General features: G+C 38.8%; 1 protein-coding gene and 1 non-coding gene across 2 annotated transcripts; one reads left to right on the top strand and one right to left on the bottom strand.

The window, feature by feature from the left end:
• The first annotated feature begins 74,487 nt into the window (after positions 1-74,487).
• TNIP3 (TNFAIP3 interacting protein 3) lies at positions 74,488-123,637 on the top strand. Its single transcript, XM_045798658.2, has 12 exons — positions 74,488-74,598; positions 90,764-90,850; positions 94,010-94,090; positions 95,484-95,549; positions 97,019-97,150; positions 99,216-99,344; positions 104,293-104,412; positions 107,533-107,658; positions 111,635-111,685; positions 112,581-112,679; positions 115,546-115,609; positions 123,016-123,637. Exons 1-12 carry the CDS (start codon positions 74,488-74,490, stop codon positions 123,045-123,047), a joined length of 1,098 nt encoding a protein of 365 aa, XP_045654614.2. The 3' UTR covers positions 123,048-123,637.
• A 1,876-nt stretch (positions 123,638-125,513) lies between these two features.
• Positions 125,514-125,620, bottom strand: LOC123793409 (U6 spliceosomal RNA). Its single transcript, XR_006779946.1, has one exon. It is a non-coding gene; the product is annotated as a U6 spliceosomal RNA (small nuclear RNA).
• Positions 125,621-144,179: the final 18,559 nt, after the last annotated feature.

Genomic DNA, 144,179 nt, shown 5'->3' with positions numbered 1-144,179 from the left:
AAATGATGTTGGAGCTAAACTGGCTTTCAGAGCTCTTTAATTTCAGAATTAAAAGTAAAACAGAGAGGTAGTGACCTGGTCAATGTCCCAGCATTGGACTCTGGCATAGAGAAAGATTGCAAAGCCTCAGAGGAAGTATGATGTGGTGGGAAGACCGTGTATCATGTGATTGGGCAAACCTTGGCTCCAATTCCAGATTGCCATGCCCAAGATTATATTGGAAAGGTCTCTTAACATAACTACGCCCCTGTTAACCATTTTCACATTTTTCAGAGTGAAGCATAATGCCTGTTTGTGGATTGAGTAAAATAGTGTGTAGAGACCACATAGCAGATACTGTGAACATACATTTTCTTTTTCTCTCTCCAATCCAGCATTCTCTTAACTACATACACTTATACAAGATCTCACTAAAGGTAGTGAATAAAGGAGAATGTGTAGTGTTATATATCTTCTTTAAATCTCTGACCTAGAAAGTCCTTACTTTCAAAGCAATAGGCGGCTGTGACTCATTACTACAGCACTCAAAAATGAAGGAAGGATGAGGGTGGGGGGTTCCTATCAAAGCAAAACATAGACTACAGATGAATAAAAATACACATATACATGTTTTATACACACATATTAAAGAATCTGCCTATAGGTATAACTAGATAAGAGAGTTCAATCATAACTGATTCTACTCCCTTCTGACTCATAAGCAGCATTAAGTAACTTCCTGTACTCTCCTGAAATGAGTTCTCTTTCTGCCCACCCCAGCAACCTGCAGCCTGAGAACCTGGCTCTACTTCAGAAGTTGAGTCACTGCCTTTATTTTAAAGGCTGTTTCTGCCAACAGATTTCTCCATCCAATTTCAGAAAAGATTCACAAAGTGTGATTGCCATTTGATACTTCAAGCAGTATCTTGGTTTACTTGGTGCAGGTATACTGCCATTAGATATTTAAGGTTGATCTCAAAAAGGTAGAAAGGTTATTTTGAGATGTTATATAATCAAAAAAATTAATACAATATTTAAACTAAAAAAAATGCCAACATTTAAACATCTCTCACAGTTGAATTCAACTGCAATTTCTGATGTGCAGAAGGAAGTGATGATTCATCTCGGTTCATAATCGGTCCCCAAAGTGCTAAATTTCTCTTGCTTTACTTAATCAGAGGCTCCAAAAGGACCTGAGCAATGTGGTTTAACAGTGTGGAGACTCAAACTTTTTTGTTTAGTACTATCAATTAAACTATATGACTCTTTATTAATTTAATGGATTACAAATTGAAAGAAAAGATCATTTTTAAATTAAAAAATTAATTTATAAATTCATATGGGATTAAGTGATAGATGGATACATTAACAATAAAACTTTGACTTATCACATAAAGTGAAAAGGTAGTTGTGAATGCATTCAGTTTCAATGTTTTATAGAACATCAAAAAAGAATTGCTATGTGAAAAATGGGACATATAACATAGATTTATGGAAAGGAAGAGCATAAGAAACACCCTGTGATGAGTATGGTTGTACTGACTACTCTTTGTCTACTCCTCCGGCTGTGAAGACTGTGGTTTGGAGAATGTTTCAACCATGTTCACACAAGCCCAACCTGCCAGTCTTGCTTTGAGCCATGTCATGCACCTCACGTTGTGGTGTGGGAAGTCCATGGGAACCCATGTGACATTCACACATGTATTCTGGAAGGCTGGAGATTTAACATCCATGGAGCTTGCTTGACCAGTGAAGAATGGGGCTGATAGAAATGCTTTCCCCTTGACACACAGTTCATAAGTCTCCTCATAAGGTCCTACTTGGTAGAGCATCAGTTCACCATAACAACACCAGCACATCTTTGTATTAACTTTCCCCACTTCCCTGATTGATTTCCTGTATTAGTTACCTATTTCCATGTAACAGATTGCCTCAAATATTAGTGATTTAAAACAACAAAAATTTGTTCTCACAGTTTCCATGGTCAACAAATCAAAAGCAGCTTCAGTGGCGTGGTTTTAGCTCAGAGTCTCTCATGAGCATGTAGCTCAAATGTCAGGTAGGGCCACATTCATCAGAAGGCTTGACTGGGGCTGGAGCATTCACCTCTGAAATTACTCCTGTGGTTGTGAGCAGGAGCACTCAGTTAGTGCTGAGACCATGTAGACCGCTGCTCACCTAATGGCAGCTGGCTTTCCACAGAGTGAGTGATCCAAGAGAGAGACCAAGGAAGAGTGCAGGCAGGAAGCCACATGTCCTCTATGACCTAGTTTAGGAAGGGCCATACCACCACTTCTGCTGTGTGCTCTGTGACATAGTCTAACTCTGGTGTAATGCGGGAGGACACTACACAAGAGTATGAATACCAACAAGTAGGAACAATGGGCTATCATGGAGATTGGCTAGCATACTTCTTCTACCCTTCATTTATGATCCCTGGAATCACGTCCAATAAATACTTGTAAAAGCCTTTATTTCAGGCTCTGCTTTTGGGCAGACCTGCCCCTGACTTTCTCCATATAATTTTTTTAATGAATAGATCAGTATGTGCATACCAAAATATTTCTAAAACATTATTAAGTGCAAAAAAGAAAAATGTGGAATTCTTCTGGTGTATGTATATGACTGAGAGAATATTTTTTAAAACTTAGTAGTAGTTAATAGTGGCACAGGAGGTGAAGAAAGAAAGACTTATTAATTTTAATTTTATTATTCTCTGCATTATTTGAACTTTTGAGACACATTTATGTATCCCTTTAAAAATTATTTGACTTTGGGTGGTGAAATTGTGGGTGATTTTCAATTTCTCTATAATTTTATGTGTTAAAAGTATAATAGTGCCTTCAAAAACAGTAACGGTACAGTTAGAGAAAAATCTTTTCTGTCAGGAACTACAGAAAATGTTTAAGAGAAGGCTCAATTCACATAGTACTTTAAACAGTACTGTGTTTAGTCTCTCCAGGCAGTGAGCTATAGTGTTAACCTAATTATTTCACCCCAAAAGAAAAGTGGAGAAGACTTCCACTTTCTTCTATGAGAAATCCATGCCCAAGGAAACAGCACATTTATTGTCATTGTGCTGGTTGTCCATTATCTTAACATCATATTAAAATGGAGAATACATGGAAGAATTATCTGGAACCATGCCCAGAATTTTGCTCTTTTCCTCTGTTACTTTTCATATGTTTCAAACTAAAGTCAAACCCATTAATAATATGGTGCCAAGATCATGAGAATTCCTATATAAAGCAATTGACAATGAGTTTCTATTATTATCTCAAAGAACAGGTCAAAATCCTCACCTTGGAAACATTGGCTGGCAAAGCAAGAGATAAAGAAGAGTGTCTCCCTGCATCTCAGTATCTTCCTAGCCCAAGCTTCAGTTAGAGCAGGTAAAACAGAGGCCAAATGACCAGAAGATTCCAGTAATCAATAGGCCTCTCCTGGTTAAATTGTCATGGTAGCTTCTCCAGGTGATGCACAACTGTGGTTAAGACCAGGATGGATTTGGATTAAGCCTCTACATCTCTCTTGCCAACTAGATACATAGCTCCAACAGGCAATTCACAAATTTTGCATAATGTGGCCTCACATTTTAATCTTTTTAAAAATCTCACCCGTCTAATTATAGCAAGATTTTGCTATCATAAGCAAAAGACATCTTTTATAGCCCAGATGATCTCTTAGTAGTGGTAACTTATGTTACCAGATAAGAATTTAAATTAATGCATTAAAGAATTTGAATCATCTACAACATTTGACTATAGTTGTAAGGAATGGAGGAGACAGACCAAAAAACCTACAACTTACCAAAATCTTTTTTTCCCCTAAAGATTAAAAAAGTGAACTTTAGAGAATAAACATTTTTCCTGATGATGGGCATATTTCTCAGTAAGCAAGTTAAGTTCCTACAATTTTAATTGCAAATCCAAGTGTCCTTGCCAAGTTTTCCATGTTGTCAATGAGAGACATAGGTCGCTAAGGCATTGTTTCCTTTGGGTTCTCTGGGCCATGACCACAGTGCTTTTCCCATTATGACACATATGGACACTGGGAAGGCTTATTATTGTAATCAGTACTGGAGACTGCTAATATCTGGAGTGCTAAGTGGCATCACTTTCCACTTCTCTAATTTGAATCTCATTAACATGATAAAGTTCAAAGTTCGATGTAATTTTAAAAAGTTGCAAGATTATTTTTCATAAACTGCTTAACTTCCCTTACAAGTGTTGTCCCCTCAAAAAAATCATGATGATGGGGGGAGAATTGGATGAAGGTGATCAAAGGGTACAAACTTCCAGTTATGAGATAACTAAGTTCTGGGGATATAATATACAGCATGGTGACTATAGCTAATAGTACTATATTATATATTTGTAAGTTGCTTAGAGAGTAGATCTTAAAGTTCTCATTCATAAGAAAAAAAATTGTAACTATGTGAAGTGATGAATGGTAACTCAATTTATTGTGGCAATCATTTCCAAGTGTGTGTGTGTGTCTGTGTATGTGTGTATGGATAGATATGTGTATATATTCATTATGTTTCATTATGTTGTGTCCCTTAAACTACACAATGTTATATGTCAGCTGTCTCAAAACTGGAAAAAAAATAATAAGTTCACCATATTCCTCTGAATGGCCCTCTAAAAGAAGCTATGTCTATTTAGGATGATGTAAATTGCTTGAATTTTCATTTTTGCCTTCGTAGGGCAAGCTTGAATATATAATGGATGGATTTAAGAAAGCATAGAACACAATGGATAGCATGAATAAGGTTAAGTGTGGCTAAAAATATCCTTGCCAGAAACAGAAAGATCAGTAACTATAAAGTCTATACAAGCTCAGTTCCTTTTGCTCATTTACTCCTAACTCCTTTTAATCAAATAGGACCAAGAGGTAAATATTAATATAATATACAAATGTATACAACAAGTTTTCTCAATTTTATAAAGTCTTGAACCACAGAAAGAGGTAATCTTCCTCTTTTGCTGTCCCCTCTCATTCTTTTGGCTGGGAGAAACACTGCATTTTTCCTGCCAAACTGCATGTATTCTAGTCTTGACTTAGTTAACTATTTTCATGATCACCATAAAATATAACCTTAAAATTCCTCTCCAACCTTTCAAGTTTTTTGTTCTGGAAGTTAAACTAGAAAAAAAATTGCTTGTGTGAGTTCCCACCATTGGTTATGATTTAGAGTTGCTCTACAGAAAAGTTTCCCAAAGACTCTTGTATCTCTAAGAATGTGGTAACTCACAAACTGGGCATACCAGCCTGAACTGAATGTTCTTTTTTAGACATGGAAAGTAACTAAAGTATTTACACCCTGGTTTTATCTAAGGAAATAAAAAAACTAATATTTGGAAATTGACTTGAGAATATCAATATAAATGTAAATAATAAAGAAAACATTATCTTCTTAGCCATATTCTGAAAGTTTCCTCTTGAGGGAGATTCAGTTTTGAAGTTAACACTTTGACAAGCCTATTTGGAGTTTTGACAAGCCTATTTGGAATTTCCAGGGCTGTAGTTTGGTTGGCACCAGAGATGAATTGGGAGAGATGACAAAAAGCTCTACTGTTCTGCTTAGAAGAGGGAGAGATTTGACACTTCACAGGGAATGGGTGGCTACAGGGAGACCAAAGGCTGGTAATGGAGAAGAGAGACCGAGAAAAATTTAATGTAATTCTGAGTAAAATATCATGTGTTGTGTAATGCAATTTCTCCCATAGTCTTCTCCACAAAATCATTAGTTAATTTATATCGCTCATTCATGCTTTATAGAGAAGAACTCCTAGTGGAGGAAACTGAAAGAAGTACTAAATCCGGCTTCAAGGCTGGTATGAGGTGAAAGCAGGTGTCCACTGAAAATATTACATATGAGATGAGAAAAGATTTCAATGGTATGATTTTCAAGCTAGAGAATCACTTCCTTTCCTAAGACCCCACAGCTCTCATAATTTGTATAGAGAGAACAAAATCTTAGATTTTTCTAAGAAAAAATCTTTATAGTATTTAAAGATAATGGTCATACTTGTGTGTACCACCCCTAGATTTGTCAGGGAGCAAGGACTTAAAGACAGGAATATATAGGCATGGTGCCTGGAGTGCCTTAAACACCTGGAATTGTAAGTTGCATAAACCAGTGATTTTCATTTCAGTTGATGTGGTTTGGATTTTCATCACTTGCAATGAGAAATCTCCTGCCTTTGATGCAGAGAAAAATTCTGGTTGTCATCGGAAGGTCATTCAGGACAAAGAGGGTCAAAGGATGATAGATGGAGAGCAGGTACCATTAAAAGAAAAGAATCTGGTAGCTGAGGGAATTATCTAACATTAACTGTACCTTGGGTAGTGAGGATCTAGCCAGCTGCCAATTTGGATGTGGAAGATGAGTAGAAGTGAAAGTTCTTTGTAGTTGGGTCAACTTGGATGAGGAGGAAAGAAGCAAGGATTCTCTAGAGGGGTACACAATAAACTATAAAGGTCACTCATGGTCTAAAGACCTGGCTCTTACTTCTGAGCTAGCATTGACCTCTCTTTCTTGGCCATGCTTCTTTCCCACTTAGCTGCACATACCTATTTATGACCCTGGCTAAAGCCACCTCTTCCATCCTTGATCCTAGTAGCTCAATCATTCTCCCTTCATACCTTCCTTGGGACTGCCTGAATCTGTCCCCCATTGGGCTAATCATGCCTCCCTCTCTTAGCTGTGTTTGTGGTTGTTCATCTAGATTCCTACCCCCTACTCTCTTCTTATATAGTATTTTATCCTTTGAGTTTTAGTAGGGCACCAGCTTTGCCTGTTTGGGGCTTTTGATCCCATTTGCTAAACTGTGAGGGTCACATATGGAGGCTTATGGGTAGCAGTAACTGAATGGTCCAGTCCTGGGGAAAGTACAAGGGCAGAAAGAAGACACAGCTTAGAAGAGAGTGGAAAAACAGAATGAAAAATGATTAATAATGTTGATTTTCACTTTTTCAACATTAAAAAAAATCTTTGTTGTGCTTTATTCTATCTCACAAAATTAGTGGAAGAGTTCTAGTCATGATTCACCAGTAGTTCAAGATGAGCTGCCATACTGGTTTCTACTCTTCCATCTGACCCATCAAGAAGTCCTTCCTTGTATTTTGGTTTGAATATCACCTTGTCAGTGGAGCTGTCTCTGACTATAGTGGCCCCTCTTATTCACAGAAGATATGTCTCAACACCTCCAGTGGATTTCTGAAGCTGAAGATAGTACCAAACCTTGTACATGTTTTTTCCTATACATAGTCCTTATGATAAAGTTTAATTTATAAATTCAGCACAGTAAAAGATTAATAATAATAACTAATGATAAAACATAACAATTATAACAATATAACTGTAATAAAAGTTATGTGAATGTGGTCTGTCTCAAAATATCTTTTTGTATGTATTCACTCTTCTTCTTGTAATGATGTGAGATGAAAAACTGCCTTCATGAGATGAAGTGAGGCAAATGACATGGGCATTGTGACATAACGTTAGGCTACTCTTGGCCATCTGACCATACATCAGAAGAGGGGTCATCTGCTTCTGGACCATGGTTGATCATAGTTTGGAGGGGGTAAATGAAACCCTGGAAAGTGAAACCATGGATAAGGGTAAATTCCACATCTCTATCACTTCTAGGTTTTATGCTTCTGCATATCATTTATCACCATTTGACAGAGTCTATGTCTTACTTACCTGTTAATGTTTCATCCCTCTCATGTTAATCTTCTGTTTCACCAGGGCATAAAATTAGGTACTCAATAGATATTGGCTGAGTGAATGAATGAATGACAAAAAAAATCAATATTTCTATTATATGACCTTCCCCCTTCCCTCAAAGAGAGAAATTTAGTTAATAATGCTATTCTCTGTAGGCAGTTTCCAAAGACACAGTCTTTCCCCCACTCATTTTTATGTATGCATCATAGTTTTATCTTTCATGTTTCAAGACATCGAAGTACTAAAAATAAACAAAGTTGATGCGGGGGAAAAAAAAAACTGGTGAGGGGCGCCTGGGTGGTGCAGTCAATTAAGCACCCAACTCTCAGCTTGGGCTCAGGTCGTGACCTCAGGGTCGAGCCCTGCGTCGGGCTCCGTGCTCAGCACAGAGTTTGCTCAAGACTCTCTCTCCCTCTGCCTCTCTCCCCCCCTCAAATAAATAAATAAATCTTAAAAAAAAAACTGGTGAGAGATAAGGTTTTCAAAAAATTAACTGTAAGCAAAAAACTTAAAAATATGTAATGATTATAAAAGATCTTGGGGAAAATCACATTTGGGGAATATATTAGTCAAAACAAACAATTTTAAACACGTTTTTAAAAACTGAAACTGGATGACAAATTTTCATTACTGTTATTAATCTGCTACAAAATCTTTAGATTATAGATAATATAATTGAAGGCCAAGAGCAGCTTTCCTTTAGCCAAGAAATGCTTTACCTCATCCACATAATGCCAATGGAAAAATTCTAAGACAATTACACTGACATTCAGCAGCCCCTGACCGACTTTAACAAAGTGTGCTGATAGGTAGGAGACACTCACCATTTTTCTGGTAAAATATTAATGATATATAAGGCAAGGCATTGAGCAAAGGGAGAGTTCAGTATTAAAAGGGGACAAATTGGACCACCCTACCCTAGGCTTGTGGGGTAGAGGACTACCCTGCGGTAGGTGTGTGGGGTGAGTCTTTATGATAATCACCTGTGACCAACAAAGAATAACCAGACCTTGAGAAGGAAGTAAGCCATTGAAGGTATTATCAAGAGAGATGTTAAAAGGATTTAAGTTCCCTGGTTAGCTTTCTATAAAAGACCAACCCTAAGGGCCCTTATTGGCAACCCTGTTGGGACCCCTTTCACTCCTGAGAGCTTTTTTTCTGTATCCTTGCTTAAGAAACTTCTATCGCTTTACTCACAAAATAAATAAATAAATAAATAAATGCGAAATTTCATTAAAGTATCATTTTTTAAAAGATTTATTTATTTATTTTAAAGAGAGAAAGAGAGAGAGAATGCGCACACAGGGGGAGGGGCAGAGAGAGAGGGAGAGAGAATCTCAAGCCGACTCCATGCCAAGCACAGAGCCAAAGGGCTCGGTTCCATGACCCTGAGATATGAGCTGAGCCGCAACCAAGAATCAGATGCTTAACCACTGTGCCACCCAGGCACCCTCATTAAATTAGCATTTTAATCAATGGACACAGGAAACTTTACTTTGTCATATTAAATTTAGTTTAGGGAATGTGTTTTGTCAACAATTTACCTATGAACAAATTAAATCAATTTGAGATTTTGAAATAGGATTTTATAAAATACATCCAAGAGATTTTTTTCTTTCACAAAAGGAGTATTTAAGATCATTCACAAAGGACTAGTTTTCAACAATTTGAAACTGATACTGAGAATTCCAGAAGTTGAAATGGTTGACTGTAGGTTTAGGGCTGGTAATAATGAGGGGAAGCTCTCAGATACACCAGAGGGTAACATCCACAAATATTCTGCTTCCTTCTTACTGTCAAATAGCATTGCATGCTATTTCTACCTACCTACTTCAGAGGATTCCAAGAATTCAAAATACCCTGGCAATATGTGAGGCAGTGCCCTGCTTCCCTCTGTTTATTTCCTTTGTCTCAACCTTGCTCTACTCTCCCATCACCTGCCTTTCCTATCTCACTGGAATCATATCCTTCCAGAAACACTTCATAATTAAATAAGCACAAGCCTTTTATGTATACACAACCCCCTACACACACACATCCTACATTATGCTTATGTATATACATTTTATGCTCTATCTATATATGGTGCTTCTATAAACATCAGTACCGACAAACTAGTTTATAGGCCCTAATACTGACATTGGCAGAAGCTAAAAAATTTAATATGAAGTCAACACATGTTACAATTTTACTTGCCAACTATATCTTTAAAAAGCTGGGGGGAAAAATAAAACACATATTTCCCAATTGAAAAATAAATAGAAGATGATAGATCATTAGATAGATAGATAGATGCAGGATTTTTAATTATGTACAATTTGTCAACTCCAAATCGTTGATGAAATGTTACTAATATGCTAGGAAATAAAAATAAGTGATACACTATAATCTGTTTGAGAATATTATTTATTGAAAATTTTGCTAGAGGGTTTAAGTTTCCTTTATCTCACTAATTTGGTTAATGGGATTTTTTTTCTGCATTTCCTTTGAATGTTTCCCTATCTCCTGGAAATTGTAGAAATTGATGTTTTATTCCATCTACTAAGGAGCTTTTAGCACATAGTTTGTGAAAGGGAGACTCACAGGAGGGCAGTCCATCCAGAGTGTTTGTTTATCTGTGGCAACATTCAAGGTGGATTTAAGGTCAGCATGGGTTGAACACCATTTCCCGTGTCACTGGCACTGTGTGATGAAAACTATACCCTGAATGATATCCTCACCTTTCAAAGGGAGTGTAGACATATTCTCATTTCTAACCGTCAGACTCATTTCTCATGGCAGGTTTTTATAAAATTGCCTGCATGTTAATTGTCCAAATTAAAGGGTAAGAAAAGCCGTCATACTAAAAGGCTTCCCACAAAATCATCCTCTAGTCTTAATTTTTTCATGCATCAAAATAGGGGCTTGGCAGCTTTGTCCAAGTCTCCAAATTTCTAGAACTGTCCGTGATACATCAACCAGTTTGTGTATAGCTGAGCTGGTTTGTGTGTGCTCACTTCTGGCAGCTTTGCCCAAGTCTCCAAATTTCTAGAACTGTCCGTGATACATCAACCAGTTTGTATATAGCTGAGCTGGCTTGTGTGTGCTCACTTCTGGCATCAAAACTCTTGTCTTACTTTGAAAATCCTTGTCAACTCTTTCGAGTATTCTACACAGTGGCTGCTTCTGAAAGACCTTTTCTTTCTAAATGCCTTTATTTAAAAGGAAACACGAAATAGCCATCAAAATCCTCTTTCTCTGCAAAGGGTTGAACTCAGGGGGTTAGTGAAGTATTTCCTCCAGAAGGTGATGTGATGATGTGGACGAAATGAAATGTAATGAAAGCAATCTTTATGCGATGAGAAAAATCTAGCCCCAAAGACATGGTCTAAATGCTTACTAGTTAAGTCTTTAAAGTATGAGTCATGACCCATGATTAGTGAAGTATTCCTCCTCAGCTTTCAGTAACCATGAAGGTGATTTTTATAAAAGTAGTTTCTTACCCTACCCATAGTGATAGCTAGAAAAGATAAACTCCTACACGAGGCAGTGGTGGGGGCAGCGAGGGGGAGGTTACGATCTGCGTGGGAAGCTGTAGGTTGTCAGGGACGCTTCACAGGCCGGAGGAGGCTTCTACTCCTGTAGCCTGAGCAGTTAGCAGCCGCCTTTCAGTTGCTTAGTTGGCCCTGTGTTCTCTCTCTCTCCCCCTTCCTCTCTCTCTCCCTGTCAAATCGAGCACGTATGTTCAAAAAACAGCTTGCAGTTCTTATTAAAAGAACACTCGAGTTTGTATCAACTTGCATCAGCCAAAGGAATAAATTATTAAGATCTTATTAACACACATTCATTCAGTCTAGGTGGTTCTGTAAATATCTTATTGACTTGTTCCACTTAAACATAGAGGGTGTGTCCTTCGGGATAGCTTGTGTGTGTGTGTGTGCATGTGTGTGTCCTTCAATATATTAAATCCAGCATTTCATTTGAAATTATTCAAAGCCTCGGGTCATAGTGTTCCTAGTTTTCACCAAACAACTAATTTCTCATTTCTGTCGTTGCATTGCTCAGTCTGAGACTGTGGCTCAAAATGATCTTAGTAGAGAGTACATTCCCCTGCAGAAGCACTTGCCAAACAGAAATCACTATTCTGAATTTATTTTTCTCTTAAAACTGAAGTCTTCATAAAAAATTTTACATTAGCTTTTGTTTTATCAAAGAGCAAACAGTCTCAAATGTCCACATTATATGTTTTGTGTAAATGTGTGTGTGTATCTATGTCTCTGTATACACTTGTGTACATACACTCATATAGAGAGAGGTACATGAAATGAAAAATAGAACAGAAGTGACAGCAGCACATTTTCACAAACTGTTTGTCAATTATATAATCTTCCCACCACACCTGAAAAGGTGTTCAGTGGGCAATCCTAATCCGAAAATCTGCAGATCCATGGTTGCCATGAAGAGTTTGGAAGGACGATGAAGCCATGCCTCCTTGTTGCTTTAGAGGCCCTTTTACTCCTCATTAATACGGGGCAATGAAATGGAGTGCAATGCCTACTGCCCCCATCTCGACTGCCTATCACCACACCCGAGGACATACTTCCTCTTTATCCACAATATTAGCACAAGCTTTTGTGGCCTAATTTCCAGAAATTAGCTCCCCTTCCAATTATTGCTGCAATTCTTTCTGAGTGCCCAAGGGAACCACATCACATATTCTCCGGACAAAGGCCTCAGGTTTTCAGATTCCAGCCGACTTGCCTGCAATCGCTCAGCTGCTGTGGCAGACTTGATCCTCACAAGTCTGTGGTCTTCTCAGAACAGCAGTCGTCCAGTGGAACTCTGCTAGTGCTCCCTCAACGGCCTTGAGGAGTATTGCCATACCACATTCCCACATCACAACCTAATTCCCATACCACAGCCAGGACCGGGATGTAATTTTTCTTAAGAATTTCCTGAAGAGTTGAAGATAATGGATATGTAATTCAGAAAGTACCTTACAACTGAGACTAGAGACCCAAAGATGGCTTTTTATAACTCTGTGTAGCCAACAGTAAGGGACAGTATAACCCCCGACTCATAGGAAGCCTCAGATATCCACCCCTCAGGGTTCACTGAGGGGAAATGTTCTCGTCTACCCAAGCTCATTAACAGAATGTCTGAGATGATCTAGCAACTTCATAGATAGCCTCTTCAATCCTCACGACAACCCCATAATAACGATACTAACCACCACCACCATAATAATCCTTTTTACAGATGAGGAAAATAAGGCCCAGAGAGGCTAAAGTTATCTTGCTCAAGATCACAAAGCCAGGATTTGAAAACCCAAAGTGTCTGACTCCCTCCACTTCAGGGGTCTAGAGGCAACTAAAACTCGGGTAGTGGTCAGACTGCCAACATCAAACACACAATTTAATGAAATTCTGACAGCTTCTTGAATGAAGGAGATGGGAGGGCACCTTGCCATGAGGAAGGCGTCAGGTGAGAGAAAGCAGCAACCATATTCTGAAGGCGAGGAGGAACAGCTGACTCTGAAATAGCACCTCCCATTGCAGCCCTCCAAGCTAGGGTGGTGTTAAAGTTGATGCACGCTGAGTCCACAGGAAAAGACATTCCTCCAGCAGTGCAATTGGCCCAGCTCCTTCACCGTGAGGCAGGAAACCCAACAGATCCTAATACTGCACCCCCAGCATCATGTGCCGTGGGAAGGAAGAGAAAGACACATGCTACCATTTCTATTGTCCTTTAAAAATCTTCCTCCCCATTCCAAAGAAGTCCAATCTTAGAGGTAAGCATTGGTTAAGCCATGATTAATGTGATGGCTTAATGGTTTGGAATAGTAGTAGTAGTCCAAACTACGAAGGTGAGTACATATGTGACCCTTGAACAGCAAGGGTTTGAACCGTGTGGGTCCACTTACACATGCATCTTTCTTGATAAATATGGTACATTACTGTCAATGCATTTTCTCTTCCTTATGATTTTCTTAATGTTTTCTTTTCTCTAGCTTATTTTATTGTAAGAATACTGTATATAATACACATACCATCCAAAATACGTGATAATTGACTGTTTATGTTATTGGTAAGGCTTCTGGTCAACAGTAGGTTATCATCAGTAATTAAGTTTTTGGGGAGTCAAAAATTATATGTGGATTTTCAACTACTGCATGGGGACTTGGTGCCCCTAACCCTCACGTTGCTCAAAGGTCAACATACATATATATGTACACACAAACACACACACGCACCCCTACATACATATGTAAAGTTAGAAGTTACAGTGCTATTTAACAGAGATATAGGGAATGATGTGGACACTATACAGCCAAAAGTCAAAACCTGGAGACCCAAAGGCCAAGGCTAACAATATGGTAAGCTCCATAAGAGGATTTCACCACTGGAAAGAACAGAGGCCAGAGGTGAAGAAAAAATAGTGGGTCTATACCCAGAGGGTAGTCAGGAGTCAATAAGTTCAAGGCAAATTACTTGTCAGTGAGACAAGCAAGAATGCAGGTTCTGCTCCTTAAAAATCCGGATGGCAATTTGCATTTGCACTTCCTCAACATAATTAAATCAATGGCAGATGGTATAATTCTTTGCATTGTCATGTAGATTTTACAACTACTCTAAAAATGACAATTTTAATGGCACGTTACTTCATTTTATCTGTTATCCCAAATCATTTAATGCAATTGCTTCTTCTTCAAGTCATAACACTTATACCTTCAAGATTCTAAAAGCTCGACAGCAATTATAGTGACGCTTCCTGTAGAATTTATGAAGTATATGCTCAAGTTAAAGTCTAAGCTGAGAAACTGGAATGACTTTATGAGATTTTATTACAGAAATCTCTATCCTGACAACACGATGCTATCATTAAAGTGATGAATACAGGCCTAAGATAGCACACTTCTTCCCCAGTCAGGGTGTAAACATGATTCCTAAAGATGTGCAAATATACCTAAACAAGATATCGTAGCTCCACCCTCTAGACATAACTACACTTGATTTCATAGTCCTAAATGCTCAGACTAATAGCCAGGGAGCACTTTTCAACACAAAACTTGCAGACTCATCACCAGCCCAGCAGCCCTCCTGTCTAAAGAACAGTGTCCATGTGATAATACTAGGATCTGCTCTACCTAAACAACAAGCTCAATTTTACTGAACTTTCCTGATTCTGACCCAACCCAAGTCGGTGCTTTTGTTCAACTGGACTTCGTACATGATCTCGAGTCATCCTTTCATTGGTCAAGCTTATCAACAAATGGCAAATGGACAAAATCATATCCACTAAGGGAGTTTTTCCAGGTCAGAGATTGCCATTCTTAATCCATTCCCTGTATCTTTCTTAAAAAAAAAATCATTTCCAACAAGCACACAATTATTTCATCGATCCCTTCTAAATATTTGCAAGGCTACTTTATTGTAACTACCACAATCATGCTTACCTTGATTTGTCTTCTTTTTGGCCAACTTGGTTTTGTTGTCTACCTATAAGCATCATAGCAAGGAGTCAGAAAGAATTTTTAGTCCAAGCCAAGACCTTTGATCTCCAACATATCTATCCCAAGGTTGTGGTTATGAGGCCCAAAGAAAGGCCCTGGGAATTTGATGATTATTCTCAGTCTTTGAGCTTTTCCACCTTCTGCTGCTCATAGCCAACGTGCCTACGCCTCACCCTACCTCCACCCCGGGGTTCTTCTAACAGTCAGTCAGTACATACTGTGCAGATTTATACAACTTTCCACTGATATAGACACAGACTGCTTTTAGGAAGGAAAGAATTAAGTAAAACACTTAAGTGTCTCCTCCCAAAGGGCTCTGGGTGCTATAGTTTGACTTACTCCTGGCCCTCTTTGCTGAGTCTAAGATGTGATAACTGACTTGGATCTGACAAGCTGTGTGAATATGTTGGCTAATTTTCTCCCTGGTTCTCATTCCTGAATTTCTCCAGTGACCTAACACCCTGATACACTGTTTTGGCTGAGTTTTCTGTACTGATTGGCAAGTCAGACCTCCTGGCCTCCCACAGAAAACATCCTGATACCCACAGTTTACCCACATAGCTCTCTAGTCATATCATCAGCTGATGCTGAGCCTATGCTGACACATTTCTCATTAAGTTTCCAGCAACGACTGGAACACTTGCTTTTTGATTTCTGCTTGCTTGGGAACTGCTTGCCAGCTTGAGGAAGTTGTGTATTTTTAAAAAGTTATCTTCTAGTTGTGAACTTTGTTTGCACGAAGCCTCATCTCACTCTGTTTTTCCCCATTTAAACTCTTAGTCTGGATCCATCCCTCAGGGATGATGCTGGTAATATGTCCAGAAGAGAGTGTAGATAGCACCCCACGTGAAAGTGTGAATGAGCTTCACACTCTGAGGCTCCTTTATTTCCACATATCAGCCCCCAGAAGGATTTGCTCAGGTAACAAGGTAGATATGCTTTTCTTTGAAAGATTTTTCAGAGGCTTTCTTGTAAGAAAAGCAATGTGAGTGAGGAAAGAGCCCAGCTTTCGGAGGAGCACAGGTCACGGGTGTCCAGTGAGCAAGCAAGGACAAGGGAGCAGGCAGCTGCTAGATGTCCTGGCTCCCTGAGGGAGCAGGGACAGACCACTGGACTCATTCCCTCAGAGGGTCAGTGAAGCACAGGTTTTTGAAAGATGGGAAGTGAGGAGCCTGGGTGGGCAAGGTGTTTATCAGCATTTAGAGGAATGATTTCAGAATGAGGCAAGAAGTGCTTCGGACCTGCTTGAGGGATTACAGATCAAATGATAGGGGATTGATTGTGTTGTTTTGTTTATTTTTCTCAGAAGTGAGGCTGTGGGCTGTGCACTGGGTACCCTTGAATGCTTTTCAGAAGACAAAAATAAAGCCAGAATTACAATATGATGTTTAATAGTTATTGTACATTTTTAAGTATTTGACAGGACAGTCTATCAGTTTTTGCTGTGTAGCAAATCGCTCTGAAACTTAGTGATGTTATAAAACAAGCAATGATTTAGCTCACAATTCCATGGATTGTCAGTTTGGGTTGGGCTCAGCGAGGCAGTTTTGGTCACCGTGGGACTCACATGTGTGTTTGCAGCCAGCAGCTCATGCGTTGGAGGGTTGGCTGATCATTAAGCTAGGTGGAGGGAGAGGGAGCACCTGGGACACATGTCTCTCCTCTTGATGAGAAAAACTGAAAAGTCACATTGCTTCTCCCATCAAAAGAATAGAGTCTATTTCTCTATTCCTGAAATCTGGGCTGGCCTTATAGCTTACTTTGGCCTATATAATATACAGGAAGCAAAGTCATTTCTGAGCCTAGGCCTCAAGAGGCCTGTTCATTTCTGTTCCCCCTTTTCAGAACTCTGTTACCAATAGAACATTAATGAGATATCACTGAAATGGGAATTGCATTCTGGACGGGAACGTGTGGTTCAAAACTGGCTGTTTCAGGTACAGGATCAAATTTACAAAATATTGTGTTGCTTCAATAACTTAGCCAAACTCAGTATCTCACTTTTCTCCCAACATTAATGAAGCACTATATTTCTTGAGAAATGACAAGTATTTAGGTTGGTGTCCTTCTTGCTTTGGTTATTGCGGGCTTATTGTTCTGCTTTACTAAGAGAGAACAGACTGCTTATGGAGGTTGCTATTACTGTGTGACTTGTAATCCAAACAGGTTTGAACTGTGAGCATAAGGAATTTCTACCCTAAGCTGAAGAAATCCATAGAGAGCACTCCTCTAAGATCCTAAGGAAAAGACTCTGAGTCTTGTTACCAGTGACACAAGACAGGATGGAAGCCTCAGAACCTGACAAAATTCAACAGCCAAAGGAGAGATTTCTGAGGTGGTTCATGACCTCAGAGACAGACAAACCATGGAGAATTACCTTGCCACCCAAGAACAAGTCCAGAATAGACAGTGACTAGGAGAATTCCCATGGCTTCCCATCCCAATTGGAAGGCAACCACACAGATCAATTGGGAGAAGTGACAGGAAGATGCTTGACAAAGGAGAAACAGGTCAGGTCCAAGTGGAATATATTTATAGCCAAGGAAATCTGAACCATTTTGATAATTCCCACACTGAGATGAAGTAGGAAAAGATGAGTCTCCAGAGGTCCTTCAGGAGCAGGACAAAGCAGAGAGATCCAATTCTAGAAAATGCAATGGACATTGAGAGCTAACAATAATGCCATAGCTTCTGAAATCAGACCCAACAAACAAGAACCTAATGGCGGAAATAATCAGGTTCTCCAATTATAATCAGCAAACATCCCACCCACAATTTACTTTCAAACTCCACACTTGTCTGTCAACCTGAACCTCTGTTTATAGGCTACATCAACTAATTTGACTTCATTAGGATGAGATAGGTTGCAAACTGGAGAGATACTTACCCCTGGCAATTCATAAATCCTGCCATGGATAGGCAATTTAAAGGCTACCTCCTTGGTAATGTTCTGTTTCTTGGAATGGGTGTTGTTTATACAGGTATATTCAGTTTTTGAAAATTCATAAAGCTATGTATTTATGATACATGCACTATTTCCATGTATTATACATCCACTAACAATTTAAAATTTAAAAAAAGAGATTACCACCTAAATTCTTCTAACATTGAGGTTTGGACATTGCTTTGGCTGTGTTGAGAAGAAACATGTAGTCACAGTTGTAACCATGAGATGTTTTCAAGAGAAATGAATCCTCCTTTTCACATTACCTGTGGTCACAACCTTTAGGATGAAAGACGGGATCACACCGACACTCCTGGCTGAGGCTTGCAGAGGCCCCTGGGTGCAGGGACTTTGACTAGAGAAGAGGGAGATATGGGCTCTTGCTAGGCTGTGAGTAAAAAGACTGTGGGATCAAAATGAAAACGGACTTCCACATTACAGAGGGTGACACAGATTTTACAAGGGCGTCACCAAGAAACGTTCCATAACCATGTATTGTGAGAAGAGCAGTCACAGAGACAAGGTCATTACATTTTCGGAAGGTGTATTCGAAAACACCCTGTTCGTCCACCTGTGAGGCTTTCTCTTGTTGTGTCTCCTTTACTTTTATATTACTTCACACTCACACAGGACCCTCCACTCCTGGCACATCTGGTCACCAAATGTGTGGAGGTTTTCCCCTACAACAAGTAATTCTCTGTGACACCAGCTGTGTGTCCCACAATTCAACTCGTATCTGACACTATCTACCCAGAGATAGTGTCAGATCCCACAGGTTAAGGGCTCAGTCTCACAAGACCGCCCACCTCCAACTTCAGAGGCCAGCTGCGAATCTAGATTGGCACATGTGCTTCTGACAGGGTGGCTGTAGATCGGGAGTTCCAACAGCTCCCTCCTTGGGCTTCAGACATCAGTCACAAGTCCAGGCTTTTACCTGCCTTTCTGATTGACATGCTATAGATGGACGTTCCCACCACCTCAACTTTGGTTAATTTGCTAGAGTAGTTTACAGAACTCAGGGGAACGTTTTACTAGATTGTTGGTTTATTATAAAAGGATCCAACTCAGGAACAGCCAGATGGAAGAAACGCCGCATAGCGCACGGTATGGGGAAACGCTGTGGAGCTTCCATGACCTCTCACAACATGCCACTTTCCCCAAATCACCATGCATTTACCAGCACAGCTTTCCAAACCCCATCCTTTTTAATGGAGTTTAATGGAGTTTTAATGGGTTTTTAATGGAGGCTTCATTACAGAGGCATAATTGATTAAGTCATTGGCCATTGTTGATTGATTCAACCTCCAGCCTGGCCCACTTCCCTCTCTAGAGGTCAAGGATAGAAAGAAAAATTCCAACCTCATAGCTGGTTCTCCTGGCAACCTTAGGTACAGTCCAAAAGTTACTCGTTAACATAACAAAAGGTAGTTTTATAGCTCTCATCACTTAAGAAATTCCAAGGGTTTACAGAGCCCTAGGCCAGAAAAGAGGATAAAGTCCAAATATATTTTTCTTATTGTAAATCATAATATCGGGTGCCTGAGTGGCTCAGTTGGTTAAGCATCTGCCTTTGGTTCAGGTCATGTGGGATCAAGGCCCTCATCAGGCTCCCTGCTCAGCAAGGAGCCTGCTTCTCCTTCCCCCTCTGCCTGCTGCTCCCACTACTTGTGCTCCCTCTCTCTCTCTCTCTCTCTCAAATAAATGAGTAAAATCTTAAAAAAAATAAAATCAATCAATTAATCAATCACAATATCGCAAGAGGTTTTTGCAGGTAAATGTCATATTCTATCCATCCTCAAGGGAACTGGACTTTGTTTCTTTGACTGAGACACCACACCATTTTGGCTCACATGAATATATTCAAGCAGAGTGATAGGACAGAAGAGATTGAAGTGAATGGGCAGAGGGAACTTGGAAATGGTGAAATCTTTTAAGTCTAGTATTGGATCTACCTCTTACCCCAGCTGACCTTAGAAATTCTTGGTTGATTTGTGAAACAATCATGCAATCTGTGTGGGATAGTGAGAAAAGTATGTGCTTCTGAGACACACAATCTAGGGTCTGAATCCTTGTTATGCTAATTACTGGCTGAGATAAGATAGCTTTGATGGTACTTTGGTTCTTGCTTGTCAGGGCTGATGTTGGATGTTTCCACCTATTCTTTTTCAGGTCTCCCCTCTCATTGGCTGATGCCTGTGTTGACCCAGTTGTCAAATATTTTGAATATCACTTCTGCATTTTTGAGTTTCATTTTCCTTGTGGGTAATAGGGAACTAGTGATACCTTGTTTACTAGTCACTATAAAGAATACATGATATAATTCAATGCTTCTCAAACTTCAATATTTATTAATGAGATTCCCTCTCACACCTGAAGATCTTATTAAAATGCAGATTTTGATTCAATAAGTCTGGGGTGGGGTCTGAGATTCTGCCTGTCTAACAAGTTTCTTGCTGGTCCAAAGACATCACTTAAGTAGCCAGGAGACATTGGGGAAAGTATGTTTTGTGGTGAGCACTGGGTGTTGTGTACTTGTACCCCTGAAATAAATAATACATTATATGTTACTTAAAAATAAATAAATAGGGGCACCTGGGTGGCTCAGTGCTTAAGCGTCTGTCTTCGGCTCAGGACGTGATCCCAGGGTCCTGGGATCAAGCCTCACATCAGGCTCCCTGCTGCGCTGGGAGCCTGCTTCTTCCTCTCCCACTCCCTCTGCTTGTGTTCCCTCTCTCGCTGGCTGTCTCTCTCTCTGTCAAATAAATAAATAAAATCTTTAAAAATAAATAAAATAAAATAAAATAAAAATTGGGCAAAAATAAAGGCACTGCAAAAACAAATAAAGGAATGGATAAATAAATAAATAATAAGTAGCCAGGAGATAATGTTTGTAAAACATCTGATATATAATAGATGATCAGAAATTATTGCTAGTCATTATTCCCAATCATCTTCAAACTCATACATGTGAATTGCTTCCATTTATAGCTAAACCATGCAACACAACAATGATAATGTAAGTTATTAAAGTTTATCCAAGCTAATTTTTATAACGAACTTGGCTTAATTTCAGCAATGGGCTCTGTCCATATGTGTTTATTCTTTATATTACATGGATCATTTATTCACAATTTTAAAAACCAGAGAGAATGACCATGAAAACCTCTTGAATTTATGACATTATTTTTTATTTTTTCCTCAATTTTAGTAGATAAGGAACAGACTATAATTTATTAAATGATAAGAAGGGTTCTTAGTGTCACCAGTCAGAAATATTATTGCCAATAGTAATACTTGTTAGTTTCATTTTGTAACAAAATATCACACTTAATAATGATACCGATTATTATGTGTATAGAAAAGAAAAAACAGGAAGGATATGCAGCAAATTACCTGAAAATGATGTTTTCTTAGGAAATCACAGCCTAATATCAGGAATTATGTCTCCCATTTTTTTCTCTTTCTATGTGATATAGTTTATACCCTTAAACTTGGCATAATTCCCATGTTTGACATTTATAATTAAAAAGTTAAAGGAAAAGTATTTATTACTTTTAGTCCTTGGATATGCTTGACTTTCTGGAACCCCAGCATTTTGTAAAATAGACACAATTTTCTTAAGAGTGAAGTACTTCCCCGCACTATCAAACATTTTTACAGGGCAGTGAAGGACATGAAGAGATCAGTTTTTCCTAAGACCTACTTACTTCTTAGCAGTAAGTTAGGCATTCGAGTATATACTTTTTAGTTGTGCTGAGAGTCCAATTCTTCTAGGTCCTTAATGTTTTGGTTTAAGAGTTGAATGAGTTAATATACTTCCATGAGCAGAATTGACTCAGAGTAGACACACTTGTAGACAATGGGAGGATTGTATTTTTGACATTTTTTCTCTGCAACTATACAAGGGACCTTAAAAACCATAAAACCAATCAAAGTGGAAATGTGCTGTTTGCTCTTGGGGTGATACCAAATTGTAGACTCTCTGACCTGGGATGGGGTTTTTAGGCATCATCTTGTCCAAATCTCATTTTGGTAAAGGTATAAAAGGTAAGGGTATAGAAGCCTTCAGGAGTTAAATGAATCTGATTTGTAGTAATGCTGTTAGAATGCATGTCACTGGAGAATAATGAATCGGTTTAAATTAAACTTCTGTGGACGGATCTCAGCATTTTTCTCCTTGGTGTATAAAATCATGTCCAATACAAGCTTTAAAATTATTTTGTGAATTTCAAAGTGCTGGAGGTAAAGTTTTACATTTGTTATGTAATCCTCTGAGTCCTTTGGGATAAAACTGCGAGGCCCGCTCCCAAACTTCAGCCTAGTAAATGACTTTTCCTTAAAATAACCATAAAGCTAATCATTTTAGTAACTGTGTTTACAGTTTTAAAGTTCCTGTCTATTCCCAAGTGTACAAAGCCCCGAATGCTGTACATGTGCGGTTAAGATCTAAAGATCGCATGAAGACACTTGGCTGTAAAGAAGGGTCGGAGAAGGTGGAAATCACAGCTTAGGATCAAAAGTTATTTCTCCGTTTTAGATTATCAATTAAAAACAAGAAACTGCTAGAAGAAAAATGTCCCTTCAGATAGGATGTGTAGGGCTTGCAGTACCCAAACTCAGTTTTTACACAGATGGGGAATGTGTAAATTATTCAATGTCGATCTTATAGAATTTGATCCAGAATGCCTGACTTCTAAGTTAGAGCTCTTTGGGTGGTAATTCCTGTAAGATAGAAATGATCAAAAGCAAATTTAATGTTGAAAACAGGTATGGTTCCTGAATTTGGATGAGAAAATAGATTCGTGTGAATTGAAAACAGGAAGGGATGCAGTTGTTGTGAGGGTAAAAGTCAGAGGGGTTGAGTGTCAGAGTTCTCCTGGGGCGTCTCTACTTGTCAACACCTGGGGTTGTCTTTTAAAGATCACCACGTCTTCGGGCCTGGCGTACAGTGATAACTGGACTTTGGTCCCAAGCAGCTGCATTTCTGATTTATCTACATCCGTGATTCTCATCCATCCTTTCATCCTCTTTAGAAAGGAGATTTATGCCCCTTCTCCCTCACAATTGTTTGCCTGATAGATCCTCTTTTTGGCAGAATTTTTCAGAGAAAAGTTGGTTCCAGTCCTTAGGAAAAAGCAGAACTGTGATAATTTAATGGTTTAAATCATACGTTGTTTAGCTCTTTGTTATCCATAACTGAAATTTTAAAAAAGCATACACACACACAGAGTAATAGGGAGAACTCAGCAAAAATGTATAGAATTACTCAAGTCCTTAAGGCAACAGTTCTATTGGAAAAAATAATAATAATGGAGAAAAAAATCAAATTTAACCATTATATCATGAGTATAACTGTTTCCAGAGTTTTATGACTGGGTATTCAGTTTTGCAAAATGATGACAAATTGGCTGTTCTGTATGTCAATTTTCATCCAGATGAGACTTCATAAAATAGCAAAGTCAGCTATACCCCTGTTTGTTACGACAATTTGAATCTGGGAGAAAAAAATACCATTTTTTTTTATGAAGTAGAAAGCCCAAATTAAACACTAAGTTTTATTACCAATAAACTGGGATAGGAGACAGTAAAGCACAAGCCATACTCCTCTTCTAGTTTGATATCCACCCAGCTGAAGCTCCTGGCACAACCATCTCTGTCCTTTAAGTAATACTACAGGTGATGTCCTTAAGTTATAATAAAAACACACACTCTGCTTTGACTCGTGGAAATAATAAGGACCAAAGTTTGGCAAGAGGCCGCGGCCTCCCTCTTGAAGGACTCTGGAGGGCCATCAAATGTCCCTAATCCGCAGAAAGCTCCCTCTGAACGGACAGAATCCAGTTTGAACAAGTCCCAAAGAAACTCTACTTTACTGGGACTAACATTACCAGGTTGGCTTTATCATATTTCTCACAAGCTTTGAAAGTAAATTCCTCAATTTAGTATTTACATTATCATCTTCATTCAATGAAGACACCCATGATGTGGAATCTGGGGTGTTGGGATATGGAGTTGGTAGCAGAGAGGGAGGGGGCAGGTCTGGCATGGTACCAGAAAGCAAGCACATGGAAGCACTTTGCTGGTCTTCCCTCAGACGCCTGCGGCCGGCCCATGAGGTGCAGCTGAGGTCCTGGGGAGCCTTCTTACTAGGTGACACATTCGACTCATCCTTCACGGCAGATTGGATTTGCCCTTTCCCAAGCCCAAAGCTTGGAAACCTCTGTCCCTTAGACTCTTAAATACTCTTGATATTACTTCTGGATAAAAGGAGAAACACCGAGTATGACTTTCTTTTTTCCAAACTCAACTCTCAATGGCCTTGTCTTACTTCGCTAGTCTCATTTTCTCCTTCTTTCGCCTTTCCCCTCAGACACTTGTACCTGCCAGCCATGTGAAATTAATTTTGGATCAATCACTTCAGACACTAGTCTTCAAGTTTTATTAAAATATTTTTCGACTCATTTCCTTGTTTTTCCCTCAAGGTAAATCACTAAACAAAATGCTCTTTTGTGAACAGTAAAAATAATTTCATTGGCAAAAAGCAGCTTTCCCCTCCAGTTGATGTTGAGTGGCTTACATGCGCCCTGGAAGCAATGCGGTGCTTTATGGACCAGGAAGACCTTTATTTCATGGTGGTGTTCCATAGAGTCCGGCTTCCCTTTTACAGTTCCAGTGGTGGGAGGTGGCGGTAACAAGAGCTGTCTTTGAGTTTTATGGACTCTCTCTTCTCCACCATTTCATGAGGTAAATGAAAATCATATCTTACTTCATTTTCCGTTGACTAGCATCACCCTCCCCGCTGTCCATCCCATAGTTTTTAATGGAAATAACCTTCATGCATAACCTTCAGCAGACTCTGAAACAAACTTCTATGCTTCCTCTATATTCTTTCATTTTTGTGGTCGTCAAATGAAGAGGTAAGTGGCTTGAGGCAAGACTGGATGCACTTTGGGAATCCTTGAAAGTTTTCATGACAGTAATGACATTGCGCGTTTGTATAGCACTCTGTGATTGTAAAAGAAATTGCAGGAAAGGAAGCGCTTAATTAGATCTGGAGATTCCAGTCTGTAAGAATGACTTTATCACCTTATTGCTGTTTGCTGGTACGTCTCCTTGCTCTTTTGATATCACACTAAAATGGCAGAGTCTTGTGAAACATTAAGTACTTCTTTTCCTCACATGGAAAGAAACTAACAGGGTAAATGTCAATTTGTGTTATTTAAAAATACTTTTTAAAAGAAATGTTCAAAAGACTTTAGGAGACTTTGCAACAATGATACTTTCATATCAAATGTTTAATAACTCAGATTAAGGACAGATGGTTTACTTCCTAGTTTTGTTTAGATTTTTTTTTTAAGATTTTATTTATTTATTTGACAGAGATAGAGAGCCAGCGAGAGAGGGAACACAAGCAGGGGGAGTGGGAGAGGAAGAAGCAGGCTCATAGCAGAGGAGCCTGATGTGGGGCTCGATCCCAGAACGCTGGGACCACGCCCTGAGCCGAAGGCAGATGCTTAACCGCTGTGCCACCTAGGCGCCCCAGTTTTGTTTAGATTTTTATTTATTTATTTATTTATTTATTTATTTTAGGTTGAGTGTCCATGCAAGCTACATGGCATTATGGACTATTTTTTTTTTTTTGAACATTGAAAGTACAGAAGGGCATAAAGAAAAATATAATGAACGTTCATGACTTCACCACCCAGGATGGATACTTAATAACATTTTGTCATAAAAAAGGTAATGTTGAAGCTTCCATTGTGATTCGTTGACTTGGCAAGGAATGCTTGTAGTAGAGTCACAGAGGTGGGATCCTCCCTAACTCATGTTGTCAGGTCTGTTTTCCCGAAGTGCAGCGCCTTGTGATGAGAGCCGGAGTCAGACAGGCAAACTCCGACCCACTCTGGCCTCTCCAGCACATTGCCAGCGTGTTGGTTGCTGTTTACGTCAGCTCACCATGGCTACCTGAAGAATGAACACGTCAGCATCAACAAACAGTGCAAATAACCACCAGTGATTGCTATTGGGTACTTCATCAGCCATGATTTCTTTCCTGAACTGGCACAAATTTCATTGTCGTTTTGGAAAGGTTTGTCACTGCTGATAATTACATGGACTGTTTTCTCATATGATGAGAAAAATACAATAAGTCCTATTCCATTGTGCCAGTGAAGCAATATAGAGGCTATAAATACAATTTCCCCTCTACATAAAAAAAAACACTCAGCAACTTTTTTTTTTTTAAGGTAGTGGGCTTATTTCTAAATTACTTTGAAGGATGAGTATTTAAATGTTAACCTGGGTGCTAGCTCTCTCAGGGAAAGAAATAGGAAGATGAAACAGAGGAACATTCCTAGAAATGAGTGTGTGACCTACGTGGTCCTTACAGTAAATTATACTAATTCTACATTTATGTTTATGTGTTGTGATCCTATTAAGCTGAGATAACTTTTCCATTAAGTGGGCAGGTTGATTTCCTGTAGTACCCCCAATTGCTTGAAGAGGTGTATTGTTTTCTTGTGTTTCCATTACAACATAGAGACTAAGAGGGAATCCTCTGTGGTATTTTCACATAGGTTATGAATCTTTTATCTGGTGGTTGTATTTGTATCGGAGAGGTGAATATTAATAGCCTCTTGGCTGCAGAGTGACTTTCTTAAAAAAGGGGTTTCCCTGTGTATGGGTGGATTAACCTTTCAAAATATATGTTTCTACTTAAACCACTTAGTTACTGTTTGATTCAAAGAGTCATAAAGACAACCTCTCCACATCTCTATTAGACCCTGTAGTATGCTTACCTAGATCTGAGAGGGACTTTCAGTAGAGAACATGGTGAGTAACAGAACGCCGTGTGCCTTTACTTTCATTTCGCTTGCTTACCAGAGTTTGCTGTATCTTAATTTCTTTTTTAAATGCCTGAAGTTTTCCTGTTAAAATGGCACGTGTGGTTGATGATAAGTTTGGTGATGGCAATTCGGATATGGTTTCATGTATTCCAGGTGGGAAGTAAGATGGAGCTTATGGACTGTAATAATGTGTGATGTTCTTTAAAATTTTCATCGCTTTTACCAGCTAGCCCCTTTGTCCACATCACAGAGGCAAGCTTTTGAAATGACATATTGAACTCTATGAATGTTATCCTGTTTACTTTATTATTTCTAGCAATTCTGTAAAGAGTAACCAAATTTAAGTACTTATATGAATAATTTAACTATGCTTTTGTCCTTTTAGTCTATTACGGGGGTTAACAATCTTGACCAAAGAATAATCAGTGCAGGGAGTCCGGCAGCGTGTGTCACCATATTCTTCATGGTACCACGTAATCATGTTGACGGGAGGCATAACAAGATCTTAAAAAGTGTATTTCTATATATAAAGTCACTGGACTGTTTTATTCAATAGTCAAATGTTCCAAAGGAAATAGAAAAATAAACTTCCTTGGGCATGCTTTAAGTGTAAGCAGTCAAATTGACATCCAAGGAAAGTTCATTTTAAAAGTCAGGGGAGGACAAAGGTAGTCTAAATACCTATGAGCATAGGGACAATGCTTCATCAACCAGCAGCATTAAATTCCTGGCTCGGCCACAGCATTTCTTGCTGTGAAGTGCTAAGGGACTTCATTCTTAGGAATCACAGGTCATGCCCTGTTGCAGAAACTCCAAGAGCCCTCTTTTAAACGGCACAGCATCCATGAGCCTATGCCTGGTAGCATAAGGCTTACACGAGGCCTTAACGTTCTGTGGGAGCAGCAAGTATCTGTAGGATGGGTCAGTGTGAACTCACTATTGTCAGATATGCTCTCTTCAGTTTTTTGAGGCAATTTTTAAAAAATCAGAATTGTAATGTGTTTTTAAAGTCCAGGAAATAGAGGAAACATATTTTCTTATTTTCCCCTTTCCTTTTCACTCCCTGTCTCCATTTCTCTCTCTCTTTCTCTCTCTCTGTCTCCCTGTCCGCTTGCTTCTATTCTCTCTCCACTAAGTCTCCGTTTTAATTAGTATATTATTGGCTTCCAGTACAACTTTTCCAATGAAATTCGTGGCCACTGTACCATTTCCCAATTTAAATGAGATAAATGAACAGGAATGAGGAAGCAATCATAGTTTTTGAACACGGGAAATTGAATATTAAGCTCGATTCCTCCCGTGAAAGGAATCTGAAGCACATAGGCGCCAAAGGCATCACACAGGCATCCCTGCGCCTCCTCCGTCAAGGTCGCTGGCCCCTGACCATCGGACTCCACTGGGGCTAGGTCTCTTTATTAGGTCAGTGGGGGTCAGGGTGGGAAGGAGGGCAAAGATGCTTACAAAGTTCTCTGTCAGCTAAATACTTCCGGCTGAGGATAAAAGCTCAAGCCTCGTTTTAATTGTTAACTCTTAAAAAGTGCTCTTTAATGCTTTAACGATCATTTTCTAAGCTTTGTAATCCTCATTCAGATTAGATAATGAGGATCCCTCAGATGAAAACCTGGGAGTCACAGTTGTTCTCCCATCCTTTTAGAGTTGGGACAGTTTGGACCTTTCAAATATTGTTTTCATGAAGGATGAAGGACTTAGAATAAAAGAAACATACTTTACACACATATGTCCTCAAGTCTTTAAGAAAGAGGCAAAAATTAAAAATGTCTTTCTACTGAAATTGTACAGAGCATGAGTAAAAAATTACTTTTATTTGAAAACACTGCCAAGATTAAATATCCCCACAGTTTCAAAATTAAAACAACATATGGGTGAAAATTATTCTAGTGGCCACAAAGCACAGTTTCAGCAAATGGATCCTTTGATTGATCTAAGAAAGTAAAAAACCTTGGATGACAGAGAAATAGTCACAGTGGGGCAGTTAGTACACCATTCATAGATGATTATGGTAAGTAATCAAAGTTAATTATTCTATGCTTTTGTATAAATTCTGCAAGAAGAAACAAATTAAGCAACATAATTCATACAATACATTTGAAGGTAAATTATCCCTTTAACAGTTTTAAATTACACCTTAAATTACAAATATGGTGAAATATTTCCTCTTGATGTGAATAAATATTGATAAATAGAAGAGGTTATGTTTTGGTAACTCTAAAACAGATTATACGCTTACAGGTTATAAGACTATATTCTCCAATAGATCGCCATATTCATTTTTTCTCCTTCAACTTCAGAGAATACATCATCAATTTTCACAAACTCTTTCCTAGAAGAAGGTGTTCCAAAGTCTTCTGGGAAGATAACTTACATGTTTTGAATTACAAAAGGCAAAACAGCTGAGGATACTAAGTTAACCCAAAGAAAGTGTTCAGTCTAAACAAAAGAAAAATGTGTGTGCTTCTCTTTTGAATTTTTCTTGCAGAGAGGAACAGAAAATATTGGAACAGTATGAAAACTACCAAATTTGAATTATAATTGAAAAAAATAAGTAGGAAGATTTTCAACTTTAAGGTGTTTAATGTCAACAGATTTTATCCTACCTAAATATGTGTCAAAAAATAAGATGACTTTCTATTTAGAGATTGTTCTGTTGCTCATCTAAAAACAAGAAAGAAATATCAAAAAACATAAACATTAACAGTAAGATGAGACTAGGGTGAAGACTATGTAATTAGTCTGAGAGGATCTTCAATTTCATAGGTAAAAACCAAAGCACAGATACTGTAGCTGAACTCCGGGGTCTGGGGTCAAGTCTCAGCTCAACTTCTCATCACCAACAGAAAGCATGTATTAAAATCCCAGAGCTGGGGCGCCTGGGTGGCTCAGTTGTTAAGCATCTGCCTTCGGCTCAGGGCGTGATCCCAGCGGTCTGGGATCGAGCCCCACATCGGGCTCCCCCACTGGGAGCCTGCTTCTTCCTCTCCCACTCCCCCTGCTTGTGTTCCCTCTCTCGCTGGCTGTCTCCCTCTGTCAAATAAATAAATAAAATCTTTTAAAAAAATAATAAAATAAAATCCCAGAGCTGAACTCAGTCATTACTAATTAATTTTTATTATAATTAAAGTCTTTCACTTATTTTTGTTCGAGTCATCTCGAGATAGCATAGCTCTTTACATATGTTTGGAGATAATCATAATCCGGAGATAATCACCTGTTAAAATTTCAAAGTTATTTCTTTGTGGTCACGGGTATTTAGATTTATTGCAATTGTTTGATTTTTTTATATTTTATTTTTTAACTGAAGTGTAATTAACAGTGTTATATTAGATTCAGGTGTACAACATAATGATTCAACATTTCTATACATTACTCAGTGCTCATCACTGTAAGTGTACTCTTAATCCCTTTTATCTTACAATTGCTTGCTTTTAATAATAATAATAACAATAATAATATTTTGAAAGTGTAGTCTCTGATATGGCTTCTGTTGTTAAAAATTTGATGTCGGTCAGAATACATTCACCTGAAGTGTATTTTCTTAAAATAAACGGCACATCCTTAATCTCACATTTTCATGATTATCAGCAGAACAAATCAACATTCACGAATAATAACATACATACTAACATTCATGTTCCATAAAAATCAATTTGTCTATAGGCTTTCAGTGAGTTTTAGATATTAAACAAGATTTAAATTCCCCCGTATTTATTTAGGGTGTACTGACTAGTCAACCTGATCGTTACTAAACGTAGGCAAACGTCCTTGTGCAGATGAATTGGAAAGGCTTTCATATCCCATCTCTTGTTTAATCTTTATGTTCTTCCCTTTGAAGATGGGAAGTATTGTCCTACTTCACAGATGAGGATATCGGGGCTCAGAGAGTTTAAATAATTTGCCAGAAGTCACAAAGCTTAATCCAATCCTTTTTACAATACACGTGTTAAGAAAGGTGAATTCATCATTTAGGGGACCTCAGCGAAGTTCCTCAGTAGAAATCCACATTCCAAGAATAGTTCCCAAACCAAAGCTGGATAAAGACCCAGAGTAAGCATATGCTTGTCTTTCTACAGAATGAGGGACTATTATATGGACAACAAAATCCTCTCTATAGGGTAAGAATTGGCCTTTGGTTGTATTTTGGTGAATCTCTAAGATACATGCAGCATGAGTGATATTGCAATGTATAATCCCAGGATGACCAAGTCCACAGCATCTATGTGTTGGAGGGGCTCTTAGCCATTATAATGTCCAATCTTTGCTCGTTTCAGAAATGGTGAGAAACACCTTATCCAGGAACAAGCATGTTTAGTGACAGCCCTAGTGACCTAACCTTGGTCTCCCGACTCCTGGTTCAGGAACTTTTCCAGGTTCAGTTTCCAGAGGTCAGCTTTCCATATAGAAGTAGTGCAGGTGGCCTGATAGGATTGAGTAACAGAGAATCTGTGATGGCAAAGAATTGTACTTTACTGCTATAAAACAAAAAGACTTCTTAGAAGGAAATAGATGATAAAAGTCCCCTGATTTGACACCTTTCTCAGAAACATGAAATGGAAAAAAGAAAAAAAAAGAAAAAAAAAACGGCAGTTCTTTTGGGTATTTCTTTCTTTTGGTTTAGCCAAACGATGTGTAGCCAAAAATCTTTCTTATTCTTAATTTCCCTCAAGCCATTACTGTAAATGAGAGTGGTGTGTAATTTTCCTCTCCTCCAATTTCTTCCACACTGAAATCAAAGAGCCTTAAGTATCTGCTAGATATAGGAATCTTTCTTGCTAGAGGATATAAATGCATGAAAACCTAGAACATATGCTTAATTTTTATGACATTATCATATTCTTAAAAACCATGAGTATTTACCTAATTTTGAATATAAATTATCTGAAATACTTAAACTGTATCTTAGCTTTGTGCTTATAAATTTAATTGGTTTTATAATCACCTGGATGTTTTATAGTTCCTATTTCTAGCTTAAGTGGATTCCTTTTTTTTTTCTTTTTAAAAATTTTTGGGGATATAATGACTTTGATGTGGATCTGTGGGGCTAAAGTCTCTTGAACATAGAAACTGGTATAAAGAGTAATTTAGACAAAGCTGAGGTATTATTAGGAAGCCATATTCAAGATTTTGTATGAAAAATGTTACAGTTCTTGGGGTGCCTGGGTGGCTCAGTTGGTTGAGCACCTGACTCTTGGTTTTGGCTCAGGTCATGATCTCAGGATTGTGAGATCAAGCCCCACGTTGGGCTCCATCCATGCTGAGTGTGGAGCCTGCTTGGGATTATTTCTCTCCCTCTGCCCCTTCTCTCTGCTTTCTCTTTCTCTCTCTCTCTAAAACAAATAAATCTTTAAAAAAAAATGTTACAGTTCCATATACAACTAACTGCTGGCATAATTAACATTCTTCAATTCATTCACTAAATGTTTGTGGAACATTTAGCATATATATTACAAGCACTGTACTTGGTACTAGAGATTCAGTTGTGACCAGAACAGGTGTAAAATCACAGAATTTACAGTCTAGTAGAGAACAATGGCCTTAAGCAAATAATCACTCACACAGCAAAATAGAGAATAGAGAAATTACAATTATGATAAATGCTACAAGAGGAAGGTACATATAGCTCTAAGAGTATATATTAAAGGAATTTTTATCATATGGGAAGTCAGGAAAGATTTACTTTAAGGAGAAGAACAATCTAAGAAGGAACAACTGCTTCAAAGATTATAGCAGAAGGGAGCATGGCGCCTTCAAGAAACTGATAAAATTATCTTATGGGTGATAGAGAAGAGGCTGGAAGGTGCTTCTGGGTCAATGGGGCAGATGGGAGCATTTTTGGTTATCATGATAATTGGGGGGCTGTGATGTTAAGCATCTTGCAATACCAAAAGTGTTCCCACATAATCATGAACCATCACCTCCTATATCCAGTAAGTAACCCATTTAAGACATGCAGAGCCCTTTAGCTATGACAAGGACTTTGGTCACTGTAATGGAAAACCATGAAGGTGTTTTTATTGTGGGGGTGGAGAGAGGGGAGATGACAAAGTCAGATAAATGTTTTGAGAAAACAACAACAACAAAACAACCTATCCTTACAATGTGGAGGCAGATTGAAGGGAACGGAGGGGAAGAGGCACAGCAGTTAGGAGGCTACTCCGGTGGTCCAGGTCAGAAGGAACGGCATTGCCAGTGGCTCGCAAGCATTGGAAAAAACCTATCAAATGCTTGAAGTTATTTCTTACCAGTCAATAACATTGAACATAAAGAAAACTTCCTTTGGCCCTCTAGCTTCCCAATTGGTTCTTGAGTTTTGCATGAGCCACTTCATTCTACTTGAAGGAGAGCCACATGTGGAGGCAAGAGCACCCGTGTCGCGCTTAAGCATTAATCCAGTAGTGATCCTGTTCCCCATCCCATGCCGACAGTAAATATTTGCCAGTGATAGTCACACAACTTTAGAATTCAAGGAATATTAGAGATAATCCCATCAGGCCTTGATTCTGCAGAAGAGGACTGAAACCTAGAGAAAAAAATTATTATCCTCAAGATTTCACATCTAGGTAATTTAGGAATTGGGACCAGGGGGAAAAAAGTGTCTAATGTAGTGCTTTTTTTTCCCCCATATTTCTTCCTTACTAATAATAACAAGGAACTCAAAACTGTTATGCATTATTATCTGCAATATTGGCATCAAGTAAGCTCATGCTTTGGAAGTTACAAAAGGTTATGAAAAAACACTCAATAACTGCAGAAAATAACTAGAAATTTTTTTTTTTAGAGAGGATTGTGTTTTGTTTGTTCACTTTGCTTTTTTTGAAAAAATGGAATTTTAAATCCTTTAGGCAGGACATTCATTAAGTGGTTCTTCACAGGCCCTACTGCCGAGTACCACCAACGTATGTTAGCTTCCTGACCCTGCAGGATTTTCCGACTCCTGACTGAACTACTGCTCTTTTTCTAATCTCCACCTAACCAACTTGGCATGGATTAACCATGCTGACCATTATCTCTGTAAAACATACAGACTGGCACTCAGCTCACGCTGAATGCTTGAAGCTAAGGACATTCACTTATTTCTGCCTCCACAGTTGAGTGGGATGTTACACTGAGAATCAGCCTTGTTTGTTCCCCCAGCATGTAAGAAAATCTTATTTTTCTCCCTATTACACACTTTGAATAAAATTTATATAAGTTGATGACACATGAGTAAGACAAAGATAAAAGAATTGCTGTTTCTAAGCAAGCTAATTTGAGTACATTGGAAACATCCAATAAAGGTGAGTTGTCAAATTCAAATTGGATGCAAGTGAGGCAAATATAAAGGACTGGACAAATGTTATAAAGATCGAAAAGCATTGTTTTCAGATAGCTTCATAAATGTCTTAAAATTCTAATTCCCTTGTAAAGAAACCACAACTCGAACTCACAGAGGATTCATTGTGGACCAGAAAGCCCATGTGGAATACCATCAATAGACTCCTGCTTGGAAAAGAGAGACTGCCAATTGTTGTGCACCTGGGTATTTTAAATTAGGATAAATGAATACGGTATTAGTATATTATTCTTCATGAGTCCCAGCTTTAACTAGTTTTTTGATCAACTCACTATCTGTAGGTTTCTTATGTGAATGATAAGAAAGCTTTTTTCATGTATTAGACACCAAAATATCACTTCTAAAAAAATCAATTAAAAAACTACCTTTATATGTAGGTATTCTGTATAGAAGCATATTGCCTTATAAAATATTTATTTTTTATCATATATATAGATTTAAGAATAGTTATTTTCATGATGGTTTAGTACTTACCTAGAACGTTTCATCCTAAATATACTGAATCTGGTTCACATTCGATTTTGAATTTAGTATAGGTAGATACTGGAATGAAACAGGGTTTCTAGGTGAGAATTATAAGTTCTAAATTACATGTCCCAGAGGAAAGAGCACTTTATACAGATAAAAATTCCTTGTCAGCTTCAAGTTCTTTCTCTCTTAAGTAGAGCTGTCATGCCTTTGATTCCACATATGTTTCGATACATTCCAACGCTGTAGCATAGGCTTGACCAACACAAAAACTTATACCATGGTGGAAGAATTCCTTGGTAATTTTTAACATGACATTTTCAAGGTCTGTAAAACCTATTTTGCAGAGTCGACTATGACTGGTAATACTCACATCCTAGTCCTTGAATCTGACTTTAGAAATCCAAGTGTATTAAAAGCTGTCACCACAAATGGCGAAAGGCTCATAAAACTTGGTTTACTTCCAAAAGTAAGTTTATCCTCTAAAGTTGGGTTATTTTGGAACTGTGGATTGTGTAAACTTCTGCTTAAACAATCAAACAGCTTATGATCTTCACTGATTTACTGAAATCCATCCAAGAATCCGGGACATTTTTTGGTTAAGTTAAACAGAAAGCAACAGCTGCTTCTTGAGCAAGAAAAAAAAAATCCCTCCTTAAAAAGAGGAGGAAGGGAGGGGAAGAGGAAGTGGAGGAAGAAAGTAACCAAATTAGGGAAACAGAAATGTGTTTGCTTTTAGCTTAGAGGATGCTGTCAGCCAGTCAGGTACTCTAACTTCTATGGTCTTTAATTACAAATCTTTCGGTTAAGGTTTAAATCCTAAATCTTAAGAGGGGTGAGGTACCCTACCTTTCTTTTATCTTTCTACTGTTTGGTATTCAAATGCAATCTGTTATAATGAAAATCTACCATGTTCTGTGTTAACTTAGTTGTCCCATTTAGAATCTGTTTCGAATACTTAAAATGGTTAGCAAGGTAAAAATGTTTGAATTACACATTTCATAAGACATTAATGAAACATAATCCAAGGTAAGTGCAGTGTGCTGCTGAAATTGGAGTTTCTGACTGCAATGTCTGCTGGTTTGTTGTAGCGGCTTTGCTCCTGCCCGTTTTCATGTCTCCACACCAGCCAATAAAATTTTTGGAAATCCATTCCCCTCCTTTTAGACTGATTTTGTGCTTTTGCTCAGTGAAGAGCTATTGATGAGAGAACGTCAGGAGAATTCTTTATCTTACAGTTTCATGTCACCCTGACTTGTAATTAGTGGAGATAAAGTTCAGAGGCACATGAGTGTTTGCTAAGTCTTAGGAGACTTCTGAAGTTGTTCTTTTTCTCTATGATTAAAACAAATGAGCCACTGGTGTTAAGAAAGGCCCTGAGTCCTTAGGGTTGGCTTGATTTTATTTGCTTCCACTTGAAAAAGAATCTTTTAACTGCCAAGTGTCTTTTACTGATTGTCTTCTTTGTCACTGTTCCATTGGAAAAATATCTCTGTCAATGGAAATGGATAAACTATTGAAAGTTATAATATGCCTGGGCGATTGGCTTTTCTGATTATCATTACTCAATATTTTGACTTCTACATAGAATTATAACAAGTGTAAAATCTCAGCATATGAAAAGGCTATTTAGAAAGGAAATACAATGTTCAGTAAACTAATACCTTTGAGATAATACCAGTCTTGTGTGTTTCCACTGCCTCAGAGGTTTTATCTGTGAATCTTAAACCATAAAATTCTAAATCTGGAAATTTCCCTCTCCACATGCTGTTTTGGGGTTGTTTTCCACCAGAGTTAGTTCAATTAATACAATGACCTTACCGAAGAAATATACTTTTATGAGTTTTGGGGGGCTCCTGGATGGCTCAGTCAGTTAAGCATCCAGCTCTTGATTTCAGCTCAGGTCATGATCTCAGGTTCCTGAGATAGAACCCTGAGTTGTGCTCTGTGATGAGCATGGAGCCTGCTTGAGATTCTCTCTCTCCTTCTCCCTCTGCCCCCACCCCTGCTCGAGCACAAGTGCTCTCTCTCTCTCTCACAAAAAAAAAAGAATGAAATATGCTTTTATGAGTTTTCATTCATAATGTAACATTTTTGTATGTTACTCTTAAAATATTTTAGTATTAAAATGAGATCTCACCTTACTTCAAACTTGAAATTTTATCTGTATAATGTTTGAATATAAAACAACAGTAGAAAATCATGGACTATGAGTTCAAATGGCTTGACATCTAATCCTAGATCAGCCTTTCTTAGCCAAATCATTTGTCCTCTTCTGGCTTCCGTTTTTTTCTCTTGTAAGATGATGGTGCCATAATTCTCAAGAGTATCTCCAAGGTCTCAAATCCCATGATTCTCTGATACCTCGGGACTCCATGTGTCATTTCAAGTCTTTTGTGAAATTACAACTTTTTAAAAAGTAATTTTAAGAATAATGAAGGCACTGAAGGCATTTTTAAAAACTTTTCTACAAATTTATTTTCATGAATTAATTAAATAGATTTTTAAAAAGTCTTCCAGAAATTATAGCATAGGCACTTACTCCAAGTCACTCTTTGTCAGGTAACACCTCATTTGCCTGCCCCCTTCGATGCATTTGCAGAATTGTGTTATATTTCCAGAGTGCCATATAAAGAAACTGGGCACTTTTGCAATATTGCATAGTTAAAAGATAGCTGTACAAGTTGGTGGTCCAATTCCTACAACAGTCCTGAAAGGCATTTGCTTTCATCTAGTAACTGGCTACCATGGTGGTAACAGATGACTTTTAAACAGCTGTCACAAGCTGAAAACAAAGCAAAATAAAAAAGCCACCCTCCCACACTATGTACAGACAGCTTGCCAATAGCTGAAACAAATCCTTCTAAGATCATTTTAACAAACAACCTTTTTTTTTTTTTTTGGTTATTGTTACAATTAAATAGAAACTCATAAAACTCAGACAAGCTGGCTTCATGTTTCCCACAGACCTGAACTGCCTAAATTTTCTAATGGGATCACAGCAATTAGTGGTTTCCAGATGCATTCAAAATGTGTTAAGTGCCTGCAGGAATTGGCTTTTAAAGCATACACGAGTCTTCAAACACTTCAATGTCAAGAATCTTCTATAAGCCCCATGAGGTACTATGATGTCTATGTAATGCTTGACCAAAGTTGGGTGCTTAAGTTACAATTAATAGGAAAAAAACAGGGGAGATAAAAAAATTTTGTGTCTTACACACAGTTTTCTCTTTACTTCCTTCTTCTCTTTTAATGGTCACATCACCAGTTCTTTTGTTATCTGAAAATCATAGAAAGGATGATCAGCTTTCATTGGAGAAAAAGCTGGAATGAATGGTGTTCTGAGAAGAAAGTTGTTGGTGTCCTTGGGTCATTAAGACTCCTGGAAAACTCATTGCTGGACTGTGGCTAATTGAACTACAAACATGTCAGTCTGACAACGTTAACAGTTTATGACTCGTTCGTTGAAATGTCCAGCTTTCTTTTACTTGCTCCTGGACAATGTCTCCCTGTCATGAGACTCTTCTATAACCGAAAGACTGAGTCTTTATGTTTATACCCAGTGTTTTACCTTTGGTTGAAACTAGGCAGAAGGCGACTTTGTGGTCTGTTTTCTCATAACTGGCAGTGCTGAAAACAAGACATGAGAATAAAAACATGGCTTTTGATGAAAAATGTATTGAACAGGTGGTTTTCTCCTCCAGTCACTGACATGGTTATCTTCCCTTGAGACCCATCCAAGCCTCATGTCCTTCATATTTTTTCCTTTTAGATTCCATGTAGACTATGGGTAAACAAAAATGAGAAACACGAAGAGAAACTGGTAATGTTCACCAATCAGACCGAGGATTCTGAAAGGTAATAATGACATTTTATTTAGAGGATGTATGGCTCTAATAATAATGTTCTAACTGGAGCACTTCTGCTGTCAGACAAAGACGATGAGTCTATTAAGAGTAGATGAGAACCTATCTGGATAGAACCATAGATAAAAAAAAATGAGGGTGGATAACAGTGGGACTATTTGGATATATTTTCTTTTGTTGCTATCTCAGGGCCAAGAATTATGGTAGGTCATGGAGGCTTTAACTGTTTTGTTTTTTTTTTTGAGTATTTGGTATATTTCCCTTGGCAAGTTTGGACCTTAATATAATTTCTCTTAAGTAGCAGAAATATGTGTTAGAAAACAACTCTATTTCATTAATAAGGTGGAGTGGTAGCTGTGTCTTCTCTCCTGAGTTATTAAATCCTTAGATGAGGGATAGGGTGAGAAATTTACTAAGTCCTTTAGCAAAAAATCCCATCCTCAGTCACTTTCCACAGTCTGTCAACCTTTGATGGCTTTTCTCAAACATTCTATTTATTGACCCACATAGTTATTTCTTTGACTTTTTATTTGGCACCTTTAGGTGCAAGATATTTTGCTAGCTACTTGAAGAAGATGAGTCAGATACAGACCTTATCTTCTAGCTTCTTGCTGTTCAGAAGTAAAAAGCCAGACACATCCCTCAGTATAATACACATCCAGTGATTGCCTCAGAAGTAAGACATTACGTACACTGCTCTGAGAAGTCAGAGGAAGCTGAGAATCCTAACTGTGACCATAAAGAAATGCCAGAAGAAGGAGTTGTTTGGCCTCACTTCAGGCAAAAAGAAGATGGGAGAAAAGATGAAAAAGAGAAGGAAGCAGTGTTCCAGGCTGAAGGCAGAATGTGTACAAAAATGTCCTCACAGGAAAGTTGAAGACTTGTGTAAGGACCAGTAAGCAGTTCATTCTGGCTTCCACATCTGGCACGTAATACAAAACACATCCCGAGTGAGAGACTAAATAACCAACAACTTATTCTGTAGAGCAGCGTTTCTCTGTCTATAAAGACAAAACTTCTTTCAAGTAAAAGTTAACTTAAAGAAATAATAAGACTCAGGTTCATAAGTCAGTGTTTCTCAAACTAGTGTTCTCATAACCTGTAGGTCTGGAGACATATGTTCAGGGTTCTTGGTCTGTGAAAACCCATTCAAGAAAAGGGGTCCATATGTACTTCCAGTATGAGAATCATGACCACACAGAAGGGCAGGGAATTTTGAACAGGGGATTGACAATAGGCTAATCTGGCAACTGTGTTTATAGTTGGCAAGGAGGAAGATTAGAAGTTTGAATAAATATAGAAATATCAATTTCTTCCATTCTTCTCAACCAGTATCTATAACAAGCATGTTAGTCTTTAACTGTATAAATTTAGCATTTTATTTTGTACTACTCTTTGTTATTCTATACCTGTGCTGTGTGTATAAGTCTTGTCTCCTTGAAAAGATTTCATCTATCTCAAGAGAAAGAATTCAGCATACAACAGTATAACCAACTTTAACAGTAGGTCTACAGTAAGCATTGATCTATTTCATATAGAGTTTTATAAAATGTAAGTAAAATACAAAATTTACTCGCAGGAGTACTCTGGGAATTAACAGATTATATTGACAACCTCTAAGATACTATAGATATTACGGAAGCATAGACTACAACCTACAATGCTGAATGATTTCTAGGAAAGATGATACCGTATTCGCCTTCAGTAGCAGAGGTCCATGTTTGCCAAATTTTGCCAGTTTAAAAGAGAAAGAAGAAAAGTGAAGAAAGGAAAGAAGGAAAGAGGGAAGGAGGGAGAAGAGAAAGGAAAGAAGGCAGTCAAATCCATTGTTTCTGTGTTTTGAAGATATGTATATCCTTAGCTTTTTCTTCAGTATATCCACTCTGATGAGGTAGGGATTAACCTCATCCTCCCCCCTACACACGTACACCCCCCTACACACACATACCATTGTCTTCATGTGGAGAATTACAAGGACTCCGTGGGTTCCTGAGTCTTACTCTGTTGCTTCCTCCTGCAGTGCACACTCATGTTGAGATTCTCTCTGTTTACTAATGATGAAAATTACACCGAATTTAGTAGTTAACATATTTTTTTTCTACAGTAGTAAAAAATGTGTAGTTCTTAGAGAAAGAGAGAGAAAGGTAGGTCTTTAACAGTAATTCGAAATGCTCAAGAGATAGTTTTCAGGTGGACCTTTTAAGGTGTATACGACTCAGGGTCCAGAAGAAGGGTGAATGGGTGAGACATACTGCAGGCTGTGTCTTGGTCTCAGCGTTGGTGAGAAAGAAAGAAGGAAAAAGGGACATGAGAAGCAACAGGGCAGCAACAAAAGAGTGAGTGCTGAGTCATCCTTCCTTCTTGCTTTCCTGCCCGGACTCCTTTCTAACTGAACCATCTTAGGTTCCGCAGGGGTAAAAACTGCCATCTCTTGAAGTACTACGTAGTGATAGTGTGGGTGTCATACCAAGCTTCTTTGCAAAGTAAAACTAAAGGGTACAGGAAACAACTCTGATCCCAGGGAGGGATTATCAAAGTAAATACAGTATTTTATAGTTTTTATATCCCCCTTTAACAGGATCTCAAAGCACCTTTGTTTTGAAGTACTCTTATAATGCTAGCTCCTCATCTGAATTTTTCTAAAGTAGATATTTCTCCATCTTAACATTTATTTTAAGAAATGTGAGTATTTTTTAAATGAATTATGTGTTCAGAAAATTATAACCTAGCAAGGAAAACTACTATGATTCATTATAGCCTCAAGTAGAGGTAATCTCAGAAGGCTAAAATGAATGTAGAATTCTCATGAAGTGCCTCCTTTACCTGGCATTAAACTTATTCATGAGAGCACTCTTTCAACATGTGTAGTAAACACGACTGAATACAATCTAATCTCAGTCAGTCATTGCCTTCTGGGAACAAGGTACTGGTTTCAGATGCCCATGAGGAGCTCTTGTGTTTTTCCCCACATTCAGAGTACTCAAATGCGTCTATGCAGAACATCGCTGTACTTTAAGAGAATTAAGCAATAGTTGCTGTGTTTTTTGGTTGTTGGTTTGTTTTTTACTTGTTTGTTTTCTTTTCTTTTTTTCCGTATGAATAGTATACTTCCCTCCAGATGCAGTATTTGGCAGCCAAACAGCTGCTAGCTATTAAATGTCCCTTAAAGGTCCATTTTTTGCTCATAAAGGGAAGAGAAGTGCAGGGACATTTATGGGGTGACAGGCAGATGTTTTTGTTGGAGCAAGACTATGTATTTGGTAAGAGAAAGCTAAAGTGATCTCTTTTATGATATCATCAGCATTTTTACAATTCTTTTGGCCTCTTTTTTTTTTTTAACTTCCTTCTTACCTGACCCTAAATTAAACTATTTTGGAAAGGCAGAATAAAAGGCCACTTACATAGTTGCTGTCCACATTCCAGAGAAGTTAGTGGTACCATCTACTTTCTCAGACAGACATAAATTATTTTCTGTCCATTCAGATTGTTTCATCAGGTAGAAGAGAAATTGATTTTGAAGTGCTGAGTATTTTTAATGACTCACAGAACCTCACAGATCATCATAATTTTTTCTCATAAATTTTACTAATTCTTAGTCATGCTTTTAGTAGTTTCAACATTAAAGTTCATGAAACAAATTTGTCAGTTTTTCATAAATTATAGATATTTAAACTAGTAAACATCAAAGTCATATTGGCTTTCTGGACAATAATCTAATTAGGTCTTTTTCCGAAAGAAGAACGTAGCATCTCAATTATGTGTTTATGTGTAACATTAACTAAAATTAATTTTTATTGGATGGATACATTCACAGAGATTTAAGACAAGGGACTTTTGGAAAACTTGTGTTTTCAGCCAGACTCTATAAAGCACATTTCAGAAAAGCCTCTTCCTTGTAAACAACACCCATGGGATAAACACAGACTTTTAATTTTCTGAGGTCTCGCTTACACAGAATGCCTAAACAAATATCTATAGTATATCTTTTGTTCTGTCTGTTTTTAATACTTTATGTCTGCATAAACTCTTTGATTCCATGCAACAATCACTTGAAAAATTCCTACTGTGTGCTAAGAAGTGCTGGGGAGATGTTGGTAGAAAGAATACCAAATTAGAATTCCCCAAAGAATCTCCTTATCAGTTATCTGGGAAGGACTGGTTCTGCTTCTTGGCATGAAATTTGTGTATCTGGAGGCTGTATCTGCCAGCTTTTATCTCAATAGAAATGTCTTTGATATTAACTGTGGAGAGACAGAGCATGCTGGCAGGCCACAGACAACATGCCGTTAGCTGAATGAGTTATATATTAGTCTTCTCTTTCTGGGTGTGCCAACTCTCAGAGTTGCCTTTTTTGCTGAAGGCTTCAGAATTTAGGCTAAAGGCATCTCCTTCCATGTGCTAATTAAATACACACACCCTTCTAAGGCAGCACAGTCAGTTTTCATGGATCAGACTTGACTTAGTTTGAGCCAAGTAACATGATGGAAGGTACTGCATTAGCAAAATTCTGGTTTTCAGAGCAATTTGGGAATAACAAATTCACAACTCTCTTTGTGCTGTTTGGACAGGAAGTCATGTAAACATACTATCTGATGAAATGAAGAAAAAAAAATAAAGGAACTCGAATTTGGAAAATTCAGTGTGGTTTTGGTTTAGATCTTTCTCTTTTATTCCTTAATAAAAATTGAACATTTGAAGTTAATACCCTCAGCAAACTGGGTTTTTTTCATCTTTGGTAGGCTTCTTCGAAAACTCTCCATGTCTGTTCAAACATAGGTTTACTTTAGAGAGTAGACAGGTTATATATAAAATTTGTTTGATATAAATTTTTGTTCCCCAATTTTAGTCATTTATATTATTTGCTAATTTTTATTTTGATATAGTATTCTAGCTGTCACTTTATATTAGAATATACTGCTCTGTTAGGCTTGTAGTTACTTACGTCACACATCACCTCACTTTCCAAGGCAACTGGACTAGAGATTTATTTATCCGTTTCACGTCTAGAAAATATTTCTAAGCCGGGGACATCTGCTTTCCAAACACAATTACTTCCATTGTTTTAACCATGTAAGTTCCATTATTCTCTTTATATTACCACACCAGTGTTTTCAATTGTTGTGGGAAATACCAGCACATTAAAAAACGAAATAAAACTTATTTTTTAAGGATTTATTTATTTATTTGAGGAGGGGAGGGGCAGAGAGAGAGAGAGAAAGAATCCTTAAGCAGAGTCCCCACTGACTGTGGAGCTCTACACGGAGCTTGATCCCAGGACCCTGAGATCATGACCTGAGCCAAAATCAAGAGTCGGCCGCTTAACCAACTGAGCCACCCAGGCGCCCCAAAATAAAACTTATTTTAAGATTGAAATTATCTGGCTTATTTGCCTTTAAAAAAAATTCATTTTACTCTATACCATATCACACTTCATATTAGAACACAAGTGCGATAGGAAATGTAAATATTAGCAGCCAAAACTTGTTTCACACCCTATACTGTCATTATTAATACTTGCAATACTTGAATATGACAGTGTTGGAGTGCCAGTATTCAAAATCAGACTTATATTTGTTTACTATTTTACACAGCTTGTAAAGTCTTTGCACATTTATATCTAAATTTAAAGTAGGTTACAAGCTACTGGAAAAGTAGGCTTTGGTGTGTGAGTCTTGGTTACTTCCAGCTGTTTCCGTGTCTTATCTCCTGAATGGTTAGTTGCTTTTTATAGGAAAAGAGCTGATCACAGCAAGTAGCACATGGTAAGTGCCCTGAAAATGTTTGATGAACGAAGGCATACAGTGGAGATTAATCTAGCCTGTAAGGTTGCTCTACTCTTACGTTAAGAAACACCATTTTCTGGTCATTACAAATTAACCTGCCACCAGGCCATCTTCTTATCCTCCCCGTCTTTCTCTTTCTCTTTCTCTTTCTTTTTGAAACTACTTTTTTGTTTTCTACTCACAACATTAAAACACTAGCTCTAAGTCGGTTCTTTCTCTGTGTGGCAACTCTCAGAGTTGCTGTATTTATGCAAAAGGCTTTTGCGTTTAAAATACAGACAAAAAGAAAGAAAACAAAAGTCAGGGTTAAACCCACTATCCCAGATGACTACTGATAGAATTTTTCAGATGTCTCTCTGCCTCTCCATTTTTTTTCTTTAAAAATAGGACTATAGCCAAAGGTTGTTTTTGAAACTTTTTTTTAGTAGGTATATTATAAATATTTTCCCAAGTAAATATTTATCTCAATAGTATCCAGTTATATAACTGTTTCAATATTTATTTAACTGATTCCCTGTTTGAGACATTTAGGTTGCATCCAGCCTTTTAGTATTAGGAAAATGCTACAACAAGCACACTTATATTTAAAATTTTTGTGCACATTCACTTTTTTTTCCTTTGAGTAAATTCCTTTTTTTTTTTTTTTTTTTTTGAGAGAGAGAGAGAGCAGAGGGAGGGGCAGAGGGAGAGTGAATCTCAAGCGAATTCCGTGCTGAGCATGGAGCCCACGTGGGACTTGATCTCAAGGACCCTGGGATCATGATCTAAGCTAAAGAAATCCAGAGTCTGATGCTTAATGGACTGAGTCACCCAGGCACCCCTTTGGGGAAATTCCTAAAAGTGGATTGTTGAGTGAAAGTTTAGAAAAACTTAAGACATTTGATATGTACTTCACAATGCTCTCAAGAAAAATAACACCAGTTTACCTTCCCTGCAGGAATAAAGAGAGTGATTTCTTCTGCAGTATTGTTACTGCTCCAAATATTATTCACTGTTGAACCAAGTCCTTCATTCTGGTCAAAATTTCTTCCCTAAGAATGTTATCCCTTACTTGAGTTAAAAGTTGCTCTGCTACTTGAGTTGGTTGACTTTCTAGAGTCCTTCTCACTAAATGAGATAACCTGCCTATGATATTTTCTCTAGTCAGTCCTGTTTTTTCTAACACCCTCCCTTCTTGACCTCTGTTCAGTTCTCCAATCTGGATTGTTATTCTTTGGCCTACAATGCAGGTTTTTTCCCTAGAATTTTGTTTACCACCTCAGAACTTCTGATCTTTGGTTCTTTTCCGGCCGTTCAGTTTTTCTCGTGAGGATTTTTCCAAATGCGTAGTCTTGGTTAATAGGTATTTAGAGCAAAAGTGAGGGAAGAGATTTCAGACTACTACAGTTGACTCTGTAAATTTTCATGCAACCTCTCACCCCTACCCCTCTGTGTCCTTCTCTGTACCTGAAGCCAGAGGCTTTGGGTTGTTGTTGTTGTTGTTGTTTTAAGATTTTATTTATTTATTTGACAGAGAGAGAGGCAGCGAGAGAGGGAACACAAGCAGGGGGAGTGGGAGAGGAAGAAGCAGGCTCCCAGCAGAGCAGGGAGCCTGATGCGGGTCTCAATCCCCTGAGCCAAAGGCAGACTCTTAATGACTGAGCCACCCAGGCACCCCACAGGCTTTTGGTTTTATCTTCCCAAAAGAATCAGCCTCTGGACACACAAGGGGTGTTAAAGATAGTTGCTAGGCTACACAGGTCCACGTGGGAAGTGACCTCAGGAATTCAAATGCTCCAACATCAGACACCAAATCAATCCCCTTGTTTTCAACTTTTTCTTCACTCCTTTCAAGTGCTTAGCCTCTCAGAGACTCTTTGGGACAAACTGTCCTCACTTCTTGGTGGCTTTCTCTCTTTAAAGAGACAGGTTTTAACTTCCTGTGTCCCAATAATTCTATTGCAACTTCTGCTTTTCTTCTAGAAATTGTTTGAGAAAAATCTCATCTGCTAATGTCTCCTCTCCCAATTCTCTTTGTCCTTGTGGGTCAATGATAGAATTAATTTGTTGAGATTTTAACAGAGCATCAAGGAAAAGGAAATAGTTAAATTGGTATGTACAATCTACCTTATATTTTTTAAGATTTTATTTATTTATTTATTTGAGAGAGAGAGAGAGAGAGAACGAGCAGGGGGAGGGGCAGAGGGAGAAACAGACCACTGCTGAGAATGGGCCCCACACAGGGCACAATCCCAGGACCCTGAGAACATGAGTCGAAATCAAGAGCCCGACGCCTATCAACTGAGCCACCCAGGCGTCCCTGTACTATCTACCTTATTGATAAAACGCTTATCTGATTGTTACTGAAATAGAGTATGCTCAAGATCCATTTTAAGAACTCTTTTATAGGGGCACCTGGATGGCTGAGTCAATTAAGTGTCTGACGCTTGGTTTCTGCTCAGGTCATGATCTCAGGGTTATTATCACAGGGTTTGGAGTTCAAGCCCTGCGTTGGGCTCTGGGCTCAGCACGGAGTGGGCTTGAGATTCTTTCCTCCTCCTTTTCTCTCCCCCTCTGCATTTCCCCCTGCTCATGCTCTCTCTCTCTCTCTAAAATAAAAAATAAAAATATTTTTATAAGTGAATCCAGTGTTTACATACTGTCTGATGCTTAATGTTTTCTTACATTTTCAAATTAATGGCCAGAGAAAGGTGAACTATCAAGTGTATTTACTTACAATTAATTTTATAGAGTGTTAACTTGTTTCGGTTAATGCTTCAAGTCTGATTTTTGCCCCACTGATCTCAAACCCAGCACGGATAATTTTATAGAGTGTTAACTTGTGTCGGTTAATGCTTCAAGTCTGATTTTTGCCCCACTGATCTCAAACCCAGCCTTCGTGCTGCATTCATTCGTCTGCTATGCCTTAGCCCGGTGCTTTACTTCTAGCCTCTCTGAATCACTTGGTTTTGGAGTATCTTTTCTTCAGCAAAGATTTGTTTTGCTTTAACCACATTGAAAATCCTGTTTTAAATAGCCAAGTTAATCCCATTTACATTTATTGATATGACCGGTATGTGTGTCCTCAATATTAGATTTACTTTGTTTCTTCCTCTTCTTAATCTGTCTACTTTGCTTATTTTTGGTACCTACTTTTGCCTTTTAGGGAAGCTTGCATTTTTATTTTAGTAGTTGACTACCTCTATGCTAGTAACTCTTAAAATTCCCTTTATCTTTTCTTTTTCTTTGTTAGGCTTCTACGATTTGTGAGACTTAAATGATATTGTTTGACTTCTATCTATAACCTATATGCAGCAATCAATGAACTTATTCTAATTCCTACTTTTTCCCTTCTCCAATTTTTTAAAGTTATTTTTCCTTTGTCAGAACACACACAATTTATAAGACTTTTTCATACTTGTTCTCACCTTTGTTTTAGTCCTGGGTATATTCTTGGATCTACTATTTTAATATTCATCAATAGTCCATTTGCCAAGATTTCCTTTAGTTTTGATACATATAAAACAGCTTCACTGGATACAGAATTCTTCACTCGTACTTCCCTAAGTAAAAAAAAAAAAAAAGTCATTTTTGTCGAGTTTTTGTCTATTTCAGTCAAGAAACTTTGTAAGTTTCTTGGTATTTTTTTCCCCAATCATATTTTTTTTTCTGATTCTTTAAAAATAAACACTTCTGCTAGACTCTGTCTTGTAGGTTTTATTTTTCTTTGATTATAGTTTTAACAGTAGTTCTACCCCATTGTTTTATTTTTCTTATTGAGGAAAATCCAATGTGTATAGGATCTTTTTTGCTGTTCTAGAGCAAGTATTTTTTTCTGATCCTTTCATTTTAGTTTAGTTCTTTTACTCAAAATCTCTTATTAAACTTACAGTCACATCTATTCCCCCTTGGATACTTTCTAATTTGGACTTCACAGGTGAGATGATTTTTATCTTTTTCTTCAATTTCTTTCCTGAATTTGATCATATCTCATTTTAAATTGTGTTTTTTGTCCACTTCTGTCCTGAGTTTTCTGATTTTTGTGATTTAAGGTCCTCTTTTATATCTAAAAATATTCATTTAGAGATATTTAATGCTTATTGGGGTATGTGTCTTATCGCAGTTTTCCTCTGTTTCCTGTTTGTTTTTTTAAAGAATATTTTCATCAGCTAAAATCTTTTGATTCTCATTTTCTATTTTGTTCTTTCAGTTTTTAATGGATGCTACCCATCATTCTGTAACCATTTTCCTGGACTGGGAATAGGAGGTGTTTATATGTAGATATGATGAGTGTGTCTTACTAGGTTTCTTAGTTCAAGAGAACTCTCCTCAGTTGACAAAGATAAATGCTTTTTCTTTGGTAGTTGATGTATTCAAAGTTGGCATAAATTCTGATTTTATTTCCATAGGGTTCAGTTCCACAGTTTGCTTGCTTATATCCTTTCACCACCAAATTCCACAGAACACTCCTTCCTTCCAAGTCTCATCCTCCCCTCCTCAGTCATGCCTTCCCAAGGTTGCCACTGTTGAGAGATGTTGGGCTTCCAGCCTCCAGAACAGTGAGAAAATACATTTCTCCTGTTTATGCAACCCAGTCTGCAGTATTTAGTTATGGAAGCCCACGCAGCCTGAGACATTTATGCTGCAGATGCCTGTAAGGGATTTTATGTGCTGTTCTTGCTGATCTGTAAGGATTTGGGAGCATGTGTGGAGCAATTTGGATTAGCGGGGGCTAATATCTAATAGGCATCCAGAAGTCCAGGCAACTTGTATTCCTTAGAGAGCCACAAGACCTTTTAGTATCCCCCATATGATTAGTTCAATTCAAGACTATTAGAAATGTTCTAGAATACAAGGAATTATTTCATCTCTATATAGTGGTAATCTTTGTTTAATTATTATGTGGTATAATTTATTAGAAGATGGTGAAACCTCTTTTCATCAGTGGCCCGGGGTCACTCACACCTATCCTTTTGTGCAAAGCTGAGAGCAGAAGTTCTTATTTACTGACAAGTAAAGGACATCCATTATTTCAATGACACTACTTAAAAACTGTATTGTGGTTAAGAATGTGGTTTCTTGAGTCAGACTGCCTGAGTTCAAATCACACTTTTTAAGTAAATTACTTAATCTCTCTAAAATCTTCATTTTCTCATCTTCCCAATGGGATCATCGTAGCTGTGAGGATTAAATAAGATAATACATATAGAGCTTCTGACACATAGTAAGCATTCAATCACTATGCAGATATATTTAAAACAACCAATTAGCAACCAAATTAGGCTATGGTCTGGAAAATAGTTTACTTAAAAATATTCTCAAATTTCAGTAATTTTCTTAGAAGCAGTAATATAAGATTAGGTATCGTTACATGTATTACCAGAAAATGTGTCACGGGCTTATTTCTTACAATAACAGATATATTATAAGAAACATCTAAGTTGTTGGCCAGTAGTAAACTTTAATAAGTATTTGTTGAGTGAGCAAATAAAAATCACATAACAAAATGATGTAACTGATATTTATCTCACCCCATTTGGGATCAAAGAATAGAGTATCTTGATTCTTCTGCAGTTGTTTTATGGAATCTCGGAAGTACAAATAAATATGTTTGAGATTTGCCATAATTTTATTGATCTGAATTTACAAGGCTAATCTGGAGACTTGTTATTTCCTGTGGGTTCACTAATCTTTCTATCTATAAAAATATTTGGGTTAATATAAACATCACTTATATGCATTGTGACATCTTTCTTTCACAGCCAACGAGTGAATGGCTTTTGCACACCAAATTCTCCCACACCAACTGGGTATTCGACAATTCAAGTGTGACACTAGCTCCCTAGACCAAGCACATATGCCACAAGTTAATGGAAGACTGACTCCATTTTGAACGCCAGTCACAAGCCCCAGGGGCCACCTATGCTTCTGACTGACTAGCTATAAATTTGGGGCTCCATAATTTCCTCTTCAGGTTCAATAATTTGTTAGAATGGCTCACAGAACTCAAGCCAACATTTTACTTACATTTACCAGTTTATGATAAAGCATACAACTCAGGAACAGCCCAAAGGAAGAGACAGATAGGGATGGTATGGGGTGGTAGGGGAGGTGGTGCTGAGCTTCCTTGCCCTCTCTGGCGCACCAACTGAAGCTCTTCAGGAGCCCTGCTCTGAGTCACCTCATTAGCATAAATTTAGGTGTGGTCAGAAGGAGCTCTCTGCGATTAACAAGACACTCATCACTCAGGAAATTCCAAAGGTGTTAGGAGGTACGCTAAGAACAAGCGACAGAGACCAAGTATATATAAATAAATCAAGATTTTATTTATTTATTTGAGAGAGAGAGAGCACAAGCAGAGGGAGGGGCAGAGGGAGAGGAGAAGCAGACTTCCCGCTGAGCAGGGAGCCCAGTGTGGGGTTCAATCCCAGGACTCTGGGATTATGACCTGAGCCAAAGGCAGAGGCTTAACAGACTGAGCAACCCAGGCGCCCCAAGACCAAGTGCATTTTTTATTATACCACGCCCAGTTTTGGGCCTCCTGGTCTAAATTGCTCTGCTCCTGTCTGTGGTCAACTATGCCCAAAATCTGCATGTTTGTTGTTGTCGTTGTCTTCATTGACTAATATCTTAAATCAGTGTTGGAGCAGTTAAATAAAACACTTAAAAATCACCTGACTTAGTGTAGAGAGGAAGATTTAAAGAAATACAGCACCTACATAGAATTAGTTGCTTAAGTCATGGACATCTAACTATCATAAATCATGTATTGGTGTATCCTGGTTTCTACCAAACTTGAATAGATTTAACCTTAATTAAATTTTCTGATTTTTCTAAGACATGTTAATTGCTCTTTGTGATTTTAGAAGTTCCTGCTTTATAATTGTCAGAATTTAAGGTCTTCTTTATATTCTACATTAAAATACATCATTGACCATTGTTTTTTACTCATCTCGTGCTTGTTTTTCTTTGTACTTTTGAATAATTCTCTGAACATTCAGGGTCATTTTTTCAATTGCCAGTAGTTAACAATGCTAAAAAGGGGAAAAAACAAAACAGACCACATACACAAGATATTCTCACTAATATGACCCTCCATGACTGTTCTTTTCCAACAAGATTTTCCTCTACCTGACCACCTTGTTTTGTTCTTAGCTCTTTGCCCTTTGGAGTCAATACTTAAATCTATTTCTATTGTGAGTCAAATGTCAAGAGGCAACCCCATAAATACAAAATTAGATAGTTCTACCCTCAGGGGCTTAGTACAAGAAAAAACCTAGAATAGGTCCATGCCTAATGTTTCAACACCTTGAAATAAATTTGCATTTAAAAGATCAAAACACTAAGTAATGTGTCTATGATAAAATGCCTCTGACAATAACGAATAATTTGTAGATTATCTTTAAGAAACCAGTCGATCATGATTACATTTAACTTACCTGCAAATAAGGCAGTAACCACAGTTTCCTTATTGTGTTAAGGTGAGGATTAAATTTGGTCAAGTCTTATTCATCTGCTTACTCAGCGTATCTACAGAGATGTCTTTGTAGAGATGTCTAGAAGACATCTGAAATAAGAGGCTCAAAAAAACTCCTTCTGTATCCCAAATTTGCTCCTCCCTCAGTCTTCTCTGTCTCAATAAAGGGTGACTCCATTTTTTTTTTTGGCTTGTTCTCTTTCTCTCTCCCCCTCCCCCTTTCCCATCCTACTGGTTAAATTCAATTTACACCCAAAATCCAACATTTTCTCTCCACATCCCCACTACCACACTGTCCAAACCACTGTCCAAACCATGAACGTCTCTACCTGGATCACTGGATTATTTTCTAAATAATAAGTTTGTGCCTTTTCCCTTACCTCCCTAAACCCAGCAACCAAGTGATCTTTCCAAAGTATATCACATCGTATCACCCCTTTACTCAAAACTTCCATCTCCTCAGAATAAAAGTCAAGATTCTTTTCTTTAATGGAAGTAGACCTGACACACAATGCTACATTAGTTTCAGGTGTACAACATACAGATTCGACAACTCCGTACATTGTTATGCTCACCACAAAAAAGCCAAGATTTTTTTAATACCCGCAAGCCCTCCTTGAGCTGACTCCCTTTTATATCTAGTATTATGAGCTACAGCCCCCCTTCCAGCTCCCTCTACTCCAGTCATACTTCCTCCTTGCTGTTTTTTGGACATACCAGGCAAGCTCTAGCCTTAGAATGTTGGTACTGGCTACCATGACAGGGAATACTGTTTCCCCGGTAAGTTACATGGCTCCCTCCTACACCTGCCAAGGCTTGCTCAAATGTTGCCTTCTCAATGAGCCCTGGCTTTGATCACCTATATAACAGTGCAGTTCTTACCTCCCTGGTGCAATACCCATAGTCCTAATCCTAATCCTTTATCTTGCTTTGTGTTTTTTCTATAACCCCTATACCTGTGAAAATGCTCACTAAACAAGGAACTACTGCAGATGGGAAAGGAAAAAGGCACCCAATAAGGGAAAGACAGTCAAGAACCAGAACTGCAATTATAGAATAGAACAAGCAAATAAATAATAACCATATTGAAATATGATCAACATCATTGGTAATTAGGAAAATACAAATTAAAATAACACGGGATATCCATTTTGGCAAAGATATTAATACATGTAGACCTGACTTTAGTTGTAGGAAAATAAGAAGTCTTACACATAGATGATAGAAATGAAAATTGCTATAACCAAATTTGAAAGTAACCTAGAAGCATTACTAAAAGTTTGAACATTCAGGGATTAAGAGTCTGCCTTCAGCTTAGGTCATGATCTCGGGGTCCTGGGATCAAGTCCCGCGTCAGGCTCCCTGCTCAGTGGGGAGTCTGCTTTCCCCTCTCTCTCTGACCCCCTCTCCCCTCCACTGGTTGTGCTCTCTCTCTCTCTCAAATAAATAAATAAAATCTTAAAAAAAAAAGTTTGGACGTTCATACCCTTTGCCCCAACAATCTAACCTTGGTAAATCTATGTAAATAAAGTATCAGTATGTAAGAATATATCTAGACAAATATTTCTCTTTTTTTAAAGATTTTATTTATTTATTCAAGAAGGAGTATATACAGGAGGAGGGGCAGAGGGAAAGAGAGAAGCAGGCTCCCCACTGAACAGGAAGCCCCTGGGCTCCATCCCAGGACCCCGGGTATCATGACTTGAGCCCAAGACAGATGCTTAACCCAGGTCCCCCTAGACAAATATTTCTATTACAGATTGACTCTAGTGAAATTAAAAAGAAAAAATAATTAGAAACAACTTGCTACTCAATTATAGGGAAATGATTAAATAAATTTGGTCGATTCAAAATTTCCAAATAATATTTGGCCATTAAAAATAATTGGTTAATGCTATATGTATGAACCTGAAAAAATGTTCAAAGTAATTCAAAATAACCAAATAATTAGCAGAGTAATGTATAATATGGCTATATTTTTTATTTTAAAAAAGAAAGGAAGGAAATAAGTATAAATATCATATATACTTACATGTTTGTTATGAGCATAGGGAAAAAATACGGAATACTTGTGTTAACACTGATTATAACAGCAAGGTACAACTCAGGGAAGAATACAAATATTATTAACTTTTTCTTTTTGTCTTCTCTAATGTCTGCTTATTAAAATGGATATACTTTTATAGCGTAAAAATATCCAATAAAGAAAAAAAACGGTTTATTATTTGAAAATACATAGCCCAATACTTTGATAAATATATAATAAGTTTATGTATCATATCAGAGAACCTCGATTTTTATCTCAAATCTCAAAAAGAAAAAAGTGACATTTTTAAATCAACCATGTGACTTCAACATTGAGTTGATCTAGGGTATTTCCTTTAACTTACATATGAGGAAAATGAGATCCTCATGCACATAGAAGTTTCTTGGCATTTGGTCCATTGAATAAATGAGTAGATGCATTAATTATTAGGCAAAGAATAAGCTAAGTGCTTGCCCAAATCACAGGTAGGTAGGGGCAGAGATACCTCCAGAATCCAGACCTTCCGATTCCGGTCCAGGGCTCTTTCCATGACCACACAGGCCTGGAAGAGCAGCAGGGAGAAAGATGTATTGTCTGAGGCAATGAGAGACTTATCCCGAAAACTTACAAATATTCTAGCCCTAAATTTGCCTAAGGGAAAAATCAGAGCAAGGAACCATTACTATGTTTTCCTCTTAGAAAGCGTGTTGTTTTTCGTTTTGGGTTTTATTTTCTGAAGCATGCAAAATAATGCTTAGAAATTAATTTTAAACACATGAGACATAAAACGATGCCGAATAAGCAGATGTTCTACTCAGGAGCTTGCTGCTCTGTCAGAAGAAGGCCAGTGACCACACGCCATCTTGCATGGTTTCTATTGTGAGTCCTCCTGTGGTCCTTTCCAAGCACTAAATAAAGCATTGCTATGGCTACCCAGTGGCTCTCTTTTGTGGAACATTTGATTAGCACCTTTTCTGGACTTTCCTCACACCCCAAAACTTCCTCTCTTGCCCCCTACTCATTCAGGTTCATCAGAAGCATCCACTGACGTAGCTTCGAGTCCATTCATAAATTAACCATAGTTACTGCAGCCACCAAATTTTCCCCTTGACCTTCAACTCCTACTCTCTTCCCCAATACACAGTTCCATTTTTACTAACATTCAGAGTCTCTTACCAAAAAATGACCTTTACTTTCACTCTCACCCAGCAGATCCAAAGAACAGTTTCAGTTTGTGACAATCTCCTCCGGGTTAGTTCTACCTAAGATACGTGATTTTCCAGTACAGTTCTGCTTTTTCTTTTGAGTCTGAGCAGAGGACTTGGAATGGCCAACGAGACTGGAGTTCCAGAAATCCGATGGATGAAAAGAAACAAAAAGTTCTGAGGGAATAAAAACAAAACAAAACAAAACACACACGCGCACACACACACACACATCTGTTTAAGAAAGGATAGCCAGCGTGCCTGTTTGCTGGCAGTAATTCCCTGGTCATTAAATCAATCACGCCTTGAGTGTCAGCCAGAGTTCTTTTTTCAATTAGATTGTTCTGTCATAGGCAAAGGAAGTTTTCTAATCAGCGGTTCGTTGGTGGTTACCAAAAGCACCATGGGAGCTGGAAGCCTGCTGGTCACGGCGTGTGTGCTCAGGGATCTCTTTATGCATCCAGAGACTGCCAGTGGCCCTGCAGCTGCCAACTGTCAAAACTGTGTGTAAAGATGAAAAACGTTGCTCAGAAGCGTGGAAAATCCCCTCAGCCTGACAAGTTCTAACTAGGTACAGTTTTGAGAAATTGGGTCTAAATAAAGACTGCTGAGGGCCCTACTATAACGTTTTTGAGAAATCTTGGACTGTAAAGTGTCCTATTCTTAATTTAAGGTTATGCAAAGGGAATTTGTAATTTTCATAGTGTCATCTTTGTAACAGTTCTCCCGCAGTTGTCCTAGTCACCCATCACCAGTGCTTAGCACCGTCAGGTGTGATTGGTGTGACCTAGTTGGGTGAGAACAGGCACGAGGACGTCCCCTTCGCACGTCCATATCCATATGGGGGCAGTAAAGGAGCTGATTCAAAGTGGTCGCATCGCCTCTACACACACACAGAAGAGATGCCAAATGCCACCCCAGTGTTGCCAGGTAAGGGCTCTGCCTCTGACTGTGGTTTCTGAGAGGGGACACGGTTGCCTGGGCACCACCAGCCCATGGAGGGCCTTCGTGTAATTGAGAAACAGGTGCTCCTCCTTCTGGGAATAGGCAGCCCAGCGCAGAGCTCTTTGAGTGGCAAGTGGAGAACGGGGAGATCCCGGCCCTCCCTGCCCCCTCACTCAGGGGCTCTTACACACCTGCCAGAACCACTGCACTCTGCCGGTGACCCCGACAAGCTCTCTGCCCCATGTCGCCTCAGAAGGATCAAGATGCCTTAGCTTCCTTTCCTATTGAGGCTACCAAAGGGATGCCCCACCCCTGGACGTTGTGAACTTGGGTTTACAGGATCTGTTTTCTCTTACCTAAAACGTTCTTCTCTAGGCGTCGCAGCCTGGCACACACCACCCGTGCCAGCTGAGTGTGGGAGAATTGGGGAGATAAAAATCAGTTCAGTTATAAGTTTAATCTCACATCTCTCCACTTGTCGTGGGTTGAAGGGTTTAATCGATGCTCGCCGGTTGCCACTTTTCTAATCCATTGACGCCTCGCTCCTGGCCAGGACAGGTGGAGTTCGTGTGTGCCCTGGCCAGCACAGGGAGCAATATTCTTTTCTTACAGCTTTCATGCCCGCCTTCTTTTTTGTTTAAGTGAAAACTGCCATCAATAGCCATCGCGGGTATTTTACTAACCTCTTCCAAACCCTTGCACTGGCTGTTCCCGGAGGTGGTGCTGCCTCCTGGTCCACACAAGCGCTTCCCAGCTTCCCCATCCTCCCGTCCTCCGCAGGCTCTCTAGATTTTCTCTGTTTTGTTTTTGGCTGGAAATATCTATCTCCTCTCTCTCATCCTTGCCCAATGCTTTCTCTTGGGGCTGCTGTGGCGCATCCTGGTGCTCTCAGGGTTTTTTATTCTGTTGGAGAGTTTCACCAAACCACCTCTCAAGTTTCCTACAACTTTGTGTCTCTAGCCGTCCTAGAGGATCTGTGTCCTTTCCAAAAGAATTTTTTAGAAGTTTGACAGGTTAAAGATATTACCTTTCTTAGGAACCTCCCTAATTCTTCATTTTTATTTAAAAAATTTAAATACTTCAGAGCTATGTGTGTATGTGATGACATAAACTCTGGGGTCATAGCGCAGACAGTAGTCGCTTTTGAGAGGAGGGGTTGTTCTCATAACACATTTCATGATGTTGTTAACATTCTCCTTGAGCCTATTTATGGTTTTCAAACAGATATACTAAAGTTTAAAAAGCGATTAATCTCCCTCCATGTTTCTGGCCCTCACTAGATCTTCTGAGCCATGTTTATTAATGAACCTGACAGCAAATTCACTATAAGTTTTTTTGGAAGCCCAGGAAATTATTGTTGTTTCTAAGAAATTCTGGAATATAATCTCCACAAGAGCAGGGGTTTTCTTTTTCTTTTTTGTTCATTGATAAAATGTGCTAGCCGTCAAGAAGAGCATCTGGCACATAGTAGGTGTTCAGTAATTATTTGCTGAATGGATAAATGATAAGATCTAGTCATTTTCTTTTTATTTTACTTTTTTACCTCTTTAAAGCTGTGAGGATGATTTCATAAGCAAGCAATGTGTTTTGGGTTTTTTTTCCTCTGAATGCAGTTCTTTCCAAAGTCATGTACGACTTTTCACAGCTACCCAGAAGCTTATGTATCTTTCCCACAGTTTATTGCTTTTGCTATAGCATTTGGTTTGAAAAGGCTTTAAAAATGTCATTGTCATTGCCTATTTTCTCTTTCCTGTAATTAAAAAAAAAAACACCCAAATCTTTCCTAGCCTAGATCCTTAAGAGAAACCAAATATTTATACTGACCCAGAAATATGTCTATTATCTATATCCCCCCGTTCTTTTCGAGAACCTATTTTTAAAAACACAACAAAATACTTGTATTGCTACTCAATTTTTAAAATTGCTTTGGCCTACCTACAATCTTAGTGAAGTTTTCCCATGTGTGTTTATTCAGCAAAGCAAGATTTCTCCTTACGGAAAGGTTTCTTCCCACAGCTGAAATTTACGTTCATACTAGTGGATCTGTATCATGAAATTCTACTGCTCACAGGTAAAGCCTTTGCGTTTCTTATATGGCTCTTATTAATTAAACTATTATTAGCAATTCTCATGTGTCTTTCATGATAGTGAATGTATTTTGAAGAAGATTCCTAAATTTGCTCTCAAATTCATTCAGAATGTTTGGGTGAATCCCAATTTTTTTTGTATGTGCGGCTGTGTCACTAGACTTAGAATAGATCCTAAGTGTGCTTGAGCTTGGACTTAGGTGTTAAGAAAGGCTTTAACAGGAGTGTCGAAAATCAAGTTTCTTAACTCTGAACAGCCATCTGCTTGTTCTTTTGTTTAAGTTTTTATTTTAATTCCATTTAGTTAACATACAGTGTTACATTACTTGCAAACGTACAATGCAGCGACTGAACACTTCCAGACATTGCGCTGATTATCTCACTGCCTTCTAGCTGGTTCTTGCCTGTCTTCAGGGTACTTAAATCTTACTAACGTTTACTAAACCTCATAATTCGAGCCAAGTTGGCTCATGTTTATTCTTGAATGTTTTAAATTGAATTCCTATCCTACCCATGGATGTCTTTACTAAAGGAAAGGCCTTAATACTCTGAGGATACATTAATCAGAAAAAGTAAAATAGGGGTGCCTGGGTGGCTCAGTCGTTAAGCGTCTGCGTTCGGCTCTGGGCGTGATCCCAGGGTCCTGGGATCAAGCCCCACATCAGGCTCCTCTGCTGTGAGCCTGCTTCTTCCTCTCCCACTCCCCCTGCCTGTGTTCCCTCTCTCGCTGGCTGTCTCTCTGTTAAATAAATAAATAAAATCTTTAAAAAAAAAAAAGAAAAGTAAAATACAGAAGTGTATGTACCCCTAACCCCAATTTACAAAAATACATATGTATATATTAAGAAAATATTTATTCTAAAATTTATTCTAAATTTTCTGCATTAAAGTTGTATTCTTATAATAGTTATTATAAAAACATTTATCACAAAAGATTAAAATACTTGTTATTCCTGTTGATTTATCCAGCATATTTGAGCCTTGGCTTTGCTAGATATTCATACTTATATTTAGCATGAATGTATATTTTTAAGCAGTTAATTTTTTTTTCATCTACAAAACTAAATCCTTTTCCCTGGATATTTATGATTTCATTTTTCTAAAAATAGTCTGACCAATTTCTTGGTTTTCCAAATCTCACTGGAATTCTGAATCTAATTGTGTTCTGATCTCCATGACACAGTCAACCCCACACGATTACTTCCTGTACCAGTTCCTGATTTTTCAGTTCTTCAGGACCTCATCTTACGTATGGCCCTTTCTTTTCTTCTTGTCTTTTTCTTTCAAATGATACTTGCTATAGAAAAAAAAAAAAGAAAGAAAGAAACAATTTTTAAAAAGATCTGCCTCTACCAGTGTCACTAGGATCTATTCTAATCTTTCCCTTTGGCAGTGTACACACAATCCTGGCTCAGTGGAATGCAAGAGTTAAGAGCTCCCCTTGGGCAAATGATTTCATCTCTGTGAACCTCAGTTTCCTCACCTGTAAGATAGGGGAGGCCGCTCCGACCTCAAAAGGGACTTGTATGGATTGAATGAGAGAAAGCACGTACAGTGCGGGGCTCAACAAACACTGCTATCCCTACGACTAGCCTGGCCAGGCAGACTTTCTGTTTGTCGTATTTCAGCAAGTGTCCCTGAGTGAGTGCCAATGTCCTGCCTTTAGTAGAATGCTGTTTCCCATCCATCCTGTCATCATTCATCAAAACAATGTCACCTCCCCCCAACTGTTGGTCCCTGTTTTTACTACGGAATGCTACCTGGCCTTTGAAGATATTCCTTTCTCCGCTGGATCTCTGAAATACCAGTTATATGTGAGGCTCGCTAGCTTGCCGTGTATTCTGACCTACCCAGTTTTAGTAACTCTTATTCTAGTCTTTGTGTGTGTGTGTGTGTGTGTGTGTGTGTGTGTGTGTATAGTTGCATTCATATAAATACTAGAGTTGCTCTAATGACAATCTTGTAAAGATGTATTAAGAACAAAAAACAATTTTATACCAAATAATAAAATTATTTTGCTTTGCTTGCTTCTCACATAATCATGACCCTTGAAAATTCACTCTGAATTCAATGGTTTGATGTTTTGTAAAAACACGGAGAAGCCAGTGGTTTTTTTCTATTTCACCTACAAGTAAATAATCCATCCTCTATACTCAGAAATGAATAGACAAGGTCCATATAGTTTTAGAGCTTTTGCATCTAAAAATAATACCGTGATAAAAATCCACTTTAAACCCCTGTGATGTTCTCTGATGTCAAAGGCCATACCTTTGTGTAAGAAAAAGAAAAAAAGAAAAGAAAAAAAAGTAATTAATGAAAGGAAAAAAAATCCCCCTTTATGCACATTCCTTTCTTTTTGAAACTCATCCAAAAAGATGAGGACAGTCTTGGTTGATTTTGAAGGTTAGTGGGCCTTACACAAAGAAGTTTTGCAGAAATATTTGTGGAATTAAATGAGAAAAAAATGTCTCTCTGAGACTTTTGTTTTTTCTATTGTGCGTGGATTTTAGCACGAACCCACCTTTCCAAAAGTAGGCTTCATAACATGAGAAGCTCAAAGAGCCTATATATTTATTGTAAGTCCACAGGGAGGTGAAATGCCAGCTATTACAGTGCAAAGTGAAGACATTCAAAGTTTGGGGTTTTGTTTGTTTTTTTGTGTGTTCTTTTTTCCTAACTGGGTTTTAAATACTATGGTGAAAATAGCTCCTTTATTTTTCCGGAATGGCTAGAACAGACCATCGAAGCAGTATGCTTCATCCAAATGTGCATCCTCTGCATTCTTTTACAAAAGTAAAACAAGACACTTAATCATCTTTGCTTTGTTTTGATTTGTAATTTCACAAATATCAAAGAAGATTTATTGGCCTGTGTCTTAGTGTCCACTACATAATGAAATGCTAATTTCATTTTTATAAAATGATTCCAACACTGAGCATAAGATAATTTATGTGTCAAATCAGATTTTATTTTGTAGGTTTAATATTAAAGCCCTTTTTTACTTCAAAATAATTTCAAACTTACCCAAAATTTCTAAGTGTACAAAGATCTTTTTACTCCTGTGCCATTAAGAAATAATTACCCCCGGATGATTTAGTGTGCATTTCCTACAACCAAGGACATTCTTCCATGTAACCACAAGATAATCACCTATCCAGGAGGAAAACCTTTTCCTCTGTCCTCTGAGGTTCGGTATCAGGGGCCTGCTAATTTACCTGACAAAGGCTGCTTAACAGGAGAAAAGTAATATACATTTATTTATATTTTTATTTGCACAGGAGTTCACAGACACAAGTGAAATTTAAAGAAGCAGTTAGATTTGGGAACCTATAGATACTTCTTAACAAAGTAAAGAGGGTGTGAGCATCAAGGGAAGATAAATTGTAGGCAAATGAGTAGGAAATCCGTGGGGGAACCAGTGGGTGATAAGGACCATTTTAGACAGATTCGTCTCGGTGCTGGCTTTCCATCTCTGAGGATAATAGTCTCTCTTCCCATCCTGGTACAGGAGAGGGGTGAAATTTATGCCACCTTCACAAAGGGAAATGCATGCTCTGCTTTCAGAGAGATCAGGGGAGAGCAGAGAAGTCTTCCTATATTTGTCTACTCTTAATTGCCTTCAACTTCAAATCATCCTATGTCAAAGGGAAATAAAATTCTACACGTCAAAATCAGAAAGTGAATGTTGGTACAATACTACTATCTAATCCTCAAACCCATTCAATTGTTTGCCAATGTCCTGTTCATACCTGTCATAGAAAAAAAAAAAAGGATGCAATCCAGGATCATACATTGCATTTGTTTTTCATAATTTTAAGCCTCTTTCAATCTTAGATAGCTCCCTGATTTTTGCTTGACATTCATGATGTGACACTTTATAGGCCTGATATTCGGTAGAACGTCTCTTAATTGGCTTTTGTATAATGTCTCTTATAATTAGATTCAGATTATGCATTTTGGGCAAGAACACCACAGATGTAAAGCTATGTGTTTTTAATGCATCCCATCAGATGGTCACGGTTTGGATTTTTCTCATTATAGGTAATTTTAACCTTGATCATTTGACTACGGTGGTGCCTACCAAGATTCTCCAATGTAAAGTTATTCTTTAGTATTTCCTCCAGTATTCACTAAGTATTGGGGAGGGAGATCCCATGAAATTATGTAAATATTCCATTCTTCATCAAAATTTTAACCACTAGTTTTAGCATCCATTGATATTTCTTATTTGATTGTATCTCTGATGGCTGCCAAATATTGATTTGCTAATACCATAGTTTCTTTTACATTCATTAGTATGCATTCCAATGTAAATAAAGATTTCACTTGTCCCATTTATGTTTATTTTAAAATTTGTATAATATAAATTAATGAGTTCCTATTTTATTTAATGAGTTATACTGCATTCTTATCATTATTTATTTTAATGCTAAAATTGTCCCATTTGTTTTTTTTTAAGATTTTATTTATTTATTTATTTGAGAGAGAGAGCATGTGTGCGCGCTGGGGGAGAAACAGGGAGAGGGACAAGCAGATTCCACTCTGAGTGCAGAGCCTGATGCAGGGCTGGATCCTTCCAACCTGAGATCATAACCTAAGCCAAAATCAGCTGAACAAACTGAGCCACCTAGGTGCCCCTAAAATTGTCCCATTTTTTAAAAAGATGTTATTTATTTATTTGTAAGAGAGAGAGAGCACAAGCAGGGGGAGCAGCAGGCAGAGGGAGAAGCAGGCTCCCTGAAGAGCAAGGAGCCCGATGGTGGACTCGATTCCAGGACCTGGGATCAGGACCTGATCCACAGGCAGACGCTTAACCCACTGATCCACCCAGGTGTAGCAAAATTGTCCAATTTTTAACCAGTCCTTTGAATACTTCCTAATTTCTGGCACAAAAAGAAGCTCTAGGCTCATCAATTTCACATTCATATGAACATTGGAAAAAAGAAAAAAATGTGAATATGAACTATCGAAATCTTTAATAAACCAACTTACCACTATAGGAGGAAATCTATTTGGTATAAGTCTATTACATACATGTTAAACAATGACTGCAAACTTAAAAGAAAAAAAGAAAAAAGAAAAAACTTTACTAAAAATTAAATACTATTTTTATTAAAAGACTTTAAGAAGAAAATAAGCAGAAATAAGCCACAATTATTCCACATGTACACTACGCACCTCTCCTCCCTCTCTCCCTGTCTCTCTTCCGTAAAATTCAAAATGAAAATGCGAGCAACCTCAGAAACTACTTTCTACCTGAACTGAATGCAGAGTGCCCTCTAGAGGCTTCATTCAAACAATGCAGTATTTCCACAGCAGAGGAACCTACTTAAATTTCTGTACATTTTCTGACACAGTTCTCATTAAATCCACAGGATTACTCTACACATAATAATAGCTGACCACGAGTTGATTCAGCATAGTAGGTACCGCCTTAAGAAAAACATGCAAGGGACCTAACAAAAAGTAGGCTTGTACCTAATCAGTTAGACAAAAGAATTGGGAACATGCCGTCAGAAGATATGAGAAGACATGAAATTGTCATATGTCAGTTTGCAACCTTTGGTAAAGCTGTTATGAAATCGCCCCCAAATTTCTCACACAAGGAATGTCTTCATAACTTATTCCATTATTTCCTCAACATCCGTAGACGGACCAGTGCGGATTCCGAAGAGAAAGCTGTCTCACTTGGCAGGGTTCTCCTGGCTCTGCACCACCCTAGGCTGTGTGCCGCTCCAAACCCAGACTGCTCATAAATTCAAACCAACAATGGCAGCCATATCTTAATGAAACTCCTAAACAGATGGGGGGGGGGGGAATCACATTTAAGCTGATATAGCTTACATAAGTATTATTTAATGATCAGTTAGAAAGGCAAACTATCCTATTATAAAATTTTTATAAAGCTCTCGAGTTTACAGTGTCTAAATTACTTAACACCTCGGATAGAGATATTAAAAGCATCTCTTCCTCACCACCTATGCTATAATTTAAAAAAAATTGGATGAAATCATTTTGCTAATAGCTGTTCCTTTAAAATAGAAGGTCCTTTCAAATATTCGTCCTAGTGAAATTCAGCTTTAACAATATTGATTTAAGAGAATAGTTTTAAGATGATATTGCTTTGTTGTTTGATGGTAACTCTTACCTAAATACATAGTCAAGAAACATCATTGAGATGCAAGGGGAAATATGATAATTATTAGATACAACTCAAAATTTAATCTTCCAGTCTTCCTGGTCACACGTTGGTGTTGTAGAGATTTGAGAGACACACTTTTAGAAGTTAAAGGAAAACTACAGTCAACACAAGAATGTGGTTCCATCAGATGAAATTACCAGGCCTAACTTATCTCCTTTGCGTTTTTGATACGGACTCAACAGTAAAATATGTCATCTAAGGTCCCTGTTGAAATTCTTATTTCCAAGAACATTATAGGGGAAGAAAATTCTTTCCTCTGCCCATTTTAGGTCTCAGCTAGGGCTCTGTGACAAAAGACAGCTTACAAGAGAAGAATATACAAATGCTTCTGTGAGATGGGAGCCCTTGTGTGGAAATGGAGATCCAAAGAAATGGCAAAACCTCAGAGCTTTTCTACTGGGTTGAGCAAAGAGAAGCGCTTGTGGAAATGTAAAATATATGGGGAGGCTAAAGGAAAATCAGAATTATCTTAACAAGGTCTGTTCGTGCAGAATTCTCTCAGTCTTCTTGGCCTTGATAATAAGAATGTTCTTTTTCCCTAGAAGAGGGAGGGGATCTTTCAAACGGAGTCTTATCTCCTGTTTTCAGGAAGAAAAGGAGATCAGAATGCTTTCCTTACATCTGTTGTTTTCCAGGTGACTTTAGCTCAAAAACAATCCTAATGCCGAAGGGGCGTATTTTGGAATGGAATATTCTGCCACTCTTCAACATGGGCGATAAAATATGCAAATTTTCTGCGCATGTACAGCTGGTTTAATTTTGTTCTCTTCTAGATGTTCATTGATAAATCAGTGCGAGAATATTTACACTCCAGAACCATGGTTCAAAAGCACTGACTAGGTGATACAAATGTTCGAGTAAATGCCAAGGTTTTCTTGACTTAAAAAGGAAGGCTTACCGTGTTCATAAGGCTGGTTACGAACTATGTTTCCTGTTACCTCAATCGTCAAGATGATTCACTTTTTATAGTTTGCTTCTTGAAGAGAGCGAAACTTTCAATAAACAAAAAACCACTCTGATGATAGTACCCCATATTAGAACAAAAATAACAACAAAAATAACAAGGAATCTACCCCCCCCCAGTTGATCCACAAAGCTGTGAAGCTAGGTTCTTCCTGTAGCCTTGTCCGAGGGGGCATTTTGTGTTATTTGTAACTCTGTAATAAACGATAGGCCAAATAGCAAAGTTTGCATGACTTCTTCCTCTTTCTCCTTTCCTCTCCTAGGATCCTCGCTCCCTGGAGTAGAGAAACTCACATCTTACATGCAGCGCTCTTCCGGGCTCAGCCTGCTCATGATGAGATCTAGCACGGTGTCATTTTCCTCTTATTATCAAAACTCAGAGAGATTGTTAGGAGAGAATCATGCTTCATACTTGCCTTTCGATAAGGTTTTATCCTTTTTTATGTTTCTTCTCAAGCGTTGATCTGACTGTGACTTCAATTCCAGGGAACTGGAAAGGACTTCCCAACTCAGAAATACCTCCCGAACCCTGCCTACTGATGCCTGAAACTACGCTTTATAGTAGAAAGGGGTGTCCCTGTCGCAATACTCACAGCTCTTAAGTCTTTGTCAGCTCCTTGACTCAGAGGCAGATGTATTGACATGAGGAGGGAAGAAATTACATAGATATCATGGAGGAAAATGCATCTAAAAAGGACAGAGGGACAGCCTGCACGTGACTTTGTAACAGAAGCTCCTCCTTCCTCAGGACTACCTTTTATCTTTGTTGACTTTAGTTCTGGTTGTTCTTAACTTAGTGTTGTTCTCTTGTCCAATATTTAATAATCCTGGCGAGGATCTGGACATAGACGGATAAGCAAGCTAAACCTGTCCCTGCCTCCAGAGGTTTAAAATCTAATGGAGAATGCATGTAAGTAAACACACAATTACAATAAAGTGTGATAAACTTTGTAATGGGAGAAATACAGGTTACTATGGAAATACAGAGTTGGACGATCTCATGCAATCTAGGATTCAGTTTCCCTCCCATATTTAAGGTGAAAACAGTAGGGTGGCTAACATTAAGCCAAGCAAAGAGGCCAATGTATGCATGTATCAGAACATCTCCCGACGCTGTATCCTATCTCGGTCTGTCCTTCTGCCATGGTGAATGAGAGTGCTTCACCCGTGCGCAACAGCTCCAGTGAAGGGGTCCACTCCGCAGGATAACTGAAGGAGGATGTGGTTTCTACATAGCTTTGCTCACTGGTGCCGTTTTGTGGCCTGACCAGCACCGCGGCTGCGCTGTATCTCTGCTCCAGCTGCCCCCCCTCCCCCGCGTGCGTGAGGTGCAGCCCCAGGAGCTTTGGCATGGGTATGCGGCACGTCGGTTCAGCAAACTGGCACATTCCAAAAGCAGAGAGGAGATGGACAGGGATCCAGCCAGGAATGCAAATTGAGGGCTGTAACAGAGTCCATGTTTCTAAGAAATAATCCCATCCTCTGGGCTTTAGTATCAGACATACCAAGACCATTTTTAGACAGTTATTTAAATTATTAAACCACATAACCTTGGGTAAAACTTTAGAAATAGTCATTCTTGCCTGAGGCCAATGCTCAGAGCAAATCTTTTCTCTTCTACTACCTTCTTAAGCCAAAACTGTTGAAGTTCCCAATTACTAAAATAATGAAGACACTGCGACTTATTCATCTAAAATGCATATATGTAATATAAAGTAATATATTACATAGCATATTACATATTACAAAACACATATTACAAAATAAGTTCTTTATTGAGTAATTTGTTTCTCTCCAAATTGGCCAGAAACATACTCAGAGTACTAATCATAATAACAAAAAGTAAAACCTAAAAATTTACTCCAAGATCATAGTCTTTTAGACAACACTTCTCATTTCGGGTCACCAAAGATTACAATGCCTGAGCTTTGAACATCTGGAAGCAGTTCCATTGCAGAAGAACCCGCTATCGATTTTTCCTTGTCTTATATTTGCAAATGTGCTTTGTTCTCCAAAATCTCCCCTAAAAGGTCTGGGCTTAGGATGTAAGATCAAAGCATACAATGTGACCTTGGCAGCAGGCTGGGAGGAAATGTGGACATTTGAAGTGGGCGACTGTGTGGAGGAGGGAAGAACATCAGTGTCCTTAATTCTTGCCCTGGCTTTGTAATCTGTCTTTTAACCCCTCCGAGCCTCATTTTTTTTGTGTTCTAATGCAGGAGATGAATTAAATGAATTTCAGGTTATTTCCAAGATTGTAGTTATTTGTTTTGTCTATTGAGTAAAATTATGTTCTTTAGGAATTTACACTACTTGCCAATAGCGATGATGCACCCATAACATGTAACCATAAAAACCAAGTCTGGTGGATTTGGGTCGCATGCTCACCATGAGTCATTATCAGCAACTAGAAATGTGATGCTTTTAAAGTATAGATATCCAGTGATGTTAACGTCAATGCATAAAAAGTTAAAAACAAGACCATCGTACAATATAGAATGAACCTCTGTTCATGGTTTTAATTCAACTCATTGATTAATGATACCCAAAAAGATAAGAAGACACATTCGAAGAGTATTTGAGGAGCTGGGTAGATATAGGCAATTTAATAAAGGAATGTTAGAATAAGATGGTTAGATACTAGTTAATGCCCTATAAGGCAGGAACCCATAACCTTCGGGATTATCTTTTATACCAGAGAGGATTCTACAAGTGAAAAATGGCTAGGCTTTAATCAAATAGTAAAATTTAAATAATTAAATAATCCTTGGATGAGCCTATTAAACCATGGCATTCAAAGACACACTGTATGCTTTGTTTTATTGAATAAGATTTTGAAGGCTTCTGTACTGGAGACTCTCAAATAAAGTAATCGAAGTCTGAGGGCTCCAAATTACCTGAAACTCATTCACTTCTTTCCCTATTTTCTCTGGTTGCTCACTGGGTGAATCATTATTTCCTGGTGGTAGTCCAGGGACAATCAGCTCACACATCATACATAATTTAGGGAAACTCTTCTTTTTTTTTTTTTTTTAAGCTTCCTTGTCACATTGGATTAACTTACTATTCTACTGGTAAAATTTAATTCATATTAATACCATTTCTATTTACTTTCTATGTTGGTTTATTTTTATATGTGCAAGGTAGGAATGAGGGATAATAATGCAGGAGATTTATATTCATGTACTTTTAAAATAAACTATGAATAAGCCAAAGTCCAACAAGGATTTACTAGACTTCATTGAATTCTGTCATGCTCACCTTAGAGAACTCTGAGCTTAACAATATTGTCTCTGTAATTCTCTGTTCACTTGCAATTTAGTAGGGAGACCAAGTCAAACAAAAATTTCAGTCATAGTGTTTGAGTCAAAGAGACATTTATGAATTTCTGTAATTGCTTCATGATAAAAAAGAAATGAAAGTGTCCTCTTAGAGAAAGCCACGCTGAGATTTGATTTTACAGTGGTCACTCATGATAACTTAAGTTGGGTCAGTGATTTTCAGCTTTTTGGGGGAAGTCAAGAACTTGATAAAAACTAGAGACCCTTCCTTTAGAAAGAGATGACAAGCATATACCTCTTCTATTATTTCATATTCAATTTTATCTGGGATGATTCATGGGCCCCCTGCATCCCATCCACGCACCCTGGTCAAGAACCCACAACTTAGGAAATAAGGAGCCACATAGAAAATAGGCCGTAGGTGAGACACCGGATCCTCATAGCTTGCCTCCTAAAGCTCTCCTAACATCCGACTTTGCAAGTCAGCTACATTGCAGTTTAGACACCAGTAGGCTGTTTTCTTTGAAGCTGAAGCAGACGCACCTGGCAAGGTGGAAAACCTAAACCCAATTATTTGGAGATAACATAGCACTCTTATGGTCCTGCTGCACGGACAATTCCTAAAATCACAAACAGCTAAATCGTAGAGTAAAACGTCATAGGCTTCAGAGTGCGTCCTTATCCTGCCCCTTATGAGACAAGAGACCTTAAGAAAGGTATTTTTTTTTTTTAAGATTTATTTATTTGGGAGAGAGAGAGCGCACATGAGCGGGGGAGGGGGAGAGGTGGAGAATCTCAAGCAGAATCTGCACTGAGTGCAGAGCCAGAAGTGGGGTTCGATCTCAAGACCCTTTGAGCATGACCCTGAGATCATGACCCAAACTGAAACCAAGAGTCAGACGCTCAACCTACTACACCACCCAGGCACTCCGATATTTCTTTCTTAAGCCTCAAGTTTCTAATCCGAAAAATAAGGTTGATTAGGGAGTAGGGCCCAAAGCATAGGTTATTGGAGCCATAAACTTCACCTAATGAGCTGGGTAGAAGCAGGAAACAGATCCAAAGGTGAGAAAAATATGTACCCAGTAAAACTAATGCCGAGTCATATAGGATTTGTTCTATTTGTATGTAAAAGTTTGGTAGACTCTTACTGTTTTTAACTCAACTCCAGACCTTGAGTCAAAATGTTATATTAAGACTATAACTATGCTGCCTGCAATTATTTAGTGATCTAAAGAGAAAAGCAGAGTTTATCAGCTTGAATTCATTCTGCCTCTCAACTGTCAGAATGTTGAGCTTTATAAGAAAGAAAGAAACCTTGGTAAGTACCGTTGTCTTTTGTAGAATAAATCTCAGGCCAGTTGAAATTCATGAACTATAACAAATTTCACTAATTAAAAACAATATAAAAATATTTTGTCAAGCAAATTCTCATATTAAAGAATAATCTAAGAGATTTGCTAAGAATGTTGTAAAACCCAAATAGGCAACATGGCTTTTTATCCAAGGTGTGACAAAACTTTATGCTTATCAAGGTTCATAGAAGTTAAGGGACTTATCCTACGTCCCATCATTAGGTTCAACTCTTATGGCTTATTTTCTACTTTCCATTGCATCTAATGCTTCTTTCAGAAGCTTTGCATGTACGTTCTGAGGCATACTCATTATAGTGCCAACAATGGCCGTAACAATGCCAATGAGAAATGAGCTCAAGTCCTCACTGAGTCCCAGCCCTCCAGTGTTCTTTCAGGTCCCAGCTGGGGTCTTGAGTGCTCCTCAAGCCCAGTCCCTGCCACAGTGGTCAACACTGAGACCCACCGGCTCCATACACATGACCAGAAGCTCCTTGCCTCTGGTCACCACCACATGGTTCTCTTCCTCTTTGCTGTCACTTCTGCTCTTCCTGTAGTGGTCAAAGTCACCACACTGAGGCTCATACTGCACCCAAGTTGATGGACCACCACCCCCCCAAGACCCTCCCTCTTTCACTATGTTCTGAACCCCACCCTCAAGAGAGGGAACAGGGTCCCTGCTTGGAAGCAAAACTTTTACTCACTTGTCCAAATGAAAAAGGAAAGGGTAGCTGTTGGCCTCAAAGCATGTTCACCATTAAAGTTGAGACAGTGTGAGAATTAACACAGCATTGATTGTTTCTGTGAAAAGTGAGTACCCTGCAATAGTGAATACTCAATGAATTATTGTTGAACATTGAAGAATGCACATAATTCAAGTATAAAAGAACCTGGGTGGCTCGGTCAGTTAAGCATCCAACTCTTGATCTCAGCTTAGGGCTTGATCTCAGGGTTGTGAGTTCACGTCCCAGCATGGAGCTTACATTAAAAAAAAAAAAGGAAGAAAGAAAGAAAAGAAAAGAAACAACTTTATCAGTCTTATGAGTTTGAGGTTATTTGCATATTTTTAAAATAAGCATCTAATTTAATGGCTAGATTTGTGTTAATGTTAGGTGTTTTGAGTTAAATTTCATCATGGAATCATATTTATTTAATGACAAATATTTATTGGGTTCATACTTTGTGCCAAGGAACAGAGCAGTGAATAAAAACAAAGGCCCTTCTTTTTGGGGACATATATGGGGCCTCTATGGTGTCAGAGAGAACAGTAAACAAGAAATCAAAGTAATAGAAAATCCTAAGAAGAAAATAAAACAGAATTAGGGGACAGTAGTGATGGGTATGAAAAAGCTGTTTCAGATGTGTTAGTCAGCAGAGGCTTTCTTGATTAAGTGACATTTGAGGCAGGACCTGAATGGCGGGGGGGAGCAGGTTATGTGGAAGTAATAGCAAACACCAAGAACCCACAGTGGGCGTCGTGCTTAGCGTGTTCTGTACCCTGTGATGGGGCAAGAGTGCCTGGAAGGAAAAAAACAGGCAAGAGGGGAATAGAAGATGAGCTCAGAAACATAGCAGGGGAGCTAGATCATCGTGGGCTTGGAGATCATAACGAGTCATACCAAAGAGGTGATCCTGTCTGGGGTTTGAAATGGCTCAGTAACATGTTTGCCACAGAGGGATGTTGTAACAGTACTGTGAGCTCGTGGCAGGCAAATCTGGTTCAGATTAGGTCTGAAAGCTGCCTCAAGGACTTAAATTTTGGTCTAGTCCAGTTTCAGGGCTACTTGGGAATCTAGTTAATCTGAAGGATTTGAGGCAGTTTTCAAAGGAATCCTGCAGCTCTTCTCAGAGGGTTGTGGGAAACCATTGCAAACTCAATGTCTTGCATATACAACAATTTGGGCCATGAAGAATTTTACTGTAGACCCAGTAGCTTGTAAATACAGTGACATCATATGTGGGGCATGAGGTACAGACATTTCACAACCTGAAAGAAAGAATAAATAAAAACATGAAGGTCAAGGATGTTATTTAGGGATTTTATAAAACAAATAATGGAAACCAAGCAAATAGAGATTATACATATTAAAAAAAAGAGAGATACTTCATTATAAGGACATGGAGTGGTTCCTAGAATATAAGGGTGGGAAAGCAGTTACGCCTTAGAAAGGGTTTATTCAGAACTAGAAAATTGTCAAGACTCTCTCCAGTTCACAGCCCTGCCTTTTCCTACCCATATGCTTCATTCTTAGCTCCCGCTGTGCACAGAGGGGAGTCTGTTGGCTGGGATCTGCTGTTTTCTCTTGGTCCAATCAGTTATAACCAAAGAAGTGAGGTCAAGAAGTGTGAGCAAGCATGGCTGTCAGAGCCTGCTCCTGAGAGTCCCTCTCAAAGAAGGTAGCGGGTTGGGCAGACAAGCCAAGCGACCTCTGTCACATAGGTTTACACGTAGGTCATCCACGTATATATTTTTTTTATGTGCAGATAACTCGGAAAAGTACTCCTAAAAGAGTTCCTACCCAATCCAAGGAGTAATTTTTAAGGGGTGAGAAATGATAAGGCAGGCAAAAAGTATGTAAAGAAAAATCCCACAACGTATGCATTTTTCTTGTGAATTGTGTTTTTAGTGAGAAAATTTGTCCATCATGTCAACATGGTGTAATGGGACAGAAAAGTGGACTTAAGTTAGAAAATCTGGTTTAGGGGCACCTGGGTAGCTCAGTCAGGTAAGCATCTGCCTTCTGCTCAGGTCATTGATCCCAGGATCCTGGGATTAAATCACGCATCAGGCTCCTTGCTCAGTGGGGAGCCTGTTTCTCCCTCTGCTTGCCACCCCCCCTGCTTGTGCTCTCTCTCTCTGTCAAATAAATAAATAAAATCTTTAAAAAAAAAAGAAAATCTGGTTTAAATCTTGGTGTTATTAATTAATGGTCATGGGAAGGTGAGTAATTCATTCTGGTTCCCAGATAAATGATGCAGTTGGACTAGAGTCTCCTTAAGGTAGATACTCTTGGACTCTAATACAATATTTCCATTTGGTAGCAAATAATTGCTGAGACATTTGTTCTAAGGTTAATTGCAAACATATAGCAAAAATGGTTAAGAGACAGTCTATACATCATCATTTATAATAGCCAAGACATGGAAGCTACCTAACTGTCCATCAGTGATGAATAGGTAAAGAAGTTATGGCATATATATATATATATATATACATATATATATATATATATGAATTTTTTAAGATTTTATTTATTTATTTGAGAGAGAGATAGAGAGAGAGAGATCATGAGCAGGGGGGAGAGGGAGAAGCAGGCTCCCTGCTCAGCAGGGAGCCCAGCATGGGGCTCGATCCCAGGGTCTTAGGATCATGACCTGAGCTGAAGGCAGATGCTTAACCGACCGAGCCACCCAGGTGCCCCTATACGATAGAATATTATTCAGTCATAAAAGAAAAGGAAATACAACTATTTGTGACAACATGGATGGACCTTAAAAGCATTATGCTAAGTGAAATAAGTCAGACAGAGAAAGACAAATACTATAGGTACTATGTGATCTCACTTGTGTGTGGAATCTAACAACAAAACAAAATAAAACAAAACAAACACAAAATGAGAAAACCCCCACCAAACTCTTAGAAAAAGAGATCAGAGTTGTGGTTACCAGAGGGGGTAGGGGAACACCAGCTGGAGAAAGGTGCTCAAAAGGTGCAAATATGCAGTTTTAAGATGATTAAGGGCTAGAAATGTGATGTATAGCATGATGACTAGAGGTAACACTGCCGTAGGATATACGGGAAAGTTGTTAAAGAGTAGATCCTAAAAGTTCTCATCAAAGGAGAAATGTTTCTTTCTTTTCTCTTTATTGTATCTATAAGAGAAGATGGATGTTAGCTGACTCTGCTGCGGTGATCATTTCACAATATATGTAAATCAAACCATCATGCCATATGCCTGAAACTTATACAGTGATGTACGCCAGTTATTTCTCAATAGAACTGGAGGGGAAAAACCAACACACACACACACACACACACACACACACACACACACACACACACACACAGAGGCTATAGAGTCCTATAGAGTTTTCTCTTGGCCCTGCCAGTGTTTGACTTTGCATAAATTCGTAAATTAGTTAATTTCCTAAATCCAAGTTTGCTTATCTGTAAAATGCAATGGACTGTTGCGCTGCTGAATAAGAAATTATGGGTCACCTGGTTCACTGTGAGTGCTCAACTCTGGTCATTGTTATCAGACTGTGAAAATGCCTAAACTTGTCTTATTACTTTGTATAAATGTGCAAGTAAGTGAAAATTAAACTCCGATATTCCTTTAAGGCTCTATTGTCATGAATTAATACAAAATGAGATCAGAGATTGAGAGATTCTAGGAAGGTACTGTATACCTCCATGCCATTGAAAACTCATTGTCCCCTTAAGTAATTTTTAATTGGCTTTGTAAAATGTGCCTTTCCCATTCCCCCCTGGGCAGATGTGAAAGCATGGAGTTGGACAATAAAATCCGAGATTTGATCGAGAGGAATTCTTTTCCGGATCTTAAAGGGGCCACCCCGGGAGCCACACCAAGTCACAGAAATTCATGTTCTCTAAAGGTAAGAAATCACCTTTTTTTCTACATTTTCTCAAAACACCCTTCAACGGTATGTTCACCCAGAAGAATTTATGGGGGCAGTCCCCAGATCATTTACAGTAATGTACTTCCTTGTTGACTGAGAGGATAAAGTCAACCACGTAAAACCTCTCTTACACAGTCACTTCCTGTCACTGAGGAAACCCTTCAGCAGAAACACTTTCCCATTTAAAGTGTGATGCCAGTCAGGCAAGTGTTGCTACAGGGAAGTGAGGATGAGCTCACTCTGTGAAAAAAATGTAAAAACAGCAACATCTCTTTTTTGGAAGGACGTCACCCAATTTGTGTAAACCTTCTTACATTGGGTTACTAAAATCAATACAATTCATTGTCTGCTTTTTTTTAATTTAAAAAAAATTTTTTAGGATTTTATTTTTGAGAGAGAGAGAGAGACAGAGAGCATAAGCAGGGGGAGCTGCAGACAGAGGGACAAGCAGGCTCCCCACCGAGCGGGGAGCCTGATGCTGGACTCAATCCCAGGACCCTGGGATCATGACCTAAGCCAAAGGAAGATGCTTCACCAACTGAACCACCAGGCATCCCTACATTGTCTGTTCTTTAAAGAAAAAACAGGCTTTCCAGATAAAAGGAGTTGTCCGACTTTGAGTTTCCTCTTGTTTCAGGATGCTTGTCTACAGTGCTTCAGGGAAGCAAATAAAATTCAAGGGTAAGGTCTAGCTAGGAATTTTGTAGATGACTTTCTTGAAATGCATCATAAATGACAACAGGAACTCAAGCTCTGTAGCCCTCCTGATTAGAAACCACCTCTAATGATCTTTTCAAAAAATATCTAACATAAATAAGTTTGACAGTATGGCTGACATTTAAAAAAAACTTACATAACTTCTACTTCGGTTCTTATTTCTTAAGTAATTCATGCCCATTGTGGAAAAGTTGTATCTTTTTCTCTTAAAGGAGGCCCTGGAATTGAATAAGGTTAAAACTTCAGACCTCACTGAACATAAATCTGTCTCTGAAATCTCCTCTTGGCCCACCACCCCCAGAGAGCATCTCTCAGCATTAGGGGTCTCTCTGTGTCTCTCTTTTTGTCATACACACACACACACACACACACACACAGTTTGTTGGACCCACCTTTTTTCACTTTAAAAATATGTTGCAGATACTCCTGTACCTTTTCTCATGCATTTAATAAACATAGAACTGTGTGTGTTCGGTATCTATGCACTTTTTCCTCTTTAGAAACTCACTTCTCCCTGACAAAATAGTATCCATTTTTTTAAAGATTTATTTATTCTAGAGAGAGAAGGAGAGAGCGCACACTGGGGGGAGGGGCAGAGGGAGAGAGAATCTCCAGCAGACTCCCCACTGAGCATGGAGCCCGAATGTGGGGCTCGATCTCAAAACCCTGAGATCATGACCTGAGCCGAAATCAAGAGTCAGATGCTTCACCCACTGAGCCACCCAGGCGCCCCAAGTAGTATCTATTTTTAAAGTTAGAAATGAATGTCTGCGGCTGGTTAGAGCCACGGAAGGCTTATTTCTCCACTTCTCATCTCACCCCCTCCTCCCCACCTCATACATACACCTCTAACTCCCAGTTAGGATTTTCCTCCTTCATGGAAATGTATGCTTTTCTCAAGTAGCCTTCTTGTCTGCTTTATGATGAGAGTTTGAATCCCCTCCAGTGCCTTGATCCTCACATGCTCTGATTCTCAGCCACCGAGGCCCATTTGCTCAGGACTGACTTCCCTCCAAGCTCTGTTCATTTTGACTTCCAGATTTCTCCTCATATGGTAAAGACCTCTTCTTCATCCTCATTGTCATTCTCTTGGTAATTAGTTTCCTCTATTTTGGGAACTTAACCAAAACTTGTTTTCTTTCTTTAAGATACTGCTTCTCCCATCACTTCCCTGATGAAATTGACTCCTTTTCCTACACACCACACATCCGGGCGAGGGATTGCAGATTCCTAGCTGATTTTTTCTTTCCTTGTGAAGTGTGAGATAAAAACATCTAGAGAAAGTGAGAAGGTGAGAGGTGAGATTCAGTGTTTAAGGAAGTTGGGGAAAGTATGGCATGGGCACTGGGAGAGAGGAATGAAATTGCAACTAGTGGCTGAATAGCCATAAGGATGGAGTTGAGCTTGACAGCCACTACTTGACGATAAGACCAACCCCTCCATGGTATTTGGGCTCCTGTCTTCAATATCCCCATCACCTCTCACCGGCTTAAACTATGCTCAGCACTCCTCCACTTTTAAACATATGTGAGATCCCATATTTTATGCGTAGTTCTAATTTATTCTTATGCATCATAGCCAAGCTTATTGATCAGGGCATCCAAAGCTTTTCAGCCCCTTATCACATCACTAATAAGCTCTGCCTTGATAAATCCAATGGTCATTTTGCACCTGATTTTTCACTTGTCCTCTCATATGCGTTTGATGTTATTTACTAATTCAACCTTTTAAAAATGTCTTTCTCCATCAACAGCTATAAAATCAATCTCTCATCATCTCCCTTCCCGTCCCCTCTTTATTCTCTGGTCTTTCTTCCTCATTCACCCTCACTGGTTTCACTTACATAACGTGCCTGTGTTGTACAGTGTTACCCAGGGACCTATACATAGTCCTTGGCTCACTAAACTACAAAATATATGCTAATGACGACACACACATATAACTTCCTAAACTTGCAGTTCTTTTCTACATGCACATCAGTTTCCCTCAGTAGTTTCACAATAAATTCAACATTCCTGCTAAAACTGCTTGTTTCTTCCCCTTCCATTTCCTACATTAGTGAATGGATCATTATTCACCCAGTTATCCAAATTCGGGTATAATCCTAAATGCCTCCAGGGCTACCAAGCTGCCCAGCTCCAGGAGGCATTCATAGAATAGTGCCAGCCTTCACCCTGGACCCTCCAGTTCTTGCCTCTTCTAACTTCATAAAAACTTTGGATTTCGTTCTTTTCCTTCACTCTTCCTACTCTACCGTGGTTTGGATATTCATCATCTCTTGCCTAGACCATCCCCAGGAGATGTCCAGTTGCCCTTCTTAAGTTTTGCTTCACACTAATTCATATTTATCAATACGGATCTTGCTAATGTGCAAGTGCTTAGAACTTAAAAGTAGACTTCCTTCCCTACATCATAACGTCCAAATGCCTTGGCTCAATATATAAAATCCTCCAGGGTCTAGTCCCTGCCGACATTTAGAATAAAACAGTAGGAAGAGAATCTAATACTTGTTGGTCAACTACCATAACAGGTATGGAGGTATTTTATATTATGTTTGATATCTATAACAACACTTAAGTATGGCTATCTTTATCCTCATCTTCCAGATGAAGGAACGAAGGTTTATAGACATTTTAAAATGTTATCTAATTCATAAAGTTGTAAAGTTCTAGTCTCAAGATAGAAAGCCAGGCTTGTGCCTATTTTTCTTACAGTGTCATGCTGTCTTCTACATCTTCTGCCACTTTCCAAAATGCACCAAATGTGTCTGAAGTGTCACAACACGTTTTTCTAGAAGACAGCAGTATTAAACCACATGTGTGATTTCATGAGCCATGGTAAAGCTAGATTTACAGTCAACGTATCTCTAGAATCCCTCCACAAGTAATTTTCAAAGTTTGCGGGGGACTCTTGAATGTATACTCATAAATCCAGAGTCTCATCTCTTGTGTGGAAAGCACCATTTGTTCTTGTCCATTCAGGTCAACTAAAGTTATTGTCAGTGATTGTCAGATGCTTACCTATCACTGCTGCTTCTGGATGTCAGCTGTACCCCCTTGGGGGCGCTGTTGTGATACTACTCACTGTGCCAAGTATGCCCAATATGGGATATGTCCCCCAAGGCCCCCAGTACAGATAAACACTATTGCTGTCTCCACTTCAGTGGAAAGACTTTTTCTTTCCTAGTTTTAGCTACCCTGGTTCCCAGTGCTACTTTCTACTTTTGGGGTTTTAGCTGCCATCTACTGAGTGACTCTTATGGCCAGCACTTTGAAAAGCATTTCTATGTATTAGCCCATTTAATCCTTACCCTTGTACGGATGGAAAAATGCAGGTTCGGTGAGGCTAAAGGATTTTCTCATGGTCTTACAACTCATAGGAATTGGACTCTGGACCCAGTTTTGTCTGATTTTAACTGCACTTCCTGCTCTTAATTCCCTCCCTCTCACATAAGAGGCATTTGGCAACTGATCCAGAGCTCAAGCTGGTATTAGAAGTGATGCTGTTGTCAGGGCAACCCCTCCTCTCTGGGCCTAAAGCATCATCCTTGGATCAAGCTAGTGCAATAAATCAAAGCTGGGGGCTCTCCCTGCCTCCTTGCCCTTTGTCCTGAGGGTTCAGGAAGGTCAGTTTTCCCTCCTGGAAAACCAAGATATTGTCCAGACGAGAATCTCCCTTTGTCCCTGCCCCAGCTTCCAGGTATTCGGAGAGACCTGCACTCCCCCTACCCCCATAGCAGGGGCCACCAGGCAACATGGTTTCTTGGGCAAATTCCCTTTTTCTGCCTCCATGGTGTGAGGTAGGAGCTTTCAGAGTAGGTTCTGGGAGTGGGGAAACTCTTTCCGGTGGCTTTTGCCACACTTTCATCTTCTCAAACAGTGTTTTAGACCCAGAAGGGAACATACTCTCCCATTTCGTAAAGGAGAAACTGAGGCATTGAGGAACAGACCTTTGGACATGATTCTTGCAGTTTCTATCTGAGCCACTTCAGGGTCCCAGCACTCCTGTCACCCTCTTGTCATCCTCTGGACTAAGACAGGGTCAGAATGTGTGAACCTCCCCCAATAAAATATTTGACAAAGACAAAACAAAACAAAACAAAACAAAACCCTGTGTTTTTACTCTCTCTGAGGAAAGTTTCCCAGGAACAACCCCTGGGAGTCTCTCTGCATCCCAATAGACTTCAAGCATATCTTCCTCAATTGTTGTCTGAAGGTATCTTCAAATATTTGATTGCTTGAGTGAACACAGTTTAGTTTCCAGTTGGAATCTCAGCTGAATTACTATTTACCCAATAGCACTCTACAGGAGGGAATCCTACATTCAAAACAAAACAAAAACCTTTGCATTCTCACTGAGATAGTGATAGGACTGAAAAAAGTATAAGAAAATTTATTTTTGGTGTGAGACAAAGTGAGCCAATGACAGAGAGACGGTGGAGGGTATCTCTCATTTTCCACTGAATGAAGTAACCATAAGAACAATACAGTAGACTCCCTTTCCAGGAGTAGAAAATGAATTTCTTTATAACTTAAGAGATGGGAAAAAGTGTAGCTGAATGAAAGAGATATGATTTAATGAAAGGGCCTGAGACATATGTCAAGTTCCCTTTTTTGCTCAACTACCTTTGCCAAGAATAAGTGAAGAGGGAGAAATAGTATAAAAGAAAATGAACAGACTGACTCATTGCTGTGAGGAAACAGAAAAACATTATTGACGAACATGAGGAACTCCATCAGTAGGAGAGCATTCTTTAATATTCTGGGAGAGTTGAAATAGACAGTTGGTGAACAAAGAGCATTGAATGTCTTGTAGGCAAAAGAAAAATAATTGCCTACGTGAAGAGTGCCTGAGTGGTTCAGTCAGTTAAGCCTCTGACTCTTGGTTTCAGCTCAGGTCATGATCTCATGGGTCATGATCTCCTGGGTCGTGAGATCAAGCCCTGTGGAGCTCCATGCTCAGCGGGGAGTCTGCTTGAGATTCTCTCTCTGTCCTCCCCCAACTAACATGCTTGCTGCACTCTCTCTCTCAAATAAATAAATAAATCTTCAAAACAAAATTGTCTAAGTGAGAATAATATTCAAATTCCAAAATGAATGTTTTTTTTAAAGATTTTTTATTTATATATTTGACAGAGATAGACAGCCAGCAAGAGAGGGAACACAAGCAGGGGGAGTGGGAGAGGAAGAAGCAGGCTCCCAGCAGAGGAGCCTGATGCGGGGCTCGATCCCGGAATGCCGGGATCACGCCCTGAGCCAAAGGCAGCCGCCTAACGACTGAGCTACCCAGGCGCCCCCCAAAATGAATGTTAAATAGAAGTGACACTAAACCAAGATGGTCATAATACTATGAGAAAATTAATATATGAACATTAATTTGTGACCCTGTAATTGTAGCTCTTGAAACACAAAAGAAAGTGAGAGGAGAATTGAAATGTATTTTTTGGACAAATACATTTCCAGTAATTCTTCGAAATAAAGATGAAACTTGGGAGTAAGAAGAAAAACTGTCCAAATTTTTAAAAGATCCACTAGAATTGAATTTGCTTAAGAAGCTTGTCTTGTCTTTGGATTCTTTTTTTTTTTTTTCTTTCTGATTTTAAATAAGAGGCAGTACCTGAAATTGGCTTTTAATAACTTTGGCACAAGTTGAGGGAGGATTTCCCAGTAACTGAGGACAAATTCTAGATCTGGACATTCTTCCCAACATAAAAAGCCCTGGGAAAATTTTTTTGATGATTCAGAGAGTACTATAAACTTATGACACTTGGAAAGATAATGAAGGAAAGACTTCCTGCAAACTACAGTAAGTTGACAAACGTTTTCTGTAACCACGTTGTTGGAAAAAAAAAAAAACAACCTAGTTTCCTTTTCCTTATTTCCCTTTTTTTTAAAGCTAAGCTAGTATTCTTCATCGAAAAGCAATTTTGATGATCAAATTATTGCTTTCTCATTTGTAAAATGGATTGTGATAAAAATATGAAATGAGTGAAAATGTGAAAGCATTTTGTAAATATAAAAGGTGAAATGAGCTTAGCATTATTGCTGTCATCACCATCATCATCTTCTTCTTCATTATTTTTATGCTAGTAGGATGATCTTGAGCCCCCCAATTTTTTAAAATATTTTTCTCATATAATGACTAGCTGCTTCTTTGAAGCCCATTATCTAATTTCAGCAGTGATGGCTGTGTAATTTTTTTAAAAGATATATTTATTTATTTTAGGGGGGAGGGTCAGAGGGAGAGGAGACAGAGAATCTCAAGCAGGCTTCTCACTAAGCATGGTGCCCCACATGGGGCTTGATCTTACAACCTGAGATCATGACCTGAGCCAAAACTGAGAGTGGACACTTAACCAATTGAGCCACCCAGGCACCCCTCCAGTGTCATCTTTATATGCACATGCTTTTTCTTAATTATACATAGTTATAATTTTTAATTTAAAAATAGTACCCAAATGTATGCATATGATGTTGGTATTTATTGTCTCAGGAAGAAAGTAGTCTCTTTTGCCTGAAATGTCCAAACTAATTACTTGATGATTATGAAATTACACAGAAACATTTCCATCCTCAATGGAGTGGTCCCTCAGATCTTCAGATTTGTATTAGAAAAACAGAAAATATGTGAAAGACATGTCTGTTTTGTTCATTTGATATCCCTATACTTAGCACAGTACCCAATCCATAGCCCATAGTCAATAAATATTTGTAGCGAGAATGCGTACATGAATGAAGGTGAGGTCAACACATGAGCAAAGTATGAGAAAAATAAAGTGTTCTGTATTGATATCGAATGATAAGGAATTAATGTCCTTACTGAGAAGAGAAAAAATAATTAATTCAAGTAGGATTATAGTTTTTGGAAGCTAAATTTCTCTTCGCTGATGACTAGTTATTTGTAGTAGAAATTAATCTCTAGGCAAGTGGTGGTGCCGATTGGTAAGATTTTGTCTGGATATGGCCTCCGAGGTCAAGCCAATTCATATCTAGCCATGAAGAAAGCTCAATGACCTTGAAACTTTCCTGAATTCTATTCCTTAATGGCTCAGGCTCCTGCATGATGTTTAGTCCAATAATTTTCAGCTGTCTTATTCTTATCTCCCCCATATCAATAGAAGGTTCTTTGTGGGGGAATAAACATGCGGGACTAATTGAACTCTGGTATGGGTTCATCTACACACTTGTCATGCAATGACCACGGGCATGTCACTTAACATCTCTGAATTTCAACTTAATCCTTGTTACCATCAAAGATAAATCTCTGATAACTTCATAGGGCTGTTATGAAGTTCAAATTAAAGCAAATAAAATGTTCCGAACCACAGAACTCATGTGTGCAAAAGTATATATTTTTTTGTTTCCTAAACTGAATTTAGTTTCCGTCTAGGACCCCTACCCTGTCTCTTAGAAGATAATTTAATCTGCTTGGCTACAGGGAATGTCAGGACTTCGTTGTTTTCTTAGGCAATTTATATTGTGGGACTTCCTTCCTCTCCCTCCTTCTCCCCACAATGGCATGTAAGGTCTGGGAAGCAGATTTTGTGAAGTAATCCAAGTGGAGTAGGATTATCAGATGTAGCAAATAAAAATGCAGGATACCCAGTTAACTGAATTTCAGACAAACACAAAAATATTGCATGGGGCATACTTACCCACAAAAAAAGTATATCTGGAATCCAAATTTATCTGAATGTTCTGTAATTTTCTGGCAACTTAGGGTGGAGGCATTTAGGCTGCAATAATCCACCATCTTCCAATGCCATTGGCACTAATGCAAACTATGTCTTATAGTCTTTTCATTGGCCTGTATCGTCACTGGCAGTCACTAAGCTTCCATGCCACTCATTTCACCTCCTATCCTCAGGGTCCTATGGTAAATACTGCATTCTTCTCAGTTAATCACTTTTGCATTCTTCTCAGGAATGTAGGAAATTTCCGGTTCTGCTTCCACAGCACTCTGGGATTGAGCTGTCTCAGGACCTAGACATGCCACAAAGTTTCAGCTGGATACCATGGTGGCATGGAGAAATTCTCTTCAAGACTTGCCCCTTCTCCAGGCTTAACCCCAGGGATGAGGCTGAAGCTGTCTCTGCTCTTTGCTGTTCAGTCTGGGCAGTTGGATAGATGACAGATGAGTCCCTAAAAGTAGGCGAGTAGGGCTCCATTTCTTCATGAGCCCTCACAACCATCCAGATACTCTTTCCCTTATCTTTTCTCATTTTCCCTCAGGCCATGAAAACTTTATCTGTTCTTCAATGAGGGGGTGGGTATTTTCATCTACCACCTTTTCTATCAGTTGTTAATGGTATAAAGTTTATGCCTGGATTCCGACTTTTTCTCAAAATATATAACCAAGGTGAAGGGATTTTATGATATACACCTGTATGTCCACCACCTAAATATTGCCGCCAACATTTTACTATACTTGTTTACCACCCATCTGTCTACCCACTCACCCCTTTGTATGCATTAATCCGTGTTATTTTTTGAGGAATTTCAAAATAAACTGCACAAGAGGAATTAGTCTTTAAAAAAATTTTTTAAAGACAATTTTCAGAAAAAAAATTAGCTTTTGCAATTCAAAGCTTTGGTTTTCAAGACGGTCCCTAGCGTTTGGAGAGTCTATTTTGAAAATCAAAGGTTATTTTTTGAGGAATTTCAAAATAAACTGCACAAGAGGAATTAGTCTTTAAAAAATTTTTTTAAAGACAATTTTCAGAAAAAAAATTAGCTTTTGCAATTCAAAGCTTTGGTTTTCAAGACGGTCCCTAGCGTTTGGAAAGTCTATTTTGAAAATCAAAGGTTAGGGGTGCCTGGGTGGCTCAGTCAGTTAAATGTCTGCCTTCAGCCTAGGTCATGATCCCAGGGTCCTGGGATGGAGTCCCACATGGGGCTCCCTGCTCAGCGGGGAGCCTGCTTCTCCCTCTGCCTCTGCTCCCCCTGCTTGTGCTCTTTCTCTCTCTCTGACAAGTAAATAAATAAAATCTTAAAAAAACAACAACAACAAAAAAGAAAATCAAAAGTTGAACAGGGACTGTTTTTCTCTTTGCATTCAATGGTAAACTTAATCAGCCCTGGAGGCAAAAGATACCATTAACCCAGCAAAGAAAGGATTAGTTACATAAAACAAAGAGCAGTGCCTATTTGGAAGGATCGTGAGTTACTACTTCAAGATATTAACTTGTCTCATAAGATGTAATAAAGCACAGTGCAAGTGTAGGAAACGTTATTGAAGACCACACTTATGCCTTTTAAAAATTCCCCCATAGCATGTACAACTATTTATATTGTTTATTTACTAAATAGTAACCAAGATGAAGAGAAAAAAATTTTAAATCGGTATTTGTATGGAGGCAAATATATAGACAGATCATATAACCAAAATAGGGAAGGGTAAAATATTTGCCTATAAAATGAATAAAAGGAAAATACACGGATATACAACAGTTTTTAAAAAATGAGTTGAGGGGCACCTGGGCGCAGTCGTTAAGCGTCTGCCTCCGGCTTGAGTTGATGCTCCTACTCTATCTTTTTTGATTTGGAGGCAGAATATATAGCTTTGTGTATCACTGTGATCATTCTCCTCTGGGCTGTATTCTTAGAAGCAGAGGTGTGCTGTGATTTCCTACTGAAGATTCATGCATAAACAGATACATTCAATAGAAATGTAAGGTATCGCTACTCTGAGCTCTGAAGATACTATGTTATTTCCCAATGTTCAAGTGATAAACATTGACCCTACCTTCAAGAAGCTTCCAGCCTCTCAGAAGAGAAAGATACATAAAATTAATGACTGTTTCGCTGTAAATGCTGGAATTAATGCCTCACAAAGCACCCTGGGATCACAAAGGAGGAAATAACTAACTGCTCAGAAGAACCAGGGGAGCCTTCCAGGGAGGGCTGATGGTCCAGCTGGCTCCGATTGTTTGCTGCTTTGTGCAGTGCTGAGAAATCTTCCCATGTAGAAGTTGCATAAAGTCTGCAATTTCACAAAGACTACAGACTAGTCAGCAGAAACCAATGTGCCCTAGGATGTGTCCGATATGCACGAAAAACTAAAAGCGTACAGTGGTAACAGACTTCAAGCAACATTCGAAATTGCCGGAAAGAATTGTTGCAGAGTTAGAAGCGGGAGGGACAAAAGCATATATCCCCCCATGATGTTGCGGAATTTGGGACACCTGTCTCACCTGACTCTCCTAGTCCAGGCTCAAATTTGGGCCTGAAAGGAGAGGTGATTTCCTAGTTTGGAGGCTAAGAAGTTGAAGGTTTTGACCTTAGATCTTTTATAATCTCTTAAGAAGATAGCTGATTCAGGAACATTCTTGATTTAATTTTGGGTAGAGAGGAGGCTTTATGTGTGTCTGAGCATTATGAGTACTTGAGTAGGCACTAAAATAATTGGCATGATCTTAGATTTGAGAACTATGGAATGAACACAACAGACACAAATTATTATCAATGGGAGTTTACATTCTAACGGTGGGAAGCAACAAAGAAGAAAACTCTATGGTGTATTAGATACAGTGGTATGGAAAAAGACAGCAGGAAAGGTAGACAGAAAGTGCTGGGATGGAGAGCAGCTTTAAATCAGGAGGTCAGGTAGGAACTCAAGAAACAGGGGACATTTAAGCAATCACCTGTTGAAGGTGAGGGGGTGAGCTGTGTGGATACCTAGGGGAAAGATAGTTCTCAGCAGGGAGAACAAAGAATGTGCATGCCAGGTTCATGGGGCAGCAGTGTGGACAGGACGTGGAGCAGAGTGTGCAGAGGGAGGACTAGTGAGGAAAAAGTCAGAGAAGCACAGGGTAGGGCCTTGTGGGCCACTCTATGGAGTTCTACTTTCACTCTGAGTGACATGAGAAGTCACTGAAAGGTTTTGTGCAGAGGGGTGTCATGAAATGACGTATTTTTAAAGACTCACAAGAGCTCCTATATTGATAACGGATGGGGGAGGGGCAAGAGCAGAAGCACAGAGGCTGTTAAGTTATTGCACCTAAGGGTGGGCGGGGCTTGATGATCAGTCCAAAGCTGCTAAGCACCTTGCCCAAGGTCACACAGCTAGTGAACGGGGAAGCAGGATATGACACAGCGACAGACTTCAGCCACTACTGGACGTTCTCTCAAAACTTGCACGTGAATGAAATCAGGACACAAACATTAAAATTCCCATTTTGAAAAATATGTTTATTTCACCTTGCTGCTCTCTCATTGAATTAGGGCGCCTGTAGGCTCTTGGGCCAATGTGCTGCTCTCCTTTCCGGTATACTTTCAAAATGCCTACAAAATGTTCAGATACATTAGATACGGGTTGTGAGAGAAAGAGGAATCAAATATATCAACTCCCAGATTTGTAATATAGAGCATGAAGGTTGCCATGGACTGTCACGGGGAAGACAAGTTTTTATGGGGAAGATCAGGAAATAGGTTTTATACAAGTGGAGAAGGAGGTGCATCCAAATAGAGACGACAAGTGCCTGGTTAATATCAGTGGTGACTGGTTCATTCGGAGTGCCCTAGACAAACTGATCGGTATATACTTGGATTACTGCAAGCCGTTAAATATTTCGAATACTATTTTTGACGCTATTAAGTGGTATTGCAGTTGTCGACCTCACTCCTTTGGTACGTAATGCATATACCCAGGTTTCTTTTTATGAAAAAGACACTTGGATCGTGTAAAATTCCTCTTCTCAAGGCTCTTCAGTGGCTCCACGGTCTATGCAATAAAGTCAAAATTTCTCAATGTGAAATGTAAAGCCTTTCACAATTTGATCCTGATCAACTTTAGACGAGCTCTACTTTAGTTACCCTGGGCTTGTTAGACTCCTCCGTATTTAGGTCCGTCGCCTCTGTTCTGACCCAAGAGACACCAAGGCCAAGGATGGTTCAGTAATGTTGCTCGCATTACGGCAATTATACCTCAGCTTTCACCATCTATCAAAATCCTATCCACCCTTCAAGGCCCAGCAGAAACTGAAGCTCCTTCCATAACAATTAAGGCTGAGAACGAGCTTTCTCTCCTCTGAATCCTCACAGGCAGGTGTGTGTGTGCACACGTATGTGTGTATAGATTAATTTCATTAGAACCAGGGACCTTTGCTTATTTTCCTTTGGCATCCACTCAGTGCCAAGTGTGAAATCGAAATGATTGATAGCCCTTCCTTTTTTCATATTATGTGTTGCACAGATAATAGGATCGATATCCCTATCTTTAAGATCATATTATTATTAATATCTAAGCTTTTATATGTATTCTCATAGACAGCAAGGAGGACACCATTGTGTCCCTAGGAGGAGGACACTATTACTATTCTCATTTTACAAATGTGGAAGTTGAGGCACGCCTGGGTGGCTCAGTCGGTTAAGTGTCTGCCTTTGGCTCAGGTCATGATCCCAGTGTCCTGGGATTGAGTCCTGCATTGGGCTCCTTGCTCAGCGGGGAGCCTGCTTCTCCCTCTGCTTGTGCTCTCTCTGTCGCTCTCTCTCCGACAAATACATAAAATCTTAAAAAAAATAAAAAATTAAAATTTGATCCAAATTAAGATTGAACAAAATCAAAAAAAAAAAAAAAACAAAAACCAACAAATGTGGAAGTTGAGCCTCAGAGGCCCTAAGCATTATGCCCAAAGTCACAAGTAGTGAATGGTAGAGCCAAGTTATGAGTCCAGATGAGTTGACTCCTGTCAGCCTTTGCATCCCCAGTTGAGGCTCTCAGTCCTGCTGTGATAACACACTCACTTAAAAATTCGTGCAAACAGGTTCAGGAAGCAAAGTAGGGTTTCAACCCTCATTCTAAAAGGATAGCTTAAAAGAAAAAAAGCCATGTTTATTTTACCTGACAAAGAACGCCTCCAAGAATTTATAGAAATGTGATGATCTGTCTTAGACTAGTTTTGAGAGAAGTATCATCAACTCAAATGAGAGTTACAAACCAGTGACTGGTAGTTCCTTGGTCCTTTTTCTTCACCACACCTCTCTCTGTTCATTACTTTCCTCTGTGTAATATTTTAGTCACTTGAGACATGAGGACTCTTCAGAATCCTCTTGGAAACATGGAGTGACGACATGTCTTCTCCTCTGAGGGTTATTGCAGCTAGTCAGACTTGTCACGAAACAAAGCTTGACTACAAGCCAGACTCTTACATGGCTCATGTGAGAAAGCTGGAGGTGAGGTAAGGAGGGCATGTGTAACAGAAAATAGTCAGCTTAGTTCTCAGGCTGGCCTAACGTAAGTTCCTTTTTTCTCAAACTAAACTTGGGGCTCTCCGGAAGAGTTATTGTTAATTCATAAATTACCACACGGCTCTCTGGAACTAATTGAAAATCTGTTTGCTGTTAAACTGCATAGCAGAAGAGGCAAAGGAATTGTCATGAAAAATGCAAAGGTAGAGGATTTTCATTCCATCGTACCATACTGTGCAGCCACAATGAGTGTGCATCGGGATGACCATACGGAGGAGACCCAAGAGACACCAAGGCCAAGGATGGTACTTTCTGGCAAGAAAAGTTCTTTCCCACCACTCCTCTAGGTTAATGGTATCACCTCCACTGGGTTTATTATTACCAAATACACAGATAAGGCTGAAGAGAACCTTGAACAATATATGTATAATTGTGTTGTGAGGGAGGAGGGTTGGAAGAAAATATTTTCATGTTATAGTTTGTTTTTTTCTTTTTTGATGAGCAGGTTTTAGTGTTAATGAAGTGTCAGTCTCCAGGAAATCTCTGCTTATAGCCCCTAAAATCAGATCATATGTGAGTCATAACTCTTACTTTTAGAAATCTGAACAATTGGATTCCCACCTGCATTTTTGGATACTGCCTTAAGGAAACATCACTCCATTTCATTCGAGTGTACCCCCAAGACAGACCAAGAAACCGGCAGAAAACAAAACCGTGTACACATACGCACACGTAGCAGAAAAATCTATGAATTTGGCCTGTAGCTATACATCGATTTACTCATTCAGCAGAATGCGTTGAACACATGCTGTGGGTCACGGTGCTGTAGATATGGAGGTGACCATGCAAACATGCAAATAAACTATTATAAACACTAAGTAAGGGCTCTGCTTGGTTGGTAATAGGAGGTCAAATAAGGTCATGGGCAAGAGAAGCATTAGCCAGATTTTCCATGTCAACGGGTTGGGGGGGGCCCAGAGGAGGGAATGTTCTGGGCAGAGAAAGCAGCTTGTATTAGACACATGGCTTGTTTCAGGAAATGAAGGGGGTTTAGAAGATGGCTAGAGCACAGGAAGAGTGGGGAAGTGGTGGAAGATGTGAAAGAGAAAAAGAAGAGCCAAATCTTAGGCACCCATTATTCTCTTTTAAAAAGTTAGAATTTCTGGAGTTTTGGGATTCATCCCACAAATAAAAGACTATCTCACAGGAAGGTGTGAAAAAAATGTAAACTAAGTGATTGTAAATTCTTTCTTCTCCTCCTTTAGCAACACATTTTTTGCTTTCTGTCTTCTTGGCTCTTTTTTCTCCCTCTCCCCCATGTCCGGAATGAGGCCTTCTGCTCTATCATGACCCATTTGTGTAGCTCCAAGCATGCGTCTTTTCACACTTTTACCTGTATGACCCAGTATTCCATTACCTCAATGCCCGGTAAAAGGATGAGTCAGCTAGTTAACACTAAAATGTTAGTGGAAAAACAACAAGAAAACAACAATGAAACAAAGCAAAACAAAACAAAAAAACATTGAACTGCAAATGAATCATGGAGGAAATCTGGACTTGATCTATGCAAAAGACAGGCTTAAACTTGAGAACCAAGTTTAAACTTTCTGCCAATATAAAAGATAAGCGTTGCCAACAATGCCCGTTTTTGTTGTCATGAATTTTCTCTTTTAGTTCCATAGGAATTAGTAGCACTTACCGAATTGGAATGACTCATTCAGTTCCACACGGCTCAGCGCACAGTTAGAAGGCATTGCCAGAAAATCTTGCCTTTAGGGAAGCAAGTAACCGAGTTGTCAAAAAGTCGACAGTTACCTAATTCTCTGGGAAATACAATGAAGTTATGGCGGTCTGGCTCCTGAGCAAAGACTTGGTTTGCCCAGGCTTTCTGTGGTAACTTCCTCCTCCAGAGAAACTGCCAGTAAAGGAAGAATGACAATTTACTTACTACCATAGGCAAGGCTAATAGGCCTGTCTTAGTCACAGCCGGCCTCCTTGAGACATCCTGGGAAATCCCTATCTGGAGGAGAAGAAAAGTTAAAATCACAGATGCTGTGCTGATGACCTTAGTCTGTGTACACCATATACAGAGACACTGCTGTTCATTTTTAATGGAAAACTATTGCTGTTAGTTTCTATCATGAGTTAACTGTGTGGTCTTTTTAAAATTTTGTCTATTTGATCTCAATTTACAAGATCCCGCAGAAGACATTCTCTTTCTCTTTCTGTCTTCCAAGGATCCAGGAAAAACAGCTTCCACGGTACATCTTGTGCCAGGCACCACTAGAATGAGTGCTGCCGAAGGTTCTACGGAGCATGCAGAGGTAAGAACACATTTCTAGGGGATGAATTGACCGTGTCTAGCATCAGTTGCATTTCTCATGGTTAATTATGCAATGATGAACAAGACTAGAAATGGCTAGTTCACTTTCCCTAGATAATATCTGCTATATATTTTTGATCAATGTTATTTAACAAAGAAAAGGTATCTGGGCGACCATTGCATTTCCTTTGATCCCTCTGAGCTACGTTTCTTCTTTTATGAAGTGAGATTAAATCCTGTCCAAAGTCCTTTCAGCTCCCCAGTTGTGTGGGCTCCATATTTTGCTCTCGATTTAGAGAAATTTAGTTCAATGTAAAATTTAAAAAGAATATTGGTGTAGTTGGAAATAGAACATATTATAGCAAAAGAGTAGCCATAGTAACATATTTATGTATGTACAATTAATACCATAGTTTTTGTTGGGTTGCTGGTTACTGTAACAGATACTTACTTACCAAATGAATGAATGAAAGTGCTTTCTTTAAGTTCTTTTTAGAGATAATTGAGGTATAATAGCAAACTAAGTGGAACTCTTTTGCTCATTTAGATATTTAATTTAGCAGTGTCAGAATTTGAATATCTCAGAAGCTGGTCTGGGTGTTATGGTAAATGAGAGAGAAATACCCAGATACTTTAAGCACAGATTACACTATACAGAGAATAATTGTTCTGTAAGGGGGCCCTCAGTAGAACTGATGACTAAAAATCTTTGTACTTATTGAAACATCAGATACCTTCATTAGCAACTGGAAAGCAAAGCAAATACAAATGGAAAATTCTCCCCAAACTTTGTGTTTGATTGGCTTTGCTTCATTTTACCATTTACCATGGTAACATGTTGATTAATTTCCAGAGAAACCCCTGGTGATACATTTATGGCTTATAGGCAATTCCTATTACTGTGCTTTCCCTGTCTCTCTCTTGCAGATTTAGTATCTAGCTTTTCAGTAACTCTCATTTATAAAATAAAAATCAATGTCCAAATGTTTTACAACTTATTTCCTGAGAAAATTATATATCGCAAAAAAAAAAAAAGCACACTATTTAATTACTCTTAATCTGGATTCCCAGAAGGCTGGGTCATACAAATGCTTGCTGGTCACGGATTTTTTTTGTTGTTGTTCTATATCACAAATAGAGAGGAGACTTTTTGAGGACCCCAAATCTGTGCTTCCACACATGGTCTGGAATAGGATACACTTGAACTTTATATAACTATAACCTCTGAAGTTTATTAAAAATAGAGATGGGATAAATAGGCTGAGCAGAGAGGATTTTTAGGGCAGCGAAACTATTCTGTAGGATACTATAATGTCATTATACATTTGTTCAAACTCATAGAATGCACAACACCAAGAATGAACCTGATGTAAACCACGGATTTGGGTGGTGTGTCAGTAAGGTTCATCAACTGTAAGAACTGTACCGCTCTGGTGGGAGATGTTGATTACGTATACATAAGTATGGGGCAGCAGGCATATGGGAAATCTCTGTACCTTCCACTAGATTTTGCTGTGAACCTAAGCTGCTGTAAAAAATAGTTTATTAAGAAGAAAATGGAGGTGCTATGACTCCCTTTTCAGAATTTCTGTTTCAGTGTTCAGGTGTCCTATGTTTAGCAAGCTCCCACAGTGACTTTCGTGTGTTCTTGTACTAAGAACCACTGGTTTGGAATCTGGTCTCACAGCACCTCTGCTTTGCTGAGCTCAGGACACCCAAAATACAGTTGGCTCACAGCATTTTCCAGATCAAATGTACCTAATAGTCTGTTCTGATGCAGAATGAGTCTAGACGTCCTAATAAAAGGAAAGCCCAATTACAAGACCCAACATATTGTCACCTGGATTTTGATGTTACTTTTAGAACTCAGCTAAACCAGCTTCTTGAGGTCAGAAGCAAGTATAACAATTTTGAATTTATTGACCCACAGAAGATGAGAATCTCTTTTAAAATGTGGTCTTAATTGTATACATGGGTCTGAATAAGAGGAAGCTAAGAAAACTAAGAACAGCATCTAGAGAGATATAAAGAATCATCCAGTCCTAAAACGTTGAGTGAGACATAGATAAGTAAAGATAGAGAAAGTTTAATAAATCATTTCTAATGGAAAAAGTCCTTGAAATCCCATGATGATTGTAAAAGAACACTTCCTATAAATGTTTTTGGCAAAAGCCAACACATTTTGAAAATATTTAATTGTTCATGAATATCTGTAATCAATTTCCATAACTATGAGCCGAAAACTGAATAGCAGACTTAGGACTATCCTCATCACCAGATTCGCTGTACTGTTTATATGACTCGGAGATGAGATGGTAACAAGACTGAAGAGTTAGTATAGAGAAAACAGCACTTAAGTGAACTTTGTTGGTGGTCCATTTAGACAGATGGCCCACAGTTTCCAGAGCTTTTGTGCTTTCTTTAAATAAATACCCCCAATGCTGGAAAAAAAAAAAAAAGCTGAGAAGAAAGGTGGTTAACTTTTTTGCTGTGCCAATGATTTATTATTTATCTAAACTTATAACCTACTGGCTTTATTCAAAGAGCTAGTTAAAATTGCACAATACCAGATAATCTATGCCAACCTCTCTATAACATAATTCTATGATGGACATTGAGAATCAATTTGCTGCTTTTTATTTATATGTATTGGCCTTTTCTTCTTGACGGTTCTATCAGTCCTCTGACTTTTGCCAGGGCCACTCTTCAGATATGGACACATCTACAGAAATGACTTTTTAGAAATGTTTATTACTTAATGTAAATACCCGAAATGTATCCATAAAACTTATCTGGTTTCTATAAGAATTATACTCTTAATTTCTTTTTTTTTTTCTTTTTTGGAAAAGGGTTGAAATCCAAACTCATGAAATCCTAATTTCTTGTTTGCCTATTGTATAGATACATTTGTAATTTATTAGAGAATTATTTGTCAGTTACTTCATATAAAGGAATCTGAAATATAATATAAAGTTTATCCATCAACAGGTCTCTATGAGGGACTATGGTGTGAGGATTTGTACCACTAGAATAAGATATTTTTATGAATCACAACAGGAGAGCTGGTCAAATGCATGGAGTTTGTGAAGGACAACATTTCTCCTGCTTGTTATGTCTCCTGCTTATGTTATATTTTGTTTCACTCTTTTTTTTTTTTAAGTGTGATCAATCATCAAGCAGAAAGAACTTGACAAATTCTCTTGAACAAAAGATAAGATGCTTGGAAAAACAGAGAAAAGAGGTAATTTAGAAATATTGGTTGAAGCAACATATACCATGATTTAATGTTAAGAATAAAATAGAATGTATATCTAGTGTCTCTATTTTTGTTATTGGGTCACAGTATTTATCTCTAGGATATTGGACAGCATTATTTTGAGAGCGAGTGCTTTTTTCTTATGCACTTACATTTCTCTTACTCAACTGCTCAGTTTTTGTGTAAATGAGTGAAAAATGACAAAATCATAAATCCAATAAGTATAATATTAATTTTCTCAAAACTTAGATGTTTCCTCCACATAGACTATGTGAGCTTATCACGTGTGCCGTTATGCCTTGCAACCTGACACCTGCCTTCTACTCCTCGTTGATATTGCATAAAATATTGTGCCCTTCTGGAAAATTATCTGAACGATAGCAGAGTAATGTTAACATAGCATAGAAATGTTAATCTTTAAAATGCTAACAGATCAGATATCCTTATATAGTAATATTATATAGTCTATACTAAATACCCATATCTATTTCCAGCAGAAGATTTACCTAGTGACTGCCTGTCTGGATTAGATATTTTGTTTCATAATAGGAGAATATCTTGCTTCTTTTTAGTCATCGTGACTATCTTCTTGATCTCTGTCCCATATTGAAAATGTTGGAATTTCTCTTAATGGAGGAAGTACAGAAGTTACAGTTCTTCCCTTCCAAGAAAACTAAAACACAGGTCATAGTGTTTTTTCTTCCTTTTATCTAGAAAATAATTTTAAAGCTTCCAAATCACGGCCTACATTAGTTCTAAATATTGTCTTATGGTAAGACTATTATTTCTTAAAAATCTATACTTTGGAAAAATGATATTATCCATTCATTGAGTATACATTACAAATCATGTGTTGATATTAAAAAGCACACTATTGCAAGCACATTGTGGTCAGTTATTGTGATTTGGAATTTGTTAATATAAATTCTTCATTTAAAAAGCTAGAAGAAATATTTCATTGTAATAATCAATGTAAGCATATAGAAAAATATGGAAAGTTTTGAAAAAAGACCCTTCATGTATTAATAAATCTTACAGAAAACCATCAATAGGCACAAATTTTTACTGGATTTTGATTGGGTTAAACGAAGATGAAAATTCAAATAACTAAGCAAAGTTGAAAGTTGCTAATAAATGGTTCAGTTGACTAGTCAAGATATACCGAAGACTTAATAGTTTTTCATATATGAGCCAGTTATGAAAATGGGAAAAGTGTACTCAATTAAATCATCCCAGCCCTACCAGTGCTTGGTGAAAGGAATACTGTCTTCACCCATGGCTTGCAAGATCTTAGTAACCCAAAAAAGTGATTTCATTTCTGCCAAATTTCCAAATGGGCAAAAATCCATACTGATTTACCAAATTTTAATAATTTCAGCTCCTGGAAGTTAACCAGCAATGGGACCAACAATTTAGAAGTATGAGAGAGTTATATGAAAGAAAGGTAAACACCTCTCTGCTTAGTATTTGCTTTGGATCAATAAGCTGGGGGACCAAGTCTGTGAAGATTCTCACTGATTTCACTGCAGGTTATTTGTGGCTAGCCAACTGCTGAAAACTGATGGGGGGAGGTGCTGAGCGTATTATTGGCCTCTTGGTACTGAAGATTAATGAAGGATATCAGTGAATTATCTTGAGCACAGCAAAAAAAAAAAAAAGAAGGTACTAAATATAGCCTCTTGACAGGTCGCTGGAGTTCTTATGCACACATTTATTTTAGCTCACAGAATCTCCTGGCTTTGGCTTTGTTCCTAGCAGCCATGAACACACAAGGTTATATGTGAGGTGAGAGATGGTTTAAAGTTCACACTGTTTTACACAAGGCTAGTTCTCTCATTCTTTAATTAGATAGCATAAGCTATTTGTACAGATAAATAAACAATGGTAACAGTAAAAGTGTGAGGGGAAGTGGCACATCCCTCTTCCCCCCAAAAGTATGTTTTCTGTCAAAGAATCTTTTGTTTTGGTGAGAAAGTTTTTGGAGAGAATACCTTTTAATAGGTGAATGTCAATTTATCATTTTAATTTATTCCACGTTCAAAGAGAGAAAAGGAGAAAGTAAATTCCTCTAAATAATTCAGAATTAAGAAACCTGACCACAAGTGAGTAACATAGCTGTATTGCTCTATTCTTCCCCATTTTGATAGGCAGAAGTATTAAATTTAGTTAGTGCAGGAGAATGTTCCTATTAGACCAGGCCGTGGTCAGGCCACCCTGTTATATTTGGTCTCCAAATTTTAAAGAACATGGTCCCAGAGAAAACGTTTAAGCGCTCAGGAAGAACGACAGGCAGGTGTGTGAAGACCCCGGGTTAACAAGGGGCATCTTTGATGAAGCACCCTTTTGTAAGGCTTCTCAACTAGACCACCGTCACTGTGAGGACTAACTTGGCATTTCGTAGCGGGTCAAACATTGCACATAACTGATGAGTTAAAAGCCGTGTCTTTTTTTCTGGTGTAGGCAAATTACTCTCTACCCCTCGCTGTTGCCCTTTTCATGGCAGGAAAAGGCACATTTCGAGAGAGTTAGGAATAGAATGATAGGCCCAGAAGTGTGTTACCCCCCTCCCCCGTCTAAATTCTTAAATCTTTATTCCCTGGGAAGTGGTGTGGTTTGGAGAAAGGAGGGAAGGGGCTGAAGGCTGTTTCGGGGGTTTGCTTTTTCCCGTAGAGCAAGCTCTTTTTTAAATGCACTTGTGGTCTTTTCAAAAGGGGATGACATAATATAATAATAATAATAATAATAATAATAATAATAAACACAAAAGGGGATGAGAAATAGAACCTCTCCTTAGGGCCCCTTCCAGGGGGCGTGTCTGTCCCCGAGTGCACGGGGTGGGAATAAGTCCAGGAGGAGGGAGGGGGGTGTGAATTTCAGAAGAGGTTTCTGCAACTCTGTAAACGACTTCCTCAGATTGCAGAGCTGAAAACGAAACTGGACGCCACAGAAAGATTCCTCAGCACGCAGGAGAAGGAGCGGCAACAGAGTCAGAGAGAGAGCGACAAGCTGCTTGACCTGACCCGCGAGCGGCTGCAGCGCCAGGAGGTGGGCGGGGCTCGCGGAGCCACCTCCCGCGCCCCAGGGCTTGAGTACACGTACCCCACACCTGTGTGCGAGGGCGGGCGGGGGCTTGCGCAAGTCCCCAGAGCCACAGAGTAGGGCCAGTTCACAATCAGAGCGAGGGCCATACCCTGCTGGCTTCCTCCTTTGTTGACGAAGTGGGTATGCCCACGTGTGCCAGGCTCTACCGGCAGAGAGAGCTGATCCAGAGATTTGGAGCTATCTTTCTAGCACATTTCAACCTAGAAGATTCATTTTACTCTTTTGCTTTTACTCATATATATTATTTTATTACTAGTGTTAATAATAATAGGCCGATACCTTGTATTTGTACAGCTGCTTTTCAGCTTACAGAGTTTTACAAATAAGTACTTGCTTTGTCATCATAAAAATAAAACATTTTTAAAATGACCTTACCCTGATTATCTCATCTAACAAGCTCAGCCCATCTGTGAAGAAAATATTATTTTTGCCATTTTAAAGATAAGAAAGCTGAGAGGTGACGAGGTTGCATGACTTGCCAACCGTGCCAACCTAGTACTTGGGAAAATGGGACTTGGACCCCGTCTCCAGAGTCTAAGTCTCCATTAATTCCTGCTGAGAGCAAGATGGTGGTCATGAAGGCGACAGGCTTTTTCTAGAATACTCTTGGTTTTGCTCTTAGTTATGGGGCTTAATGGATATTGTAGAAAATGGGAGAAAAACCTTAAGCTCTAACGGACCCTCATTTTTTTTACATATGTTAAGAAAAAACAAGAACTGTAATATTTTCAGGTGAAGTCTTGTGACTGCTATTGTGAGGCGTTGGCTGTATTTTAACACATGCACCGATCCTAAGGCAACGTCTCAAATCAGTGCAGGCAACTGTCAGTGTAGGTTTTCCTATTTTGTGAAGGGTACCTCTGCCTCAGTGAGTCAGAGGAAAACAAACAAGGTTTAGCAACTCTTGTGGTCCTGGAGCAGTCCCTTCCTTTTCCATTCAGACCCTGACCAGGAATCATGGCAATTGTTCCTTCATGCAGTTGGAACCATATTCGAGATGAAGTCCTTTTCTTTTAAATTATGCCAAGTTAGAAAATGATTCATTCATTTTCTAAGTGTATTATGAGCCCACTCTAAGTAAAAGCAAATAGAAATATTTTTACTTAAAAACAAAAAAACCAAACAAACAAAAATCAGCTGAAGTGGATATCTTAAATCTAATTATTGTATTGGGAAATACTAATCATTAAAGGAGCATACTTTAACATATATATTAGATATTTTCTCATCTAGATTTACCTATATTCTGGAATATTTCTTTTTATTAGGTTAAAATCTGAATGCCGTTAGGAATCCAATTCACTCCACAAAAAGTTTACTATCTAAAATACAAATTAAGAATTAGAAGACAGATGTCTGAATCCAGAACGCATAGTGTCAAAACAACTAAACTTGCTTCAGTTATTTAAAACACAGGACACCTTGAAGGTTATCTGGAACATGGAGGAGTGATGGCAGTTGGACTAATTGATCTGTACAATTGTTTTTCTTTTTTTGATCTCTATCTTTTAAGAGTAATAATCACAGCAATATGGTGCTCTGAATAATTGTCTGTGGTGAAGGCTCTTATCTGCCTGAAGTATTACCCTCTTCTCCCTCTCTTCAGTCCAGAATGATGCCGGCAGAGTTGGATTTTGAGATATTTTGTATATTTTGTTGCAATGATACTTTTTTTTTTCTTTTTAGAAGTGTAATTACTTTTACTAAGTCATTTATCTGTCACTTCGTAACAGTACATGGGAGCTAGCTTATTCAGTAGACCCATTTGACTCTTGAAAGTGAGGATTGGGATTTTGAGCTTTTTCCGGCATCATGAAACTAAGTAGCATTAAGGATTAAAGAAAGATTTTTCTCTATCCTGTCTTCTACCTAGAGAATATTGCTTAAATGGAACATGAAATGAGAGGCTAGCAGGCCCTGTTTTTGTTGTATTTCAGAAGTATTTCTACAATATTATGTCCTCTGAATTTTACTGATTGCAATTTTGTCTTCTTGCTGTTTACTTCAGAAGGAAAAGGAGAGCCTAAATGAAGAATTACATGAATTGAAGAAAGAAAATAAGTTTTTGAAAGAAAAAAATGCTCTTGTGAACAAGAAGAAGGAACATTACGAATGTGAAATAAAACGCCTCAATAAGGTATCAGCCAGGTCAAGCTGGGGAGATGGAAGGAGAGGTCCCTGTATAAAGAGCGCGTTCCTACCTGAGAGGCACAGCGACATCTGGGCTGCGGGGCTGCTCCTAGTCTTGCGAGCTCCCACAGGAGCTTCTCTGTAATTTTATCAATCACTCCTGTCTGCTTCTTTCAGCCAAAATTGACTCAGGAGGCTTTAAGGAATTAGTGTCCCTGCAAAAAATCACCGTGAAAAAGAGAAACGAGGAGAATTGTTAGAAGACAGAAAGAACTCTTTATTTTTTTAGTCCAAAGAACCACATAAAGCAAGTGGGTGTTTGTGAACGATAGCATACCTCTTGGTCAACCGCAGAAGTTTCCTGAGGAAACAGGCTGCTCTTTAAAATCATCACTCTGGAACTGGCTGTGAGGCAGACTGTATGGGATCATGCTAAATGCCAACCCCAAGGCTGAGACGGCGGCCTTCCAGAGAATAAGCCTAAAACTCACCTTTAATTGGGGTGTGGGGCCTGGGGTGGGGGTTGGAGGGGCAAGTCTGTGAGAAAAACACAAGTGGTTAAATGCGTTTGCTTCCACTTAGCTATTCAAAGGGGCTGCCTGTGAATTGCTGCCAAAGGATGACCAGGGAGAGTTTGTGCATCTGTGTGTGCGTGTGTGTGTATCTGTGAGAGTTTTATGCGCTCACAGCTTAATTTTCCCTGGGAAGGGATTGCTGACTTGTTCAAGGAAACAAATCCTTTGCTGTTGGTTTTTCAGAGAGCCACATCAGATGTAGACCGTAGGAATACTTGTAGTACATGTTGAATCAAGTTATTCATCTCTCAAGTTAGATATTTCATTTTTTTAAAGATTTTATTTATTTGACAGAGAGAGAGAGAGCACAAGCAGGGGGAGCGGCAGGCAGAGGGGGAAAATCGGCTCCCCGCTGAGCAGGGTGCCCGATGAGGGGCTCCATCCCAGGATGCTGGGATCATAACCTGAGCTGAAGGCAGACACTTAACCGACTGAGCCACCTAGATGCCCCTCAGGTTAGATCTTTCTTGACTGAAGTAACAGAAATTTCCTTCTAAAACAAGAGTGGGTGATTGGCCTTGAAAAAGTGCTCAGTGCCAGTATTTTGGACCTTGCATCTTGTAGTTAACTAGTGTTCAGAGGATCATTAAAAGATCCAGAGTGTTAAGTTTGTGCCTGTAGAGCTGACAGGATGCTTTACAAATGTGCCGCTATACTCGGTCTGTTCATGAGGCAAGTTACTGGTCAGGAGAAAATGGCAAAGTAGAGACTAACTTCATAAACAATGTACTTCTCTATCCTCTAAGAGAAGAAAACAATATTCAGAGACACAAATTCAGGGCAAATAAATTTTCCCTTTTATTCTCTGTTGGAAATCTCCACAGATGACTTAGAGGAACTAGCATTGAGATTGTATTTGAAATCTTCCCCATTTATGCTATATTGTTTGATAAGTTTTCTCCTGTTCTCTAACTCATTTCCGTAAATGTTGGCACAAGAATATAAACCCTGTAGAAATTAGAACAGCCAAGAACTCTGTTGTTTGCTCATGTCTATGTGTACCCTTCATTTTTGTCTATCTGTCTCTATAGTTAACAGAGTGTTTTTAAAGTCAGTAAAAAATTTTTAACCCTTGTGATTATAATAAAATTGAGAAAATGAAAACAATTAATTTGAATAAAATTCAGGCCTTTCTACAAATGTCACCTTCTCAGAGGATTTTTCTGGCCATCCTAATTAAAATTACATACTCCACCTCTGATATTTCCTGTTTTAATGTTTCCTTGGAATTTATTTTTATCTGATATATGTTCAGTGTCTCCTTTTGCCAAATTTGTTTCCTGTCTCCTGATCTTGATTGTAAGCTCCATGAGGGTAGGAGTTTTGCAGAACTGACTTCTCTATTAGGCTAGTAGGCACAGTATTGAGGACTCATGATATTTTTAGTGGCCTATTAATATGCTTAATTTCCCTTAAAATCAGGAGAAAAAAAATGAACCTTTAGGTTGAAAAAGACATTTTCATATTAATATTAACATATTCTTTATAAGAACACAGTTATAAAATACAATTTTAATATGTGTTTATTTGAAGGCATGGATTCACACATACAACAGTCACAGTGTGGCTGAAGCTTTTCTGGTTTTTTCACTGCTGTATTCTGAATGCCAGCAACAAGGCCTTGCTCACAGTATGTTCTTAAATATCTATTGAACGGATGAATTAGTTAAATAACTTGGCTAGTACAATAATATGTCCAATAGCCAATTCTGGCCCCGAGTTTCCTGCTTTAGCAGGCAAGATGCATTACTTATGACTAGTGAAAAAAAATACAAATAAAAGGGCACTTCAAGGCAGAAAAGATTTTGTCTGCCACATCTATACCTTAAAGTGTCATTTAGAAAACATAGCTATAAAGTGATGAGCTATGAAAAGTTTTTTTTTTCTCATTTAGTGCATGTATTTTAGTATCTAATGAAATGTAAGATATTCAATTTTACACTGAGACTTGACTTTTCTTTCCTTTTCTTTTCTTACCACTGTAATAAATAGAAGTTACTCGAAATGTTGATCTGGGTAGCTGCTTGTGCATACCATCCATCACAGCACGGAACCTGGGGCCCACCCTCCTTGCACAAGCAGACTGCCTGCTGACCCATTCACTCAGCAGAAATTTGTTGCATGTCAGTTTAGTAATTAACATATGGTTTTCAGAAGTTCACACAACTATGTGTACTCAAGTCAACTTATTTGCTTTGAAGGAAATACCCAAGGGCATTGTTTTCATTGAGTTCTTCAAGAGAAGCCAGATGTTTAACCAAAGTGAGAAAAATTACCTGAGGCTTGTCAGCCAGTGCCACCCATGGGCAAAATTGGTTTGTCCAACATCTCACTATTGTGAGATGGGTAGATCTGTTAGTATGCCTGTGCTTATAGGAAATTATTCTAGAATAATTCTAGAATAGGTTACAGGTGTTTGTTCAAGGAAGCTGGAAAACCCCAAGATGGAAAAATGTCGATCAAACTCACCTTTCTTTTATGACTCATTTGCAGAATTTCTAGAAGCCTGACTAGCATGAAAGGTAGACCAGGAAATTCAAATATAACAAGACCCACAAAAATAGTCAGTTCATAGGTGTAGGATATGAAATCAGCATTTTTGATTTAAGGCTTAACTCTTTTGTCTCACCCCATCCTAGATTCTCTCCATTACTACTAACAAAATTATAACTAATATGATACTTCCTAAAACTCTATAGCTTAGCAACAGATTCTAACAAAACATAAATTATTAAACAACATTTGTTGTTTCTTTAAATTCTTCTTGGAGGAAGAAAAAAGTTCTTGTTTCTTTTACAACTTCCTGAAAAATGACACTTACATTCAGGCTAGACAGTATCCATAGAGTTAAAAGACATTCTATTAGGAAATTCTTAGCCTGTCTACACCTATTTAAGATAGTAACTTTGCTTTTCTTTTCCTACCTTTATAATCATTTTGTGCAGTAATGCAGGAAAGTAAGTTACTAATAGTATCATCAAACGAACATCATTGAAGCTACCAGAGAAATTCAGAGGAAGTGAAATCTTGGAGCTCTGAAAGTGAAACTTTTCTGTTTGTATAAAGGACTCATTTGATAATGAGCAAGTAGTCATTTTGTATATGGGCTCCCAGACCAACCAGGATGAGGCGCGTTGTGTCTCAATTTTTGTGGCTGTTTTATTGAACTCATCATGAACCAAGGTCTTCAGAATGTCTTTTATATGATCTGATGAAGTATAGTATATGTAAGAGATCATGGGCTAGTGAATAATGATGATAATCTTGTTGGCAAATCTAAGTGTCTCTTGTTGCCTTCACCTCCTCACCCCACAGGGAAACCATTAAGTTGTACTGGATGTCAAGAAAGCATGGAGCACTTGGGTGGTTCAGTCGGTGATGCATCCAACTCTCGGTTTTGGCTCAGGTCATGATCTCAAGGTTATGAGATCGAGCCTTGTACCGGGCTCCACACTGAGCATAGAGCCTGTTTGAGAGTCTCTCCTCTCTCTCTGCCCTCCCTGCCTCCCCATTTTGCACACTTTTGTGCTCTGTCTCTAAAAAAAGAAAAAGAAAAGGAAAGAAAAGAAAAAGAAAGAAAGAAAGAAAAAAAGAAAGAAAGAGGAGGAGGGAGGAAGGGAAAGAAACAGAAACAGAAACAGAAAAAGGAAGCAGGGGACTCTCTGCACCCTGTAGGGAGTTAACGAATGTTTCCTTAGAGAATAAATATGGCCGTGGCCAGGCCAGGGCATGGTTTACTGAGGAGGACAGGGCAGAAGGGCAGCAGCACCGTCGATCTAGAGAATAGTGATCTGCATGGGCTCACAGTCCTGTGGGTTTCTGTCTCTCCTATTTGGGGCAGGGCTGGATAGCACAGTGTCACTCACAATGTCATCTGGGACCAGCAGCTTCAGCTTTTGAGGAATGTAGATTCTCAGACCCTCTCCCCAGATCTAATGATTCAGGATCTCTGAGGACAGTGCCCAGGGACGGGCATGTTTGCGACCTCTCCAGGTGATTCTGCTGCTCTCTAAAGTTTGAGCATTATTGATAAAGTATGTGTTTGAGTTGGAGAATCTGGAGGAAGGCTCTAGGTATGTTTCCTTTTCATGGTTGGCTTGGTGGAGGGGAGATCTCCGACATCGATGTCAAAAGCCCTCCTAAATAACAATGACAGTTGAATAACATAAGCATCATCATGGAGAAAAGACAGAGATTCTGGGGGGAAAAAAGATTGTATGCTAGAAAAGGAGAAAGTAGAAAAGTTATTCAGTCATAGAAGTAGCACCAAAAATGGAGTTCCGCCTTGCAGGGGCCATTTGAGATCATTGTAACAATTATAGAGGAATTCATAAGATGCGGTAACTCTTAGCTCAACCGTGTGCTTATCATACAACATAGGCTCTTCAAGATGCCTTGAAAATCGAGTGTTCTTCATTTCCTGAGGACTGTTTGGGAAAGTCTGAAATGGAGTACAGGCATGAGGAGATGCGAACAGAAATGGAAGTTCTCAAACAGCAGGTGAGAAGTTGAAAGTGGCGCAATCATGTGGAGAACACAGGGCCCATCGTTCATGCTCCTTTAGACATTTTTGGAAATCTTTCTGTTCAAGAGGTGTCCAAAGTTTTTGCATTTACTTTCTTTAGAATTATCTAATTATAAAGCTTGACAAGACAATATAGATGAGCTAGCCCAACTCGCACTTTATAAAAGGGGGGATTGAGTTTCCAATGGGTTGAATGGCTTGTCCAAGATTGTACGGTTAAAAGAAGGGCTTCCTAATTAACATTTTGGTGAGATTTTATGAGCACTGGTCTAGAGAGTTTCATGTGGACACAATTTATTTTGAAAACACTACCATCCCAAACCCTGGACCTTTTCAGAAAATGGTAGCAGCCAGCCCGTTTATTCTGCAGCTGCTGGCCTCCAGGCCTTGGAACAACGAGGGCAGTTTTAAAGGGAATACTCCGCACTGATCATCATCACTGAAGAGCCAGCTCTGCTCATCTACAGCCGCATGTGGACGGCACCACCTAGCAATGTACTGATGCCCAAGGCCTTCCTCCTCCCCACTCACCCAACCTCAACCCCACGTCCCCGAGTGGACAGAAAGTAAAGGAGTAGCTTCTGCATGTATCAGCAACAGAGGGCCATAGGCACAGAGCCCTGCCTAACCGATCTGGGTCTAAATTTAGTTCAGCCAGCTGGAGCTGGCTTCGCTGAGGGGCCACCCATGCATATCACATCTCTCTTCCTGTAAGAGGTTAAATAAACTGATGAAGGTAAAGAGCTGGAACAGTTCATGGTGATGTCAATAAATACAGGATACATATAGGAATCCTATATCCGAAGCACACATTGTCAGTAATACATTAGCGGTGGGAGAGAGGATGTGATAGAACAAAGGGTTGGGAAGTATGTCCCTGGAACTGATTTGTTGGCTGTTTTGCTCCGAACAAGGCCAACTCCAAGGATTCTTGATGCAATATGCCAAAGAATTAAGCAATTGTATTCTTGTTGTTGTTGTTTATTGTTAGTACTTCCTAGGAAGTAGCCTATCTGTAAATCTAGAAAATTCAGAGCATTTGATAGTAAAGTTGCATTTTCTCTTCTATCAACCCTCTTTTGAATAATCTGCCTCATTACATTCAGGATCAAATACATAGTTTAAAAATAAACCTATGAAGAGAATAAGGGTAGTATTCGGAGTGTTAAAGCTCCGCCAAATTCTCAACCCCTAAAGTACCATTGCCACTGGCCAGGATTCCTCCGAAAAAAACTACTTCTTATGTTCAGACAGTTGAATCATCTTTGATGCTCTCATATAATGTATCCCACATGCAGGAGAGTCACTCTTACACATGCACAGAGTTTACAGCCATGGTTTAGCTCATATTGGATGCAGACAATGACAGGTATCCTTTTTTTCATTATCCGCAAGAGGTCCAGCATCCCTCTCCTTAGTTTTTGCGTGGCTCTTTTGCTAACTTCATGCATACACATTTTAACTGTGCACATTTTTAATTGGACACCCACAATCACTATATCACCGAGTCATGTGATACGCTAAAGGATTTCAATTCACAAAGAAACTGAGCTAGGATCTTGGCCACCTGATTGCGGTGATGACATCGCTATCAGCATTGTGTTTGATAAAGAGTGTTCAATTCTGATCAGATGAGCTTCTCCCATTTCAAGTGCCTCTGGTAATTGTTTACAGAGCATTAGTTTGACTCTGTCTGGAACTGAGCCTCAGATCTTAACCAAAACCACGACCAAAACAAAATGTCAGCTTAGCTGGGTGTATTTCCCTTGCAATGCTTCTGGTGAATAAAACCTTAAAAATTAAATGTGTATATCTGCATCTAGATCTGTATAACATGTTTAATTTCATCCTCTCTTGCTATTACATTTTGTTCTATTATTATCGACTTTAATAAGCCTCTAGTTAAAACATGTTGCATTATTGGTGGTGAAGGTGCAGAGTGCATTAGTATTAATAGACAAAAATCTAGCTACTAGGTTCCCATGGAAGTTGGAATTTAACTCATTGTCTTAAAAGAATTCCTTTGCCTCATTCCCTAAGCTTCATTTATTTTTCATCGTTCCACATACGAGTCTCCAAGCCATCAATCAACACTATGCCGGTCAAGAACAATAATGATTAAATCTGTTTTTCTTTTGGTTTGATTGCTTTTCTGGAATATGTGGAGTATTTCTTGAGAGGCGTTCCACTAAAATATTACTACTTTTTAAAAAATGATGTACCCCTAAAATTACTGGGGCCAATTGTGAATACCTTTTCACAGTCATACTTTGCTCTTCCACATACATGAGCCTTTCATTTCTATTTTGTGTTCAATTTGCTATTTATATTTGGAAACTGGCATGCCAATATTTAGTGGCTTCACTTAACAGCTATTGTCAGTAAACCGTCTTTTAGAACTTCAAGCACTATTCCTACATCGAAGCCTTGTGTTGGGGATGGATGGCTTGCCCCAAAATAGTGATACTTAACACTAGGCAAGAGGGGAGGTGGACGCTCATCACATAAGGAAATATGCAGCAGAATGATGGGTGAGGGGAATTTTTTTTTTCAAAATATCCATGTTGTTACTTTACTTCTGAATTCCTGACACATACTCAAGGAGGAAAAAGCTGAGAACTGCCATTCTAAACAAAGCGAGAGATAAAATTATGGCCAGATCCATTAGGATAGAGTCTCACCATGAAGAAATAGTCATGAAAAGAGGATAGGAATTACTCAGATTGGACAAGCCCAGATAGCACCTCCTCCCCTTCTTCTTCTTCTTCTTCTTCTTCTTCTTCTTCTTCTTCTTCTTCTTCTTCTTCTTCTTCTTCTTCTTTTTTAAGATTTTATTTATTTATTTGACAGAGAGAGACAGCCAGCGAGAGAGGGAACACAAGCAGGGGGAGTGGGAGAGGAAGAAGCAGGCTCCCAGTGGAGCAGGGAGCCCGATGGGGGGCTCAATCTCAGGACCCTGGGATCACGCCCTGAGCCGAAGGCAGACGCTTAATGACTGAGCCACCCAGGTGTCCCCAGATAGCACTTCTTCTGAAATGATTTTAATGGCTTAGAGAAAAGGATGCTAACAGTAACAGCAAGTCAATATTTCCTAGGTGCAAATATATGAAGAAGACTTCAAAAAGGAGCGATCAGACCGAGAAAGACTTAATCAAGAGAAAGAGGAGCTACAGCAAATTAATCAAACTTCTCAATCCCAGTTGAACAGGCTGAATTCTCAGGTATAAGTCAAAACAAAATAATCTTTGCCAGCACATGTGTATTTTTTTATTTTTTCATAAAAAAAAATTCAAGAATTTGGCTTCTGTTAATTGACATTGATTTTCTTTGAGAGGTAAGCACCTGGGATGAAATCATTCTTAAACAATCTTTTAAAGAGATGAAAATGACTGGAGATTTCTTTTAACTTAAGTCTATTAAGGAGGTATCTAAGAAATTAGATTCCAAAGTCTTTTATAAAATCCAATTCTTTTGATCTTTTTCTAGTAATATTTATCTTGGTAGAGAGGGAGTTGAACTATCTAGTAATCAAAATTCAAATCCAAAACACTCCAACAGAGTGAAGTTGTTTCTAAGCCCTTGTCATTTTCTTTTAGGGCTATAATACAATGTTCCTGTCTTCCAAAAACATACATATTTCTACATGTCATTTATATATATAAAATACAGTGAAACTGAGAATTGTTCAGTGGGTTTCCCAATTAAATGTAACTGAATCACTCTCAAGGAAGCCACATAATTTTAGTTTATTGGGATAGAATATATTAAATGTAAGCATATTACAATTAAATGTAATAGGATATATTAGAAGTAGACTCAGGAAGTGGCATAATGGGTAAATATTGATGTTAATGAGGAAAATGTAGCTAACACAACTTTGGCTTAAGAAAAGAAAATGAACCACAGAATTTTTGATTTGCAAAATCATCCAATGCTTTTCAGTAAATAGAAAATTGTTGCAGGACATGCTGTGACAGCTCTGGAGCCACCAGATCCTTCATCTCAAAAGAAATGTTTAACTAGTTGTCTTCTTCTTCCTAATACTGTGAATTAAACTCAATTTCTTTTCTGACATTTTTTCAGGGATTCACTTGAAATTCCTAATTTTACATGCAAAACTCATTTGGCAGAACCATTTTCTAAGAAGTTAAAAGGAATAAAATAGTGGTAAAAGTATAATAGAATGCCTTTCTGAAAATAATTCATGCACCTTACTTTATGCAAGCAAGGGGTGAGAAAATGTTCTGATTACTCTCCGTGAGGAAATCACTCTCAGTTTGTATGTCTTACATGCAGCGCTTCCTTAATTTCTTCTAAGTTTCACCGCACTAATTATTTTGTTTCCAGCCATATTTTAATTTGCTCCTTCTACTATATTAAGTTCAGATTGATGATAAATTTGTGTCTAAGATGGGCAATGTCTTTGCCATTGTAGACATTCTAGTGCGTCCAGGAACACATAACAATCTAAATATACTAGAGACTGTAATCCACAAGTAATTTTCATTTCTGTCATCTGTAAACTAATTTTTTATTGTTATCAACAAAACAATGCATTGTCTACACAGAGTGTGGTATGATTGTATTAATGAACTAAGGGATAATCTTGGTGATACCTTAAAACTACCAAAATTTTTCTTTAAATAATGATAGTCCAAGCATTTATTTTTCATTTTTTTAAAGATTTGCTTATTTGAGAGAAAGAGAGAGAGCCCTTGCACATGCACGAGTGTGGGGAGGGGCAGAGGTAGAGGAAGAGGGAGATAATCTCAAGCAGACTACCTGCTGGGCGCTGAGCCTGACACGGGGCTCAATCCCACGACCCTGAGATCATGACCTGAGCAGAAATCAAGAGTCAGACACTTAACCAATGAAGTCACCCAGGCGCCCCCAAGCATTTATTTTTCAAAAGTTTATTCACTCTGGTCAAAGAATGATAGAATTCACAAAGGGATGTAGTGGATGGCTTAACAACCTATGATAAATGTATTAATGGCAGATTGAATGCCATGATATAATAGAATTAGCATGATGTTATTTGAATAGCATATTATCTGTGGTCCAAAAAAGGAATTCTTAGGTCCAATCATTCTGGCCCTAGTTGCTTACATACCAGAGTTTATTCATTCTATCACTAAGGATGTTTTAATCCAATGACTGGTAACATAGGAGTGTGGTAAAGAGCAAGATACTTAGAGATACTTGGGAGTAGGAGTAAGGGTAAAAGCTTTGCGTCTGTGCTGCTTTGACAATTAAGAATGACATTGAGCAAGTTCTCCAACTTTCCTGTGCTTCCTTTCTTCATCTGTACAATGATAAAGTTGAACCAGATGGTCTCTAAAATATTTCTTATAATTCTAAAACCTCTGTCTCTAAAAATAAGTTACTAAATCTCTCAGTATACTCGCCTGTGAAATATGGATGATGGTTTCCACCTCACGACTTCACAAAGTTGTTCTCAGACTGAAATGAAAAAAACCTATATAAAAACATCTAGCTCAGATCATGCCTCACAGGTATTTCACAAATGATTTTAGTCTATTGGAAGGGGGAGCTTTTGAATAGAGTCAGCTAATTGTATAATTAACATGCCACATTTGTTCCTTGTAATTTAATTTTGATGCTTTCTATATGCAAGGCATTTGTGATATACTGTGAGGGACTAAAAGAATGATCCTTGCTATTAAAGACTCACAGTATAATGAGGGGAACATATATAGTCTATCCTTATCATTTGTTGATTCCATATTTGTGAATTTGCCTTCTCACTGAAATGTATTTGTCAACCCCAAATCAATACTGGTGCCACCTAAAGCCATTTGTGAACATGTACAGAGCAGAAAAACACTTGAGTCACCTTACACGCTTGTTCCCAGTTGAGGTCCAACAGAGCCTTGCCTCTGTGTGTTGGCTCTCAGACTGTAACAATGTCCTTCTCATGGTTTATTTAGTGCCACATTTTCTCATTTTTGTCCTTTTTGTTGGTTATTGCATTGCTTAAAATGGCCCCCATACGGTGCAGAGGTGGCCCCTCAGGTCCCTCAGCACAGGAAGGCCGTGCTCTGCCTTACAGAGAAAAGACATGTTAGACAAGCTTCGTTCAGGGATTAACATAGTGTTAGAGGTTAAGAGTTCAATGTTACTGGATCAAAAATCTATATTCAACAAGATGCCTTTAACAGAAACACACATAAAACAAGATTCTCTATTGATCAGTCAACAAAAATGGTATGACCAGAGGCTCGTAGGAACCTAACCTTGTATTTCCCGAGGAGCAGTGGTTGCGTTCGCCACTTCATGTTCACGGTGACTTTACAGAACGTAACTCCTGTAGATAATGAAAACTGAGGGTTCACAGTACACATTGGACTATAAAAAGTCACATGGAAAATAAATAATGCCAAATGGGAGGACAAAGGAAGGAGAGAGGCGGAACTTGGAACGGTATCATTCAGTGGGGATACATGCCTCACAGGGATGAGGGACGGGGTGTGTAGGGACGACAATAGCACGACTAATGAGTCAAAGCAGAGACAGCTTTGTCTAGTTGTGTCAGATGTTGAAGGACTCAGGGTGGGTGACTCTGCTAGATGAGGCTGGGCCTTAAATAGGGAGAAGCCATGAAGTACAGCAGTGTGACTTTGCCCGAGTTACTCGGTGTCTCCTGTCTCAGCGTACTCATCTGTGAAATAGGGACGAGAACATTCAGTATCACACAGAGGCATTGGGAGGGATCGGTGAGTTATCACATGTAAAGCTGTGGCTCGGTGTCTAGCGTGGATTAAGTGCACGTACAACTTCTAGCATTTACGGTGGCAGCTCTTGAAGATACAGCTGACCATCCAATTCTATTCAATAAGCACCGGAAGCTGTTTCTGTATCTGCCTATTCCTGTGTCTCTCTATTTATATCTATGTCTCAAGATATCGACCGAAAACTGAGAATTGCTATCGTTTCAACAGATTGGAATAACGGTTTGAAAAGATTCCACTTTCCAAACTTCACTTTGGTGTTTTAAGATAGAACCAACACAGGTCTGAAAAGTCCAAAACATGACTGTCTTCAGTGGCATGACTGCTGTATCAGTGCTTCACCGCTGGGGCTTCTGAGCAGGTCACTGACAGCTGGGTCAAGAGTAACCATAGGACGACCCATGTGGACTCGTTTGAAAACCAAATGCCTTTGTTTTGTCCATAGATAAAAGCGTGTCAGATGGAGAAAGAAAAACTAGAAAAGCAGTTAAAACAGGTACGTTGCTCCTTACGTAAATTCACCAATCTTCTTGTCGTGGTTGAAACGGCTTTAAGTTCTGCCCCCACATTCATTCCCAAGCACAGCAGTTGCCCGTGATTCCAATTAAAGGTGTATTCAAGCCCTGCTACAGATGTTCCGGAACAACCCATGCTTTGCACTATGGACTAAAATGCCAGAGGATCGATAATACTTAGGTATCACCGAGGCCTCTCAGCCCTGATGCATGTAAAAAACACATGCTTTCCAGAACATGTTACCAGTAGCCCATGCCTTAGTGTGTGCTCATGCAAATGGAGATTTCTTCATAGACCCACGAACACCTGGGAAGTATATTTCCTTGGTATTTCTTGCAGTTGCTTAGACAATGTTCCGTGGAAAAGTACATCAAAGATGTGTGCCTCTTGAGAAAATACACTATCTTCTTGGGCACTGAAGTGTCCTGTCCCATTGGTTCTCTAGTAGCCTTCAGGAATGAATATTATTTCTCTTAATTCTTGACTTCCTCTCTGGACTTTAGTGATGCTGTAGGAGTCTCTGACTACAATGTAAGAACGCGTGATTTCTGGCTTAATGGCTGGTTCTTCTTAAGCGAGGACCCTCTGTGAAGATAACTCAGAAACAGGAAGTGAACTCTCTACCTTTTAAGTGTTTCTGATGTCTTCAACATGAATAGCTACTTAGACTCTCACCTTAAGTGAAATCTGCCCCGTGAGCCTTATCTCTGTCAGTCCAGAGCCTGTGTCCGTGTGCCCACTACGTTGAGTCAGGATTATGAGAGTTCGACTGCACCTTAAGACTTCAGCCAAACCTGGGGTCGTATCAAGCAAGTGTCAGTGTGACTTCTCAGTCTCCCCCACTTCCAGTGAACTGACCACCTTATCCTCTTCAGATGCTGTTCCCAATGTGTAACTGCGGCTTGAGTTCCCACGTGCGGGATCCACGCGCACCAGCGGGCTCTGGGGCCGCACGGGATCGACAGAAGCCCCCAGTAAGTAAGAGCTCCCATCTCAACACAGAAGCGCTTCTATCACCTAATAAGTCCCAGTATTGTTTTTTTTTTTTTCTTTTTGGTAGAAATGCTGTCTGTCTCTGTGATTTGAGCACATACTGTTGTCCCCAGAAAGAGCCTCTTTTAATGTCAGCCTCTAATTCAGAGAGTTACAGTGGCCAGTGTACACTGTGATGATCTTTTGGGGACATGGCATCCACAGGACACACATGGATATGAATAAATTCACGGAATGTTATCAAACTGAGCTGTAATTCCTTGAACATTTTTTATGGGCCATTTGAAATGACATACCTGACCCTGCCCAAAGGGCATTTTTGTGCATAAAGAAAAGCAAGTGAATATAGCAAGTCTGAAAGATGCTTTTTCCAGTTGTAAACTTATATTGAACTACTATGGATATGGCTGCATCTGTGCAATATAGTCTTTGACATTTTCCAATTAAAAGGATATTCTTAAAGGATCCAAGAAAAAGTGACCCACTTACGTTGCTCTCTGAGGCTGTGTCTAGCCAGGCAAAATGCAACGAACAGTGGAGCAATTATTTGTGAGTGGAATTGATTTGGACAGCCAACCTGAATAAGCCAGAACCAAAGCACCCTTGCTTCCCTTCTCCATAGCGCTGGTTCTCCCACCCTCCCCCACCGTCTGGATGCTGGGCTCTACTTTGTGTCTTGCCTACATAGACAGCATCTTTATGCAGGAAAAAAATATATGCATTTTTCTGCATTTCGGAAATGCTCAGACAATCCCCCTCCCCCTTAGTTTTTATTAACTCTGTTTTTAATTGTGCGAAGAATCTTGAGATTCCAACAGGAATTTTCCTAGCAGAGCATGATTCCCTTGGTTGCCATACTTTTGTGTTTGAGTGTGACTCAAAGCTCTTTTCCCAAGGGAGGAGGTAATGACTCTTTGGGTGGCAGAGGGATGTCAGAATTTAATGAGCACCCCTTCTTTGACCCTGGTGTGACACAGCACACTGCTGAGAATTGGGTTCTTTTTGTGTTGTTTCCCGTTGTCACTTCTGTCTGCTCACCCGCCCCATTTCTTTTTTTCTTTACCTGTTTGCTTACTTTTCAGTCTTTACCAGAAACATTTCTGGGAATCCCCAAACACAGCTATCATTCCTTAAATTTCTGTCTTTCAGAATGTAGATGTAAATTAATATTGTGGGAAACATAAAGAGATAGAAGGTTACTTTGGTGTTAGCTCCTACAGGTTGGGGAATTGGAGAAATATTCTCGTGAAAGGTTAACGATAAAAACAATGAATCATGCAAGTTTATCTAGAAGTAAAAATGACTATTTTCTTCAGAAGCTCATTTATGGAAAGAAGGCAGAAATTCACCTACTATAAAAGCTCATCAAACTTTCCCAATCAATTATAAGAGGTAAGGTGGTCCAGACCGTGTAAAATTATCACTGAATTAAGTCCTATATTTGGAAAAAGATTCCAAGCCATGTATAATGTCCTACATTTTCAAGCAGTATTCAGTTAAACAGAATCTTGCTATAACAGTTGAATTTCACTCCCAGAGTTCATTTTAAAAGAATATTTCATGTTTTATGCTTCTTTCTAAGCCTGAATTAAAGCACAAGCAGTAGTGTTTGTAAAGTTACAGTATATTTGCCTTCTTTTGGCAACTCTCCTGGAATCTAAAACTGAGGCTCACGTCACTTATCCTACGTGTTATTTGAGACATCTAAAAATAAACGAGGAGATAAAAAACAGAGGTGATCTCATTTCCTCTTTTAGCTTTTTCATGGACCAAAAGGAGCCAAGAGCCTAGGTGTCTGAGTGGGGGTAAAGTGGGGTCAGACTGTACTGAATGCAGCGTCTCTCAGTGTCTTGTCAGATAATTGAACTGTAAGGCTCTTTCAGTGGTCTGGCAGCCCTGTAAATGCTCCCTGCTGGCTCATTGGTAGAGACGTTTTCCCGGAGTTATTTTCAGGAGGTAATTGATTAATAGAACAAAAGGTCTGTATTCTCTGTGTCTGGGGTGGAGATAGTAGGAGGCAGGGGTGAGCACTGGGAGCAGGAAGACAGACCATCCTCATGGGCAGGTGAAGCTAGGTTGCTCTGTTCCAAGTAGGTAACTACAGAGGCACTCGTCCTAGAACTGTATCTTGAACTTCGGGTCTATGGTTTATGATTTATGCAAAGCAGTTTGTTTGACATGTTCCCTGATGTTCAATATCTAGGTGTGTGTTTAACTGGTGAAGCCTAGAAGAAAATCCCACAAGAAAAATCCAAGTCTGCCCTCACCTCTCACTGCCTCTCTAGTCTTAACTCTGAATAATCTAGACAGTAGTTTCCACGGAAGAACAGTACGAAGGGAAAAATCCACCTTGCTTCACTGTTCTGAGCCTCTATAAGCCACGTCTGCGCCGAATGGCTTAGATTTCTTCCTCGTACCCGAAAACACTAAGCTTGTCATTGTTTTCTTGGTCTTTCTGTTGCCTCCTGTGTGAGGGCTTTAAACATAGTATTTATTGATGGTAAACTGCTTTGTTTTATTTATGGGCTGTAGTAAGTTCTACAGAAGTGTTTATACTTCTGCAGATATCCAAAACACATCTGCTTTAAAAAAAAAAATGCCACAACCCCAAAGTAGGAGAAACTCTGGCCAACACAGAATAGATTTGGGCGGGGGGAGGCGTTGGGAGATGGGGATCGTGATGAAGGAGGTAAGAGAGATGAGCGAGATTGGCAACAGGTTTGGAATGAAAGGACTTTTGTGCTGCCTGCGTAATAAAAGCCACATAGTGTAATTATATTTTTAATACGCCACTATGTTTTGTTTGAAGTCCATATTGCTCTAATAACGTCGCATTGCTCCACGCAGCCAGACTCTCAGTGGTGTGCTCCTGACCAGTTTCCGCCAGATGTGCAGCACAAGGCGAAGAATGGTAAGACCACAGCTGTATGGAGCGTTCTTTCATGTTTACATTTTAATGGGGTCTTTTGGGGATGTTTACTCAACATACATTCGTCCGTACTCGGGGAGGGCCTTCTATAAAGTTGTGCTGCATACACAACGCTAATTTGATGCACCTGGGGTCAACTTGAACTCCTTAAGAAACAGAGAATGTTCGAGTGCAGAAATGCGGGAATCTCAGTTCTGGCTTCTGCTCCCATTCCAGGCTCAGAGTCAGTATTCCATCTGGGGCTAGAAATGAAAACTTCAAGTGGAGCTATACAGTAACAACAACAACAAAGCTCTGGGATTCCACTACAAAGGGCAGAGGCTCATGCGCTCTTCCAGGTTGAGTTTGCTAGACAGATGTTTTAAATGTCACTGGCAGACAGACAGAGGAAACCAAAGACTCAGAACTGTTCCCTAATGACTAAATGTCAGACTCCAAGTTTAGGCCAAGGTAGCCCACAACACCCACCTCTAAGTATGCTGGAAAAAAACACTAAAAAGTCACCTATCAAGTACTCACAACTGAGTACTCTTTTATCATATTTTTCTTTGGTTGACCATTCTCCTCTTCTTTCCAGCATCTGCCACACTTTCTACTGCTTGTTTCTGTGGTCTCATGAGGCCGCTTGGTAATGGGCTGTATAAACTGGCCTATAACCATAACCCCACCTCTGTTCTCATCACATATAATCAAAAGTCAACCATGCCTGCTACGTGTTTAAAAATCTCATAGAACACACACCTGTGACTGTACGTTGTTAATTTCCAGAGATTTTAATCTATCTAGGAAAGCTGAAGATGAGCCATATTCCAATTTCAGGCCATACTTGAAACTTGATCTCATTTAGTTCAAACCTGAGATCATAGAATTCTAGTTTTTACTACAAGGAGCCCATTATGGAGTGGAAATAGAAAGACAGGGGTAACACATGTAGTTTAGCAGGTCGTGTACTTCACAAGCCCAAGTTCTTCATGGTAGTCTGTGTAAATGGAGCCTCCTAGAGTTGCACAATACACAACCTGGACAGCTGTACACAGAAGCACTAGGAGTAGCAAGGGCCATAGCTTACAAAAGCATTATAGATAGAAAGATAAAAAGTGAGAACTCTATAAAAGAATGTCTAGGAATTTATCAGAAAATTGTAGGACTCTTTTTTTCTTTTCTTTGTACTAGGAATATAACCATTGGTTTTAATGAAGTTCTTGGGTCCCAGCCATAATAGAGAGCTTTTATTAGAAAGGCATACTATTAACCAGAATGATTGTTGCATAATGTCTGTGTTTTTGAAATCCATTGTTGTATAATAGCTGAGCTTCCACCCAATTATAATTTTCCACTTCGTATTATATTGGTCTGGAATGAATATTAAAGATATTCTCTCCCTGAATTGGAGTTTAACCACTAGAAAATACAATTGAGCAGTAGAGAATTCAGTAATATCATAAAGCTGTTTATGTATCACTAATAGATTCTTCTTGGACCAGTGTAATAGAAGCTAATAATTATATAAAGTGGAAGGGAAATGTGATGACTTTCCGAAACTAAATTAAATATGCAAAAATAGTATATTATAGTCAGTATATAAGACCTACAGATTTTTGTCTGCTTGGGAAGAAACATAATGAAGTTTGTGGTGTGTAAACAAGCTGTGTAACACTCTACAGATGTAAAATTACAGTGAAAAATAAGCCTCTATTATGTAGCAACCTGAGTATTTTTAAGACATTGTTCTAATCTTCACAACAATGCAATAAAATAGGTTTTATTATATTATACCATTTTACAGATGGGTAAACTGAGGCTTGGAGAATTTAAGTCGCATGCCTAAATCACACAGTCTGTAAAATTTAGCCCTGGGATTAGATTCCAGATGTATAGGACATCAAAACCTATGCTTTGAATCACATCTTACAGTGCCCTCAAAAACCTACCTCTCTCACTATATTAGAATTTTGTACAATGACAGATATAAAATGAGAATGGGGGATTTGACTTGGATAATTATATGACTTAAACCTAACCCTCAATAATCTTTTCTTCCTATGAAGCCATAACCTATGTTATTTGTGCTGCTCATTTGGTATTTTGAATATCACAGGTAAAAGCCAAAGTACTATGTAAGATTAAGTATGTAATAATTATGTTATGAACAAATTCATGCTTGGTCAGCCCTGGTAGAAACTGATGGGATATGTTGCCATTTGAACCCTTTCTTTCTCCATACCAACCCGCTCTACAGCTCACTGTGGCTTTTCTGCAGTAGGGAAGAGGGCTGATCACGGCTAGGGGACCACTGTAGAAAGAAATTCCTTGCTCAGAAATCTGCTTATTTTTGATTTCCTCCTCTTCTAGCTTCCAAAGCTGATGCTATCTCAAGGTTCAAGCCAGTTCATAAAAATTGGCAAAAGCTCTGAGATAACCCTTGTCAAAAAATCTGCCATGTACCATTATTTAATTTCAGTGGTGATTCTTACTATTTTTTATGTCATTTAATTGTAGGTCCAATGCAATTACTCAGAATTCTTAAAAGTAACTTTGTGGTGTTGTTAAATAGGAGTTTAGAAATCTTTCTGTTATACAGACATTTTTGTTATGATACTATTCATTGTCTTATTATTTGGCTAATATGTTTATCTTTCACTATTCAGGAATATACTGCTAGTCAGCATACCCTGTGTTTTGGGCTATAAATACCCAAACTCAAACAATAGAAGAAAAAAATGAGTGGAAAAATTAAGCTCTGTTTCTGGTAAATTATAAACAGAAAGTATTTTTAAAACTCTCATAAATTTTATTCATATAAGTACTGAAGTATTTTACTTGTATGTCAATGAAAATGACCCTTTTAGAAATATGGATATTTAAATGAATAATTAATAAATTAATTTGTATGTGTACTTTATACCTTGTCCAAGATCTCAGTTTTTATTAATTTCCTATGACTTCTGACAAATTGTACTTTTCTGAACCCAGTATGTATAGCACATTATAGTTTGATCCTAGTATCTATCCTTGTAATTCCTCTTACGGTAATCTAACCTGAAATAGTGGCTCTGACATCTATACATGAAGTGTTTGCAGAGAAGTAGCCCTGTGATTTTTAGAACGTACACTGGGTAATGAGTGATTAAATTGCTATGACACCACTAGGTCCTCCTTTAACGTCCCCAGAGGCTGAGGCAAGAATACGTGGAGAGCTATGTACTTCAGGCTCAATATTTAAACGTCACAAATCAGGCGTAGAAGCTATTGTAGTCTATCCTTGTATTGATAAATATAGCCGGAAGGGCAGAGTGAAATTTAAAGTGCTCGCATTCCAAACAGTTCCGTTCCAGGACACAGTGGCACAGGAAGACCTGAGCCGTGGCCCATCCCCTTCTCTTCCCACCTTTCCACTGGGAGGGCTCTTGAGTGTGAATCTGAGTACAGCCCAGCCCAGTTGGCACATCCCAACTTCATCCATATGCCCCTCATTACACCACAAACAGCACCCGTTGGCTTCAGGCCTACGGGAGGACCCAGGACCACATGAGGCCTAGAAGCAGAAACAGGGTCACTTGGGCGGGAATTTTGAGGTCTGCATGTGGGTACCAAGAGCTTGTTCTAGAAGGAGGCAGACTCACACTGGGGAGTGGCTGGAGGAGGGCCAGAGCAGAGTCCTCTAAAAGTGGGAACCTTATGAAGGGCTTCCTGGCCAAATGCTTAAAGTCAATAGGTACTGAATTGAACAGTCTTTGGGTCAACTAATTTCCAGCTTTGCCCTCAGTTACAGTCTCTGGTTAGTTTAGAATGCTTTACGGGCACATTGGAGATTAACTCTTCTTCTAAAAACTAAAGATTTAAATAAAGGTTTTCAAGATGCTTAAGACTTACTTGGCTTTCTCTCTGCACAGCACTAAATAATAGCATTTTTATATATCGAAGTTCACAGATGTTAAAGGGTTACAGTTTCTGTTTAGAAACATGTGATTTTATGAAGAACATTTTAATCTCTTTTCATCTGTTATCAGAATGGGACGCAAAATGACTTCAGTGTTTCTAGAACAATTATGGCATAGTAGAGTTAGTATAACCTTGAAAACATGTTGTTTTGTTTCTTCCTTTGTGAAATGTCGAAAGGCTATGTTTTCTAACTACATTGCGTGCCAGTCTCTTCTGTACCTTCCAAATTTTTCATATGGTGCAGAGTTGAACTTCGTCTAATGAGCTAGAGCTCAATTCTTACATGTTTGGAAAGACTTGAAATGTAGGCATGTGAGATTGTGTTGTGAGCAAACATAATTATTTCTTTACAGTATAGAGATCAAAGCTCATCTATTATAATTGGCCTTTACTAATGTCCAGTAATAACTATCTAACCGAATACTGACTGAATTCATTTCCTAGGGTTACCATAACAAAGCACCAAAAACTAGATGGCTTAAAACAGCAGAAATGTACCCTCTCACACTCTGGAGGCCAGAAGTCTGAAATCCAGGTGTTGGCAGGGTCCTGCTCCCTCCAGAGCCTCTAAGGAAGGCTCCTTCCTTGCCTCTTCCTGCTTCTAGTAGCCCCAGGAGTTGCTTGGCCTGTGGCAGCATAACTCCAATCTCTGCCTTTCTCTTCACATAGCCGTCTTCCCTCTTGTCTGTGTCTGTGTTCAAATTTTCATCTTCTTATAAGGACTCCAGTCATATTGGATGAGACTAATCCAGCATAATCTCATATTAACCTGATTATGTATGCAAAGGCCAATTTCCAAATAAGGTCAAATCCACAGGTACGAGGGGTTAAGACATGCACCTATCTTTTTTTTGCGGGGGACACAATTCAACCCATGACACTAACCATGTGTCAGAAACTATTCTAAGCACTATATATATTTATATATTATCTCATCAAAACCTTATAGCAACTCTATGAAATGAGTACTACTATTATTCCTGTTTGAAAATTGTGGAAACCGAGGAACAGAGAGACAATATGATTTGTCCAAGTCCACATAGCTGGTTATTTTTGGCTAGGATATAGATAAGCCAGGCAGTCTACTTCCAAAGCCCACACTGTAACCACCAAGCAACATGGACAACCGCATGCTACACATTAAGATATAATAGTGTCATCTTTTGGATGTATTTTATTTACATAAATTCTAATGGCCCTATCCTGAAAGCCAGAATCTTTATTTCTCAGTTTGTGTCTTTTTATAACTGTCTTTATAACTGAATATTATAGATCATTTTACATTGGTAAAATGGCTGGATTAGTTGGATTTTTTTCAGTACCTGGTAGTATGAAGAGATAGAGGAGTCAGTGTAAATAGTAAAAGCTACTTGAGATGTAAGAAACAGAAGAAACTTAGAGACTATACTTGTGTGATTTTCAATACAGATGGATAAAATATTAAGAACATTTTTCTTTTATAAAATACATTACTTAATTATCTTACCAGCAGTTAATAAAAATATTAATAAAAATTTAGAAACAGATAGTTTTATGTCTATTTCTGGATTTTTAGAGAAGAACTGCAGGAAAAATGCATCCTCATTTATAATGCTAGAAAGATCAGCTTATTGGTAAACTAAGTGATTTTGCTAAGGGAATATTAAATAAAGTGTAAGTGTATATTTATATGTACAGAAACATGAGAAAATACAGGTGGTAAATATATTCCTATGCAGACATCGATTTATAAGCAAAGACTAAACGTTCCGATTAACATTCGATATAAATAGGTGTAGGTAGGTAGGTAGATAGGTAGAACCTAGATAAGAAAAATACAGTAAGGCTAGACTAGTCACAATTCCACTGCGGGAATAAAATTGCAATATTTCTCTTAAATGGAAGATAGAAATCTGTAGGGAAATGAGGTTTCTATTACGTATTGCATCCCAACTGGGAAGAGTGTTTACTTACCAACGTTTCCTTACTGTTGATGTGTAAGCATGCACGTTCTGAGGTGAGTGGGCCTGTAGGGAGCAAACTTCCCGTTTAACCTCTTCTGCGGCACTGGGCCCCTCCCCTCATAGGGGACTTTAGATTCAGCCGACCCTTGATGTGGAGTCAAACATGGCCTCTGCCACCAAGATCTCTGGGTCCTATTCGGATCACTTCAGCATCATGGTACTTAACCTGTGCTCCTGTGAGCAGAAAAGGAGAGAGTGTAACTCATACCATTAACAAATACTAAGGCACACAGTCAGTGAGTGGAGTTCTTTACCAACCAATAAGGCGCTGTGAGAACCTACGATTCCCTGGTGGCCTTTCTCTTGCCCTGCCGTTCAAACTGTGGAGCCAAGTCTGATGACAGAAGTCTCTTCCCACATTCACCGCATGGGGACACTCTGTCTTCCCTGCAAGGAGTTGAAGACCTGTTTTTTGCTTGTGTTCACGTTTCCATTCTGCCACGGATCCTCTCGTTGGTCACAATCGCTCTTCGTCTGAAACATGGGGATAATGACCCTCGCTTCTATACCTGTTTCACAAGAGGGCTATCAAAACTCCAGAGGAATTAATTTTTCTTAATGTTTTAAGATATCCAGGGGTAGGTTTCATAAATGGATTAAATCTAAACCGTAGACCACTCAGACTAGTGGATTATGCTTCTGGGTCCAAATTTATGTTCTCACCATATTAGACATCTTTTTGGTGTAATGGTCACCATTTTTAGAAGAGTATTTTTTTTAAGTCTGGAAAGGAAACAGTTAGTCAGTTAGTTAGTATAAATGTCTGTTTATTCGAAATACCAAATACAGGGCAGCAAGTATAAAACATTTAATATATTCTCAATTGTTACTGTGAAAAGGAAAATACCTTATTTCTTGAAATTCGTATGTAGTTTTTCTGTCACCATGAGTAGATCTCTTCAATTTTATCTTCTCTATGGTGCTCATTTGTGGCATTCTATCCTAGTCCTACTGATATATACCACTTTTTTCAAATTGGTCTTCATGGCACATTAACACATCTTAAGTGCTGTGATCTTTTCTATAGCTTTGACAGTAATGTACCCTTCACCATACTTAGATTAGTTTATGTGGTAGTTATCTTCCCGTGGGCTAAGTACTAAACCTAATAGTAACATATATGACTTACTTTCCTAAGCAAATGCCTGAGCCACCAAAATGCCAGCAAAGATGAGAAATAGTACAGAATATTCCTCTTCAGGCATGAGTAGAACTAGGCCACAGCTGATTTCACAAAGTGGTAAGCATATGTCAATGCTTAAAATAATAACCCTCCATTTCCCGCCTCTTGATTTTTCACTGTAAACTTGTGGGAGCTCATGAATAAAATATTTCTCTCTCTCTTTTTTTGCCAGCCTCAAAGTTTATGTTAGCCCTGAGCCAGAAGAAGAGAAATGAATTTTTAATTTTTAATCTGAAACATTTTCCTGCTGTTTTTCATAGGCTTCTCCTCAGAAAAGAAGGTCAGTCAGTAGAAGCACACACAAGTGGAGGAACATACGGGCCAAAGAGAGAGCTTGGCTGAGGGCCCTCATTCTTCTTTTTACTGGTGGTGACTTGTGTCTGCACAACTGCGCATGATCTACTCCATGATTTGTGTGCGGTAGTGTTTCCCTTTGGCACGGAGAGAGGAAAAGACTTGGGACAGCTAAGATCCTGATCAAGTCTGAGAAGCCAGCATGACACAACCAAACACAACGTCCAGTTTCCTCGAAATGAGATTTGGCAGATGGATTATGCGCCATCTTTGAAACACTCTTCAGCATATTGCTGTTGGATTTACAGAGACAGACTTCATGATTTCAGCAACTCCACTTTTGGTACCATGATGTTCGAATTGATTGAAATATATGTTCCCTGGGGGAAAAGTTTCTGCAGGTGTAAATTTGTAACATTGCTCCCATTATTTTTGTAGGGGCTTGATTCTTTAGCCACTTTTACTAGATACTGTGTTCCTCATTGTTGGCCTTGGCGAGCCTATGAATAGGACTGAAGACATGTATAGACTTCCTTAAACTAAATGAATGGTTCAGTCTGAATAAAACGGTAACCTGGAAACTATGCTTTGAACAGATCTGTCCTTTAAAGTGGAGAGAAATTGTGAGCCTCCTTCATTTTTCGGTGGGATAGATTACGAAAGATAAAACCCTACTGTGCTGATGATGGCTTCGATGTGTTCCTATGTACTTAGAGTAGTAGTTCGGAGACACACGGATTTGGGGTGAAATCTGTTTTTTCTTCCCATGGATTTGAGTAATTATCGATGAACAACACGTCTGACTTCTCAAACCTATGAAAGTGAAAAATGAATGTATCAAATTCTACTGCAATTAAATTATATGGTGGCATGACAGATATCTAATGACTAAGCAGATTTAAAAGTATTACGTTCATCCATTTAATAAGGTTTCTGCTAGGACCAACCGGAGGTCCTCTTTGTGAGAAGTTGTATGGCAGGAGTGTGAGATCCGCGGGTGTCTGTAATCCTCGAAGCACCTAAGGAAAACCAGGAGCGTCTGCTGAACCCACAGTCAGAGAAAACAATCTGGCATACTGCTGAAACTATCCGGCCCCAGCTTCCAGAAGTTATACTGCCTAAATCCAGCTCAGACTCTTCTCTTTTTTTCAACTTCTGAATATACTTGCAGCTTTGTGTAACGGGAAGGTGAGCCAGCCTCAGAAAGTTAAATACTTTCAGCCTCGGTCTGGCTTCTCGAAAGATAATTTCTGAGAAAGAATTATCCTTCTCTTACATTAATTCTCTAAAGCTTTGTTTTTGCTGCTATTTAGAGACACATCATTTTTGAGCAATACTTCAGCATGAGTGAATCACAGAAACAATGGGGTTTACAAGTCAGTTTCATCGAAGCTTTTTTTTTAAGTTTTTATTTCCTCAAATGCGTGGAAAAGTCATTGCAATAACAACTTTTAGTGGTGGATTAAGTTTTCCAACTGAGATGTGCCTGTTGGAATAAAAACTGAGCATACGTACTAGACGTACCCTTTGATAGACTCATTCTAGGTCAATCCAACAGCAATAAAACATGATTTAGCCATCCTATTACTATTACTGAAGTCATCCTATTATTAATTAGCAAGTTGGCAAACATTGGCAAGATTATGCAAACGCTAATGTAATGGGAAAAACTCCAATTTAAGTGAGACCTAATTTAATTTGAATTCCCAGTAGGTGACTGCAAATGTGGGAAGAGGACCCCTTGTTCAGAGTGCAACAAAAGACAGAATTTCTATAAGAAGACAGATTTCTACAGCCCTGGCCCAAGAGCCAGCCAGTCCCTCCTGTGTCCCTCTCCCCAAATCATTTGTTTGGGGACTTCTGTCTCAGCCCACGATAAGGGTCATCCTCAGCTGTGGCACTTGCTGCATTATCACGCACAATTTGTGGAAATTATGTGAGGAATAGCTGTGTCCCTATGAAAGGAGAGGAAGTCATACCACACAGTCTCTTTTATCCAGGAAGTGGAAGACGAGGGCACATTTTAAGTTTTTGATGGTTATGGAGAACCTGATCTTGAAGGTATCACATGAAGAGAAAGGTGTATTCACCTTGTCTTGGTTGTGACACGAAGTCAAAAAGAAAACCTTCCTTCAGGTCTGGTTAGGTCTGGGAGTTAGGCCAGCCTCCACTGCTACTAGCGTAGATTTCTTTTTTACCCCATTTTTCTGATGCAAAGGTTATTTCAGACTAAATTGCTAATATGAGGCATGAACAGACTTGCAGGTGATTTTCTTCAGTTTATGTTCTGAGCTCTATCACTCAATGTTCAAGTGCATGACGTGGTACAAGTACGGCTCTGAACGGTCACTTTTCTGTATCCGTACTTTCAACGTAGCGCAGGCACGAGTGAGCTCAAATCCAAAAGACGTATGACCTCCCAACTCGGTGAGCCAATGTAACATTTTTTTATTTTAAATTTTTGAAAAATATGGAGCGCTTCACCAATTTTGTGTGTCATCTTTGCTCAGGGGCCATGCTAATCTTTTTGTATCTTTCTGATTTTAGTATATGTGCTGCCTATGTGAGCACGACAATTACTAGACGAATACCCACTTCGTTTCAAAAATGTCTAGGCAGCACCAGCCATCACACACTGCCTCCGCCTCTATGCCCTATTTTTGGTTGAATCCATATTCGGGGGGGGAGGGCAGAGCCATTCAGCAACTTTTATTCTCCCCAATATGGGGGTCCCTTTGGCCTCTCTTAATTTTTGCCGTTTTTCTTTCCATCTTCCCAGGGACCCCGACAATATTAGCTCCGAAGGAGATCGAGAATCAGCTGCATTGCTGTTGCAGCTACATTACGATCCTTCCTTCCCTGCCTCAAACTTGAGCTCAAAGGAAAAGAAATATTTGCTATAATCCCTACTTTTAATAATTTCAGAAATAATTTCTCTTGCTTCATTTCCTTCTTGCATACCTACTTCTTCACTCCCATCAGTCTTTCGGTCCAAGGAAGAAAGATGTTCTGGAGGAACGATTATACGCCCAGGATTTGTGATTTTATAGAAAAGGAAACTTCTACCAGCACACACTATTCACACACCCACATACTCATTCTACAATCACACCACACACTACACACACACATATATGCCACACACACGCACATACACAAAATACAGACACACCACACACCATACTGACCACATACAGACACACCACACAGACATACCCCACACGAGCACCTGTATCACACACTCCACGTACACACACACCCACATCACACACCCTGCCTCTACTTCCTTACCTACAGGTCTCCATTTTCTCCATTTGTGACTGGGTAGATTTATTCAAATGGGAAATTTTACACGAAAGGGTAATTTTTTTTTTCATTTTGCCTCAAATCCCTGTCGGTATAATATATGGCCAAGAACACTGACAAACTCCATCCTAAGCCTCCTACAAGAAGCAACAATGTTGAGACCTAGAACCAAATAATTTGCCAGTAATGGCTGAGTAATATGAGACTTTTAATGTTTATGGGGATCTGTGAATTTCACTAATTTGCATATTGCACAAATTATTTCAAGTTTAAATATGAATTTAAATTATAAAATCGTTTTTCTCTGCTTTCCTCTGATTTTATTACATTCCAATATCAGAAGGACAAGCACAATTTATGAGGCTCAGGAAATACTGTTTGGTAAACTAAACCCAACCCTTAGGGCTTCCTGGATGTGCTTAACTTATTAGTGAGAATTAATTTGCTGAAAGAATCTATCTTATTAACTGATTTTCCTGAGTCTGCCCTTGACCAGCAGGAGTGTGCTTAGATGGACTAGCAATTTCATTTGCACATCCGTGGGGGAACCTCATGGCTCCCCTCTCTCCTATCTGCAGCCAAAGTGTTCGATGACCCACATCAGTCAACCACAGACAGACACACACACACCACTGGCAAGAATAAGAATGAGACCCCCTCAGGGTGCAGTCAGTTAAGCTTCTGACTCTTGGTTTCAGCTGGGGTCATGGCCTCAGGGTCGTTAAGATCAAATGGGGCTCGGTGACACTGAGCATGGAGTCTGCTTGGGCTTCTCTCTCCCTCTGCCTCTGCCTTCCCTCCTGGCCCCCAGCTCGCCTAAAATCAATCAATCTTCTTTAAGAAATGGGACCCACCTACCCCCGCCCCGCACTCAGAGACATCTGTGCAGGCAGATCTGGTTATGCTGAAGGAGAAGAAAATGAGTTTGAGAGACTTGTTTGTTTCTTGGTTTCCAAACGTCCATTCCTTTTTTTTTTTTCTTTTTCGGATTAGCACCTGGGTATCCTCTGGAAGTTATCCTTTCCTCATTGGACCCACTTTGATCTAAAGTGCCCTGGCCTCTCTTAGGCAAGAGGCAACCATGTGATCCAAACCAGGCTAACTGGACACTCTGTTGCTGAAATTTGAACTTCAAGCCAGCATAGTCCTGGGGAGGCCATGGTCCTTGCGAGGCACTTACATTCCATCATGTTCTGCAACTTCCATGTATTTGCTGTGAGCAACCCAGTGTCTCGCCAATCAGTTCTTCAAGTCAGAGTTTCTCAAGTTTGAAACAAAAGAATCTTAATTAATTACAAGTGTGAGAGTTAAAGCTCAGGGACTGTCAAGGATATTGTGAGTAATATATATATGTTACACACTCACATTTTTAATGATATATTTTAAAGCGGAAAATAAGTCTTATAATAATATAATCAGATAAGTTAATTCAAATGTTATGCTTGCCAGTCTTACAAAATATTACCTTTCATCGTTGTGCAGTATATTTTAATATCTTTAAAGTGGAAAATGCCATAATAAAAAATAAAATACAATTCTTCATTTGAATTTTCTCCTGTATCCAAAAAGCCCCTTAGCAAAATATTTTAATGAGGCAAACTTGGGAGAAGTTCCAACGAAATAAAACCACCAAAGCCCATGTCTAACTTCCTTATTTCTTTTTCTGAAGTGCTAACTTGCATATAACTGATAATTTACATTTTCATAGGTTGTTAATAAATAAATGATAGGAAATAGAATTCCTTTGTGTAAGTACTATACCAAATGAATTCTGCTTCAACATCTCAGTGGTCTGATGGGGTTTTGTTCCCCCAGCATGGTTAAACTCTATAAACTTCTGATTATTCTGTAGCAGAGTGTTAATGCGAATACAGAGTAGCTCCCCAATGAGAAGTTAAGGTAAAATTCCTGAATGGCTTCAAAATTGTCGGAGTCAGTACAGTATTAGATAATGGATCAATTCTACACATGTCCTAACTCTCACCTTGATCAAATATCTGTTTTGAATGTTATCATTTGTCAATGTCATTTACTAGAAATTGCCTTGTTTTTATAAAACTGTATTGTGGGTGCAGTGATGGGTCATGCGAAAGAAACAGGGACACTTTCAATTCTATTGTCTAAAGAAAATTACTCTAGCAGCTGTAGGGAGGATGCACTGAAGCCAGGAGAGTGAAGCTCCTTTTAATTCCCAACATATTTTTTGGCCTTTCAGTGTCTTTAGAAGTATCATATTTTTGCGTAAAGCACAAAAGACAGTCAGAATTTGGCAATTTATACTGAGCAGAATATTATAATATCCAAGTGCTCTAGCAAAATTTTGAAAATGTTTTTTTTACAAAAGTGTATTCTTTCAATAATTAGCAGAATCTAGAATCATTTTCTCCAAAAGGACAAGTAACCTTTAATTTATATTATTCCTAGTTTGGTAAGGCTCTAGCAATATGACAAAAATCCATCTTTCCCATAAAACATTAGAGGTTAGTCCCAGAATATAGATTAATTAGTAAGAAAATTTATAAAATTAAAACGCATTTTTTATACACAAAGTGGAGAGCCAATGATGTTCTGACTTAAATTATTTTTTCCCAGTTTTATCCGGTTTCCCTAAGGAAAATTATCATTAACACTATTCTGCAAACTTTTAACTTTCCTTTGGACATTCTTTCTTGCTTCCTCACCAGATAATTTAGCATCTCTCTCCTTCCCCTCCTCTACCAACTGGGGAGATGGCATGTGCTAAGTTGCTTTCCAGTAAAATGAAAAAAACAATCAGGTAAACATAAATTTTTGTGGGTTTTTTGTTTGCATTTTGTTGTTTACCAATAGAAGTAGTCACGGTAGTTTAAGAACTTTTATCCTAAATCCTTCATCACAAAGAATGTAATGACTGATTATAGCCAAATTTTGTAGAAAGAGTGTGGGATTTGGAGTCAGGTGCAGATTCTGCTCCTGGTTGTACCAGCTGTGAACATGAACAATGTGCCTAAATTAGTGAACCTCAGTTTCCATAAGTGAAAAAGGACAACAAGAAAACACTCTCGGAAGATTTTTGTAAAAACAATTCGCATCAAACATGTAATGTTTGGCACTGGGTGGTGTTCAGTATTTGTTAGCTTCCTTCTGCTTCTTGTGATGGTGAAAGAGACTTCTCTCAGGGAGCATTTCCCAAAGTGTGCTTGGTAGGTGGGAAATAGGAACTATGCAGGAAAGTCCCCATGAGTGTAAGATGTGTTCTGTCCAACTGAGTTTTTACTGTAGGGCACTTCTCATATCTCTTCATGTGACATTGCAGACTGCAAAACTTGCAATTGTGAATTGTTCCCAACATGTTAAGATGTTAAGTTATGTTGATAAGGAGAACATACATAGAGTTAACACAAAAATCCGATGCCATTCAAGATTAATCTCTGCAAGACAGAGGCATAAAATTCTAAATTCTCAACTAAATTTAGATATATTAGGCTTATTAAAAGATTAGACCAAACACAGAAAGGGTTATGATGTTGCATATCATTAAGATTAACTTCCATAGGATGGGACAGGGTAGAAGGACAAAAAAGGAGGTACACAAAAAAGGAGGTATATACCCTGATGGGATGGACAGGTGCAGATGATGGGGGGAAGCCCAGCCCTGTGAATCGGTGTGATATGCCAAATAGAAGGTGACCCATACAAGGGAAGATCAATTTTGATGTAAGTCCCAGGAAAATCCAACAAGGAGTTACAATGGTGTTCAAAGTGAACATAACTAAAGATGGATCAAAGCATGCAAATCAAAAGGGCTTATCCTGATCCGGAAAGAGTGAAACAAAATGGAATATCTGGACACATTCTGAAAAAACTTGTCTTACAAAGATAAGGTAATAATCATGAATTTAAAAATAATTCTCATACAAGTTTCCAAGCTAAAAAAATCAATCAGTCTACAAAGGAACAGTAGAGGGATACCAACCAATCCTGGACAATGCAACATACAGGAAGATAATGGAGTAGGACTTGTTTTTCTTTCTTTACATTATACTCTTACTTTTCATTTACCTTTTCACTCATCTTTCACGTATCAATGTAAATAACATACTGAATGTATACAAATAACACACTGAAGTTATATTAAATTTTAGATAAATTGCTCTACAATGTCCTAACAACTTATTATAAGGCAATTTATAAATGCCTCATTTTGGGAGCACCTGGGTGGCTCAGTCGGTTGAGTGTCTGACTTGATTTCAGCTCAGGTTGTGATCTCGGGGTCGTGAGATAGAGCCCCACGTCAGGCTCTGTGCTAGGCTGGGGTCTGCTTGAGATTCTCTCTCCCTCTTCCTCTGCTCCTCCCCGCCTGTGCTCTCTCTCTCTCTCAAATAAATAAATCTTTTTTAAAAATTAAAAAATAAAAAAAATGAATACCTTATTTCTTAGTAATATATATTTGCACTTCTAAAAATACATTTAAGTTTTACCGTATCTATGGCTAGTTAGAATGTAGCAATGATACTGCAAGGAGCCTGTCTCTCTGAGAGTTTATCTTCCAATTTTGAAAATCTGAAGGTTTTATTACTTTTATAATATATAGGTCACAGTTGAAAGCCAAAGACTAATTGAGTAAGAAGTGTTTATTTTTGAAACCTAAGAACATTTTACATTTTGGCCATTGCACAAAATCCTTTTTATAATTTTTATTCTATCTTGCAATTCAAAAGAACTTCAAGTAAAACTCAGATTTCGTGTTTATCTGCCTTAGAAAAACAAATCATATCATGGAAGGAGAAACTAAATCACAAACGTGGATACAGGGTTACCAATCTAGCAGAATTACAGCTTTTTATATAATTTTCTAGTTTGTAGGTGCCCTGATGAAGCCGAACTTACATATGCCACTTTATGTGGAGGAATTTTGGTCAATATTCCAGAGTCAAGCAGCTCCAGGTACATTCTTGATATTCACGTCTGCAAGGCACCTCCAGGTTCCAAAAGACAATTAAATTGTTGATTATTTTCATCCAAGTTCCTAATTAGGTTATTTTAAAAATTAGAAGTATAAATATTCCATAGATATACCCGAAGCTCTTAAAGTAGCAGGAAATTAGTGGTAAAAAGCATAAAATCCAAATGTTTTCCTTTATAATTAACCTGTGAAAACAACTTACATATAACTTATATATTAAATATTACATATATTTTTAAAATAGAGCACAAAACAGACAATGAAAATATTCTAACAGAAATGTAACAATGAAAGAAGAACTAAGCTTTTGATAAACCTATTTTTTTCTTCTGGTAACTTTCTAAAAGTTCTTTTGCACCGATAAACGTGTCACCTGGTACATTTCAGATTTTTTTTTTTTAAAGATTTATTTATTTTAGGGAGAGAGAGAGAGCACCAGCAGGGGAAGGGGCAGAGGGGAAGGGAGAGAATTTCAAGCAGACCTAGCTGAAAACAGAGCCTGTGCAGGGCTCAATCCCAGGACCCTGAATTCATGACCCTAGTGGAAATCAAGAGTCGACCGTCCAACTGAATGAGCCACCCAGGTGCCCCATTTCAGATTCTTTATAAGGGATATCCAAATTGATTGCTAAGGATGTTACATGTAGCTTGTAAAAGTTAGAAACTGTCATGCTGGTGTGGCATTTGCACGTTCTTGGACAGAGGTTTGCTAGAATCAGAAGGAGAACTCAGAGTGTAGTAAGCTTAAAAAAAATTCTTCTCCCAGTCTCATCTAAGCTGCCCCTTCATGGTCTTCTGATTTCACTAGGCTCTGGGAGTAAGGGGAAAGGAGCTGGCAGACAGAGAGAAGATGGCAGGTTAATAGGTGAGGTCGAGAAAGGACGACATCTATGAACACCCATCGTCTGACACATTCGTGACCAAAACCGATGCACACCACTTACTTGAGAACCCCAGGAACATTATAGCCAGAAGCCAACTTCAGTGCCAGTGTCGCTGAAGACTTGAGGTAAATTCACGCCCACGACAAGCTGCATGGTGACCATCAGCCAGGCCAGCCAACAGAAAACTTCTCTGCAAAACACTGTATGGCTCATGGAATGAGTCATTGTTCTTTTCTGGAATTTTTGAATCTTGGCACACAGTTCACAGCCTAAGAAGTTTCTCTGTTCTTTACTAGTATCAGGTCAGCTCTGAGAACCCATAAGAGAAAGTGGCTGTCCTTGCTCTGCTATACTGGCCTTCACCAAAATCGCTGGATTTTCTTCTTTTACTCTTTACAAACTTTCTTAAGAAAAAAGCTGCCTTTTTTCCTTCACTTTTTCATCACTCACAATTACTGCCTTTGGTTTTTTGAAGATGATACTTGACTGAGGACCTTCTCATATTGACCCAACACCAGCCATGCTGAGCCAAGTGGCCCTTCCCTCGAGGGGTCAGGACTGTGTTCCTGAGCTTTCTACATGGCTGAGAGCACCTCTCTGAGCCAGACCAGCTCTCAAAAGCCAGAGCGGATCCTTATAGAATTTTGAAAAGAAAATATTGTGACCCAATATACTTGCCAAAATCTTGTACCATGAGCTCCTATGTACAGGAGCTCAGAAAATATATCATCCATGTGAAAGTCTAAAACAATATTTTAAAGATATTTTGGAGCTAAAGAATATATTTTAGACAGATTAAATAGTAAAAAGGAAAATATAAAACCCTAAAAGCAATATTTAGCAAAACGGAAGAAACAACAACAGAAAACCAATACATTCGATCTATAAAATGCAACCATAAATATGCAAATATAAATGAGGAAACGTGTAGGTAAACACCATAAATACCGTATGTGGTATTTACTTGTAACATATAAGTGAATATTTTAAAAACAATATAAATATGTAAAATCAAATAAACCAGAAATATATATGTATATCAAATATGGTGGACAATTATCTAATATGTCTAACATATAAATAGTTTTAATAAATCTTTAAAAACACATTTATTTAATAAATATTTGTTAAGCACTTATTTTCAATGCTACCTAAAATGAGCCTGGAATCTTCATATATTATTAGTGAGAATGCAAATTAGCTCACCTCTTCTGGAAAGCAATTGATGCCACATATCATGTGTTTTAATAATGCTCCAGTCTTTGATCCAGTAAAGTCCTCTTCCAAGAATCTAAAGAGCCAGTAATGTAATCAAAGTTCTACATGAGAGTTGTTAAATAAATTAGGAAACACATAAGAGCCATTTTGTCATTATTAAAATTATTTACAAAAATTTAACATAGTAGAATGTTTATTTAGCTTTAAGTAAAGAAAAGTCACCATTTTAAAAAATGCACTTAGGTTCACAATTCAATATCCATAATTCTGAAATTTAGAAGCTCCAAGTAATAAAAAGTATTTTGTAACTCATTTAATAGCAAAATAAGACCTGAATGCATATGAGGCTATTTATAGTCTTTATTTATCTTATTCATTCTAAACTTCAAACATTTCAATGTTATGTATTTGATTGAAGGGTCCTGCCCCAGACCACACTAGGGATACTGTGTAATATACAGTTTATACCGTATTATCTTTTTATAGCTAACCAGTTCTCAATTCCCAAGCATATTTTGGTTCCAAAAGTTTCAGGTAAGGGATTGAAGACCTATGCACAGTCTCAAATAAAAGAAAAAAAACCTTAGACATCTGTATATTTATTTTTCATTTTACCTATATGGGTAGATGGAAAGAAGGAAGGAAGGAAGGAAGGAAGAGAGGGAGGGAGGGAGGGAGGGAGGGAGGGAGGGAGGGAGGGAGGGAGGGAGGAAGGAAGGAAGGAAGGGAGGAAGGAAAGAGGAAAGAATGCAGGTACGAAAAAGGAATTTTTCTAAAATATTAGTAGTTATCTATGAACAGTGGGACTATGGGTGATTTTATTTTCTTTTCAATGTTCTGAATTTTCTAAAATAAGCAAGATTTTGGAACAAAAAAATTTAAAAATTTACAGAAACATTATTTTGGGAGTTATTTTATATTAGAAGCTCTTCATGGAAAACACAAAGATAATTTTTTTAACCAATTCAATGTTTGAATGATCACAAATTTAAAAATAGTGAAGGGCATATTAATGGATTCAGTATAAAAATACATGTATACATATATAGTTAATATTTAATTTTAATTTAGGTTGTATTTCTGTAGTCAGGTAAATACATACACACACACATATTACATATGTACAATTTTCTCCACGAGGTCTACCCTGTCCATCTCATTTAAAAAGGCAACGTATCTCATGCTTTAGATTTTCTCCCTGCTTGCACTTACTACCTTCTGTCATAGTATATTTATTAATTTATTAGGTTTATCACCCCTGCTAGAACATTAACTCACAAGGGCTTGGATCTTTTCTCTGTTTTGTTCACAAACATATCTCAAACACCCAGAACAGTTCCTGGAACATACTGGCCTTCAGTGCCTATTGTTGCATTAATGAAGATATATATATAATTCCGAAATACTCAGTAACAAAGAGAACAACACACATTTCAGTAATTCATAGAATCTCAGAATTCTCAGAATCATATTATCTGAAAGAAGCCTGAGCTCTGTTTAGTACAGATAAATATGGCTTAGCTGAACACGGTTTTAGAGCATTACTCACTACTAGATAGGCTTTCCAAGTACAGTATTTATTTTACGCTAAAAAATGTTTATAACCAGTTTCTAGTAGAAACTTTTCTTGAGGTTTGCCTTTCTTTATTGTTTTTCAAGTTTCCAAAGAGAAGATTAAGAACTCTTGTCGTGATCCTAATCATGGGATCCTGGCTTAGTGATTCATTAAAATAACATCCCTTTGACCCTTTAATCTTGTGTGAGGAAAAAAAATCCTATAATCTAGTTTCCAAGGATAATGTAGAGCATAATAAGAATATTCAGTATGGACGAAATTATCTACATCAATTTCCACTATGTTATCTACACAGTCTCCATCCTTTGACAGTCCTTTTAAGTTGAATTGGTGGAACCCAAGAGCTCAAGATTCTCCCTGAGAACAAATGGCTTCCTTCTCATCTCCTGTGCCTGTTCTGCCACAGTACGCCCCACCCCAGGAGCAGGCACACACACGTGGAGCTAGATGAAGTCGTGTATGTGTAAACACAAAGGACACATGCAGTGGTGCTGGGGAAAGAGGCAGCTGGGCCAGACTCTGGCTCTCCCAGCATTCTGCAGACCAAGTCATAACGCTTCCTACACTTTGTATACACTAGCTAGGGAGGGTGGCCAGAAGATCGTAGGCTGCCTTTGCCTTTGCTAATCTGAAATCACAGATTAAATTCCCAAATAGCAGAAGGGATAGATGAAAACATTGACTGGATAGTTTTGTGGGTTTTTTTTCCTTTTCTTTAGTTCCTCTAAGTGTATCTTTCACTTATTCAATTTTAGCATGGTTATTTGCAATAGTAACACATCCTTCTATGTTTTCAGTTCTTATCTTTGCCAACCTCAGTCTACGATTTCATTTTGAGCAATCACTTAGAATTTTTGAAGTGGTCTGTCTCTTGTCTATCTAAGTCCCTTTGCTTTTTGGAAAAAAACACAAAAGGCATGTGTGAAAAAAAAATCTGGAGATCTAACTAGCTACAAATCAAATAATAAATAGACTCACCCGGAGTCTTATTTCAAAGCTACTCTTTGAACTCAAAATTTTGGCCTAAATTTGAAGATTCTTCATTATATGGAATTGCTGTGTTTCAGAATGTTGACTGTGTTATAAGGCTAATGCTGGTGATTTATTTGTTGTTTGATGTGATAAAATTAAAGGTATATTCCCAAGCAAAAACTCCAGGGAGAATTAAATTTTAAAATTTCCAGCAAAAAGAAACTATCAGTTTCGAAAATGTGCTTGCTAATATTCTTCACAGTCATTTGAGAACTTGCAAAGATTTCTCAGATGAGATATTTTCATTCTAGCATTGCTACCAATTTCCAGTAACTCTAAGGTTATGGAACTTGTCACATTCCCCCAATTTTTTGACCACACATTTGTGATTCTCCAAATTTAACATTTCTTTTACTTTTAATTAGGTACATACTATATAAATGAGGATCCTGTGGTGAATTCATACGGAAAGAATGTAGAATTAAGAATTTGGAACTCTGTCTTCCTTGCAGTGTGTCTGAGCCTAGACCCAGAGCTGGAACATCATTTTCTCGTCTTTCACACAAGGAAGATGAACTTGACCCAGTTTTCCTAAAAGTTTTCCCCTGAAGAACCTCTAATGGCAAAGCAAAGAATGAAAATGTTTGCAACACAGACACTTTTTGGAAGATTTCCATCATAGATAAAAAACTTAGCCCAATATTGCTGTCTAAGTCATGATATATATTTGTTTTCATATATAAATATTGACTAACATTGAGATGTCAGAAAGATGCGCCATATGTATTCTGTGACTCCACTCTATTTATATTCCAGACATACCATATTTCTCAAGGAATATGCATTCTGTAGTTTAAAACTTGACAAAATAGTTTCTTCCTATTTTAAAATCTTAAGAATTTGTTTCTAATGATGTCAGACTGCAATATCATGCATTGTCAATAGGTGCCACCACTTCATAGAATTTACCAGAATGTGCAAATTCTTTAGTTCAATGTCCGTAAGTTAATTAAGTACATTTAAAAAGAAGCATCATAAAAGTAGAAGATGCATAAAGTAACTTTATTTAAAATAAAGGTATTTTCCAATAGGAATCTAAGAAAAGTAAAATTGCATAGATAGATGCTGTAAAAAAAAAAAGCTTTGTGAAATTTAGTGAAATCAATGAAGAATAATGGATGCATCTTAGGAAAGCATCCATTATTTTCGTGGAGTTTGGGATACCGAACTTGCTATTATGATAGATTAGGCCATATTCAAAGTTGAAATTTTTTAAAATAAAAAGATATGATTATTTCCAAATATATTTAAATCATTCTCTCATTTTTTTTCATTTCAAATTTTTATTTAAATTCTAGTTAGTTGGTATGTATGGTAAAATTGATTTCAGGTATAGAATTTAGTGATTCATCACTTACATATAACACCCAGGGCTCATCTAATGAGTGCCCACTTTAATACCCATCACCCATCTAGCCCATCCCCCCACCCACCTCCCTCTATCAACCCTCAGTTTGTTCTCTATAGTTAAGAGTCTCTTATGGCTTGCTTCCCTCTCTCTTTTCTTCCCCCTTCCCCTGTGTTCACCTATTTTGTTTTTTAAATTCCACATGTGAGTGAAATCATATATTTGTCTTTCTCTGACTTATTTTGCTTAGCATGATACATCTTAGTTCCATCCATGTCATCGCAAATGGCAGGATTTCATTCTTTTTGATGGCTGAGTAGTAATCCAGTACACACACACACACACACACACACACACACACACACCCCGCCTCCTCTTTATTCATCAGTTGATGGACATTTGGGCTCTTTCCATAGTTTGGCTATTGCTGATAATGCTGCTATAAACGTCAGGATACTTGTCCCCCTTCACATCAGTATTTTGTATCCTTTGGTTAAATACCTAGTAGTGTAATTACTGGGTCATAGGGTGGTTCTATTTTTAACTTTTTGAGGAACCTCCATACTGTTTCCAGAGTGGCTAACAGACACATGAAAAGATGCTCACCATCACTCATCATCAAGGAAATACAAATCAAAACCACAATGAGATACCACCTTGCACATGTCAGAATGGCTAAAACTAGCAACATAGGAAACTAACAGATGTTGGTGAGGATGTGGAGAAAGGGGAACCCTCTTATACTGTTTGTGGAAATCATTCTCTCTTTTTAAAGAAAAACGTAATAATGACAAATGTTGTGGTGGAAAACACATGGGATTTGGAGTCATACAGACTTACGTTCAATCCCAGCCCTTCCACTTACTGCTTGGACAATCTTACACAATTTACTTGACCTTTTCTTTTTTTAAATCAGAGTTTGTATATCTTAATTGCAAGGCGTACACATCTGACAGGGTTTTTGGAAGATTAATAATGCATGTAAATCACCTGATGCATGGGAGGCATTCCAAAGGCAGTAGTTACTAGCGGTATCGCGTTCCAGCAAAGCCTCAGAATCTACATTGCATAAATATGGTGGTGTTGAACATTATTAGTAATAATTGTAATATTAAGTTATAATATTAATTTTAATATGTTCTAATGCACTATGAATCTAACATTTAAGAGGTAAATACATTTCCATATCAAATCTAACATTTAAGAGGTAAATATATTTCCATATCAAACCAACTTCCATTTAGCTTTTCTATTCTCTTGTTGGAAACTGAAAATGTACTTAGATTTAACTAATCTGGTGACAAAACTTGAGGTAGGAAAAGAGACTCATTCCAAATGTCTGACACAAAGGCACTTAAAGCAATGGGCCTCCACAACGCTCTGCACATACTTCTTCTCCTCCTGCTCTCAGGACGCCCCAGGTTAGGCCATTTGCCATCATCGTAGGTCAAAGCTCAGGGGTTGAAGGAATGAAGAAAAAGCGTATCCTCTTTCCCAATCCCACCCTTGACATGGTAAACAACTTCAGCCTAGAGTTCCTTACAAGACTTTTCCCAGGCCTAAAGAAACCAGAAAACAAAAGACCTGCAGAGGTGACCTCCTCACATAAAACGACCTCAGAAACTTCTTAGCAGGCTTGGCCCTGACCAAGGTGACTAGGAAGGACCCTGCCCCCTGCTCCCAAGGGTATCATTCCCAACATGCTCTACGACACTGCCACCATCTGCAGAGCACATCCTGACAAGCGGCTCATTGTGTGACGTATGTAGCGTCAGCGTGGATGAAGCGCTGCTGGGCAATGGCGTGGGCGTGAGTTTGCCGGGGCTGCTATAACAACGTACCACACACTGGGTGCCTTCAATGACAGAAATTTCTCGTCTCACGGGTCTGGAGGCTGGCAGTCGGAGATCAAGGTGCCAGCATGTCTGTGTTCAAATTTCTCTTTTTTTATAAGGACATTGGTCATATCAGCGGTTCATCCAACTCTAGTACGAGTTCATCCTAACTTTAATTATATCGTTAATGACCCTATTTCTGAATAAAATTATATTGTGAGGTACTAGGGTTGGGTCTTTAATATGTAAATTTCAAGAGGACACCCATACCAGTGTCCCTTTTGAAATGGCTTAAAGACACCCCGGTTCTATGGTCTGAATGTTTGTGTCCCCCTCCAAATACTATGTTGTGAACCTAATGCCCAAGGTGATGGTATTAGGGCCTTTGAGAGGTGATTAAGTCATGAGAGCAGAGGGCTCATGAATGGGATTAGTCCCCTCACAAAAGAGGCTCCAGAGAGCTAGCTTGCCTTTCCACCATGTGAGGACACAGAGAAGAAGGCAGAAGTTCTATAACCAGAAGAAGGGTCTCACCAGAACACAACTCTGCTGGCACACTGATCCTGGATTGCAGCCTCCAACTATGAAAAATAAATTCCATGCAGCACTGACTGAAGATAAGGAGAAAAGCTACTTTACAGATGCCAAAGATAAGGCAAGAATTCTTATTTGGCAAATTGGACAGCTAGCATGAGTGGAGGCAATAGATATTCTGAAAGAGTCAGCCATTTTGCTTTGATGAAAGCAACAAACTTCTGTAGGGAATCCCTTCAAAGCAACAAAAACGAAGACAGAAAAATGACAATCACCATCATTGTGTCATTTCTCACCTCCAGGACCCTCGTCTTGCAGTTTCTTCAGGTTCGATCCCATTGGTTTCACAACACTTTTCAAAACATTATTTGGTTGAGAAGAGAAAAACAAATTTATGCATGATATCCTCAGACTTTCCTAATGAAAACAGTCCTGCAGTAATGACTATTCAGTTTTGAATCTGATCTTTTTCTTGGACTCACTTAGGATGAGCACATTTTCTGAAGGCAAAGCAGAAGGGAATAAACTGTGGGGACCGGGTCATCCTCCATGGTGGAGAAGCCCAAACACTCACAAAAGCTGAGAACATAAGGGTGCTGAGCACATGGTGAGTGCTTAAAACACCAGCTGCTTGACTGAAGTGGGCCCGGAGTGGGTCTTTCCCGATCAGTCCATCTGGGATTTGTGGTTACCTGGCTCTAGCCCATATGCAGAGTGAAGAATGGCGACCATGCAAATACTTGCATCGTGGGAAGAGGGCTAATCGAGGTGCCTTTGTGTGTACAGTGAAATAACACTCTACATTGGTCTTGGCGTTTTGCATTTATATGGGCGCATTCAAGACCTCACGCCACACCAGCATAGCGTGTAACTAGAAGTGGAACAAACACATTTTTTCCAGTATGACAGAGCCATCGCTAAAGGGTGCCATGGAGGCTGGGTCACATTGATCTCAGCTAGTCTTTATTTTACCATCTGGCTCCTTTTCTAGGGCTCCCTCAAAAGGGATACCCCTAACTAACCCATCAGGGCCTTCTCTCCCATACATCCGTCCATGTAGAAACAACAAAGGAAGTCAATTGTGCTGATTTTCTGTGTAAGGCCCCATACCAGGCTTGTTAGCAGAAGCCTCCTCCTTCACCCAGCCTGGCTGGCCTCCCCTGCGCAGTCAGGAGTCTTCATTTAAGTCCCTTTTAATGAGAGGAGCCGCTGGAACTCAATAGGCCCAACCTTCCTCTTAAAGGGCCTGAGCCCCACCCTCCCACCACAGCTCCTTCCAACAGCATTCCTAATAAGACTCGGTAATGTTTCCTATGATACTCATTCAGCGCCTCCACATTTTCATTTTTGGAACCAACGGTGCTATTTTTCAGAATAAGTGTTACGTTAAACTTGTCCAGTTGAAAGAGGCCCGTATCACATACTGCTTTCCCAAATTAGCTTGTAGAATGAAGGCTACATATTAATAGACCAGTTTCTATACATAATATATACTAGAGAAGGCTTGGTGGCTCACAGATGAATACTGGCAGCCCCTTCACCAGTTCGAGTTTATTCCATAGTAGTTCTGATCTACATATTATTTCATTGGGTTAAACCTGTTCACTGAAAAGGTGTGTTCAGCGGTCAAAGGAAGAAGAACAGTGTCTAACAGCTACTTCAGTCTCCAATTATTTCAGTGATTTATTTGGGACCAAAGAAGCCCCTTAATCTAGGAATACTTAAGTAAGGCACGGGGGAGCCGTAGCTTGCTGAATCTCAGTGTTGGCTCTTTTGATTTGAGATCCAGGCGTGTTTCCGGACCTGCTTGTGGACATCACCAGGAAGTCTATTCTGTGCTAGTCTCTTTGTGCTTGTCTCCAACCGACAGTGCTCTTCAAACACAGTGGCATGTTCAAACATATAGATAGAAGAGTGTGCTCTGATTGGTGACTGGTGCAAATACCGGCCCTCAGATTTACCTGTAAGGAATCTTTTTATCATCTAATAGAAAATTCAAAACCAACGTTCGTATTTTTCATGTCCTCCATTTATTTGGCATGACCCAATCAGCCTTGCTTCAAATGATCATCAGCTCTCTCCCACTGAGGTAAAATTTATCAAACGCTTCCATATTGCACGTGTCATCTTGTGTATGAAATCTTCGGTAAGCAGGCTGGTCAAAATCGGTGAGATCTCTTCACGGCAGAGTGAGAGGGGCTCACGTTTACTCAAGTGTTGTCTTAACCCAGTGGCTTGACCACAATGCTTCATGAACCATCCAAAAGCTGTGAGTTTTGCCATTTAAACACTGATTTCCTAATGACACTATTAATGTTTACAAACAGTGGTTCTCAAAGTGTGGTTCCCAGACCAGCTGCATCAGCATCTGCTGGGAACTTGTTTGTTAGAAACACAAATTCTCAGGTCACACCCCAGAAGTTGAATCAGAAATTCCAGGAGTGGGAGTCTACCAGTCTGTTTGAACAATCCCTCCAGGGGCTGGATGCACGCTGAGCTCTCACGTGCAAGGTACTTAGCAGACAGCAGATTTTACGTGCACATGAATTGGATAACATAGAGTCTTGTGCTGCTGAAAGTCTTAATAAGCAATACATTGAAGACGTTAAATCATCTTTTTTCAGCCTTTTGCCTTTACTCCAGAAATGGTGAAATTTCAATATTTTCTTGTTTTCACCCAAATCCATTTTAGCCCATGAATCATATTCTCTGACACCGCAAGCCCTCTTGAAAAGACAGGGATGAACAATTCTAGGCTGTGGGAACACCAGAGATAGCAACATCAACACCAGTTTCCCCAAAATGACCCGGAGGCTGTGGGCCTCTTTTAAATATTTTAAAAATACGAATCTCCATGTGCAGGATTTTCTCTCTCTTCATTACTGAAGCTAAATCTCTCATTCAGAATGGGTTTTGCCCAAGGACTCTAGACTCCTAATAGGCTTTCTTCTTGGAGCAAAGTCTCTTTAATCCTCTCAGGCCAACTCTAAATACAGCCACTCTAATCATCTTTTCTGTTGTTGTTTATGGACTTCACATGCCAGTCATTCCCTTTCATCTTTTCACGTGAGTCCCCAAGTTCAGGCCTGGAGCCCACATGTCCTGCAGTCCTCTTGCATTTTGGTCCTGCGTGGTCTTCTCCATTCATTGACTATCTTCACCTAAACCATTATTTTATGAGTGTCCTTCGATTGGTCCTTTAGGTCCCTTATCTTTGCCTTTTTCTGGCACTGCTTTAGTATCTGGCAGCTGCACCTGGCCTATGAGTAGACAGGGTCCACAGTGACAGGGTGGACCCAAGACAGGGTGAGATGAGGCCTGTCCCCTCGTGTGAAAGAGGATCGAGGTCGCTGAGAGAATAGATCACAGAGAGAAGTCGGCTTGGCCAGGGCGCCACCACAGCTTCACCATCGCTTGTGCGTTCTGAGCATTCGGACCCATCTCCAATTCCACCCCCCACGCCCTGCTTCGCACATCGCTTCCACCCTTGGCAACCCCCCGCCATACCTCTGTGCAAGTTACAAAAGAAAGTGGTCCCTTTGAGCAGACCAATGATGAAAAGATACGCAGGACAGACATTTTGCAAAGGGGCCCTGCCAAATGGACAAAATGGTGGCTCTTCCCTCAGGTAGAGGTAGCCCTCAGGACTCATCACGTGCAGTAGGGGCTGGATTTCAAGGCCCTTTGCTACCACCACCTGTCCTCAAGCCTTGTTTTTTGCTAAAATTGAGCAACCCAACCCACGGTGCTGCTTGTCCTTTCCCCCATTGCTTACTGCTCTGTCTAAAGCCGTGGTTCCTGACCTATGATTCTTGGGCCGGTAGCACTATCACCTAGAAATGGGTTAGAAACACAAATTCTCAAACCATGCTATAGACCTTCTGGCTCCACAGGCAGCAATCTGTGGTTCCATAAGCCCTCCAGATGATTCCAATGCACTCCTAACTTTGGAAACACTGGAAGATGCCCAGCACATGACAGTACTCAGTAAATGTTTATTGGTTGGATGAATAAATGAATTTTTCCATCAAAATTAAACTCAAGCATCTCCCTGGCAACCGCCCTTGAGTATAGCCTCCCCCAGCCTCCATCTTATCTGGCTGTGCCCCCTCGTAGGACTCTGTATCACTGTGTGATGGGATGTAATGCACTGCGGGAAATCTTTCGTTTACTTGGCTCTTTCCACGACTTCAGCTGGCGCTCCTTGAGGGTAGGAACTGTGCTCCTGGACTTCATTTCTGTACCCTCAGTACAGTGCTTGGTCCACAATAGGAACTCAATTCTTATGGTAGGAAGCAAAGGAGGAAGACACCAATAAGCAACGAGGCAAAGAATGAAGTGGTCACCAGGCCAGGAATTGGTCCCTCCCCAAAGGGTCCTAGGCTAGCCGTTTTCTTTGTATAAAATTCCAATCAATTCAAAAACTCATGCTCAAAAATGTCTTTTCTTATT

This window comes from Ursus americanus, chromosome 13, assembly GCF_024610735.1.
Source record: "Ursus americanus isolate L20-20 chromosome 13, mUrsAme1.1.p, whole genome shotgun sequence".
Classification (NCBI taxonomy): Eukaryota; Metazoa; Chordata; class Mammalia; order Carnivora; family Ursidae; genus Ursus; species Ursus americanus.
This window is presented reverse-complemented; position numbering and strand designations above follow the sequence as displayed.

Bases quoted from the DNA above. Each gene is read 5' to 3' on its own strand.
- TNIP3 (XM_045798658.2), top strand. From the start codon at position 74,488: ATGGAGTTGGACAATAAAATCCGAGATTTGATCGAGAGGAATTCTTTT. The intron at 99,345-104,292 runs GTATCAGCCAGG...CATACAACATAG, and splicing joins AAATAAAACGCCTCAATAAG to GCTCTTCAAGATGCCTTGAA. The intron at 111,686-112,580 runs GTACGTTGCTCC...TATCCTCTTCAG, and splicing joins TAGAAAAGCAGTTAAAACAG to ATGCTGTTCCCAATGTGTAA.